The sequence below is a fragment of the Phyllobates terribilis genome, unplaced genomic scaffold, assembly GCF_046119375.1.
Source record: "Phyllobates terribilis strain yellow unplaced genomic scaffold, ASM4611937v1 Scaffold_94__1_contigs__length_6153435, whole genome shotgun sequence".
In the NCBI taxonomy this organism is placed as follows: Eukaryota; Metazoa; Chordata; class Amphibia; order Anura; family Dendrobatidae; genus Phyllobates; species Phyllobates terribilis.
This window is the reverse complement of record NW_027362854.1, coordinates 3,592,587-3,736,765: the sequence shown is the minus strand read 5'-3', so window position 1 is coordinate 3,736,765 and position 144,179 is coordinate 3,592,587. Positions and strand designations below refer to the sequence as shown.

The following is a 144,179-nucleotide window of genomic DNA, read 5'->3' as shown; positions in this document are numbered from 1 at the left end:
GCCAACATATTCTGCAGCTCTTTACAATTCAGACAATTTACAGACATTATGGGCGCTGTCCCCATCAGGGCTCACAATCTACATTCCCTATCAGTATGTCTGATACAAATGGAAGCAAGGGGACCCTCTGGGTTCTGTTATAGGACGGAAAATAATACTCCAATATTTGCAGTGGGTTTTTCTGCTGCAATTACTGAACATGTGCACATACCCTTATGACGTTTCTTTATATTTTAGTGGTTAAAAAAAAATTCAGGACCTTAAATTGTTTGTTCCTCCATATTCTGAGACCTGCATCTTTTCGCTCATGGAGCTGAGTGAGGTCTTGGTTATTTTTCACTGGGAGCTGAGGCTTTTAACCCCTTCACCACCTTGGGTTTTTCCATTTTTGCGTTTTCGTTTTTTGCTCCCCTTCTTCCCAGAGCCATAACTTTTTTTTTCCTTCTTCATGTTTAACATATTGTCTGAATAATTTAATATTTCGATAGATCGGACATTTTAGTCATGACGATATCAATTTTTTTTTCCATTTTTCCATTTTTGAATGGGGACAAAGGAGGTGCAGTTTTTTATACATTTTTATTTTTTAAATGGAACCTATCATGTGAAATAACGCTATCAACCTGCAGATGTGGGGTTACTCTGAACTTGCTCGGCGCCCACACTTTGAGCCCCGCTGCCAGGAGGAAGCTTTATTCCTCCCGGCATTGGTGTAACCGCACCCCCCGGCATTGATTGACAGCAGCTCAGCAGTACGACCGGACGACAGTCAGTGCTGGAGGCGCCACTCTCTATGTACAGAGCAGTGACTGAACCCGCGCCACCGCACCTATGACTGGAAGCTGACCGCTGCCAGGAGGAATACACATAATTTCCTCCCGGCAGCGGGGCTCTAAGTGCCAGGGCCAGACAGGTTCAGAATGCTATTAACCTGCAGATTAACCCTGTTTTTTCACGTGACAGGTTCCCATTTTTTTATTTCTACTTTTTTTGTACCACTAGGGGATCTCAACCTGCAATTGTTCGATTGCTTACACTATACTTTCCGGCTGCCATGGTAATGTGGCGCCCCTGCGGGTCCAGTTGCCACAGAGGTACTGCATCTCACCTCTGAGGTGTGGTACTTCACACTCAGGTAAGGACGGAGTACTACCCGGGACCCACACACCCACATCCAATACTCTTCACTACAGTAGGGAAGGGAAGATTGATTCTAAGGGAGAGCAGTCTCTGGTCCCTAGCTGGAGGGTGGAACCAGGTAGAGGAGGTGGGTGGAGGAAGAAGTTCAGAGGAGCACAGACAGAAAGAGTATAAAAGACAAGGGGAACCATCTAGAAGTGGACAGTACAGAGAGGAGCTCAGTTGGGAGTGGGAGCTCAGCAGGAGCTCCGCTCAGGAGAGCAAGGAAGGAGAGAGAGGAGTCAGACCTAGTAAGAGAGGCCCAGAAGGAGAGTGAGAGAAGACGGGAGCAGCGAGAGAAAGGCTCCAGAGACAGAGGGGATCCCAGGGGCACGGTGAGTGCAGGAAGCCACCCGTGTGCCCGAATTCATGCTGACGTGGAGGGATCAGGCCGCAGAGGGGTACCGGCCCCAGACTAGTGGAGAACAACCAGGCTCAGCTAGCCAACAGGAGGCTGCAGCATTTGCAAGGTGTTGCAGCCAAAATTCACAATTATATCGCTGAAAAGGTGGCCACATAGGGTACAGGAGATTGCAAGTTGCCCGACAAGGCCCGAGGCCACTGGCTTGGGACACTGATTGTGAGGCGCAGGGTAGGAGGGTGAGAACCAGAGCCGTGAGACGACCAGGAAAGGTACATAGAACGGGGTCCCGTCCAAGTGCTCCTGAGGTACTTTAGAGTTTGCTGGATCACTACCCCGGAGGACACAGGGCGACGTGGGAAGTTGCACACTGGTGACTGTAACCTGAGGAACTTAACAACTGTGAGTAAAACCTGAAGACTGCACCCCACTGTGTCCTTGAATAATTGCTGCGCCATTACCTGCATTACACGGCACCAACAACATCTACCTTCAAAATTCATCTTATTCTGCCCTGGGGCTTAGCTCTGCCTGTGGAGAACTGAACCAACTCTGCTGCGCCACCTTCAGCTCCAGTGGATCTGCACCGCAGCGGCTGCCCCATATAGCCGCATACCACAGGTGGCGTCACGAATATGATCTCTAAAAAACTTTATTCCCCTTTTACTTTTCCTTTAATTTGACCACCCGGGGCCACGGACCGGGTCACTGCCACCGTGACATCCCCAGCACCAACCGGCCCAGCTACCGAGTACCCCACAGCCCCAGGGGGTGCGTCAGTAACCCATCAGCTCCCTGCAATCGCCATTCAGTGATTGACAAAGGCATTTAGATGGATAAACCTCAGCGATCGGAGCGAGCTCCGGTTGCTGTAGTTACAGGCAGTTTTTGGCTGTGTAGCACAGCCGGCATCTGCTACATATGATGTGAGCTTTACTACTGAGTTGGTTTCATACAGGCCTTAGAGACCTGGGACAAAACTACATCATGGGTTAAAGGGAACCTGTCATGTAAAATAACACTTAACCTGCAGATATGGGATATGGGGTAAATCTGCAAGTAATAGCATTGTGACACTGTGCGGTGCCTGCACTGAGAGCCCCGCTGCCAGGAGGAAATTAACTTTATGTCACCCAGCAGCCTCTCTCTGTCAGTCACAGGGGCGGCGCCTGCGCGGTTTCAATCACCGCTCTGTGTATAGTGAGCGGCAGCTATAGAAAACCCAATATCCAAATGCCATTTTATGGGAATCTGAAGTTCTGTATTCTCATCCATTAGTCAGAATGAAAACGACCACCAAACAGCGTCTCCTGCCCTGGAGGACCCAACACTTCCATGATTTCCAGGTACAGCCCAGTGATTACAGAGAATCATGTGTAATACTTCATTTCTCCTTTGGAGGCGCTGTAGGGAAATGCAGCACCTGCTGCCGGGTACTCGCTTACTGCAGAAGGGATCAGTTTGGTCTTTATCCGCAGCACTTTGGGGTTTCACCTCTGACCCATATGGAGAAACCTTACATGAGACCGTACGACCCCATCAAGACTCAGGGGCGAAACCCACATTCACTACATGGACGACCGATGGAATAAAGACAAGAACAACGATGTAGGGGGTAAACGAAAGATTTTATTTATAGATGGGGTTATTATATGTTATAGTATCATGTATATGTGTAAATTATTCTTCTATCAGAATAATCCTATTTATGGGCCCCGTTGATCCAGAGGAAGGCGGAAACCCCCTGTGAGGAATAAGCCAATTGTCCTCATATCAGGGGGAAAATTCCTTCCTGACCCCAAATATGGCGATCAGAATAAATCCCAGGATCAAGGGCTGAGACCGAAAATAAATGAATTTCTAAAAGATGTATTAAACTATTTATCTTTTCCTTATTTAAGTTCAGAGCTACGGTATATATTATACATTATCTGAAAATCTGCCTATACTTTAAAATGTTTTTATGTATTTATAATAAGCCATTAATCTGGGAATTACTTATATAACTGTCAGTTTATATCTATTTAAGGCCGTGTTGATCCAGAAGAAGGTGAAAAATTCCTTCCTGATCCCAAATATAACGATCGGGATGAATCCCAGGATCAAGGGCTCATAGCTAATGTGTGATACGTAAGTGTACATTTTTTATTTAAATATTTAATTATTTTCAATTTTTGGGCTAATTTATTTTTATATTTATTTTAACTAATTTTTCTTAAACCAAAAAATAAATTATTTTTTTTTATATTTTTTCATTATAAATATAAGAACCTACTTATTTCTTCTATTTTACTAAACCTATCTATGGGCCGTGTTGATCCAGAGGAAGGCGAAAACCCCACGTGAGAAATGGGCCAATTATTCTCATGACGGGGGAAAAATTCCTTCCTGACCCCAAATATGGCGATCAGATTAAATCCCAGGATCAAAGGCTCGTACCTCCCTGTGTGTAATGGAAGTGAGATTTTTAAAAAATATATTTACATTTTTTAATTGTTATATATTTAGACTAAAAATGTTTTTGGTTTGTGTAAAATAAACTATTTTTGAATTTTATTTTTTTTTACTTATTTTTTTGCACTACTTATGTGTGAATCTACTTATTGATATATTACTAAACCTATTTAAGGCCGTGTAGATCCAGAGGAAGGCGAAAACCCCCCTATGAGGAATGGGCCAATTATCCTCATATTAGGGGGGAAAATTCCTTCCTGACCCCAAATATGGCGATCAGATTAAATCCCAGGATCAAGAGCCGAAATCTCTATCTACGTCCTATGTGTCTATGTGTGTGTGCCTATACCTGTAGTGTAGTGTAGGGTCTACACCTATCATGTACTGTGGATGTGACGGATGATGGGTGCAGTACTTACCCGGCCTGCGCTGAGGTAAGTTCAGGGATAATGGCCTATATTATACTATTGTTCCTGAACTCACCAGATGGAAACTTAGCACAGGCCGCTCCTGGGGCGCAGAAGACCTTCGGGCTGGAGGGATCTCAGATGCCAGCCATGGATTGGAGGAGGCCAAGTCAAGGGCCTGGTGCAGCGACACGATGGCAGTGGTCCGACATGAAGGTGTTAATGAGAGACATGATGTTCTAGGGCAGCCGAGGTGACAAACAGCAGCAGAGACGTGAGGTACGGGTCAGGAGGCAAGAAGTTCTGGGCAGTTGGCACGGGTTCATCCTGCAAGACATAAGGAGGAAGACATTTCAATAACTTCTATCTCCTGGATCTTCTGTTATCTTAGAGGAATGGTCATTATAATGAACCATTCCCCTATGTAACATCAGATATAATGTACACATCTAATGATCGGTGTCCTGTGTGTACAGCGGTCACTCACCAGATGGTCGTGGATTCTTTCACAGCCCAGATATTCTCATCCACCTAAGAATGACAGAGACATAGTCATTGACAGAAACAGTGGGAGAAGACAAAGATGGTCATAATGGCCCCAAGGTGAGAAGAACATTTGATGGGATTTATCCTCACAGAGGATGATCTTACCGGGCCCAGCTTGATGACACATAATTGAATCCGGCCACGGGGTTAAAGGCTTTCTTATCCTCCGGCCACTGCAGATGATGGTTCTCCAGAACTGGCCTGAATGGTATAAATGGCGGCTTTGCTCTCCTTTTCTCTAGATCCTCCCAGCCGATGTTGGTAAAGAATGGATGCTCTCTGATGTTCCCGCACACATCCAATCGTTTCTCAGGATTTTTGCACAGCAGCTTCTTGATAAGATCTTTGAAGTCAGCATCAAGCCAAGATGGAATTTCAGGCTCTCCTCTGGTTATCGCTGTGTAAGCCATTTTGCTGACGGAGCCGGTGTAAAATGGGGAGCATCCTGTTGCCATCTTGGACACCACAATCCCCAGGCTCCACCAATCCACTGCTGTGCCATATCCTTTTTTGAGAAGCACCTCAGGAGCCCAGGAAAGTTGGGGGCAATTTTTTGAGCATGTAGAGGGGACAGAGAGAAGGAGGAAAGTTGTGCTTACCGGTGGACGATGTTGTGTCCGTGGAGGAACTGGAGACCACATACAATCTCTGCTGTGTAGAATCTGATGGAGAGAACAGAGTGTAGTATCAATGTCATCGCTGATACCTCCTTCCCTCCTGGGCTACATGACCTGCCAGTCCTCTCCCAGCTACATCTCCACCTCTGCTTTTATTTTCACCCCTCTGCTTTTATTTTCACCCCTCTGCTCTCTTTTTTCGTATATCTTCCTCATACTCACCTTACGCTGTCGATGTTCAGGCAGCCGCACATGTCAATCAAAGCCTCGAGGCTGCCGCCGGACAGATACTCCGTGATGAAATACGCCAGCTTCCGAGACTGCTGTGCGGCATAGAGGTGACATAAGAATGGGCAGTCTCGGGCCGCCAGGAGTATCCGCCGCTCTCTCATAAGGATGTTTTCCTTCACCTTCTTTTTCTTGATCATTTTTACAGCCATAAAGATGTTTCGGCTGGGGACTGATGTCAGGACCACCTGAAGAAAGAAATAGGGAATGCTTAGAAAATGTGTATGGGAGGTGAACAGCTGGTTTATCACTGCACAAGAAACGGGTGGGCTGAGTGGTGTGTGAGTCTGATGGTAATGGGGCGCCCCTGAGGGTTCTGTCGCCACAGGGGTACTGCATCTCTTTAATGAGGTGTGGTATCTCCTCTCCGAGGTAAGGATGGAGCACCTGTCAGGACCCCACCTCTGCATTCAACACTACACCTCTCCCACCTGTAGGGTTCTTATATGCACCAGGGTGCTGCCCCAGCCAGGATAAGAGGAGATGGGCGGAACCAAAGATAGGGGGAACCTAGTAGTGGGTGAGGGTGGAGGACACACCAGGAGGTTACACTTGCTAATACATATTTAATAAACGGCCATCTTAGGTTCAAGGTCTTTTGATTGAGATCTTCATCACTGAACTTGGCTTTCTGCTAGAACCTGCAGCTGTTGAAGATACACGGTCCTCGTACTCTGGCCTTGAGGCGAGGAGCGGGTTAGAGTTAACGAATGTCTCTACCCGGTCAAGGTCCCTACCTAAGAAGGCCTGGAGGGGAGCGGAGGAGTAAAGCTCCACAAGCAAAAGGATCCCAGGGAATTTGGACGGAGCGGTTTACGCCACCTGTACTCTTCATTCTGGCCTAGTCAGAGGGACTCCTGCTGCAAGAGGGGACCGGCCCCCGTTATCTGACTTTGTTACTTCACGTCCTAGTCAGAAAAGCTCCGGAGGCTTGGTGGATCCCACCGGGTAACAGACGGAGCGGAGTCGCCACCCGTACCCTTGTTCTGTGAGTAACCAGAGGGAGACCCAGCCTTACTACACGCACCACACACGAACAGGAGAGGACCTAGTGGTAGTTTCTAGGAACACTCTGGTGCTGGGGTTCCTGATTGATGCACCCGAACTACCCGGAGAGTGCCGAACCCCCTTTCCTGGTGGCCGCAGCGCGCCGTGAGGAGCAAGGAGAAGCCTTGCAGCTGACCATTGACAACATGAGTAAACCTTGGAAGACTGCATCCATTGCCTCCAGTCCTTTATTCTAGCGCGACACCACACCACAACATACAACCCACTACTACTCTCCTGATCCCTCTTCGCTGCCCTGAGGCCCTGCTCCGCCTGTGGGGAGTAGTACCATCTGCTGCTGCCACGACATCCCGCCTCAGAGGACTGCTGCAGCGCTGTTGGCAATCACCGGACACCACAGGTGGCGTAGTCGAGTACGTTTCCATCATCCCTCCTAGCCCGTATTTTTATGTGACAACCCTGGGCACGGAGCGGGCCTAGGTCACGACTGCATCCACCCTACACGGAGGCCCGGCTCCAGTAACCTGGACCTTATAGCTGAGCAAAGCTAATCTATCGGCATAATGCACTATCTGCTCCATGAATGCTCTATGGAGAGGTCTTAAAGGGTATTCCATTATCACCATATGGGAACAAATAGGACAAACACTGGATGGCACTTTGAGCTGGTTGGAGTCAGTATTGGTCTTATATCAATGTGCAACTGATTTAAAGTTTACTGAAACATAGAGGGAAATGTATATATTGTATCCTGATAGGAGCATATATGTGTGGCGCCCCATAGGTACTGCATCTCACCCAGAGGTGTGGTATCCCACTCTCAGGTAAGGATGGAGAACTGCCCGGGACCCACACACTTGCATCCATTACACTCCACTTCAGAGGGAAGGGCGAGATTGCTCCTAAGGGAGAGCACAGTCCCTGGTCTCTAGCTGGAGGGTGGAACCATGTAGTGGGTGTGGGTGGAAGAAGTAGTTTAGGGGAGCACTTCAGTAGGTGTATAAAAAGGGGAGCCATCTTGAGAGAGTGTGGTCAGTCTGAGAGAGAGATAGTTGGGAGCAGGAGCTCTGGAGGAATTCTGCTCAGGAGGAGAGGAGGAAGGAGCGGGCCTAGTCTGGGAGGCCCAGGAGAACAGACTGAGAGAGAGGATGGGAGCAGAGGGAAGGCTCCAAGAGGAACAGAGGGGATCCCAGGGGCACGGGAAGTGCGGATGCCACCCGTGCGCCCGAATTTACCAGGAAGTGGAAGGATCAGGCCGCAGAGGGGACCGGCCCCTAACTAGTGGAGAACTACAAATCTCAGCTAGAAACCAGAGGCTGCTGTACTTGCAAGGTGCAGCTGCCAACCACCACAAATACATCGCCGAAAAGGTGGTCACAGAAGGTCCAGGGGACTGCAGGTCGCCCGACAAGATCCGAGGCTACCGGCTTGGGGCACTGATTGTGAGGCGCAGGGCAGGAGGGTGAGAGCCAGCGCAGGAAGACGACCAAGGAAGGCACATAGAACGGGGTCCCGTTTAAGTACTCCTGAAAAAATAAGGCACATAGAACGGGGTCCCGTTTAAGTACTCCTGAAAAAGGAAGGCACATAGAACGGGGTCCCGTTTTAGTACTTCGTTTAAGTACTCCTGAAAGAGGGATTGCTGAACCCCTTCCTTGGTGAACGCAGGGCGACGTGGGTGGTTATAAGTTGGCAGTTGTAACCAGGAGCAGCGTGATAACTGAGTAAAATCTGAAGACAGCACCCCACTGTGTCCTTGAATAACCATCACCAGCCCTGCACTACACAGCACCAGCAACATCTACCTCATAAAATCACTATATCCTGCCCTGGAGCATAGCTCTACCTGTGGAGAGCTGAACCAACTCTGCTGCATCACCATTAGCTCCAAGGGATCTGCACCGCAGCGGCGGCTCCATATAGCTGCATACCACAGGTTGCGTCATGAACATTAAACTATAAAAACTATAATCGCCTTTTATTGACCGGCCTGGGTCACGGATCGGGTCACTGCCACTGTGACATCCCCTGCACCGACCGGCCCGGCACCGTGCACCCCACGGCCCAGGGGGCGCGTCATATGGACCAGGGCATGGACGGAAATAAACCTTGTCCCCCCAACTCCCCACAGATGTGATCCCAGAGATCAGCTCTTCAATGAATCAGAATACCCATTTATAGAATAGATGAGCTAATATGTGAAATAATCATGGGCTCAGGGGAGCGTCTGGATGTTTTTTCAGTCATCCCATAGAAGAGCACTTCAATGAATATATATCTACAGAACAGGGCCAACCCCAGGTTTTCATGGGCACCGGGTGAAAAAGTCTAAGTGGGCCCCTTTAACACATACCACCATTCATGATGCACAGATACGGTAGAGAAATATAGGTATAGTACAATGCCAAAGATTTCACTTACATGAGTGATATCTATTGTAAATTCTACATAACTCAGAAACCGGCGAATCCTCGCAACGCACAGTGCAGACTGGACAGTATAGCACTCCATACAGTATTATAGGCACCACATAGTCCTTCATACAGTATTATGGAACCAACATAGTCCTCCATACAGTATTATGGGCACCACATAGTCCTCCATACAGAATAATGGGACCCACGTAGTCCTCCATACAGTATTATAGGCACCACATAGTCCTCCATACAGTATAATGGCCCCACATAGTCCTCCATACAGTATTATGGGCACCACATAGTCCTCCATACAGAATAATGGGCCCCACGTAGCCCTCATACAGTATTATAGGCACCACATAGTCCTCCATACAGTATAATAGCCCCACATAGTCCTCCATACAGTATTATGGGCACCACATAGTCCTCCATACAGTATTATGGGCACCACATAGTCCTGCATACAGAATGATGGGCCCCATATAATGCTCCATACAGAATAATGGGTACCATATATTGCTCCATACAGTATGGGCCCAATATAATACTCCATATAGAATGGGCACCATGTAATGCTCCATACATAATGGGCCCCATATTTTGCTCCATACATAAAAAAAATCAAATACTCACCTCTCCTCACTGGCCGCTGCTCTGCTTCGGACTCCTCAGTGTTAGCATCTTCTGGGTCTGAGCACTTCTCAGTACAGAGGGTGCTTCTGTAGTGACGTCATCGCTCCCTCTGTCCTATGACAATGTGGCGCCCCTGAGGGTTCGACTGCCACAGGGATACTGCACTTCTTTAATGGAGTGTAGTGTTCCTCCTCTGAGGTAAGAACAGTGTGATGGTCAGGACCCCACCTCCACATCCAACACCACGCTTCTCCCACCAGAGGGGGCTAGAATGCACTAGGTGCTTCCCTCTTGGGTACTCGGGAGACTGGGGAACCAAGAGATAGGGGAACCATTTAGTGGGTGAGGGTGGAAGACTCACATTTTAGTGACAATAATTCATATTTAATACACAGCCATCTTGGTTATTTGTCGTCGTCTTTTGGCAGTCTGTCCTTTGCAATGGTTCTTTGACTGTCCTCTACTGTGATCTCCCACCCTGAGCGTGGATCCTGTGTGGACCTGCAGCTGATGGAGACACAGCTCTCGTACCTTGGCCTTGTGTCGAGGGGCAGGTTGCAGATAATGTATGTCTCAACCCGGTCAAGGACCATGACCAAGAAGGCCCGGAGCTTAAGAGTGTAGCTCCACCGCAAATGGATCCCAGGGAGGATGCAGACGGAGCGGTGTACGCCACCTGTCCTCGCTATGCTGATCTATTCAGAGGGATTCCGGCTGCAAGAGGGGTACCGACACCCGACCTTGCTACTCCACGTCCTGGTCGGGAAAGTCCGGTAGACCCTGAGGATCCCACCAGGTAATGGAAAGAGCGAAGCTGCCACCCGTACCCTGTTTCTGAGAGGAGTTCAGAGGGAGACCTGGCCTATCTACACACGCAGACAGGAATGGATCCAGTCTGAAGTCTAGGAACACTCTGGTGTGGGGTCCTGATTAAACACTTGTATTACTCGGAGGTGGTTGGACCCTCGTTCCTGGTGACCGCAGAACTCCGCGAGGAACAGGGAGAAGCATTGCAGCTGTACTCTTCAACATGAGTAAAAACCCTGGAAGTTAACCCCTATGGCCTCCGGACTCTTTATTCTGCACTACTCCGCACTACACGGCACAAGAACTCCTAGACTACTACCCCCTCCATCCTGTCTCTCTGCCCTGAGGCCCTGCTCCACCTGTGGGGAGTAGTAACAACGACGGCTGCCGTAACATCCCGCCTCAGAGGACTGCAGCAGCGCTGGTGGCCTTCACCAGGTGCCACAGGTGGCGTAGTGGAGATCAGCCACTCAACCCGGATAAGCCCGTACCATCCCTTTTTAATGTGACGGCCCTGGGCACGGAGCGGGTCCGGGCCACGGCTGCACCCCATCTACAACATAGGATCCTGCTCCAAGTCCCCCATCTCCCAGGGTAGGGCTTTCGTGAGGCGTCACAACATCACAGAGTCAGAAGACGCCGAAGACACCGGAGCTGTGGTGGAACAGGGAGAGGTAAGTATTGCAAGTGCCGGGGCCCTGAGCAAGCGGGGGGGCCCCTCTCGCAGGCTCTGGCACCAAACTCTGCTTACTCACAGGCAGGAGCGGGCTGGGCCTGGGGGAAGAGGGGCAAATGCCCCCCGGCCCGTTCCCCAGCAGAGGCTTTGAGCCGTCGGCTGCCAAGAAGACAGCAGCCAGCACTTTAATTGTATATAAGTGCTGGTCCGGCCATCCCTGTATTGCCGGCTGTGTGACCCTATCTCTTGAACTCACTAGCACGCCGGCCTGCTGGGTCTTCACCGGAGAGAGGTCAGCAGGGGCCAGGGCAGGAGGTCAGGGCTGCATCCTGAGTGTCTTGTGTCAGCGATGCTCTGAGGTCTCATGAGTTATTACTGCAGCTACATCAGGTCGCGCTGTCTGTAGCCAGATCTGCAGGAAAGTCCCAGAGCCACTGCAGACTGTATATATACTCCAACACTGACTGCTCCTGAGCCTGGATCCAGGACATCATACATTATATATACTGCTATACATGATAATATGTGATGTTCTGTAGCCAGGTCCAGGTGTAATCAGTAAGGGTGTATTCACACTGCGTTCTGGCGCTCGTTCATTGGTCCCGCTGGGGCCTACTTCCGAATCCCCAGCAAAACGTGATTCGGGCGTATGCGCCGACGGGGCTTTTGACTATAATGGTGGCGACAGAAGAGCGAACATGTGCTCTGACAAGGGTCATTTTTGGACATGTGCCTCTACTGGAGACGGACACTCAGAAGCACGTGTTACTGTCTGCCTCCAGTAGGCGTACGAGCCCAAAAATGATGCACGGTGGGGATGTGGGAGGGGGGAGGTTCAGTCATAAGCCCCAAAGGAAACAGCAAACTTGTGCCAGAACACAGTGTGAATGCACCCCACATATAACGCTGTGTATGTGTGCACATAATTTAGGACATCAGTACATATATTAGCATACTAGATGGTGGCACGATTCTAACGCATCGGGTATTCTAGAACATGTATGTGGCCGACCAGGCGCAATCAGAGCAGTGTTTACATTTGGCACCAAAATCGCTGATTGGTCGTGGCCCCGGCCGCGACCAATCAGCAGAGCGGTGTTTAAATATGGCGCCAATATCGCTGATTGGTCGCGACCGCGACCAATCAGCAGAGCGGTGTTTAAACTTGGCGCCAATCCGCAGAGCGGTGTTTAAATTTGGCGCCAATCAGCAGAGCGGTGTTTAGATTTGACGCCGGCTGCGAACAATCAGCGAACCGTATTACTGAGGACCAGGCAGCGGCACCGTCCCTCCCTTCACACTTGCCGTCGGGAGATTAGCGGGCCAAGCTTCTGATCTCCCGACGGTAGCCGCATGGGGGTCAGCGGCGCTGCAGGTCGGGGTACTTACGCTGCTAGCAGCCGTGAGATGAGCTGCTGTATATTATACTATGTGTACAGACATCTGATGGTATATACAGGATAGTATGTGACTGCTGTATATTATACTATGAGTACAGACATCTGATGGTATATACAGGATAGTATGTGACTGCTGTATATTATACTATGTGTACAGACATCTGATGGTATATACAGGATAATATGTGACTGCTGTATATTATACTATGTGTACAGACATCTGATGGTATATACAGGATAATATGTGACTGCTGTATATTATACCATGTGTACAGACATCAGATGATATATACAGGATAGTATGTGACTGCTGTATATTATACTATGAGTACAGACATCAGATGGTATATACAGGATAGTATGTGACTGCTGTATATTATACTATGTGTACAGACATCTGATGGTATATACAGGATAATATGTGACTACTGTATATTATACTATGTGTACAGACATCTGATGGTATATACAGGATAGTATGTGACTGCTGTATATTATACTATGTGTACAGACATCAGATGGTATATACAGGATAATATGTGACTGCTGTGTATTATACTATGTGTACAGACATCTGATGGTATATACAGGATAGTATGTGACTGCTGTATATTATACTATGAGTACAGACATCTGATGGTATATACAGGATAGTATGTGACTGCTGTATATTATACTATGTGTACAGACATCAGATGGTATATACAGGATAGTATGTGACTGCTGTTTATTATACTATCAGATGTCTGTACTCATAGTATAATATACAAGTCATATACTATCCTGTATATACCATCAGATGTCTGTACACATAGTATAATATACAGCAGTCACATATTATCCTGTATATACCATCAGATGTCAGTACACATGGTATAATATACAGCAGTCACATACTATCCTGTATATACCATCAGATGTCTGTACACATAGTATAATACACAGCAGTCACATACTATCCTGTATATACCATCAGATGTCTGTACACATAGTATAATATACAGCAGTCACATATTATTCTGTATATACCATCAGATGTCAGTACACATGGTATAATATACAGCAGTCACATACTATCCTGTATATACCATCAGATGTCTGTACACATAGTATAATATACAGCAGTCACATACTATCCTGTATATACCATCAGATATCTGTACACATAGTATAATATACAGCAGTCACATACTATCCTGTATATACCATCAGATGTCTGTACACATAGTATAATATACAGCAGTCACATATTATCCTGTATATACCATCAGATGTCTGTACACATAGTATAATATACAGCAGTCACATACTATCCGGTATATACCATCAGATGTCAGTACACATGGTATAATATACAGCAGTCACATACTTTCCTGTATATGCCATCAGATGTCTGTACACATAGTATAATATACAGCAGTCACATACTATCCTGTATATACCATCAGATGTCTGTACACATAGTATAATATACAGCAGTCACATACTATCCTGTATATACCATCTGATGTCTGTACACATAGTATAATATACAGCAGTCACATACTATCCTGTATATACCATCAGATGTCTGTACACATAGTATAATATACAGCAGACACATACTATCCTGTATATACCATCAGATGTCTGTACACATAGTATAATATACAGCAGTCACATACTATCCTGTATATACCATCAGATGTCTGTACACATAGTATAATATACAGCAGTCACATACTATCCTGTATATACCATCAGATGTCTGTACACATAGTATAATATACAGCAGTCACATACTATTCTGTATATACCATCAGATGTCTGTACACATAGTATAATATACAGCAGTCACATATTATCCTGTATAGGTGGACGGTTTTGTCTATTTTACAATAGAGGCAAGAATATATTAATCCTTTCCTCATAGATTGTAAGCTTGCGAGCAAGGTCCTCTCTTCTCCTGGTATCTGTTGATTTATGTGATCATCGTTATTTTGTATTGTCTTTTATTTTCTGAACAAGTCCCCTCTAAAATGTAAAGTGCTGCGGAATATGTTGGTGCTATAAAAATAAAAAATATTATTATTATATTATTAATCAATTCTGAAGACATGATGCAATTTACCAGCCGCATACTTTTGTTTCTAACACACTTTTCAGAGCTCATCTTCCTGTAGTCCCTCTGTCACTGCAGATTGCTGAATCGTGATAGAGCGCTGTGCACACACTGTCACGATTCCTTCGTATTTCCAGTGTAGTGATCGCAAGTATGAGTTTGCATAGTTATGGTCGCATGCAGATTAGTCTCAGACACCTCTCTGAGCAGCTCCCTGATAGAAGTGGATGAGAATCTAGTCGGCATTTGACCACAACTATCCCATCATTTCTCCGGCTTTATGTTTTTAAAGTCTTGTACCTTCTGCTCCCTTTATGAAATAGCCATAGGTAAATACAAAAAAGATGAGCCGCTCCTGTGTGCTTGCCCCCTAGGCCAAAATTTGCCATCCAGCCCCACAGGTCCCACAATGTGCCAGTGTCCTGACGGTGAGTGTGCTCCCCCGCTTCCTCAGGGCCCTGGCGCTTTCCCGGGTGTGCCGGCTGGTGATGCCGACCCTGCTGCAGAAGACAACGGATGGAGACAACATGGCAAGTATAGGTGATAAAGAAAAATATATAAAAACTTACTTGGCCAAAACTGCCCCTACCCAAGATATCATGGATGGTAAAATTGCTGATGTTAAGCCTGGGGTAGGGGCTGGATGTTCCGGGGTCCCTGCTGCATCCAGGTGTTGGCTGTTCATCCTCCAGTCCATTGCCTTTGGCCTCTCTCCTCTTCTTTGTGATATTCTTGAATCCAGAAGTATCACTGTCCTCTTCTCTCTTCCTCTTGTCTTCTCTCTGCTTCTCGCTTTCTCTGTGTCCAGTAGACGCCATTTGCAGTAATATCTTCCAGTCTGTAGACTTCCGTCCGATCTCTTCAGCCGACAGTTGAAAGTAAACGGCAGTTGGTCGTGTGCAGGCAGCGGCTCATGGCCCGCTCTGCCCGATACACTGATGTGGGCATCATGGGGGACAGTTTAGGGTCCAGAGGAACGGCACAGAACTTCATGGCGGCTTCTAGTGCTGTTTTTTTTTATTTCATAATACATTCTTTTTATTCACATTATACAGACAGATAATAATAAGTCAAAAATACATTAAAAAACCTAACATACTATAAAATACCAGCTCTTCCCATTACCAATGTAATTCTAGGGTTTCCATATATTTAAAAAAATCATTACTTTTATCTTTCATGTTATAATACTATTTCTCATATATCATGGTTACTAGGGATGATATTTTTAAAATATTTAGAAACCCATGTATCATTTCCATTACACTTCACAAATACTTGGTACTTTGTGTTGTTGTATCACATAAAATCCCAATAAAATACATTTAAGTTTGTGGATGTAACATGGAAAAATATGGAAAAGTTCACAGGGTATGAATACTTTATCAAAGCCATTTTCTGCAATTTAATAATTGTTTTCATTCCATATTTCCTCTGTTACATTGAGTCTTTTCTACTTATTGAGTATTTTTTACTATCCTTGTATGTTTCCTGGGAACCCCTGCTCTTATTTGGAGTATGGGGGGGGTTGTTCTTTCCGTCCATGACTTGGGACATGGATTGGTCATTTTGCACACGTTGATGTGTTTTTTAGATTTTTGTGATCTGTGGATTTGTTCTGCTTTTCTCTTGATAGCGTTGACAATAAAGATATCCTATTATATATTTGGATGTCCAATCCTTTGTTTTTCTTGTTGAGAATATTGTAACTGTGCATTTTTGGCTGCCACTCTGGTCTTTATTTAGGTTGCACCCTCCCAAGAACCAACAAAAATACAACTGTAGCACCCTGAGGATTCGGCTGCTACAGGGGTATTGCACCTCAACCCAGAGGTGTGATATTCCACTCCCGGGTAAGGATGGAGTGTGGAACTGAGCTCAGAAAGCTGCATGCACTACACACATCCCATTTCCGAGGACAGACCAACGGTACTCCCACTTAGAAATGTGCAGGTACGACCGAGTCTGTTCCTGGCTGGAGTGGGAGGGGGGTGGTACATCCCAGTAGTGTAGGGGCAGATAGGGGGAGCAGCCTGGGTAAAGTTAGGAGCTCATTGGGTGCTGGTCACCTGAGCTCACACATAGAGGGAGTATATAAGGTGGGCACCATCTAAGATCAGGGTCAGTCTGTGAGAGGTCAGTCAGTCAGCCAGTCTTTGCAGAGAAGTCAGAGGAAGAGAGCAGAAGAGCAGAGCAGCCCCAGAGCAAGAGAGAGAGAGGAGAGCAAGAAAGACCCAGAGAGGGGGAGACAGAAGGAACTCTGAGAACCCAAGTACAACCCTAGGGTGAAGAGTTGGCAACAGGGTACCGGATCCCAAACTGGTGGGGGCTAAAGCATACCTCAGCCAGAGACCGGAGGCCGTGGGCAGGATCTGCCACGGCCACCCACCACATCCACCGTGATGGCAAACCACGTGTAGGGTCAGGGAACCCAAGGCCAAGGGTCTCCCAACAGAAGGCCCGAGGGAGCTGGACCTAGGTGGATCCCTGGTGGGGACGGCCAGAAGAAAGGACAAGAAGGAGGACTCAGGGACACGCTCCGGACTTGCTTGGGGGTTGGCTGAATCCAGGACCTGGTGGACGCAGCACGGCTCGGGTGGTCACTCAAGGCCGGAGTGACCGGAATATCTGCAGTAAGTAAACACCCTGAACTGCACAACCCGACTCTGTCTTTAATTATCATCTACGCTGCACCACCACAACCCCCATCCTCTGCACCTGACCCCCTGAGGCCATACCCCTCCCGTTGGGGGTTATACTATCTAAAGCTGCACCAACACCATCAGCCTCAGCGGACCCTGCTGCAGCGGCGGCCGTAGTGACCGCAATCCAACGGGTGGCGTAGTCGACATAAAGAACTTTAGTAACATCAGTAAGGACTGCCACACACTGAGCTTGACACCCTGGGCACGGACCGGGTCACAGCCACTCGGAGACTACAACCCCCATCTGATCCGGCTCCGGGTATTCCCCTAAAGAATATGGCCCAGGGGGTGCGTCACAACCAATTAACTTAAAGTGAATGTGTCACTGGGTTTTTGCTGCCCCATCTGAGAGCAGCATGATGTAGGGGCTGAGACCCTGATTCCAGTGATATATCACTTAATGGGCTGCTTGCTGCAGTTTTTATGAAATCACAGTTTTCCCTGCAGCAGATCTAGCTGATCTAAAAATGCAGAGCTCTGTATAACCCTGCCCATATCACTGATTGGCACATTTATGTGTACACTGTGCATAGGCAGAAAGCTGCCAATCAGTGGTGGGGGGGCGAGGTTATATAGAGCTCATGAATATGGAGGACTACCTGGCAGCAGGATTAGTAGTCGTCTAGTGATAATTTCCTGTTGAAAAAACAGTGATTTTATCAAAACTATGGCAAGCAGCCCAATAAGTGACACATCACTGCAATCAGAGTCTCTACATTATGCTGCTCTCAGATTCAGTAACAAAAACCTGGTGACAGATTCCCTTTAACCTATTAATAAAAAAAGACTAGACAAGGTTAGTTTGGATAAAGAATAGGTTACTTAAAACATAAATTAATAAGTCAATAAATATTAAAAACCATGGAATAAATTAATCAGTCAGTAATCAAATAAATAATCAACTGTGACTATCAAAAATGGACCTAGTCCTCCCAGCCTTAGCCAACTGATAGGCATCGCAACAAAAAGCGGGTGGGTGGCCAACGCTGGTGACTTGCTGTGCACGGACTACCCCGGACTTTGGTGAAACTGGGCCTTTTATGCAGAAATATTCCCGCGCTAGCATTAGTTCTCCCATCAGGATAAAGATGCATCTTCCTGCGCAAACAACAGAATCTTCTAGAACTTGCTGGTAGAGGATCACAGCTGAGACAACAGTGACTCTGAAATGATAAGTACCATTGCCGAAAAGAGTAGGAGGAGAAAGAAGAACGGAAAGGGGAGCACAAATACAGCCAAAGTATAGCCAAAATTCTTACCTCCAGAACAAATATTCTACTGGGCCTGTAAAACTATGTGTTCCCCCCGCTAACCTCTCTGGGGGCCCTGCCTTGACATTAGTGTCTTACCAGACATTGCTCCTTATCTGAATAATCTGTTCACACTATGTTTTTGCCTATTTGACACTACAGACAAAGGACCACCTATTACCAGGTCCTAGAGGGTCCTGTCCCAACTTCTACTACCTCATCTGAAAGAATCCACTTAATGAGTTGGATTTATACTACTTAAGAAGTTGTCTACTACTTTTACATTGATGCCGTATCCTACAAAACTAGTGGACAACCCCTTTAAATATAAGGACTTCTATATGTGCCTTTTTAATGGACATTAACCCCTTTATGACATAGGGCATATTAGTACGTATCTGTGCCCTGGGACTTATGGACCAGATACGTATTAATACGCCCTGGAGAATTCGCCCGTACACAGGCTGTGCGGGCGCGATCGCCCCCGGGTGACAGCTGATTGTCACAGCTGACACCCGGGGCTATGTGCAGGGAGCGGTCCCGGTCCAGCTCTGAGGTGGCTACGATAGAGGAGAGCATGGCTTCTCTATCCTCATCTCAGTTGCCTCTGGAACCATGTCTTACCCTGCTTCAACATCTGACCTAGTGAATAATATTGGCCTCACTATGTGTACACCTGATATGCCCAAACCAATCCATCACAGCTGTGCCAGGTGCTGTCTAATCCTAGTGTACATGGTATGAGCTGATCAGTCTACTGATTGGCTGCAGCAGTCACATGTGGTACGGTCATGACGCAGTGGCATACTGCTAACAGCAGATAAACGTATGGCTGCTATGAGGCCCATGAATCTGAGGGATCTTGGGTAATCATACTGTTTGTGGGCCATCATACTATTTGGAGGGCTAGGTGGGGGCCATCATACTATTTGGAGGGCTATGTGGGGACCATCATACTATTTGGAGGGCTATGTGGGGACCATCATACTATTTGGAGGGCTATATGGGGGCCGACATACTATTTGGAGGGCTATGTGGGGGCGGTCATACTATCTGGTTGGCTATGTGGGGGCAGTCATACTATTTGAAGGCCATCATGCTATTTGGAATGCTATGTAGAGGCCATCATACAATTTGGAGGACCATCCGTCTCATTTCAGCGACTTTTTGATTATCAATCTACATCATGTGTTGGATTATATATATCTTACTCTAATGGTCTCTTTATTACTAATCTATATCATGTGTTGGATCGGTCCTAGAGTACTTTGTCTTTTTGCCCACCACTAATGTATCTGCGCCATTATGGTTTATATGTAAGTCATTTTTTTAACTTTGGATAATAATAAACTTTGTATTTTTAATATTACTATGTTCTTGTGCGTCATTCTCTTTATATGAATCATTATTTGAGACGTTGAACAGACTCTGTTTTTCTGATATGTGACCTATATTGTCAAATTACTTTGCCTCATAAAGACTACAAGGTAGACAGACACGGGGGAAAGTAGCTTAGCTTTAGCCGACTTCGTAGAGATAACGCCAGGCGTCCTCCTACCACCACAGAGGAAGTTAGCAGTGTGAGAGCTGCAAGCATTCACAAGGAAACGTGACTATCACCGGCCCCTCCCTGCTGCAAAGTGAAACTATTTAAACACCCAGGCCAGGGTGTCAATTAGCTGGTGGGAGGTAGCCGATGGGTCTTAGAGGGAAACAGCTAAGAAAGTGTCTGTATTGCCAAACGAAGAGATCTTCTGCAACCAACTGCAGGGCAACTGTCTGTTACATTTGACATACCCATGACACTAGCGCCACCTATTGTAAGTATTAATTTCAAAAGTCAATATCGATTCTTTAAAGGGTATTGTCACATGACTTAGGATAAAAAGGCCAAACCTGAAACTCCATTTTCAGGACACGTGTTTAAGGATGTTTTGTCCCTCATCAGTGCAAGACAGGAGAGAACTTGCTTGTATGGGTGAGTGACCTCTGACAGGGGATCCAAGGGATACATTTTCTCTTTGTGGAGAAGTTACCTACTTTGCTAAGTTAGCTACTTGGCAACCCCTTTTGAATTCCTATGTTTACCCTCAGTTAAAATAACAAAACTTATACTTACCACCGGCGCCGTTCCTACGGTGTCCCTTCCAGTGCTCCCTGCGATCCCTTTGGCCAATCAGCGGTGGCTTCACTTTCCTCTGCTATGGATAGAATTGACATCCAGGGGAAGTGAAAGAGCAGCAGCAACTCTCACTTACTCCGAATGTCTTGATTTGTATGAAGGAGGGAAAAGTGAAGCAGTGCTGATTGGCTGCAGGGATTGCGTGATATAACAATGTCACACAAGCCCCGGGAGAGCCAGTGCCTACACCGCTGGAACAGCGGCGGCACTGGAAGTGAGTGTTATTATTTTACTGGGAGACACATAGGGATTGAGAAGAGGTTGTCCGAGTAGTGGACAACCCCTTTAAATTCCCAGTGGAGATCTGCATGTGACTTATATTTTTTGATTGCAGCAGTAAATCCCTTTAAGAAGATTATGATTTTACACTGTAAGTTTTCTAATAATTCAGAATGATTCCTAAAATATCTTATGTCCTAGGCGCTGGGTACTATCCATCTGCTGAGCCTTTGTGCTATGACCTAGGACAGTGCTGGCGAACCTATGGCACGCGTGCCAGAGAGGGCACGCAGAGCCCTCCCTAAAGGGCACGAGCGCCATTGCCTCAGCACTAGGACCGGGCCTGGCGGGTAATTACTTGGAGCCCCCCGACTTCAGCTAGATGTGCGTTCTCTGACACACATCTAGCTGAAGTGTATTGCAGCGCACGAACTTGCCAAACCCGTGCGCGGCCATACACTCTGCCAGCAGGCGGCGTCAGCGTACAAGCGACTGGGCGCATGGCAGTGACGTCATGCGCCCCGTCTATAGGACGCTGAAATCAGCTGCCGGCTACAGGAGAGGACGCGGCGTGGGAGAGGAAGAAAGGTGAGTAGGAGAGTTTATTATGTTTGTCTGTTTTTACTATGCGATGAGCAGCTGCGCAAATACAAGGATGGGGGAGCATATTCATGGGTGGGCATGTACCAGGATGAAGGATGGGAGACGACAACATATCTACAAGGATGGGGGGCAGCATATACACAAGGATGGGGGGGCAGCATATATACAAGGATGGGGGAGAAACATATATATAAGGATGGGGGAGCAGCATATCTACAAGGATGGGGGGCAGCATATATACAAGGATGGGGGAGCAGCATATATACAAGGATGGGGAGCAGCATATATACAAGGATAGGGGAGCAACATATATACAAGGATAGGGGAGCAGCATATATACAAGGATGGGGGAGCAACATATCTACAAGGATGGGGGAGCAACATATATACAAGGATGGGGGAGCAACATATATACAAGGATGGGGGAGCAACGTATATACAAGGATAGGGGAGCAGCATATATACAAGGATAGGGGAGCAGCATATATACAAGGATGGGGGAGCAGCATATATACAAGGATGGGGGAGCAGCGTATATACAAGGATGGGGGAGCAGCATATATACAAGGATGGGGGAGCAGCATATCTACAAGGATGGGGGGCAGCATATCTACAAGGATGGGGGAGCAACATATATACAAGGATGAGGGAGCAGCATATATACAAGGATGGAGGAGCAACATATATACAAGGATGGGGGAGCAGCATATATACAAGGATGGGGGAGCAGCATATATACAAGGATGGGGAAGCAGGATATATACAAGGATGGGGGAGCAGCATATATACAAGGATGGGGGAGCAGCATATATACAAGGATGGGGGGGCAGCATATATACAAGGATGGGGGAGAAACATATATACAAGGATGGGGGAGCAGCATATCTACAAGGATGGGGGGCAGCATATATACAAGGATGGGGGAGCAACATATCTACAAGGATGGGGGAGCAACATATATACAAGGATGGGGGAGCAACATATATACAAGGATGGGGGAGAAACGTATATACAAGGATAGGGGAGCAGCATATATACAAGGATAGGGGAGCAGCATATATACAAGGATTGGGGAGCAGCATATATACAAGGATGGGGGAGCAGCGTATATACAAGGATGGGGGAGCAGCATATATACAAGGATGGGGGAGCAGCATATCTACAAGGATGGGGGGCAGCATATCTACAAGGATGGGGGAGCAACATATATACAAGGATGAGGGAGCAGCATATATACAAGGATGGGGGAGCAACATATATACAAGGATGGGGGAGCAGCATATATACAAGGATGGGGGAGCAGCATATATACAAGGATGGGGGAGCAAGATATATACAAGGATGGGGGAGCAGCATATATACAAGGATGGGGGAGAAACATATCTACAAGGATGGGGGAGCAACATATCTACAAGGATGGGGAAGCAGGATATATACAAGGATGGGGGAGCAGCATATATACAAGGATGGGGGAGCAGCATATATACAAGGATGGGGGAGCAGCATATCTACAAGGATGGGGGAGAAATGAGATGGAGGTAGGGAGATGAAAAGGAAGAGAGGGGGGAGGAAACAAAAAATGGAAAAATACATATAAATACATGAGGACACATACAACAAAACAGATAATAACAATGACACCATGATAAATAAACCGATATACTGTTGCAAGTCGCTCCTCCATAAATGGTTGTTCATTTTTTTCTTTTTTGATTTATTTAAGGATTTTTTTTGGAATTTTTTCCTAATGTTCGGATATCAGATGCTTCAGAACTCTCCTAAACAACGATCGATTGAATATTTGTATACGTTATGGAGGAGCGACTTGCAACAGTATATCGGTTTATTTATCATGGCGTCGTTGTTATTATCTGTTTTGTTGTATGTGTCCTCATGTATTTATATGTATTTTTCCATTTTTTGTTTCCTCCCCCCTCTCTTCCATTTCATCTCCCTCTCATGTCTGTATACTCATTTCTTATCCCTCGTATATGTGGCCGGATCTATTCACATTCCCCTTTATTCTTGTACTGCATGACAGTCTTTATTAGTACGGAGCGGTACTTCTTTAGAGTGCTGTATGGGGAACCGTCCTCGGAGTCGTACTGTGCACGTGTGCGGGGGATTCACTCCCCCTGCTCTCGCGTCGCCCATCTCTATGGCGCCGATGCGCTTCCCGGATGTAGTCTTTTGACACTTCCGGGTCACGCCGACGTCATGATGGGCGGTGCGGGACCTCGGGGGGCGTTGACTCTCCCAGTGTACGCGCCGCTCGTACCTCTCCGCTGACGGTCATCCTGAACTGTCACATGACCACACATGTGATATATTGAAGGGGCGGAGTTATACATTTAAAAAGGTCCTTGTACCCTTGTTATCTACGCCTCTTGATAAAGCACCCGCGAAACGCGCGTCGAGGCAGCCTCTCTTGACAGACACTGGCCCTCGCTTGTCTCTAGTCACGTGTGATACCTTGGGGTGAGTTTACTTTTACCATGTACTTGATATTTATTGGAATAATGATGCAACTGTGCAGGACTATGGTATATGTACTCCCCATATAATAAGTGTCACACTCTTTGAGGCAGCCCTTTTCTGGTAGATATTGGCCCTCATCTGTCCCTAGCTAGGTGTGATACTTTGGGCTGAGTTACCCCTATTATGCATTTGATACACACTGCAGCAATAGAAACATTGTGCAGGATTATGGTATTTGTGCCCTCTATACATTAAGTGTCACATTATTATTTTTTATTTTGCTCTATCTCACGACTTATTATTTTTGCTTCTTGGATCTGTTTGTCAGCACCTTACTGTCTTATTTATATATGGACTTTAAATATGAAATTATAATAAACTTTTGTATGCCATTATACTTGTGTTTCTCCTGGTTTATTATTTTAATCCAATGTATATGGGGACTGAATCTTTACTTTAAAGCTTTGCTTTTCTATTTTCTCACATAGACACTAATACAAAAGGCGCCTGACCCAATACTTTAATGACATTTTTATCATATTGTGCATTTTCGCTTTAGCTTTTTCTTCCTGTCCAAAGACGAAATGCTAGAAATTCTCTCTGAGACTAAAGATCCTCTGCGGTTCCAACCACATCTAAAGAAGGGCTTTGAAGGCATCGCAAAGCTGGAGTTCCTTCCTAACCTGGACATCAAAGCCATGTACAGCACCGAGGGGGAACGCGTAGAGCTCATCCAGACCATCTCCACCTCCGAGGCTCGGGGGGCCGTGGAGAAGTGGCTCATCCAAGGGGAAGATGTCATGTTAAGGAGCATGCATGATGTTATTGCTCGGTCACGAATGGTACGGATCTACCTACAGACCAAAAGCATTAATTGGAACTAATCTAGTACTTTTATATTTGTATAAGATTATTTGGCAGCAGTGAATGATTTGTGGATGATGTATCTCATTGCTATAGAGCCAGGTAGCAGATCTTCTACCTGAAATCGGTAGAAATGAATTTGCTAGATAATACTAGTAAGGTTGTCCCTCTCTTAAATGCTTCTGTCAACGTAATTTAACTTTGTTTTTTAAAAGGCATACCCTGAGACTGCAAGAAAAGACTGGGTGAGGGAATGGCCGGGACAGGTCGTGCGCTGTGTGTCTCAGATGTTCTGGACAAGTGAAGTGCATGAAGCTATCGGCAGTGGCCCAGAGGTACGGCATAAGCTCCTTTACTGATCAAGGTTGCTTCACTATAAACAGTCATGGCCGGAAGTGTTGGCACCCTTGAAGTTGTTCCAGAAAATGAAGTATTTTTCCATGAAATTATTGCAATTGCATGTGTATTTTTGGTTATACACATGTTTATTTCCTTTGTGTGTATTGGAACAACACAAAAAAAAACAGAGATAAAAAAGGCAAATTGGATATAATTTCACACAAAACCCCAAAAATGGGCCGGACAAAATTGTTGGCATCTTTCCAAAATTGTGGGTAAACAATTTTGTTTCAAGCATGTGATGCTCTTTCAAACTCACCTGTGGCAAGTAAAAGGTGTGGGCAATATGAAAATCACACCTGAAACCCGATACAAAGGGGAAAAGTTGACTCAATCTTTGTGTTGTTACATGCCACACTAAGCAGGGAGAACAGAAAGAGGAGAAGAGAACTGTCTGAGGACTTGAGAACCAAAATTGTTGACCAATATCTTCTTTTTGTGTTGTTCCAATACACACAAATGAAATAAACATGTGAACAACAAGATGTGTAATTGTAATAATTTTCTGGGAGAAATACATATATACATTCATAGACAGACTTCATGAGTTCTCCTGCTAATAGACTGTCATACCTAGGGACGCAGCTTATAGGAGTTTCCAGGGGCGGATATACCACTGGTGCAACAGAGGTAAGGGGACCCACATTCACATCAAAAGATGCAAGTAGCTTCTTTCACAGTACGTTGTTAGACTGCGAAGAGCCCATGTACTGTTCTTGCCCAGGGGTCTTCTCCTGGGGGTTGCAGTTGTACAGCGGCTCAATATCTTGAAGGTACCCAAAAGGCTCCATAGTATTGTTGGGATTTTGCATTAATTCATGCATCTTGTCTAGAGATGAGCAACTAAATTTGCAGGACCTTGGTCTAAGAGAGCAGGTTAGTAGTCTGTGGCTGTTGGATGGGAGCCTTGCTAACCGCCTCTTACATGCCGGCATCCCTGGCTCCTCTTTTGATTAGCCGGCCAGGCGTGATGTCATTTGTGCCTCACATCACAGCTATGACATCGACATCAAAAGAGGAGCCGGAGATGCCGGTTTATGGAGCTCCAGTCCTGCGGCCGTGGAATACTGACCCGACTGTTGGACCAGAGTCCTGCAAATCCATTCGCTCATCTCTACTCTCGTCATATCTACCAATAAGGGAAGACATTGTATGGGATTTCCCATAATACCAGCATAAAATGAATCCATCTGCATTGAGTTTTCCATGCTGTTTGTGGCAGGGTTTTATAGAGGTACATCTGGGTATTTGGAGCTCTGGGTTCAATCCAGATCTCCAACTTCTATAAAGATATGTTGTAAAATTGTTGTGTACATTATAAAGTGCCTGCATATTGTGGAGTTCTCAATCTAGTCTGCAGCTTATAATCTGTATAGATTTCAGCGCCCTTGCAATATGTATGTTCTATGAATGTTTCTGCAGATGATTTTGTGGCACCCCAGGGGTCTGGTTTCCACAGTAACGGCAATGTTATGTCTGAGAGCAGGTGGGAGGTCTCTTGGTCAGGAATCCTATGCATGCCACACCTCCTGCCCAGTCCTGGGAGGGGAAGAACTTCCCCTATAAAAACCTGGGGCTGAGGCAGGGTGAGTGAGTAGAGAAGAAGTAGAGACAGAGAAGCAGATATAGGAAAAGAACATCAGGAGCTCTGTGGGAACAGTACTACAAGGAGTCAGGGGCTGGCAGCTGCAGAGCTCGCCCTGACTGAGAAGTTATCACCAGACCCGGAGTCCGAGGCTGTGGGGACTAACTCTTATCCAGCAGCAGAAACCGACCGGCAGGGGATTGCAGGTCCTCTGGCCCAGAAACCCGAAGGCATGCGTGGGACCAGCACCGCCGTCGTGGAGCGAAAGCTACTAGAAAGCCCCGAGTCACCGGCCATATGGGTGAGCACCACACGGTACACTCAGGGACGTGGGCTACTTATACCCGCTTCTAGCAAGGTAGCCAGAAGAGTATCGTTAGTTTGGGAGGCCTACAACTCCGCCTGGCCAAGGGAGATCCCATCTGCTCAAGGACTGACCAGGACCCAATCGCTAGCCAGTACTCCGGGAGGGTCTATCTTTGTCACCAGTAAAGACCCTGAACTACACCGTACCGTCTCCGAGTGGTTCCTGCTACCCCCATCATCCACGTCGGCTGCCCTGAGGCCATACCCCTCCCGTTGGGGGTTATACTATCACGCTGCACAATCCTACCACCGACCTCAGCGGTCTGCCCTGCAGCAGCAGCTCCTTAGCTGTACTCAACGGGTGGCGTAGTCGTCCAACATCTACCGCTAATACAGCGCCACTTAGTCTGACTCCCTGGGCACGGACCGGGTCACCGCCACGAGACTACAACCCTCAACAGATCCGGCTCCGGGTAAGCTCCCGCGTGTGCAACGCTGCGCGACACAGGCCCAGGGGCGCGTCAACTTTTGGCGTAGTCGGGAGGATTTCGTGCCCGCAACCACCGGGTACTGCGTGCCTGAGAAAGACTGTTCAAACTTACCTGTGGTGAAGATTCCCGCCATCCGGCGCCATCTTCCGCTTTCTTCCCGCCATCGGTGGAGTTTTCCCGCCATCCGGCGCCATCTTCGGCCTTCTTCCCGCCATCCGTGGAGTTTTCCCGCCATTGGACGTCATCTTGAGGACGCCGCGCGGGAAGAAGAGGGGCGTGGACTCCGAAAGCGCGCGAGAACTGAAGCCCCGCCTCACGTCCGGACGCTGCGTAAGGTCCTGGAAGGAGCCCAGCAGACGCCGACGTCACAGGAGCGCGACGGAAGGTCCTCAACCCTGACGATCCACTGCGGAGCCGCGGCCTACGGAAGAGGATCATCGCAAGGTAGGCCACGGTCCACTAGGGGGGAGAAGGATGTCGGATACGGAGGAGAGCTTCACCGCTCCAACCCCCGCCAGCGCCACCGCTGTTGCGGTCATGCCTTTCACCATGCCCTATATCCCGGGGGCAGCCTGGCTACCCCAGTACTCAGGGGAGTCACATACCCTGCAGGACTTTAGAGAAAAGCTGGATAGCCTCTTCCAGGTGTACCCCCTCACAGAAGAGCAAAAAGTGAGCATCCTGGTGGCCCAATTAACCGGGGCAGCCCAAAGGGAGGTAAAGTCCTGGCCACCTGGGGGGAGGACTGTCGCAGGGATACTAACCCGGCTGAGGGACACCTTTGATACCCGCACCTCAGCCGAGATCAAGCTTAGATTCTACGGGTGCAAACAGCGGGCACATGAGAGTATAAGGGACTATGCCCTGAACCTACAAGAGGCCCAGAGAGCCGTTAAACAGACCGACCCTGACGGTGTGGGAGACGAGGACAGGCTGTTGACTGAACAATTTATAGAGGGTTTATATTGCAATGCCCACCGAACCCAGTTGCGGGCAATGGCCTTACAGGACCCTCATCTGGGATTTGCACAGTTCAAGGACAGAGCCATCCGGGTGCTCCGAGAACCGGCACCGGGTGGCGTTGTGACCCACAGGCGCCCAGCTATCACTTACCACCAGGAGGCGGCGCCCTTGTCGGCAGGGCCTGTGGGGGCTGATGCGCAGGCTTTGAACAATGACCCGGCTCCAGACCTGCACCATCAGGTCCAAGAGCTAGCTAAAAGCGTTGCTGCGCTAACCCGAACTGTGCAGTCTTTACAGGTTTCCACTCCAGGGAAGATCCAGCTGGCATCCGGACCGGAGGACATCCCGTGGCTTCGACCAAGGAGGACCCCACCGGCCAGAGGAAGACCCAGCGACCGATACAACGAGGACGGACGACCCATCTGCCGCCGCTGCAATCAACCCGGACATATGGCAAGGTACTGTCCTTTAAACTGACACAACCTGGGGTAGAGGGCCAACCCCCAGGAAAAAGATCACCAGGCCCATCGAACTGGCGCGACAAATATGTGGGAGGATGTCCAGTGTTGCCTGTGGTACTGAATGGCATCCCTATGAGTGCCCTACTGGACACCGGGTCACAGGTCACCACCATCCCGTACGTGCTCTTCAAGCAGTACTGGAATGACTCGGATATAACCCGCTACCCTGACGACGACTTGAGTATTATCGCCAGCAATGGTCAACCCGTGCCGCAGATCGGATTTAAAGAGATGACCATCAAAATCGGTAGAGTCGAACTGGCAGCACAGGGACTGATCATTGTAGACATTGACAAACACGAGAGTCACCCAAAGATAACTCTAGGAACTAATGTAATTGAAAATTGTCTTGCAGAGGTGATTTTCCTTTTACAGCAGGTTGCCAAGAACGCCAGCTCCGGCCAGCAGCGAGTGCTCCAGAAAGAGATCCGGGCACTGATGCGACGGCAACAGCTAGAACTCTCCGGTGGTGAGATTGGTAGCGTAAGAATGTGTGACCCTTTCCCTATTGCCATGCCCCCAAAAAGTGAAATGATGATTTGGTGCCGGGCAGCTATTGGTCCGAGAGGTAGAGATTACCAGGCAATGGTAGAACCAGTTTACTCAGACCGTAGGCCCACCATTTTGACAGCACGGGGGGTGGTTAATGTACGCCATGGGAGGGTGCCCGTTCGCCTAATAAATATCGGGAAGAGGGAAGTATACCTACCCCGGTATGCCACGCTAGCCAAATTATATACCATCAACCAAAACTCTATACAGTCTGTGGAACCCTTGCCTCCATCTCACCCGGAGGAAGGTAACGGCTCTAAGAAAGTAATGGAGGATTGGTGTCAGCAACTACACTTGGGAACTGACTCCACTCCCTCCCACCAGAAACAGGGAGTCTACCGGGTGGTTCAAGAGTATGAGAGAGTGTTTAGTAAACACCCGTTAGACTTCGGGCGAGTCAAGGGGGTAGAACACCATATCCTCACGGGAGATCATCCTCCCATAAAAGAGAGGTATCGACCCGTACCCCCTGCACATTACCAACACGCCAAGGGGATGCTTAGAGACATGAAGGAGGCTGGGGTAATCCGGGATAGCTGTAGCCCCTGGGCAGCCCCACTAGTTTTAGTCAAAAAGAAAGACAACACTATGAGGATGTGTGTAGATTACCGGAAAATCAACCGTATCACACACAAGGATGCGTACCCTTTACCAAGGATAGAGGAGTCTTTGGCTGCTTTAAGATCTGCTAACTTCTTCTCTACCTTGGATCTCACTAGCGGGTACTGGCAGGTTCCTGTAGCAGAGGCGGACCGGGAGAAGACCGCATTCACCACCCCGATGGGACTTAGCGAGTTTACCTGCATGCCGTTTGGACTTTGTAACGCACCAGGAACCTTCCAACGATTAATGGAGTGCTGTCTGGGACACAGAAACTTCGAGACGGTCCTGTTGTACCTGGACGATGTCATCGTATATTCCAAGACTTATGAGGACCACCTGAAACATCTGGCGGAAGTGTTCGAAGCCCTGGCAAGTTACGGCCTGAAGGTGAAACCCTCTAAGTGTCACCTCCTGAAGCCAAAGGTGCAGTACCTGGGACACGTGGTGAGCGCTGACGGAGTGGCTCCCGACCCTGATAAGATCACCGCAATTAAGGAATGCCCAAGTCCCTCCAGTGTAAAGGAAGTGCGGCAGTTCCTCGGGTTGGTAGGCTATTACCGCAGATTCATCCCCGGTTTCACCAAAAAGGCAGCTCCTATGCAGGACCTCCTGATAGGCCAGTCCCGGAAGGCCAAGAGCCAGAAGCCGCCCTTCAGATGGGAGAAGTTAGAAGAAGAGTCCTTCCGCCAGCTGAAGATGTCCCTCACGGGGGATGAAATCCTGGCGTACCCTGATTACAGCCAGCCCTTTATCCTCTACACCGACGCAAGTAACATCGGGCTAGGAGCTGTGCTGTCCCAGATCCAGCAGGGGAAAGAACGAGTAATCGCTTACGCCAGCCGAAAACTGCGACCCACCGAGAGAAACCCTGAGAATTACAGCTCATTTAAGCTAGAGTTCCTGGCAGTGGTGTGGGCAGTCACCGAACGCTTTAAGCACTACCTCGCTTCTTCCCGGTTCATCGTGTACACGGATAACAACCCGTTGACACACCTGGACACAGCAAGACTCGGTGCCCTAGAGCAGAGATGGATGGCCCGTCTGTCCAACTACGAGTTCACAATCAAATACCGGGCAGGACGCTCCAATACCAACGCGGACGCCCTGTCCAGGATGCCAAATCTACCGGACGTAGGAGAAGATTCAGAGGGACTGGAAGAAGTCGAACTCCCCGCGGTCCACCGTCATGGGACTATCCAGTATTCCCACCGGGTAAGGAGTAAGCAAGCCGCTACGTTTAATCCCTTGCCTCATTACAACTGGGCGGAAACGCAAGACAGTGACCCTGCCGTCCGGCTGGTAAAGGAGATGCTGACTCGGCCAGAGGCTCGCCTTGACCCAGACGCTCCGGAGGAAGCCAAGCAACTGTGGGCTGAGAAGAGTCGACTGTTCCTTTATAAGGGGAAGTTGTGCCGCCGAATGGTTAACTCCCGGACGCATGAACTAATCTGGCAAGTAGTGGTGCCACGAAGAGACGCAGCCATGGTGATGGAGGCATACCACGACGGGGCTGGACACTTCGGATGGAAGAAGCTGGAGTTCCTGCTGCGCGGGCGGTTCCACTGGGTAGGCATGAGGGGAACCATCGAGAGGTGGTGCAGAGACTGTGGCCCGTGCAACCTAAGAAGGAAGGACCGTGCCAGCCAGAAGACTCCCCTGCAGTCCATCGTCACCCGGCAGCCGTTGGAACTGGTAGCCTTGGATCATGTAAAACTGACCCCAAGCAGAAGTGGCTACGTCTACGCGCTAACCATCGTGGATCATTACTCCCGGTTCTTGGTTGTCGTCCCCGTCAAGGACTTAACGGCTCAAACAGCAGCTAGAGCCTTCCAGCAGCACTTCTGCCGTCCACATGGGTACCCGGACCAAGTGCTGACGGACCAGGGACCTGCCTTTGAAGCGGAGGTCTTCCAGGAATTCTGCAATCTGTATGGCTGCCGGAAGATAAGGACGACATCCTATCATCCGCAAACTAATGGACTTTGTGAGAAAATGAACCAGGTGGTAATGGATCTTCTGAAAACGTTGCCCCTGGAAGAACGCAGTCTGTGGCCTGAGAAGCTGCCCGATCTGGTGGACCTATACAACCACATCCCGGTAGGTTCCACCAACTGTACCCCGGCTTACCTAATGAGGGCGAGACCTGGTAAGTTACCTGTTGACCTGGAAATGGGAGTCCTGACACCCGAGGACACTTCACCAGAAGCAGACTGGGACACAGAGAGGCAGCAGCAGTACCAGAAAGTACAGGAGAGTGTGGAGCAAAGTCTCTGTCAAGCTAGGGAAAGACAAGAGAAAACTTACAACCAGTATGCTCCCGCTGTTCCCCTGGTACCCGGAGAGCAGGTCTTGAAGAGGAAAAGACGGCTCCACAAGTTGGACGACCAGTGGGAGAAGGACCCGTACACCGTACTGCCCTCAAGCCACGAGAACCCGAAGGTCTGTACCATCAGTAAAGACGGAGGGGAGACCATAGCCATTGTATCCCGGGATCACCTGAAAAAGTGTCCTGAACAGCTACGGAACCCTGAAGAGGAACAAGAAGACCATCGACCCGTAGAGGAAAGGGAAGATATGGTTAGTACTGTGCTCGGAGACTTCCCTCGGTCTTGGACTCAAGTCAATGGTGCAGTTGTGGTACCCGTACTCACCTTCCTCCAACCATCATCCCAAGCACCTACGGAGCAACAGGTAGAGCTGGAAGAACAGCCGGTCCAGGAGGCAGAAGACCCCACACCAGCAGACCAGGAGGATCAACCCTCTGCTTATAGTGAGCCTGCCATACCTCTAGTGAGCCAAAGGGCCCGTGGACAGCTGCCCAGTTTACCCTTGACAGCTCCTACACCCTGTAGTTCAGGGCCAGACAGTCAGCTCCGTAGGTCCACTAGGGCCACTAGAGGCCAGTTACCCGCACGTTGGAGGATTTGAAGTGTATAAATTGTTTTATTTGTGGTTACTTGTTTATTGTTGCTTGTGTATAATTATGTGTTTCTAGTTATTTTTAGGAGTCCTTGGTGGATTTACCGGGAATCCTTTGTGTATAGTTGGAGCGTAACCCAGGACGGACTAAAGACTGTTAAGGACTCGGGGCAGGACAGACCCCTACCTGGTTACGTCTCCTTGTTTTGGTGAAATGGACACCTTGCTTTTCTTCAAAGACTGCACCCGGTTACGGACACGCCGTGACCATCTTTATGTGTTTTTCTTATTGTATTATTATTGTTATACCTTGTTATGTTTTTCTAGAAATATGTTTAGTCCCGGAGTACTAAATTTCACTAGGGGGGAATGTGGCACCCCAGGGGTCTGGTTTCCACAGTAACGGCAATGTTATGTCTGAGAGCAGGTGGGAGGTCTCTTGGTCAGGAATCCTATGCATGCCACACCTCCTGCCCAGTCCTGGGAGGGGAAGAACTTCCCCTATAAAAACCTGGGGCTGAGGCAGGGTGAGTGAGTAGAGAAGAAGTAGAGACAGAGAAACAGATATAGGAAAAGAACATCAGGAGCTCTGTGGGAACAGTACTACAAGGAGTCAGGGGCTGGCAGCTGCAGAGCTCGCCCTGACTGAGAAGTTATCACCGGACCCGGAGTCCGAGGCTGTGGGGACTAACTCTTATCCAGCAGCAGAAACCGACCGGCAGGGGATTGCAGGTCCTCTGGCCCAGAAACCCGAAGGCACGGTCACACGCGTGGGACCAGCACCGCCGTCGTGGAGCGGAAGCTACTAGAAGGCCCCGAGTCACCGGCCATACGGGTGAGCACCACACGGTACACTCAGGGACGTGGGCTACTTATACCCGCTTCTAGCAAGGTAGCCAGAAGAGTCTCGTTAGTTTGGGAGGCCTACAACTCCGCCTGGCCAAGGGAGATCCCATCTGCTCAAGGACTGACCAGGCCCCAATCGCTAGCCAGTACTCCGGGAGGGTCTATCTTTGTCACCAGTAAAGACCCTGAACTACACCGTACCGTCTCCGAGTGGTTCCTGCTACCCCCATCATCCACGTCGGCTGCCCTGAGGCCATACCCCTCCCGTTGGGGGTTATACTATCACGCTGCACAATCCTACCACCGGCCTCAGCGGTCTGCCCTGCAGCAGCAGCTCCTTAGCTGTACTCAACGGGTGGCGTAGTCGTCCAACATCTACCGCTAATACAGCGCCACTTAGTCTGACTCCCTGGGCACGGACCGGGTCACCGCCACGAGACTACAACCCTCAACAGATCCGGCTCCGGGTAAGCTCCCGCGTGCGCAACGCTGCGCGACACAGGCCCAGGGGCGCGTCAATTTCACCGTTACATCCTTCTTGTAGGGCCTGAAAAACTCCTATGATAATCTGCAGCTCCAGCTAAATGATATTGTGGAGCTTGTGCGAGGAGGCAAATTGTTCCAGCAGCCTCGCACCACATTGGGGGCTCTCGTCACCATAGAGGGGCACGCTCGTGACCTGGTCATGGAAATGATCCAAACAGGTTTGTGCAAACATCATGGCTGGCACCAAACTTTCCAATACCATGTTCTATTTATTATACACTACATGGAGAAAGGTATTGTGCCCCCTCCACATTACACCTACAGGGGCTTTTATGGCCCCCTATTCTAAATCCATATACAGGATGTTAATATGGAGTCCGTCCCTCTACAGATATCACAGCTCAATATGCAGAGCACCTTCATACATTTCACCCCATTCCTATGTTCTTTCCATATCTATGTTATATTCCCCCCTCTTTTCTTTGAGTTTTCATAGGACACAATTGATCTTGTCACAGTAAAGCAATCTTGGGGTGTACTTACAATGACGTCTATGGGGCAGTAGTCATTTATGCATATTGAGATGGTGGTCACTATATAGGAATGTTTTGGCATCTGTATGTGTCGGCGTCCCCTGTATATGACTCATAGCCACAATTGATATTCTTTATAGTCAGTGTTTTGGATGGCCTAGGTGCGGTTTGTAATATTTTCTATCAATGGTGTGTGTGCCCTCCTCTGTGCGGTGTCCTTCCATAACCATGGATGTACTAATAAAGGGTTTTTATGTCAATTCCTTTAATGCCCTTTTGTTCGGTTTCTTTGTAGGTATTATGTAATTCTCTGAATGGTCAGCCATTCTAAGCCTGAGCAGACATATGGCAATGTAATTGATGTGTGACTGACATTGTTCTTCCCTATGTTGCGGTGACATATTTATGCTGCCATTGTGCAGTATTTTTTCTAATTAATCATCCTAAAGGTGTTTAGTGGGGTTGAGGTTGAGAACGTGTGTGAAACAGTTCTGCTCTTCTATTCCCTTAGGGTTGGAAGCTACAATTGTTTAAAATGTCTTGTGCTGAAGCATTAAGATATCTTTTCACTGGAACTAAGGGGCCTAGACCAACCCCTAAAAACAAGGCCATACCTCCACCAGCAAACTGTACAGCGGGCACAATGCAGTTAATAGGGTAACGTTCTCCTGGCATTCACCAAATCCAGACTCGTCCATCAGATGCCAGATAGAGAAGTGTGATCCGTCACTGCACAGAACAGGTCTCCTCCAGAGTCCTGTGGTGGCGGCTTCACACCACTCCATCTGACGCTCGGCATCTTGCTTGGTGATGTAAGGCTGCATGCAGCTGCTCGGCCATGAAGCTCCTGGCGGGGGCGCAGTGTTTGTGGTGATGTTGTTACCAATGGAGTCAGGAGAGCGTTCTGCCCTCTGCTCCTCAGCACTCAGTGACCCCGCTCTGTAATGTTCCGGGGTCTCCTGAGTTGCTGCAGTTCCTTCTACTCCTTAATAATATCACTCACATGTGATGGGGGAAGATTTAGGAGGGAAGAAATGTAATATCCAGACTTGTTACCCCGGTGGCTCCTATTACAGGACCGCGCTGGTATCAGAGAGCTCTGCACCACCAGCCGTTCTGTCATATGTTAGTAACAGCACACAGCATGGGAGGGCGGATGTTATACACCGGGGGGCGTGGGAATTGATGTTATACACTGGTGGGGGCGAGAGTCTTAATGTTATACAAGGCCGAGGGGCCAGATGTTATACCCTAGGGGTACGAGGGGCTAGATGTTATACATGTCCGAGGGCTGCATGTTATACACTGAGGGGCAAGGGGACGGATATTATACACCAGGGGCGAGGGGACGGATATTATACACCAGGGGCGAGGGGATTGATGTTATACACTGGTGGGGGGCAAGAGTCTTAATGTTATACAACAAGGCCGAGGGGCCAGATGTTATACACTGAGGGGCGAGGGGACGGATATTATACACCGGGGCGAGGGGACGGATATTATACACCAGGGGCGAGGGGACGGATATTATACACCGGGGCAAGGGGACGGATAATATACACCAGGGGCGAGGGGATGGATATTATACACCAGGGGCGAGGGGATTGATGTTATACACTGGTGGGGGGCGAGAGTCTTAATGTTATACAACAAGGCCGAGGGGCCAGATGTTATACACTGGGGGTACAAGGGGCTAGATGTTATACAAGTCCGAGGGCTGGATGTTATACACTGAGGGGCGAGGGGACGGATATTATACACCAGGGGCGAGGGGACGGATATTATACACCGGGGTGAGGGGACGGATATTATACACCAGGGGCGAGGGGACGGATATTATACACCAGGGGCGAGGGGACGGATATTATACACCGGGGCGAGGGGACGGATATTATACACCAGGGGCGAGGGGACGGATATTATACACCGTGGGCGAGGGGATGGTTGTTATACACTGGGAGCGAGGGGACGGATATTATACACCGGGGGGGCGAGAGGCCGGATGTTATACACCAGGGGGAGGGAGCGAGGGTACAGATGTTATACACCGGGGCTGGGGGGCCGGATGTTATACCCTGGGGGTCGGATGTTATGCAAAGGAGGGCTTGGGGTTGGATGTTATACAGTGGGGTTGAGGGGATGGATTTTATACACTGGCGGGGGGGCGAGGGGACGGATGTTATACTAAACTAGGGGCGAGGGGCGGATGTTATACATCGGGGGAGGCGAGAGGCCGGATTTTATAAACTGGGGGCTGAGAGTCCGGATGTTATACACCGTGGGCAATGGGACTAAATGAAAAAAGCAGAATTCGGTGACTAGGCGTTTTGTCCTATAATGTATGTGCATTTGCCTTCTCTTTAGAAACTCTCCCTTGTGATTCTGCAGTGTCTTAGAGGTTGACTACCTTTTCCTACATTGCTCAGGAGTTTCTCATGAAACAGACTTCCAGTGGCTTGCCCAACTCCGCTATTACTGGGAGAATGAGAATGCGAGAGTGCGAATCATCAACTGCAATGTGAAGTCCACCTATGAGTACCTGGGCAACTCCCCACGCCTGGTCATCACTCCGCTCACTGACAGATGCTAGCGGACTCTGCTATGATGTGATGGGTTATGCTCAGAAATCTTTTTGACTTTTGTATGATGCATGAAACTTATTAGAAAGTTTATTGATATTTCATACCAGTTCTTTCATGTTTCATTGGTAGATCGGTGCTTTTTATCTAAATCTTGGTGGAGCTCCAGAAGGTCCGGCCGGCACAGGAAAAACTGAGACCACCAAAGATTTGGCCAAGGCGCTGGCCGTGCAGTGTGTGGTCTTTAACTGCTCTGATGGTTTGGACTACATAGCAATGTGAAAGGTACATACAATGTTAAGCTGCTCCATTGCAGATAATAAACTGACTCCAACCGATGTTCTGCTGACACCTTTTGATTATATAATACAGACCAAAAGTTTGGACACACCTTCTCATTTAAAGATTTTTCCGTATTTTAATGACTAAGAAAATTGTACATTCGCACTGAAGGCATCAAAACTATGAATTAACACATGTGGAATTATATACTTAACAAAAAAGTGTTAAACAACAGAAAATATGTCTTATATTCTAGGTTCTTAAAAGTCGCAGGTTAACAGCAGCTCAGATTAGAGACCAGGTCAATGCCACACAGAGTTCTAGCAGCAGACACATCTCTACAACAACTGTTAAGAGGAGACTTTGTGCAGCAGGCCTTCATGGTAAAATAGCTGCTAGGAAACCACTGCTAAGGACAGGCAACAAGCAGAAGAGACTTGTTTGGGCTAAAGAACACAAGGAATGGACATTAGAGCAGTGGAAATCTGTGCTTTGGTCTGATGAGTCCAAATTTGAGATCTTTGGTTCCAGCCACCGTGTCTTTGTGCGACGCAGAAAAGGTGAACGGATGGACTCTACATGCCTGGTTCCCACCGTGAAGCATGGAGGTGTGATGGTGTAGGGGTGCTTTGCTGGTGACACTGTTTGGGATTTATTCAAAATTGAAGGCATACTGAACCAGCATGGCTACCACAGCATCTTGCAGCGGCATGCTATTCCATCCAGTTTGCATTTAGTTGGACCATCATTTATTTTTCAAAAGGACAATGACCCCAACACACCTCCAGGCTGTGTAAGGGCTATTTGACCAAGAAGGAGAGTGATGGGGTGCTACGCCAGATGACCTGGCCTCCACAGTCACCAGACCTGAACCCAATCGAGATGGTTTGGGGTGAGCTGGACCGCAGAGTGAAGGCAAAAGGGCCAACAAGTGCTAAGCATCTCTGGGAACTCCTTCAAGATTGTTGGAAGACCATTTCAGGTGACTACCTCTTGAAGATCATCAAGAGAATGCCAAGAGTGTGCAAAGCGGTCATCAAAGCGAAAGGTGGCTACTTTGAAGAACCTAGAATATAAGGCATATTTTCAGTTGTTTCACACTTTTTTGTTAAGTATATATTTTTTCACATAGTTAATTCATAGTTTTGATGCCTTCAGTGTGAATGTGCAATTTTCATAGTCATGAAAATACAGAAAATCTTTAAATGAGAAGGTGTGTCCAAACTTTTGGTCTGTACTGTATATACTTTTTTTTAGTTTTTCAAAGGGCTGGCATCATCGGGAGCATGGGCGTGTTTTGATGAGTTTAACCGTATTGAGCTGGAGGTGTTGTCCGTGGTGGCCCAACAGATTCTCCGCATCCAGAGAGCCATCCAGACGAAGATGGACATGTTCAACTTCGAAGGAACAGAACTGAAGCTTAACCCAAATTGCTTCGTAGCCATTACCATGAATCCTGGCTACGCCGGACGTTCTGAGCTGCCGGATAACCTCAAGGTAAAGAGTCCCAGTGCTTTGCATCGGGTCCTTCCACAACATTTCTATAGGATTCAGCTCAGGACTATGACTCGGCCATTCCAAAACTTTATGTTTATTCAACCATTCTTTTGTAGAACGACTTGTGTCTTTGGGCCATTGTCTTGCTGCATGACCCACGTTTTCTTGAGATTCAGTACATGAACTGATATCCTGATATTTTAGCATTTGCTGATAGATTTTAGAATTCATTGTTCCATCAATGATGGCAGCCGTCCTTGGCCAAGTGCAGCAAAACAGGCCCAAAGCATGTTACGATTACCATCTTTGTGTTTCATAGATGATAGGAGGTTCTTATGCTGTAATGCAGTATTTTCTTTCTGCAAACATATAGCTTTTCACTTAAAATCTCTATCTTGGCCTCATCCTTCCACAAAGCATTATTCCAGTTACCTATTGATGTGCCCAGGTGAATTTTAGCAGTGACATTTTAAATCGCATTGCCGTTCTCATTGCAATCCTGCCATGCTCGCCATTGTTGTTCATTGTCCTTCTGATGGTGGACTCATGAACAATTACATTAGCTAATGTGAGGAGAGGCCTTTAGTTGCTTAGCGGTTACCTTGAGTTCCTTTGTGACCTCACAGACTGATGTAGCTTTAACCACTTCGCTCCAGAGCCTGTTTTTGCCTTCGTGACCGGGCCAATTTTTTCAATTCTGACCACTGTCACTTTATGAGGTAATTACTCTGGAACGCTTCAACGGATTCCCCTGATTCTGAGACTGTTTTTTCGTGACATATTGTACTTCATGATAGTGGTAAAATTTCTTTGATATCACTTGCGTTTATTTGTGAAAAAATCGGAAATTTGGTGAAAATTTTGAAAATTTTGCAATTTTCAAACTTTGAATTTTCATGCCCTTAAATCAGAGAGATATGTCACACAAAATAGTTAATAAATAACATTTCCCACATGTCTACTTTACATCAGCACAATTTTGGAGCGAAAATTTTTTTTTGTTAGGGAGCTATAAGGGTTAAAATTTGACCAGCGATTTCTAATTTTTCCAGCAAAATTTACAAAAACATTTTTTTAGGGACCACATCATATTTGAAGTCACTTTGAGGGGTCTTTATGACAGAAAATACCCAAAAGTGACACCATTCTAAAAACTGCACCCCTCAAGTTGCTCAAGACCACATTGAAGAACTTTATTAACCCTTCAGGTGCTTCACAGGAATTTTTGGAATGTGGAAGAAAAAAATTAACATTTAACTTTTTTCTCAAAAATGTTACTTTAGACCCAATTTTTTTTATTTTCGCAGGGGTAACAGGAAAAAATGAACCCCAACATTTTTTGTGCAATTTCTCTTGAGCGCGTTGATACCCCACCAGTTTGTAAACTAGACCCCTCAGGGAACTTATCTAGATGTGTGGTGAGCACCTTGAACCCCCAGGTGCTTCACAGAAGTATGGAACATTGAGCCGTAAATATAAAATTTTCACATTTTTGCAACAAAAATGTTTTTCAGCCTCCAATTTTGCATTTTCATAAGGGTAACAGGAGAAATTGCTCCATGCAATTGTTTGTGCAATTCCTCCTGAGCACGCTGATACCCCATATGTGGGGTAAAACCACTGTTTGGGCGCACGGCAGGGCTCGGAAGGGAAGGCGTGCCATTTGACTTTTTGAATGTAAAATTTGCTTGAATAATTAACAGACACCATGTTGCTTTTGGAGAGCCCCTAATGCGCCTAAACAGTGGAAACCCCCCACAAGTGACCCCATTTTTGAAACTAGACCCCTTAGGGAACTTATCTAGATGTGTGGTGAGCACCTTGCACCCCCAGGTGCTTCACAGAAGTTTATAATATTGAGCCGTAAAAATAAAATTTTCACATTTTTCCCACAAAAAATGTTTTTCATCCCCTAATTTTGCATTATCATAAGGGTAACAGGAGAAATTGCACCATTAAATTTGCTGTGCAATTTCTCCTGAGTATGTCGATACCCCATATGTGGGGGAAAACCACTATTTGGGTACACTGCAGGGTTCGGAAGGGAAGGAGCACCATTTGACTTTTTGAATGTAAAATTTGTTTGAATAATTAGCGGACACCATGTTGCATTTGGAGAGCTCCTGATGTGCCTAAACAGTGGAAACCCCCCACAAGTGATACCATTATGTAAACTAGACCCCTTAGGGAACTTATCTAGATGTGTGGTGAGCACATTGGGAGACATAATAAACAAATCAGTAGCAGGTGAAGAATTGGTTTTATTTTTTACGCCATTCCTCGTGCGGTATAAGTGATGAGATTACTTTATTCTTTGGGTCGGTGCGATTACAGAGATACCAGATTTATATCGGGTTTTTATGATTGACAGCTGTCACTCACTAAAAGACGCTTTTTTTTTGCAAAATCTAGTTTTTGCATCGCCATATTTTGAGAGCTATAATTTTTCCATATTTCGGCTGACAGAGTCATGTGACGGCTTGTTTTTTGCGGGACGAGTTGACATTTTTATTGTTACCATTTTTGGGTACGTGACATTTTTTGATCGCTTTCTATTCCATTTTTTGGGAGGTAAAATTAACAAAAACCAACAATTCATTGTTTTTTGAGGTTTTTTTTATGCCGTTCTGCGTGTGGTAAAAGTGATAAGGCAGCATTATTCTTCGGGTCAGTACGTTTACAGCGATACTACACGTACTGTATATTTTTTTTATGTTTTGGCGCTTTTACACAATAAAACAATTTTATAGAAAAAATATTTTTTTTGCATCACTTTATTCTGAGCGCTATAACATTTTTATTTTTCGGCTAATGGAGCTGTATGGCGGCTTTTTTTTTGTGGAACAAGATGACGTTTTCAGCGGTACCATTTTTATTTTCATTTTGCTTTTTGATCGCATTTTTTCCACTTTTTGTTTGGCGATATGAGGAAAAAGCATAGTTTTTTGCTCCGTTTTTTATTTATTTTTAATTACGGTGTGCACAGAAGGAGTTAATTAGTGTGACAGTTTTATAGCTCGGGTTGTTTCGGACACGGCGATACCAAATATGTGTACTTTTTTTGTTTTTGCATAAATATACGGATTTATCGGTTTAATATTTTCTTTATTTATTTTTATTTATTTTGTGAATTTTTTTTTAACAATTTCAAAACATTTTTTTTACTTTTTTTTTACATTTTTACTTAGTCCCTGTATGGGACATTAATTTTTATATTTCTGATCACTGATCTCATGTAATGTAATAGACATATATTACATTACATGAGATCTTTGCTGACTGTTTCACAGTCAGAGTCTCCTGCCAGGCTTCTGCTGCAGGCTGAGCCAGGCAGGACACCATATATGGCAGATCTGGAGGCGGTCATGTGACCTCCAGCTGCCATAGCAACGTCAGGTCCTGGAAGTATCAGGGGTCTTCGGAGAGGTAAGTATACGACTCCCTCTCCTCCTGCTGTCTTCTATATGCCGCGATCACTATAGATCGCGGCATATAGAAGACAGCAAAGGGTTAACATCACTGGGACCTGATCCAATCAGGTCCCGATGATGTTCCCTGTCAGAGCTATCGCTCTGCACCGCTCCCCCAGAACTTGCAGGACCCTCGGGGTCCTGAGCGCTGCGGGACCACTCACCGTTTTTAAACGTCGGCGCTGCACAGAGCCAAGGCAGCGCCGACGTTTATCTACAGTGGGCCGTCGCGAAGCGGTTAAGTCAAACTTATGCAGTAATACAGAAATTTTTGAGGGGTTCACAAACTTTCAAGTAAATACTAGGTTTACAAAAGAAACATAAGATTTCATCAAAGGGATTATTCTCCCCCAAACCTCTATGAGATTGTACAATTCCAATGTATAATCACAACACCTGATGCCCTCATTTCTGCAAGCTCCTTAATATTGATGTCCCATTCTCCTATTTTCCAAAATGGACACAGTAGAGGTGTGGAGAGAGATTTGGAAAGTGTTAAAGGAGTATTCCCATCTCCAAGATTCTATCCCAAATATGTAATAGGTGTAATAATAATATTAATAGCAAATACCTCCAATTGGAAATGTAGTATAGTTCTTCTGATTAGCTATGTTGCTTAACCCATGTGCAGGGCATAGCAGTAGCTTAGGTATCCATGGTTACGACCACTAGCAAGTAACTAACTGTTACTATGAGTGGTCGTAACCATGGATACCTAAGCTACTGCAATGTCCTGCACATGGGGGTAAGAAACATAGCTAATCAGAAGAACTATACTACATTTCTAATTGGAGATATTTGCAAACATTAATATTATTATACCTATTACATATTGGGACAGGATCTTGGAGATGGGAATACCCCTTTAACCACACTTTGACTGACTTTCCTCTGATGTGGAATAGACACATCACTTTTAGGTCTGGGGTGGAGGATAGTGTAAATGGACATAATGGGTTCCCCGGCTCTATGCCTGGTTTACAGTAATTTAGTTTCATTTGTTGACTGACCCATCTGGTTTGCGCATTTCAGGTTCTTTTCCGGACTGTAGCAATGATGGCCCCCAACTATGCTCTGATTGTGGAGATCTGCCTTTATTCTTATGGTTTTCTGCACGCTAAACCTCTAAACATTTACAAACTCCCCGTCAGCCAGCAAAAACGAGTTCACTGACAGTATCTCACTTAACTCATTCTGCAGCCGGCAATTAACAGTGCAACACAGAGGCCACATGTATTCCCTATGGAAAAACAATTCTGCAGCATATTTTAGTGCAACTCAGCAGCGTTCCATTCCTCCTTTATCATTCCTGGAAATGTAGGAATTAATTGAAATCTGTCAATAACGAGTACCCTACACAGTCTGACAATGTCACCACTGTTTGGGCACAGTCAGATTGTATAGGGTTGTCCCCTATATAGATTATATATATGACGCGCCCCCTGGGCCATGTTCAGGGGATACCCGGAGCCGGATCTGGATAGGGGTAGTAGTCCTTGTGGCGGTGACCCGGTCCGTGCCCAGGGTGTCAAACTAGGAGGCAGTATATTAGCAGTAGATGTAGGACGACTACGCCACCCGTTGAATGCAGCTATGGAGCTGCCGCTGCAGGGCAGACCGCTGAGGCCGGTGGAAGGATGGTGCAGCGTGGATGGTATAACCCCCAACGGGAGGGGTATGGCCTCAGGGCAGCCGACGTGGATGATGGGGGTAGCAGGAACCACTCAGAGACGATGCGGTGTAGTTCAGGGTCTTTACTGGTGACAAAGATAGACCCTCCCGGAGTACTTGCTAGCGATCGGGGCCTGGTCAGTCCTTGAGCAGATGGGATTTCCCCTGGCCAGGCGGAGTTGTAGGCCTTCCCAACTAACTGTACTCTTCTGGCTACCTTGCTAGAGGCGGGTAAAAGTAGCCCACGTCCCTGAGTGTACCGTGTGGTGCTCACCCGTATGGCCGGTGACTCGGGGCCTTCTAATGGCTTCCGCTCCACGACGGCGGTGCTGGTCCCACGCGTGTGACCGTGCCTTCGGGTTTCTGGGCCAGAGGACCTGCAATCCCCTGCCGGTCGGTTTCTGCTGCTGGGTAAAGATTAGTCCCCACAGCCTCGGACTCCGGGTCCGGTGATAACTTCTCAGTCAGGGCGAGCTCTGCAGCTGCCAGCCCCTGACTCCTTGTAGCACTGCTCCCACAGAGCTCCTGTTGTTTCTTCCTATGGCTGCTTCTCTTCTCTCTACTCTAGTCTCTAACCCTGCCTCAGCCCCAGGTTTATATAGGGGAAGTTCTTCCCCTCCCAGGACTGGGCAGGAGGTGTGGCATGCATAGGATTCCTGACCAAGAGACCTCCCACCTGCTCTCAGACATAATATTGCTATTATTGTGGAGACCAGACCCCTGGGGTGCCACATTCCCCCCTAGTGAAATTTAGTACTCCGGGACTAAACATATTTTTGTTTACATAACAGGGTATAACAACAACAATAAAATACATTAAATGGTCACGGCGTGTCCGCAACCGGGTGCAGTCTTTGAAGAAAACAAAGGTGTCCATTTCACCAAAACAGGGAGACGTAACCAGGTAGGGGTCTGTCCTGCCCCGAGTCCTTAACAGTCTTTAGTCCGTCCTGGGTTACGCTCCAACTATACACAAAGGATTCCCGGTAAATCCACCAAAGACTCCTATAAATAACTAGAAACACAAAATTATACACAAGCAACAATAAACAGGTGAACATTAATAAAACAGCTTAAACACTTAGATCCTCCACCGTACGGGCAACTGGCCTCTAGTGACCCTAGTGGACCTACGGAGCTGGCTGACTGGTCCTGAGCTACAGGGTATAGGAGCTGTCAAGGGTAAACTGGGCAGCCGTCTACGGACTCTTTGGGTCACTAGGGGTATGGCAGGCTCACTATAAGCAGAGGGTTGATCCTCCTGATCTGCTTGTGTGGAGTCTTCTGCCTCCTGGACCGGCTGTTCTTCCAGCTCTACCGGTTGCTCCGTAAGTACTTGGGATGCTGGTTGGAGGAACGTGAGGACGGGTACCACAACTGCACCATTGACTTGAGTCCAGGACCGAGGGAAGTCTCCGAGCACAGTACTAACCATATCTTCCCTTTCCTCTACGGGTCGAGGGTCTTCTTGTTCCTCTTCAGGGTTCCGTAGCTGTTCGGGACACTTCTTCAGGTGATCCCGGGATACAATGGCTGTGGTTTCCCCTCCGTCTTTGCTGATGGTACAGACCTTCGGGTTGTCGTGGCTTGAGGGCAGTACGGTGTATGGGTCCTTCTCTCACTGGTCGTCCAACTTGTGGAGCCGTCTTTTCCTCTTCAAGACCTGCTCTCCGGGCACCAGGGGAACAGCGGGAGCATACTGGTTGTAAGTTTTCTCTTGTCTTTCCCTAGCTTGACAGAGACTACGCTCCACGCTCTCCTGTACTTTCCGGTACTGCTGCTGCCTCTCTGTATCCCAGTCTGCTTCTGGTGAAGTGTCCTCGGGTGTCAGGACTCCCATCTCCAGGTCAACAGGTAGCTTACCAGGTCTTGCCCTCATCAGGTAAGCCGGGGTACAGTTGGTGGAACCTACCGGGATGTGGTTGTATAGGTCCACTAGGTCGGGCAGCCTCTCGGGCCACAGACTGCGTTCTTCCAGGGGCAATGTTTTCAGAAGATCTATCACCACCTGGTTCATTTTCTCACAAAGTCCATTAGTTTGCGGATGATAGGGTGTCGTCCTTATCTTCCGGCAGCCATACAGAGTGCAGAATTCTTGGAAGACCTCCGCTTCAAAGGCAGGTCCCTGATCCGTCAACACTTGGTCCGGGTACCCGTGTGGACGGCAGAAATGCTGCTGGAAGGCTCTAGCTGCTGTTCGAGCTGTTAAGTCCTTGACGGGGACGACAACCAAGAACCGGGAGTAGTGATCCACGATGGTTAGCGCGTAGACGTAGCCACTTCTGCTTGGGGTCAGTTTTACATGATCCAAGGCTACCAGTTCCAACGGCTGCCGGGTGACGATGGACTGCAGGGGAGTCTTCTGGCTGGCACGGTCCTTCCTTCTTAGGTTGCACGGGCCACAGTCTCTGCACCACCTCTCGATGGTTCCCCTCATGCCTACCCAATGGAACCGCCCGCGCAGCAGGAACTCCAGCTTCTTCCATCCGAAGTGCCCAGCTCCGTCGTGGTATGCCTCCATCACCATAGCTGCGTCTCTTCTTGGCACCACTACTTGCCAGATTAGTTCATGCGTCCGGGAGTTAACCATTCTGCGGCACAACTTCCCCTTGTAAAGGAACAGTCGACTCTTCTCAGCCCACAGTTGCTTGGCTTCCTCCGGAGCGTCTGGGTCAAGGCGTGCATCTGGCCGAGTCAGCATCTCCTTTACCAGTCGGACGGCAGGGTCACTGTCTTGCGTCTCCGCCCAGTTGTAATGAGGTAAAGGGTTGAACGTAGCGGATTTACTCCTTACACGGTGGGAATACTGGATAGTCCCATGACGGTGGAATGCGGGGAGTTCAACTTCTTCCAGTCCCTCTGAATCTTCCCCTACGTCCGGTAGATTTGGCATCCTGGACAGGGCGTCCGCGTTGGTATTGGAGCGTCCTGCCCGGTACCTGATTGTGAACTCATAGTTGGACAAGCGGGCCATCCATCTTTGCTCTAGGGCACCGAGTCTTGCAGTGTCCAGGTGTGTCAACGGGTTGTTATCCGTGTACACGGTGAACCGGGAAGAAGCGAGGTAGTGCTTAAAGCGTTCGGTGACTGCCCACACCACTGCCAGGAACTCTAGCTTAAATGAGCTGTAATTTTCAGGGTTTCTTTCGGTGGGTCGCAGTTTTCGGCTGGCGTAAGCAATTACCCGTTCTTTCCCCTGCTGGATCTGGGACAGTACGGCTCCTAGCCCGATGTTACTGGCGTCGGTGTAGATGATAAAGGGCTGGCTATAATCAGGGTATGCCAGGATTTCATCCCCAGTGAGGGCCATCTTCAGCTGGCGGAAGGACTCTTCTTCTAGCTTCTCCCATCTAAAGGGTGGCTTCTGGTTCTTGGCCTTCCTGGACTGGCCTATCAGGAGGTCCTGCATAGGAGCTGCCTTTTTGGTGAAACCGGGAATAAACCTTCGGTAGTAGCCTACCAACCCGAGGAACTGCCTCACTTCCTTTACGCTGGAGGGGCTTGGCCATTCCTTAATTGCGGTGATCTTATCAGGGTCGGGAGCCACTCCGTCAGCACTCACCACGTGTCCCAGGTACTGCACCTTTGGCTTCAGGAGGTGACACTTAGAGGGTTTCACCTTCAGGCCGTGTCTTGCCAGGGCTTCGAACACTTCCGCCAGGTGTTTCAGGTGGTCCTCATAAGTCTTGGAATATACGATGACATCGTCCAGGTACAACAGGACCGTCTCGAAGTTTCTGTGTCCCAGACAGCACTTCATTAATCGTTGGAAGGTTCCTGGTGCATTGCAGAGTCCGAACGGCATACAAGTAAACTCGCTGAGTCCCATCGGGGTGGTGAATGCGGTTTTCTCCCGGTCCGCCTCTGCTACAGGAACCTGCCAGTACCCGCTAGTGAGATCCAAGGTAGAGAAGAAGTTAGCAGATCTTAAAGCAGCCAAAGACTCCTCTATCCTTGGTAAGGGGTACGCATCCTTGTGTGTGATACGGTTGATTTTCCGGTAATCTACACACATCCTCATGGTGTTGTCTTTCTTTTTGACTAAGACTAGTGGGACTGCCCAGGGGCTACAGCTATCCCTGATTACCCCAGCCTCCTTCATGTCTCTAAGCATCCCCTTGGCGTGTTGGTAGTGTGCAGGGGGTTCGGGTCGATACCTCTCTTTTATGGGAGGATGGTCTCCCGTGGGGATGTGGTGTTCTACCCCCTTGACTCGCCCGAAGTCTAACGGGTGTTTACTAAACACTCTCTCGTACTCTTGAACCACCCGGTAGACTCCCTGTTTCTGGTGGGAGGGAGTGGAGTCAGTACCCAAATGTAGTTGCTGACACCAATCCTCCATTATTTTCTTAGAGCCGTTACCTTCCTCCGGGTGAGATGGAGGCAAGGGTTCCACAGACTCTATAGAGTTTTGGTTGATGGTATATAATTTGGCTAGCGTGGCATACCGGGGCAGGTATACTTCCCTTTTCCCGATATTTATTATGCGAACGGGCACCCTCCCATGGCGTACATCAACTACCCCCCGGGCTGTCAAAATGGTGGGCCTACTGTCTGAATAGACTGGTTCTACCATTGCCTGGTAATCTCTACCTCTCAGACCAATAGCTGCCCGGCACCAAATCATCATTTCACTTTTCGGGGGCATAGCAATAGGGAAAGGGTCACACATTCTTACGCTACCAATCTCACTGCCGGAGAGTTCCACCTGTTGCCGTCGCATCAGTGCCCGGATCTCTTTCTGGAGCACTCGCTGCTGGCCGGAGCTGGCGTTCTTGGCAACCTGCTGTAAAATGAAAATCACCTCTGCAAGACAATTTTCAATCACATTAGTTCCTAAAGTTATCTTTGGGTGACTCTCGCGCTTGTCAATGTCTACAATGATCAGTCCCTGTGCTGCCAGTTCGACTCTACCGATTTTAATGGTCATCTCTTTAAATCCGATCTGCGGCACGGGTTGACCATTGCTGGCGATGATACTCAAGTCGTCGTCAGGGTAGCGGGTTATATCCGAGTCATTCCAGTACTGCTTGAAGAGCACGTACGGGATGGTGGTGACCTGTGACCCGGTGTCCAGTAGGGCACTCATAGGAATGCCATCCAGTACCACAGGCAAGACTGGACGTCCTCCTACATATTTGTCGCGCCAGTTCGATGGGCCTGGTGATCTTTTTCCTGGGGGTTGGCCCTCTACCCTAGGTTGTGCCAGTTTAAAGGACAGCACCTTGCCATATGTCCGGGTTGATTGCAGCGGCGGCAGATGCGTTGTCTGTCCTCGTTGTACCGGTCGCTGGGTCTTCCTCTGGCCGGTGGGGTCCTCTTTGGTCGACGCCACGGGATGTCCTCCGGTCCGGATGCCAGCTGGATCTTCCCTGGAGTGGAAACCTGTAAAGACTGCACAGTTCGGGTTAGCGCAGCAACGCTTTTAGCTAGCTCTTGGACCTGATGGTGCAGGTCTGGAGCCGGGTCATTGTTCAAAGCCTGCGCATCAGCTCCCACTGGCCCTGCCGACAAGGGTGTCGCCTCCTGGTGGTAAGCGGTAGCAGGGCGCCTGTGGGCCACAACGCCACCCGGTGCCGGTTCTCGGAGCACCCGGATGGCTCTGTCCTTGAACTGTGCAAAGTCCAGATGAGGATCCTGTAAGGCTATGGCCCGCAACTGGGTTCGGTGGACATTGCAATATAGTCCCTCTATAAATTGTTCGGTCAACAGCCTGTCCTCGTTTCCCACGCTGTCAGGGTCGGTCTGCTTAATGGCTCTCAGGGCCTCTTGTAGGTTGAGTGCATAGTCCCTTATACTCTCATGTGCTCGCTGCTTGCACCCATAGAATCTAAGCTTAATCTCGGCTGAGGTGCGGGTATCAAAGGTGTCCCTCAGCCGGGTTAGTATCCCTGTGACAGTCCTCCTCCCAGGTGGCCAGGACTTTACCTCCCTTTGGGCTGCCCCGGTTAGTTGGGCCACCAGGATGCTCACTTTTTGCTCTTCTGTGAGGGGGTACACCTGGAAGAGGCTATCCAGCTTCTCTCTAAAGTCATTCAGGGTATGTGACTCCCCTGAGTATTGGGGTAGCCAGGCTGCTCCCGGGATATAGAGCATGGTGAAAGGCATGACTGCAGCAGCGCTGGCGCTGGCGGGGGTTGAGGCAGTGAAGCTCTCCTCCGTATCTGACATCTTCCTCCCCCCTAGTGGACCGTGGCCTACCTTGCGATGATCCTCTTCCGTAGGCCGCGGTTCCGCAGTGGATCGTCAGGGTTGAGGACCTTCCGTCGCGCGCCTGTGACGTCAGCGTCTGCTGGGCTCCTTCCAGGACCTTACGCGACGTCCGGACGTGAGGCGGGGCTTCAGTTCTCGCGCGCTTTCGGAGTCCACGCCCCTCTTCTTCCCGCGCGGCGTCTTCAAGATGGCGTCCAACGGCGGGAAAACTCCACGGATGGCGGGAAGAAGGCTGAAGATGGCGCCGGATGGCGGGAAAACTTCACGGATGGCGGGAAGAAGGCTGAAAATGGCGCCGGATGGCGGGAATCTTCACCGATGGCGGGAAGAAGGCTGAAGATGGCGCCGGATGGCGGGAATCTTTACCACAGGTAAGTTTTAAAAGTCTCTTTTTCAGGCACGCAGTACCCGGTGGTTGCGGGCACGAAATCCTGCCGACTACGCCAAAAGTTGACGCGCCCCCTGGGCCATGTTCAGGGGATACCCGGAGCCGGATCTGGATAGGGGTAGTAGTCCTTGTGGCGGTGACCCGGTCCGTGCCCAGGGTGTCAAACTAGGAGGCAGTATATTAGCAGTAGATGTAGGACGACTACGCCACCCGTTGAATGCAGCTATGGAGCTGCCGCTGCAGGGCAGACCACTGAGGCCGGTGGAAGGATGGTGCAGCGTGGATGGTATAACCCCCAACGGGAGGGGTATGGCCTCAGGGCAGCCGACATGGATGATGGGGGTAGCAGGAACCACTCAGAGACGATGCGGTGTAGTTCAGGGTCTTTACTGGTGACAAAGATAGACCCTCCCGGAGTACTTGCTAGCGATCGGGGCCTGGTCAGTCCTTGAGCAGATGGGATTTCCCCTGGCCAGGCGGAGTTGTAGGCCTTCACAACTAACTGTACTCTTCTGGCTACCTTGCTAGAGGCGGGTAAAAGTAGCCCACATCCCTGAGTGTACCGTGTGGTGCTCACCCGTATGGCCGGTGACTCGGGGCCTTCTAATGGCTTCCGCTCAACGATGGCGGTGCTGGTCCCACGCGTGTGACCGTGCCTTCGGGTTTCTGGGCCAGAGGACCTGCAATCCCCTGCCGGTCGTTTTCTGCTGCTGGGTAAAGATTAGTCCCCACAGCCTCGGACTCCGGGTCCGGTGATAACTTCTCAGTCAGGGCGAGCTCTGCAGCTGCCAGCCCCTGACTCCTTGTAGCACTGCTCCCACAGAGCTCCTGTTGTTTCTTCCTATGGCTGCTTCTCTTCTCTCTACTCTAGTCTCTAACCCTGCCTCAGCCCCAGGTTTATATAGGGGAAGTTCTTCCCCTCCCAGGACTGGGCAGGAGGTGTGGCATGCATAGGATTCCTGACCAAGAGACCTCCCACCTGCTCTCAGACATAATATTGCTATTATTGTGGAGACCAGACCCCTGGGGTGCCACATATACATTATATATCATTTACACATACATTTCCAGGAGGTATAACAGAGGGACGATACAATGTAGCGTTTTAGGAAAAGAGGTTTCATACTTATTTTTTGGAGAATACTATTCTTTACTAATACAGACATACCACAAGAACTGACTGCTCCTTTGTAATGGGGTTCTTCACTTTTAATATTGTTTCATGTCATATTGTATATGAATTATTTTATCATTTAATCCTTTTTCATTCTATTTAGCTCTTGCGGTCAATTAAGGATGTAAACGAACCCAAATTTTTGTCTCATGATATTCCTCTGTTCAATAGGATTACCAGCGACCTGTTCCCTGGCATTCAACTTCCGGAAGCCGACTATAAGGTATTAAAATATAATAGTGTCTTAAAGGGGTTTTCCAAGACTTAAAGAGGACTTGTCCCTCGCCATAAATATGTAAATGCCGCTGTTCTCCTGACTCCGGCATTGTTTTTCTTTTCTTCCTGCTCCTCTCCGTTCCTGACATCTGTCACTCTCCTCTAGCCCTTTAAGCCAACTGGGCAAGGCCTTCCTGAAGACTCCCACAGAGAGGACTTGATGACCACGCCCACTTGGCTATTAAAAATTATGAACTAGATTTCTATAAAGCGGCTATATCTCAGGAATGGAGAGACGCAGGAGCAAAAGAAAAACAACACCGAATTCAGGAGAACAGCGGCATTTACACCAGGTAATAAAATTGCATATTAATGGCAAGTGATAGGTCCTATATAGCGGGCCAGCTATCATTAGGATGACAGTTATCTTTCCCGGCTCCCCCATATTCAGGAATGCTCATTCCTGTTTTCTCTAAGACAGAGTCGCTGCCAGAATCTTATGTCAGCTGCTAATTTCAGGGTCAGAAAGTAAGGATTGGGTGATTAAATTCCAACCGCCCGATTTTTATGTCCCCCAACATAATCTGTCATGAGGCCCCCATACACAGTAGAGGGTAGACCAATCCCATTGAAATCACCCGATCCTGGTCCACTGCTTTGGAATTGTGTTACATGACCTTGTCACTCATCGTCCGGTCCCATTAGTGCAACCTGGGCAGCTGCACAGGGGCACCAGAGGTAAGGGGGCTCACTTACACCTCCAATGCAGGATGATCTGATGTAGAAAAAAAAATGGTTAAAACATCTGTGAGTGATTTATCGCTAGTTTAGTTGTAGGTTATGGAGACATTTTTTTTTAGATGAATGAATCGATTCGCAGGAGACTGATCCAATGGCCAGGTGTCATGGGTGCGTCAGATGTGACAGACAGTCGCCCTGCAGTTGGTTGCAGGAGATCCCTTCGTTTGGCATTACGGACATCTTCTTAGCGGTCTCACTGTAGGACCCAGCGGCTACCTCCCTCCTGTTCTAATTGACAATCAGGCCTGGGTGTTTAAATATTTCCAGGTTGCTACACAGAGGTGCCATTGATATTCACATGACCCCTTGTGAAGGCTTGGAGCAAGTGCAGTTCTTACTTCCTCTCTGGTGCTAAGAGGATGTGTGTGCCATCTCTCTGAAGTCGACTCAAGCTAAGCTACTTCCCCTGTGTCTGTCTCCCCTTGCTGTCTTTAGTTGTCAGTGGGGATCGACTAGTGCTCACCCCCCTTCCCTATCCAGGGTCAAGCGCTAAGGAAATACAGGGATAGGTTCCTGTGCGGCAATTGGTGAGGAACCAATATAGAGTCGGTAGGGGAGACAGGGTGATTGCAGATCAGCCTAGGAGGTCTCCATTTCCCCCTTTCCCTAGTATCTGGGCTCCCTTCCCCTCATCCCTTTGTGTCGCACTTTGTCTTTCCTACACTGTGCGTGACATCAGGTCAGTGGTGGGCACTGAATGAGACCCCTGAGAGCCACCTTATTTCTTCCTGCCCCCCGTCTCTTCTTCAGATTAGCCGGCCTGGCATGACGTTATGGTTGCAGCATGATGTACACCAGGCCATATAATCAGAAGAGGAGCCAGGGATGCCGGCAGCTAAGAGGCGGCTCTCATGGGTCCTGTCCAGCGGCCACAGAATACTGATCTGGTTCCTGAAAATGTATTCTCCCACCTCTAATTGGATCCACTGTAAACAGACTGATGAAATATTTTACCTTCCTTTTGCTCAGGATTTACTGGAATGCGCACAGGAGAGCTGTGCTGGACACAACATCCAGCCCGAGAAGGTCTTCCTGGAGGAAATGATCCAGACGTATGAGATGATGATTGTCAGAAACGGGTAAGCTGTAACTACAGAAGTCCATGGGACGGGGGATTTATTCTTCGCTGTTTCCATTTTATACAATGGACCATGCTGCATTTTGTTTATCCCGTACAGTTTTATGTTGGTTGGAGAGCCGTTCTCTGGAAAAACGAAGGTCCTCCACGTCCTCGCTGATACGCTGTCTCTTATGAATGAGCGAGGGTGCGAAGAAGAAAAAGTGATTTACCGGACAGTGAACCCTAAAGCCATCACCATGGGGCAGCTGTTCGGGCAGTTTGATCCAGTGTCACATGAGGTTTGTCTATGATTGGAATTATTGTTTACTAGATGGTGGCCCGATTCTAACGCATTGTGTATTCTAGAATATGACAAAATCCGACAAACAAGCAAAATGAACAAAAAGCATTGAATTCAATTCTTTCTGATTTTAGAAACTGCATTAAAGAAGGGGTGCACCGGTCCTGGAGATACTGCAATACCAGGTCAATGCGTGGAGTGGACAGAGCAAGCTCTTTTTCCATCTCCCTGTTCTAAAAATCCATTTAATATATGGTCCCCAGATAGGGGACGTATCAGATATTAAACTGATAAGAACAGATTTTTTTTTTTTTTTTTATACCATTCAGTAAAATTTTTCAAGCAACAATCAATAGTATAAAAACTCATACTACGTTGCCCAGTCTTACATCATAATGGTACTTTCTTTATTTCATATTTATAACTTTATACTGAAACAGTTGTAAGACCTTTTGAATGGACAAAAACTATAAAAACATACCATTGTCATAAAAAATGACAGATCACAACACTTAAACAAGGACTTACTGGTACTTTACCAGTGACCTCCATTTTTTGACTTTCCAAAAACCTTCTGAATCAGAGCCACCACCGCCACGGCTATCCCATAAATAAACTATGTATAACCTTGACAAAACCATCCTAACACAATTATTAACTGAGATTATTTTCCTTTTAAATAAACACAAATTCCTAACGTCCCACAGACTTTCTATTACACATGCCATTATCAACCACAACAATCTCTCTTTCACCCGGCTACTTGCACCCATCCCAAACATTACCACTCTCCAATTTATAAAATTCACGCCCGCTAGTTCCTTGCATAAACCACCCACTCCCTTCCAAACACTCTGAGCATAATCACAATTCCAAACCAAATGCATAACAGTTTCACTCGCCCCACATCCATCCCTCGGACATACCTCTGTTCTAATCAGATCCCTCCTCTTCTGTACCTCTCTCACAGGCAAAATCTCATGCAAACTCATCCATACGATATCACGCTGCCTATTCGATATTCCTTTTATACTCAGGTTCCTCCATACACACAACGCTTCACTCGATCTCAAGCCCCTAATGTTACATTCAAACTCTCTAACTCGCATCCTTCTCCTTACATTCCTTATCACTTTGAAATCACCCATAGGAACATCCAACAAATCATGCTTGACAACAAATTTTTCAACAAACTCATACCACACTGGACATTTAAACGAAACAGGCACTCTTGCATCCCTTCTCATCCATTTCAACCCAAACAACATCCATCCAGCCATATATTTAATCATATAAGCCGTCTTGTTATCCCTACCTAACAGAACAACCACTGTTTTAATAAAATTTAAACCAAGACAAATTTCAAAATTTGGGAAATCCATTCCCCCATGTTCACGTAACTTACACAAATATTCCCTTTTAAGTTTTTCCATCTTACTTCCCCAATAAAACGTAAAAATTAGCTTCTCAATCCGCCTAAAACCCCTATAAGGGGCTGGAAAAACCACTGACACAAAAAGTAACATAGGAAGAATCACTGACTTAATAATAAGGACTTTGCCTGACAATGTCAAGTCCCGCAACCTCCAAAAATTTAACTTCTGTTCAATCCTCTTACCGCATTCATCCCATCTCTCATTCCCTTTCAGATCTTTGTTAAACCACACCCCCAAAACCTTAATAGCACCTTCTTCACATATCACACCATGCATCCTAACACTCGAATCCCCGAAACACTTAAAGCTACACTTCCCCCAATTCACCCTAAAACCAGATGCACCACAAAAGAAATCTAAAAGCAACCTTGCTCGATTCATAGCAGCCATATTATCACTCACCACAACAACATCGTCCATATACCCCATTACCTTTACAGTCTTTCCACCACTCCCTGGGATCAGAAGACCATTCATCACTTTCTCTTTCCGAATCATGCACAACAGGGGCTCAATCACACTTATAAACAGGACAGGGGACAACGGACACCCCTGCCTGACCCCTGATTTTATGCACACCTTCTCACTCAAACATCCATTCACTAACACTTCACTCACCACACCATCATACAAACACCTTATGGCATTCACAAAAACACTAGGAAAACCCATCCTAACTAACACCTCAAACATAAACGCATGCGACACTCTATCAAAAGCTTTCTCAAAATCCACACAAAAAACCATACATTTCCCCTTCCTAAACATACAATCTCCAATTACGTCCCTCAACAACAAGAGGTTATCAGTCATACACCTACCTGGCACCGCGCACACTTGATCATCACCAACCACACTTCCAATCACCCCACGCATACGGTTAGCCAGAATTTTGCTAAAGACTTTATAATCTGCATTGAGTAATGTAATCGGCCTCCAATTACGCAAATTCTTTTTCTCACCCTTCTTATATAGTAAAACAACTACTCCTTCTTTCATGGAATTACAAAGTACACCATTCATCCACATATATTGACATACCTCCACAAAATCAACACCAATCACATCCCATGCTTTTACATAAAACTCCACAGGCAACCCATCTTTCCCAGGTGTTTTATTCTTTTTCGCACCATCCACCGCCTTTTTAACCTCATCAAAAACAATATCTTCACTCAAACACTCACGTTCCCCTGATTCAAGCTGACTCTCCAACATACCTAACACATGCTTTTTCAAACCCCCATCCACCCATTTAGACTCAAATAAACTACTATAGAAACTATGTACCTCATCCAACACTTCCCTTCCAACCACAGTCATACCATTATCATTTACAACCTCATCCAACTCATCTTTTTTACTGCACATTTTTTTAAAAAAGTACCTCATACACTTCTCATCCATATCCAAATGCTCAACTCTCGTCCTAAAAATAATTTCCTTCCCACGCTTTTCCAAAACACGCTTCATCTCATCTCTCGCTCCTCTGAGTTGATCACTAACATCAATTCCTTTCATACTCATTTTATGTAACCACTCAATCCTCATATTTAAATCTTTAAATCTGCCTCTTTCAATTGCTGCTTTTTTATAACCCCACCTCCTAAAAAAAATCTTAATTTCCACTTTCACCCAATCCCACCATACAGTCACATCCACAAAATTATTTTTCCTAGACCTCCACCATTCATACTTACTTTCGAAGTCTCTCATAACCCTAACATCCTCTAACAACCTAACATTTAGCTTCCATACCCCAACACCATGCACCATTTTTTTATCACCTTCAAACATACCCCACAAACATTCATGGTCTGTGAAAGAAAAAACATGCTGTTTAAAAAATTTACACACCAAACCTCTATTTGTATACAGCATGCGGTCAATCCTGGACACTATTCCTCCCCTATCAGCTCTATATGTGGCCGGTGGTGGCTTACTCAAAAATTCCGCTGCATCTAAAAAAGAAAAATCAGATGTAATTTGATTAAGGACCTTACCCGTGACATCAATTTCCCCTTCAGAAACACAATTGAAATCACCAACTAATAATATTGGAATCCTTCCAGGCAAAAATAAACGTATTTTCTCTAATAGTGCTAACCTATCCCCTTTGTTAATTGGACAATACACGTTAACAATTTTCACCCTCCACCCTCTCCCCTTAACCACTGCCATTATACAACGACCTGGCTCCACCACCATATAATTTTCAAAACTTAAATCCCTATTCCCCAACAAAATCCCCACACCATCATTTTTGTTTGTCATTGAACCTGACCAAATGCTATACCCATATACCCAGTCCTTTTCAGGAGGTGACTCTTCAATTCCGCACTCTTGCAGACAGTAAATATTTGCTCCAAGATTTTTTAGTTCTTCCAGTATAGCCAATCTTCTAGGCTTAGATTTTATAAGCCTTACATTTATTGACAGTACACTACAGCCCACGTTGGAGCCCATTTTTTAACCATATTCGGTAAAAAAGAACATACCCCCCACCGAAGAGTCAACCTTTCTCGTCTTGAAACTCGATTCCTGATGTTAAGCAGAGAATGCTGGCCCCCTCCTCCAAAAAAGACCTCCTAGGAGAGGCACTGTAGCTCTCGGGATAGCTCCTATCACTTAAGGGGCTGATGCTCCCAATACTGGCAGGTGAAAAATCTGGCCGGAACTTCTTTGCAGAAGACACATCAGAATCCTCATCAGGGGGCCTCACCACAGCCCCGGTGAAGTCACCCTGGCCACCACCACCTTCATGAATTGCCTCTGAGCTTTCCAAAGCCAACACCGGCGTTGTGGAGAGTGAACCGCTCACTTCTCCCTCACCACTCACATCAAGCAGAATTGACATATCTGCAGGCTCTATCTCAACAGCGCTTCCACCAGCAGGATCGGGTGCTTGCTCCATCTCTTCCATGAAGTCCCTTACTGCCTCGATCGCCTCACCAATAGTGGCGGCAGTAGTAGGACGTGGGGACACGGCCTCTGCATATGACCTGGAACGATGGGGACAGTCCTTGAAAGCGTGTCCCTCCTCGCCACATGCATTACAAACCATGGAGTTAGTACACTCCATTGCCAGATGACCCTCTTTATTGCATTTCCCACAAAACTTCTCCACCGTGCAGTCCTCTTGGTAGTGTCCAAAGGATTTACACTTCCTGCAAAAACGCGGAGCACCAGGAAAATACATATACCCTCTATCCCTCCCGATGGCAAAACTGAGGGGAGGGTAGTGGATACCCCCAGGTCCCTGGGGGTCCTCCTGGAACCGTACAAAAAATTTGTGTTTGCCAGTCCACAAGCCCACCTCATTCCTCACCTTGTGTGAGTAGGACACATAGCTGCAATGACGGTTCAGGAATCTAGTAATGTCCTCCACATCCACAAGGGGGTTGTGCATAAACACAATAACTGGCACTTCCCCCTTAGTATACAATACCGTGAATGTAAGCCCATCAAGAGCCGGATGATCCAAGGCTTGCTGATCCTTTAGAGTCTTGAAAAGATTCTGGCAAGCTGCCATACGATCAAGGACTAAAACGTACCGGCCATTCTTTGGGAACTCCTGTAGGCAAATGATGTCTCCACGACCAACATTCAAAATCTTGAAGATGACGACTTCCACCAAGAACCGCAGGTTAAAGAAATTCCTCCTCGACTCCTCAATATCAATGCGAAAAGCATTTTTGACCCGAATATCATCGGTCCCGGCATAGCGAATCTTGACGCCCATTATCACCTCTCGTTTCCTCTGGACCCCCCCCAATAGCAGCAGGCAGCTTAAGCCACCTAAGTGGCGATGCTGCAAGGCCGAGGGGGAGACACTATAGGATCCTTCTGATCAGATACAAGATCTAAGCCAAAAGGCCGAGAAGCGATAACCAGAATTGGTTTCGGACTACGGTGCCACCCAAGGATCCTGAAAAGTCCATTTGTGGAGATGGCCACCTGGACTCCCGTTAAGAAGACATGCTGTCAACCTCTAGATCCCTCACATGCCTGCACTTTTCAGCTTGCTGCTGCTGCAATCCACGCGTTTTAGATCTGCATAACTCCACCTCTTTTAGCACAGCACCCTCACCCCCGGCTGTTCCCACCCGCCTCAACACCATTGGAAGGGAGGAGAACCAATTAAGGTGGGGGGGGGTGGAACGAGCAGCTGTCTTCACTTAGCAGGAGGGTTGCTGATTACTTACCTTTCCTGCTGCTGCTGCTGGCTGTCCAGCAGCAGACTGAAGGTGGCTGCTGCTGTGCGCAGGTATATAAAGGCTCAGAGCCTATTATGACATGCGCAGCCAGCGTTCCATTGCCACATTCCATCTACTGCAGGCGGGATACCTGGATGGCTGAATGTCACTGAGAAGCTCACAGAGACCGCCATAAGCAACAGTTTAAAAGAATGCCACAGACTAATCAACCAAACTTTTTGGGTTGGTTTCTCTTTTATAGTCTGCAGGCATTAAATGAAAGAAGTCAGTGTTCCAGCAGAGGGAGACAACGTTTCACAAAAGGCATTGTAGCAAACCAAAAAAGAAATTTTAAGCGCAGCAGAGTAACCAGCGCACATACCTGTTAGCTCAGGTGAGTTTAAAAGGCTGCTGTTGATAACAAGGGCATTTGCTAAATAGATGGTGTGTGTGCAACAATATACTGAAAGGTCAATTATATTGTGCAGCTTATCTCACCACCTGTAGTTATTTAGGTGAAAGCTCCAAAATGCTTGCCTAATATGTCTGTTTATCCAAAAGGAAGTAAAGAGGGAGAGCTAGATAGATAGCATTGCATTACATTACATGGCAATGCAATGCACAGTTGCTGAAGTTGAACCAAAATGAGCTTGTCATCTGGCTTCTGCAACTTTTAACATGAAAAATCCAATGAGGAGAAGAAAAGCAAAGCCAAAGAGTCCATCCCAAAATCCGACAAACAAGCAAAATGAACAAAAAGCATTGAATTCAATTCTTTCTGATTTTAGAAACTGCATTAAAGAAGGGGTGCACCGGTCCTGGAGATACTGCAATACCAGGTCAATGCGTGGAGTGGACAGAGCAAGCTCTTTTTCCATCTCCCTGTTCTAAAAATCCATTTAATATATGGTCCCCAGATAGGGGACGTATCAGATATTAAACTGATAAGAACAGATTTTTTTAATTTGGCTATCCCCTCACAGGGATAAAACCAGTTTTATTTAAAAATTACACAGATGTACAGAAATAAAAGCAACATTTTACATCATTACAAATTTTTATACATTGTCTCGAAACATACGAGACTTAAAAACATAAATTATTCAAATAGGATAGAAATTTGCATATATTCAAATTAATAAAATGTTACAAAAATTCAAAATGTGTTCCATACATTGACATCCCATTTTAGGGAGATATTTGGATTATTTTTTTTATCTAATAAAAAATATACATACATTTCACTTAAACAAAAACTAAAAACATCATTTAAAGACAATTCATCATGATTAAAAATTAAAATATTTCGGGCTTTCCAGAGAGCTATTTTGGCGCAATTTATTGTCTTCCATGCCATAATTTTTTGGTCTTCTGTTGGGCATTCCATAAGTCCATAAAGTATTGTGGCGTAGTTAAAGTCTTTGAGGTCTGCCACTTTTTCCATCAGAGGGAGCAATTTTCTCCAGAACACTTTTGCAAAAGGACAAGTCCATAGTAGATGTTTCACTGATTCCTCCTCTTGACATCCGCTTCTTGGGCAAATGGCAGACCTCACGAGTCCTCTTCTATGTTGGAATGCCCGGCACGGAAGACATTGGTGTGCGCAGCTCCAAGCCAAATCTTTCTGTATATTAAAAAGATATTTTGCATTAATGACTTTCCATATATTCAATATTTGTTCATCATCATAGCGCTCAATGTTACATAACTCTTCATTTTTACAAAGACTTTTAATTAATTTCTTACTATTTTGTAGATCTCCCGCTTCTTTACCCCCTAAATTAAAATGAATCACTATTTTTTCTAAAATTAAATAATGCGTTGGCAGTTTAAAAGCATATGGAGATGATAAAACCGTTTCAAACCACCCAAACTTTCTCATAAAAAAACCAGTGTTATAACGCATAAAAAAGGACCAATAGTGATTTTTAAAAAGGGCATTAAAACAGAAGCAAAAAAATTTAATTAAAAGGAATCTACTAAAATCTGGAAAGTCTTTCCCACCTTTGAGCTTTGGTTTTGTTACAATTTCTCTTTTTAATTTCTCCATCTTAGAACTCCAGAAAAAAGTAAAACATGCTTTAGTGATCTTTTTTAAAATATTTACAGGGGGAGGGAAAACCAAACTCAAATACAATAAAAGAGGCAAAATGACCATTTTTATAATTAATACTTTACCCTCCATCGTTAATTTTCTCATATTCCACATGCATATTTTCGTATTCACTTTCTGAGCTACCGCCTCCCAGTTATTTAGACCATTATTGGATTCACAGAAAGAAATACCTAAAATATTAATAGAGTCAGTTATTGGAATAAAAACATCGTGTAAAATCATCTCCCCAATATTTAAAATACTACTCTTATTAAAATTAACCTTAAAACCAGAAGCTGTACAAAAGGATTGGATCTGTTTGAGTGAGTTTTGTAGTGATGGTGCATCTCGGCAAAGGACCGCCACATCGTCCATGTAACCCACCACTTTTGCTTCTGTTCCTTTGCTTCCAGGTAGAGGGATACCACATATTTGTCTATCTCTACGGATTGCACATAAAAGTGGCTCAAGAGCACAAATAAAAAGTAGTGGGGACAGGGGGCACCCCTGTTTTACCCCTGATTTTAAAAAAACATCTTGTGTCTTAAAACCATTTACTAAAATCTTACTTGTGCAGTCCTTATAAAACGCTTTAAGAGATAATAAAAATCTTTCTGGTATGCCCATTTTTTCTAAAACCTTAAAAAGATAAAAATGAGAAATCTGATCAAAAGCTTTTTCGAAGTCAATTGATAAAATTGCCATCTTCCCTTTTCTGTTTTTAATGTCTTCAATACAGTCTTTAACAAGGTTTAGATTGTCCCAGATACTGCGCTCAGGCACACCACATACTTGGTTTGAGTGGATTATTTTTCCTATAATTTTTTTAAGGCGGTTTGCACAAATTTTTGCCATTATTTTATAGTCACAGCTTAGTAGGGTTATAGGTCTCCAGTTTTTTAAGTCTGTCTTATCACCTTTCTTATATAATAATGAGACCTCCCCTTTTTTCCAGGATTTTAATAAAACCTTATCATTAAAAACTTCAATAAAAACATAAAACAGATCCTCTTTTAAAATATCATAAAATTTTACATAAAACTCTATAGGAATACCGTCTGATCCAGGGACTTTTCCAATTTTAAAACTTTTTATGGTTTGTAAAATTTCTTCTTCTGTTATGTTTTGTGATAAAAACTCTTGGGAGGCGGTATCTAAAACAGATGTTATTTCTTCTAGAGAATTTTGCATTATATTTTCATCTATTCTTTTATCATTAAAAAGATTAAAATAGTAACCATGTACCTTTTCCAAAATTTTTCCCATATTTTTCTCTCCATCTATATCTTCAATTACTGTTTTTTTCTCTCTAATTTTTTTAAAAAAATATCTAGAACATTTTTCGTCTTCCTCCACGTGTTTTATTCTGGAGCGGAAAATGAGCTCTTTCCCTTTTTGTTCTAGTGATTTTGTTATTTCTTCTTTCAGTATTTTAATATCTTTTTCTACTTCTAGACCATTTTCTCTAAGTTTATATAAGGTCTGTAACCGGGTATTTAAATTATTATATAATTCTAGCTTTTCTTTTGCTTTATATATGCTTTTCTTAATAAAAATCTTTTATTTTTTTTTTCATTTTATCCCACCAGGCACTTATAGGGACATTTACATCTTTCTTCCTCCTGCAGTTTTTATAAAATTCAATAAAATCCGATAAAATCTTAGAATCATTTAAAAGGGATACATTCATTTTCCAAGTTTTTTTCCCACATTTTTTATTAGCATTAATTTTTACACTAAAAGATAAAAATTTATGATCTGAGAAGATATTATCGTGGGTTTCACATTTATCAGGTAAAATTTGTTCTGAACCGAATATAAAATCTATTCTTGAACTGCAATTTAAATTGCTCCAGGTAAAGCCGGCCTCTACTGAACTAGTCTTGTTGCATTCTTTATAAATATCAACAAGTCTAAAATCACTTAAAATATTACTTAACATACCGGAAGTTTTGTCATAGTTTCTACTTACGGCTGTAGAGCGCCGACTTTCACCCTTTAAAATACAATTAAAATCACCTGCCAAGATAAAAGGTTCAGAGGTATTAATAAATAATGGTAAAATCTCTAACATGTCAGCTCTTTCATTTTTATCTGGGGACCCATAAAAATTTAAAAATTGCCATTTTACACCATTAATAAAAGCTTTAACTAATAACATACGACCTGGTAAAATCTCTTGGATAAAATCAATTTGAACGTTTCCCTTAAAAAGTATAGCTATCCCTGCTGATCCGGTAACATTTGACCCGGACCACACTGATGGGCCACATTTCCAATCCTCTTTGTATTTTTTGTAGGATACTGTGTGCGGGATATTGCATTCCTGTAAAAAGAAGACGGAAGCCGTAAGACAAGTTAAAAAATTAAATAATGTTACTCTTCTGGTTTTTGATTTTAGACCCCTCACATTGAGGGAAATGCCCTTAAGTTCTGCCATTGGAGGAAAGTAAAAAAATTATATAAAACAGAAATACGGAACTTACTTCCTATCCGCTGAACCGGCCAGACCACTTACGCTCGAGCTACTTCCCTCGTCCGAATTTATCGTAAGTAAGGACTCCATAGAGGAGGAACTTGACTCACCAAGACAATGACCCAACGCTACATGTGAGTAGCTTGGGAGACAACTAAGAGGAACAGCACCCTGGGTCTCCATGGGCTGGCCATTCAGATCCTTATCAGGTGGGTCCCCAGGTGGCTCCCCTGCACCCAGGGGAGGCCGACACACAGGGGAAGGTTGTGTACAAGGCAATGTACCCGAGCTCACGGAGCTGGCAAGGCCCGGCTCCCCACCGGGGTCAGCAGGGTCCGGGACCTTTGGGGGACCAACGTCCACCTCCCCACCAGGAGATGTGTCCATCTGATCCCCATCAGCCGCTCCATTCGAACCATCTTTCTTCCCTCTTTTCTTTTTATGGGGACCCACCGTAGTCCAGTTAGCCTCAGACTCAGGCCCAGGAAACCCAGTTTTTGCCTCGGGCTCGGTGTCAACCTTCTGCCGGTCTCTTTTGGTTTTACCGATCATGCCCTTTTGTTCCTTTTCTGCCTTTCTTTTAGCCTCCCTGTTGTCTTGGTGCCAACTTTTCCTCACTGCTTGGGAGTTACCCTTCATTACCTCTGAGCTGTCCTCATCACTCGAATCGCCCTCTTTGCTCGTTGAGGCTCCAGGTTGTTGTTCCTCCTCCTGAGGGGTGGTCTGACCTGTTGGTTCATTTTCGGATGTCCTGGCCTTTCCGTCTCTGTTCGGCCTCCCAGAACCTATGTGGGCATGAAAAATAAAAATGACCAGGTTTTTGGCAGAAATTACATTTTTTATCATGAGAACATTCTTTGGTGTCATGTTCTGTACTAGCACAGTTTCTACAGGTTGCCTCACAGTCATCCTTAAAATGGCCATATTTTCCACAGTTTCTACAAAAGGGTGGCATACCAGAAAAAAAGAAGTCTCCATTTGAGGAACCTATTTTAAAACGTGCAGGAGGGAGTTTCACACCGCCTGGGAAATTAGGGTCTCTTTCACATGTTACTAGAAATTTCCATTTGGACGTCCATATGTGAAACTCATTAAGTACTTTCCCTATACATTTTACACTTTTAAAGTACATTGAAAGAAAACATGTTAGTTCCACTGAAGTAACGAAAGGAGAAAATACTTTAAGGATTACCATTTTTACCTCATCCAGGACGTGCTCGATAACTTGTATTCCTTTTAGAATAGGATTGTTTTTTGCCTTTCTGGCTCTTACCAGGACATCCTGAAAAATGCCTTCCCCGGTGAAGGTGATGTCATAATCGCCACGCCTCGGATAATCCTGGATAGAGAGAATCTCGTTCTTCTGCACATGAAAGAGCCCTTCAAGCACGTCCTGGACTACGTACCGCAATTTCCTTTCATCACTTCCGCCCTCTGTGAAATGAATACGGATAGTGTTTTTAAGCCTCGCATAGTGAGGCACGAGGTTGGGGTCAACCTCCATGGTAACGCAACAAGAAAAAGCAAATCGCAAACCGCTTGCAATCTGCTCCTTTCAGAGTTCTGTAAACAGAAACACCTGAGAGGCTGGGGGGGATCGCAACCCATTACCCTGGGACTAAGCCCTCTCCCAATAGCAGCAGGCAGGGGAGCCCACCGAAGTGGGTCACCCTGCAAGGCCGAGGAGAGGGGTACCCGAGTACCTTCTGGACCACAGTCGCCTGTACAAGACACTTGATCTTAGCCAAAAGGCCGAGAAGCGATAACCAGAATTGGTTTCGAACTACGGAGCCACCCAAGGATCCTGAAGAGTCCATTTGTGGAGATGAGCTCCTGGACTCCCATTAAGAAGACATGTTGTCAACCTCTAGATCCCTTACATGCCTGCACTTTTCGGCTTGCTGCTGCTGCAATCCACGCGTTTTAGATCTGCATAACTCCACCTCTTTAAACACAGCACCCTCACCCCCTGCTGTTCCCACCCGCCTCAACACCGTTGGAAGGGAGGAGAACCAATTAAGGCGGGGGGTGGGGTGGAACGAGCAGCTGTCTACCCTTAGCAGGAGGGCTGCTGATTACTTACCTCTCCTGCTGCTGCTGGCTGTCCAGCAGCAGACTGAAGGTGGCTGCTGCTGTGCGCAGGTATATAAAGGCTCAGAGCCTATTATGACACGCGCAGCCAGCGTTCCATTGCCACATTCCATCTACTGCAGGCAGGATACCTGGCTGGCTGAATGTCGCTGAGAAGCTCACAGAGACCGCCATAAGCAACAGTTTAACAGAATGCCACAGACTAATCAACCAAACTTTTTGGGTTGGGTTCTCTTTTATAGTCTGCAGGCATTAATTGAAAGAAGTCAGTGTTCCAGCAGAGGGAGACAACGTTTCAGTAAAGGCATTGTAGCAAACCAAAAAAGAAATTTTAAGCGCAGCAGAGTAACCAGCGCACATACCTGTTAGCTCAGGTGAGTTTAAAAGGCTGCTGTTGATAACAAGGGCATTTGCTAAATAGATGGTGTGTGTGCAACAATATACTGAAAGGTCAATTATATTGTGCAGCTTATCTCACCAGCTGTAGTTATTTAGGTGAAAGCTCCAAAATGCTTGCCTAATATGTCTGTTTATCCAAAAGGAAGTAAAGAGGGAGAGCTAGAAAGATAGCATTGCGTTACATTACATGGCAATGCAATGCACAGTTGCTGAAGTTGAACCAAAATGAGCTTGTCATCTGGCTTCTGCAACTTTGAACATGAAAAATCCAATGAGGAGAAGAAAAGCAAAGCCAAAGAGTCCATCCCAAAATCCGACAAACAAGCAAAATGAACAAAAAACATTGAATTCAATACTTTCTGATTTTAGAAACTGCATTAAAGAAGGGGTGCACCGGTCCTGGAGATACTGCAATACCAGGTCAATGCGTGGAGTGGACAGAGCAAGCTCTTTTTCCATCTCCCTGTTCTAAAAATTAATTTAATATATGGTCCCCAGATAGGGGACGTATCAGATATTAAACTGATAAGAACAGATTTTTTGATTGAATATATCTTTTATTAGCACAAAAAATAAGTTAACAGACAGTGTACAGTGCCGCAGCCCAGTACACACAGAATTCTACATCATATTTACATAGCATGAGGATACGACGCACTAACTAGACACATCACACCCCTATGCTACACAAAACACTCAATCTGAAAGAAAAAGCATGTCAATCAATACAGTACGACGAACCGTGATAAGGGATGGGGATTGGGAAAAAGGGGATGGGGAGGGGAAAATCACAGGCCCGAAGCTTTATTGAAAGACAAGACACATAAGGGGAGAGGGGGAGGAGGGGTTTAGTCCTCATCCTCGTCCTCCGGACCGTCCATGATGGAATAGTCTCTGAGCAGGCTGTGGATCAGCCTGCGGCAGTCCTGGATGGACATCCTCTCCCTCCTCAAGATGAGCCGGTTCCTGGCGACCCAAACGGCATCCTTGAAGCAGTTCATAAGGCGCCAAGCCTCCTGGATGGCTCCGACGGTATGAACCCCAGGGAAGAGTCCGTAAAGCACAGAATGGTGCGATAGGCTCGCCCTGGGGACAGAGTTCCTCAGGTCGTCCTCAAGTGCAGTCAATAGGCGCTGTGCAAATCCGCAGTCCCAAAAAGTGTGCAAAGATGTTTCCTCCACGAAGGGGCACCTTGGGCAGTACCGGGTCTTGCACAGGTTCCGGGCATGCATGAATGACCGGACGGGCAGTCCGCCCTGAATCGCCATCCACGACAAGTCCTTGTGCCCGTTGGTCAGCCTGTCAGACGACACATTTGTCCACACAGTCTCCAGCGTGTCCTGGTGAAGTCCTGTGATGTTCTCCACGTCATCCTTGGCTCTGATTAGCTTGTGGATAGTTTTGGGCTTCCACAAGTCGGGCTTGAGTCCCTCCAGTTGATGCTCCCCCACAAATCGAACGACGTCTCCGTAGAACCATGGCGTCGTACAGTTGTAGGGGAAGGAGCTGTCCCACTTGTCCCAGCCGAGTCGCCTCCAAAGAGGAAGCAGGAAGAAGCGAGACATGGACCTGCCCGCGGAGCCATTCTTGACTTGCAAAGTCCGGCGGACACAATCACACACAAAAGAGGATCGCAGGAGGGTGGGGATATCTGGAACGCCCTTCCCACCCTTGCGAGGCTCCTTGTACATGACGGCCCGCCTGACTCTGTCCATCTTGGATCCCCAGACAAAGTGAAACACTGTCCTGGTAATGGCCCTGCACACAGTGACGTGTGGGGGCCAGGCCTGCGCCGTGTACTGCAAGACGGGCAGGACCTCATTACGCAGGACGAGTGCCTTACCCTCACAAGTGAGGTGTCTGAGGCTCCAGAGTCCGATCCGTTGCTTCACCTTGGCCAAGCGTTCTTGCCAGGACTTGAGGGCCGCTCCTTCCTTCCCGAACCAGACTCCCAGCACCTTGAGGAAATCCGGTTGAATGTTGAAGGGGAAGGGGGCGGAGGAGGCCGGCTGCCAATCCCCGAAGAGCATGGCTTCCGACTTCCTGCAGTTGACTTTGGCCCCTGAAGCCCGGCCGAACCTCTCACACGTCTGGACGAGGGCGTCGACTGAACCACGATCAGCGCAGAAGACGGTGACGTCGTCCATGTAGAGCGAGCACTTGACCTCGTGTCGTCCCGGACCCGGTGCGGTGATCCCTCTGATCTCTCCATTCTGCCGGATAGCCTCTGCGAAGAGTTCTATAACACAAACAAAAAGAAGAGGTGATAGAGGGCAGCCTTGTCTGACCCCAGAGAGGACAGGGAAGGGGTCAGTCTTCCAGCCGTTCACCAACACCGAGCTGTGGATATCAAAATACATCAGACGGACATACGAACAAAACATGTTACCCAAACCTAACCGGTGCAGAGCTCGGCCCATGAACTCGTGGGAAACCCGGTCGAAGGCCTTCTCCTGATCCAAGGAGACCAGGGCCGCGTGTGAGCGGCGGACCTTTATGTACTCGACCGTGTCCCGCACGAGAGCGAGGCTGTCTGCGATGCGACGTCCAGGGATGCCGCAGGTCTGGTCCGGGTGGATGATCCGTCCGATGACCGTCTTAAGTCGTGTCGCCATCGTCTTGGCCAGGATCTTGTAGTCCACGTTGAGCAGAGTGATGGGACGCCAATTCCTCAGGTCGCACCTCTCTCCCTTCCGCTTGTACAGGATCGTGACCATTCCTTCCCTCAAAGATGGAGGCATTCTACCCTCCACCACCATCTCCTCGTACAGGTCCAACAGGTCCGGACAGATGAGGTCTCCCAGCGCTACATAGAGCTCCGCTGGAAGACCATCACTGCCCGGGGTCCTGCCGGTCCTAAAGGATTTAGCGGCAGAGAGCAATTCGCCCACCATCAGAGGTTTGTCCAAGGCTGCCGTGCCTGCAGGATCAAGATGGTTAGTGATACCTGACAGGAACTTATCAGCAGCGTCGGGGTCGGTAGTCTTGTGGGAGTAGAGTTCGCTGTAGAAGTCGCTGACGACCCTCATCACGTCCTCCTTCCCACGTCGCATGTTTCCGCTCTCGTCTCGCAGCTCGTTCAGGGGCGTGTGACCGGCATGAAGTTTCCTGAAAAAGAATGAGTTACATTTCTCACCCTTTTCCAGATTCTCCACTTTGGAACGGAAGACGATTCGCTTGGACTCCTCCTCAAAGTGCCTTTTCAGGCTCTTCTTGGTCTCCTCCAGCTCCTCCCTCACGTCCCAGCCGCAGTGAAGAAGGTCCTGCAGCGACCGCAGCTCGCGCTGCAGCCCTCTGAAGTCCCTCCTCTTCTCACACGCCTGTTGTCGACCCTTGGCCTGAAAGAAACAGCGAAACTCAAGTTTAACATATTCCCACCAATCAGAGACTGTTTGGAAGCTACCCTTGTAGGACTGCCACATTGCGTAGGCTGCTCTCAGCTCCTCCACGACTTCATCCTGAGCCAGCAGAGCACAATTCAGCTTCCAGGAGCCGGGGCCGGACGGAAAACCGTCGCCGAGGACACCTTGTAAGTGAATGGCTCTGTGGTCGGAGAAGAAGCAGGAGACCATCGAGTGCCTACTCTGCCTGACTGCCCGAGAGGTGAACACAAAGTCAATCCTGGAGCGGAGTGAGCCATCGGGTCGGCTCCACGAATAGTTCGTGGAGCCTCTCCCCATGGAGCCCACCACGTCCTGAAGAGAGGCCTCGGTTACCATCTCGATGAGCAGCTTGGACGTGATGTCCAACTTGGCAGATGTGCCAGAACTACGACCATCCTCCTCGATGGGGCAGTTGAAATCCCCGGCCATCACTAAGGTCCTGGTGGTGGCAAGCTGAAGCCGCAGGGTCTGGAAAAGCTCCAAACGCTCATTCTTCAGTGGGGACGCATACACGTTGATGAACCTGACAGGTTCTCCCGCCCAGTTGCCATCTACAACAAGAGCCCTGCCGCAGATGAGCTCCTGGACGGACTCAAGCGTGAATGCGCCCCCCCTGATCAGAATTGCGACCCCCGCAGACTTGCAGTCACCCCCACCGGACCAGTAGGATGGACCGTGGGACCACTCCCTGGCCAGATGTTTGAAGGACCTAGAGGAGGGAAGGGAACATTCCTGCAACATATAAACATCACACAACTGGGAAGTAAGGAAGGCATAAATAGTCTGACGTCTGAACTTGTCCTTGATGCTCCTGACATTAATGGAAAATAAGTTAATATTAGCCATCATGTAGGGAAAAAAGAAAAAGTTAGCGCAGGCAATACACCTTAGTTACCACTCCGGTCGGGTGGTCCCTCGTCGGTGTTGACTGCTGGTGACGGGATCACCAGCAGGCCCTCTTCCTCCATCTGGTCAAGCAGCGCGGCCTCGATCTCGGCGACCACCAGTTCCTCCTCTTCTGGCTCGGCCACCAGGGTCTCAACCATGTGCTCCATCTCTTCTGGCTCAGGGAGGGTATCCTCCTTTTCGCCTACGAAATCCAGAATCTTCTTTTTGGAGGATTCAGTAGCAGGGCTGTCCTCCACCTTCCTCTTTCCCCGGGTTGGAACTGGGGAGACAAGAAGGGGAAAATGCTCCTCGGAATAGATAGCGGCGGGTGGAGGAAAGGTTAATTCCACCGCTACCATGGTCTGGGGAGGGAGAGTGGCTGCCGGGGCAGGGGAAAGGACACCTGCTGAGGAGTAGGGGAAGGAGGAAGAGGAAGTGGAATCCTCAGCAGGGGTGGCCGGGGTGGGGGGGGATTGGACGGGGGTGGCAGGGGGAGGGATCGAGAGAGGGGTGACAGAACTCTTACCCTCCTTTGACTTTTTCTTCTGCTTCGGAGCTGCTGGGACCGTCGCTGGGGCTTTGGCCACCGACTCCTTGACCGCTTTGGCCTTGGTCGTCTCGGCCTTGGCCGCTGGGGCCTTGGTCGTCGCGTCCTTGACCTTCACAGGCCTGGTCGTCGGGGCCTTGTCCTCCGTAGCTGGGGTTGTCGCAACCACCGATGCCCAGGATCTCTCACGCCTGGGGCAATCCTTGTACAGATGAGCCGCCAGCCCACACAGGTTGCAGGACGTCTTCTTCGGGCAGTCCTTCGAGCTGTGTCCCGTCACTCGACAAATCCTGCAGGCATCCTCCTTGCAGTCCTTCATCTCGTTGCCATTCTTGCCGCATCTCCTGCAGTTCCGCGGCATGTCCGGGTAATAGATGAGGCCGTAGGAGTTGCCCAGGGAGAATGTCGGGGGCAGGTGCCGAAGTCCGTCTGAGTACGCCAGGTCCCTGTGAAGTCTAACGGTCACCGACCACTTACCTGTCCAGAAGCCGAGTCCATTCAGGATGTGAGAGGGTTCCTTCACAACCAAACAGAAGCGTCTCAGGAAGGTACAGATGTCTTGGCCTGGGGTGTGCGGGTTGCGCATGGAGACCGTGATCCTCCTTTCGTCCCTCTGGATAGGGCAGCTACCTGTAAAGGCAGAGAAAGAATTATCCGGTCCTTTTGCGCTTACCATTTCCCAGAACCTCCTGCAGGTGTTCACAGTGGCGAAGGTGACGAAGAAGATCCCCGTCAAGAAGGTCTGGATGCTGAGGGTGTCCGACCTGGAGAAGCCTCGATCCAGCAGCATCTTCTGGCAGAACACGTCCGAGGACATGTCCGGCACCCTCCCATCCACTTCCTTCAGCTTCAGGGCCACCGTCTGCCGCATCCATGGCTCCAGGGCTGGAGCTTCGTGGCGGGGCTTCTGGGGTCCCTTCTGCTGGCCAGTCGTGGAGGCAGAGTCCTTGGGGTCAGAATCGGCTCCTGGCTGGGCCCTCCTGGCTGTCCCCAGCTCCAGGCTCTTCTTTTCGGCCTTCCTCGCAGCACTTGCCATGGCTTTCCTCCTGCAGTTACTTCTTGGAGCTGGATCTGGAACTCTTCCTGGAATGGGTGGAGCTATGCAGATTCTTCTCCCGTCGTGTTCTGGACAAATTCCCCGAAAGGTCTTTGTCTCGATGATTTTCTTCCTCGAAGATTCCACAGGACAGCCCGATTCTTCTCCGAGTCTTCGTCTTCTTCTGGATTCTTTAGAGCTTCTTCCTCCCACCGATATCCGCCTTCCTTCTCCGATGTCAGCTGGGCTCCGAAGCTCTTCTCCTTCCGAGTTCGATCGCTCTCGTCAAGTGTAGATCGTAGCTCTTGTGTTCTTAAAAGAACAGATACTACACTTGATCTTAGCCAAAAGGCCGAGAAGCGATAACCAGAATTGGTTTCGAACTACGGAGCCACCCAAGGATCCTGAAGAGTCCATTTGTGGAGATGAGCTCCTGGACTCCCGTTAAGAAGACATGTTGTCAACCTCTAGATCCCTTACATGCCTGCACTTTTCGGCTTGCTGCTGCTGCAATCCACGCGTTTTAGATCTGCATAACTCCACCTCTTTAAACACAGCACCCTCACCCCCTGCTGTTCCCACCCGCCTCAACACCGTTGGAAGGGAGGAGAACCAATTAAGGCGGGGGGTGGGGTGGAACGAGCAGCTGTCTACCCTTAGCAGGAGGGCTGCTGATTACTTACCTCTCCTGCTGCTGCTGGCTGTCCAGCAGCAGACTGAAGGTGGCTGCTGCTGTGCGCAGGTATATAAAGGCTCAGAGCCTATTATGACACGCGCAGCCAGCGTTCCATTGCCACATTCCATCTACTGCAGGCAGGATACCTGGCTGGCTGAATGTCGCTGAGAAGCTCACAGAGACCGCCATAAGCAACAGTTTAACAGAATGCCACAGACTAATCAACCAAACTTTTTGGGTTGGGTTCTCTTTTATAGTCTGCAGGCATTAATTGAAAGAAGTCAGTGTTCCAGCAGAGGGAGACAACGTTTCAGAAAAGGCATTGTAGCAAACCAAAAAAGAAATTTTAAGCGCAGCAGAGTAACCAGCGCACATACCTGTTAGCTCAGGTGAGTTTAAAAGGCTGCTGTTGATAACAAGGGCATTTGCTAAATAGATGGTGTGTGTGCAACAATATACTGAAAGGTCAATTATATTGTGCAGCTTATCTCACCACCTGTAGTTATTTAGGTGAAAGCTCCAAAATGCTTGCCTAATATGTCTGTTTATCCAAAAGGAAGTAAAGAGGGAGAGCTAGAAAGATAGCATTGCGTTACATTACATGGCAATGCAATGCACAGTTGCTGAAGTTGAACCAAAATGAGCTTGTCATCTGGCTTCTGCAACTTTGAACATGAAAAATCCAATGAGGAGAAGAAAAGCAAAGCCAAAGAGTCCATCCCAAAATCCGACAAACAAGCAAAATGAACAAAAAACATTGAATTCAATACTTTCTGATTTTAGAAACTGCATTAAAGAAGGGGTGCACCGGTCCTGGAGATACTGCAATACCAGGTCAATGCGTGGAGTGGACAGAGCAAGCTCTTTTTCCATCTCCCTGTTCTAAAAATCCATTTAATATATGGTCCCCAGATAGGGGACGTATCAGATATTAAACTGATAACAACAGATTTTTTTTTTTTTTTTTTAACCAAATCAGATAGGCCGGAGCATAAGCTCAATCAAATCGACTTACAAAAGCCTTTCATTGACACTTAGCCTTTCATCACACTTGGTATATAATCAAAAATAAAACCAAACCTTATCATCAGGTACATTATACACTACTAATTAAACTTTACCAAAAACCTCCACTTTTTAAACTTCCAGATCCCTTCAGCATCTATAATACTTCCACGTTCCTGATCCCAGAGGTATATTACATACATACGTGACAGAATCAATCTCAAACATTCATTAACTGACATTTTCTTCCTTTTAAAAACTAACAAATTCCTCGCATCCCACAAACTTTCAATTACACACACCACCAACAACCATAAAATCCTATCCTTAATTCTACTACATGCACCCATCCCAAACATAGCAAGTTTCCAATTAACATACTTTACACCCACCAATTCCTTGCAAAGTCCCCCTATACTCTTCCATACATCATATGGAAAATCACAATCCCATACCATATGTCTAACATGCTCTCTCAAACCACATCCATCCCTCGGGCATACCTCAGATTTAACTAAATCCCTCTTCTTTTGCACATCTCTAACAGGCAAAATGTCATGCAATATCATCCAAGCAATATCTCTCTGTCTGTTAGTCACACCATCTATACTTAATTTTCTCCACATCTCGGTTACTTCCTCCCCTCTCAACCCATTGATATTACATACCACCTCACGCTCACGCACCATCCTAATGACTTTCTTCTTTTGCCTAAAATCACTCATGTTAACGGACAACAAATCATACTTCCTTACAAATTTCTCAACACAACCATACCATACAGGACACTTAAAAGCAACTTTTAGGCACTCTAGCATCCCTTTTGACCCACTTTAAGCCATAAAGCATCCATCCAGCCGAATACTTCATCATATAAGCACACTTATTACTTTTCCCTAGAACCACCACCACCATTTTCACGTAACTAATCCCTAAAAAGAAATCAATATTTGGAAAATCCAAACCACCATTTACACATAACTTATAGACATATTCCCGTTTCAATTTCTCCATGCGACTTCCCCAAAGAAAATTAAAGATGAATTTCTCAGTTTTCCTAATTTTCTTAAAAGCAGCAGGATATACATTCGCAACAAACAACAAAATAGGCAAAATAACTGCCTTAATAATCAGAACTTTCCCAGTCAGAGTTAATTCTCTCATTCGCCAAAAATTCAACTTGCGCACCACTCTCACCCCACAATCTTCCCAACTCTCATTTCCTTTCAAATCATCATTAAACTTAATCCCAAGCACCTTTATTGCACCATCCTCACACCTCACACCATCCATCCGTACATTCCTCTCACCAAAACATTTGAAGGAACTCTTAGTCCAATTGACCTTAAAAGCTGAGACACTACAAAACAAACTTAATATCAACCTTGCCCTACTCATCGCAGCCATATTCCCACTCACAATCACTACATCATCCATGTAACCTAGAATTCTCACATCCTTTCCATTACTCCCAGGAATCATCACACCTCTCATAACCTTATCCTTCCTAATCATACACATCAACACTTCAATCACACTAATAAACAAAAAAGGGGACATAGGGCACCCCTGACGCACTCCTGATTTAATTCTCACTTTCTCACTCAACCACCCATTCACCAAAAATTCACTTGAAACATTACAATACAAACTCCTAACACAGTTTACAAAATTCCTGGAATAACCCATCTTAGACAAAACCTTAAACATAAAGCTATGTGACACACGGTCAAAAGCTTTTTCAAAATCAACCGAAAACAACAAACATTTCTGCTTACGACTCATACAATCCCCAATCACATCACGCAACAACACCAAATTTTCAGTCATACTTCTCCCAGGCACTGCACACACTTGATCTTCATCCACCACACCGCCAATCACTTCCCGCATCCGGCTAGCCAACAATTTACTAAACACCTTATAGTCTGCATTCAAAAGGGTGATTGGCCTCCAATTCCCCAAATCCTTTTTATCACCTTTCTTATGAACCAAAACCACCACCCATCTCTCATAGATTCACTCAACATATTCTCCGTGAACATATACTGGCACACCTCCAATAAGTCATTTCCCATCGTGTCCCATTCCTTAACATATAACTCCACGGGCAGTCCATCCTTCCCAGGTGTTTTATTCTTACTCGCAGACATCACCACTTTTTTAACTTCATCCAACACAATTACATCATCCAATATTTCACGTTCATCCTCACCCAAACAACCTTCTAAACACCCCAAAGCATCAGTCAACATCCTATCATCAACCCATTTTTCCCCATACAACTCCTTATAAAACAACACCACCTCCTGCATCACATCCTTCCCACTCACACACACCCCATCACCATTCACCACCTCATCCATATCTACTTTCTTCCCAAAAACTTTTTTGAAAAAAAACCTTGTGCATTTCTCATTTTTCTCCAAATGTTCAATCTTAGAACGGTAAATAATTTCTTTCCCTTTACCCTCAATATATTTCTTAATCTCTTCTTTCACTTGACACATCAAAACATCCACATCCACTCCAATCATCCTTAACTTCCTCAGCCACTCCAGTCTAGAGCTTAAATCATTAAATTTTGCTCTATTCATTGCTGCTTTCCTCCTGCCCCTTTTTCTAAAGAAAAAAACAATCTCACTCTTCATCCAGTCCCACCACTCAAGCACATTCCTGAAATCACTTTTTTTATCCCTCCACCTAACATACATTCGCCTAAAATCACGCATGATCCTATTATCTTCCAGCAAACGCACATTAAGTTTCCACACGCCACCACCATATACAAAGGAAATCTTACCTTCTAGACGTGCCCTCAAACACACATGGTCAGAGAAGGGAACATCTTCCTGCTGGAAATTCCTACAAATAACATTTTGTGAAGAAAAGAAGATACGGTCTATTCTAGACTCTATGCCTCCCCTGTCGGCCTTATAGGTCGCAGGAGGTGGATTACCTAAAAAAACTTCCGCAGCATCCTGTAAGGAAAAATCCGCCACAAGACTCTTGAGTCTTTTACCTGTAACATCCATCTTATCCCCCTCCGTCACACAATTGAAATCTCCAACAAAAATTATTGGCATTTTGCCAGATAAAAAAAAACATAATTTCTCAAAAATTTCCAGCCTCTCCCCTTTATCTATTGGTGCATACATATTTACCACCCTAACCCTCCACCCCCTACAATTTAACTCACATATTACACACCTCCCCGCCTCCACCACCATGTAACTTTCTATCTTAACACTATAACCCTTCACCAAAACACCTACCCCACAATTTTTATTACATACAGAACCAGACCACACACTTTGACCTAAAGGCCATGCATTTTCACTTAAGGGATCGGAGATCCCACACTCCTGGACACAGTATACGTCCGCATCCAAGTTGCTCAAGTAGTCGAAAATTGCCACTCTTCTCGACTCAGATTTAATCAGCCGAACATTTAGCGACAAGATGCTGAGAGCAACTTGGGCACCCATCTATTAATTTGATGTGGCAGGTCACGACAACATGCCCACCTGTACATCATACTAACCCTTCTGGGGGTAGGACGCTGGACGTGCAGATAACGTAGTTTGTGCCTTCCCCCAAAAAAGACACATCTTGGGGATCGGATGCAGTAGGGTACACCCGGGCTGGACTCACACTGCAGTCACTTAAAGGGGAAAAGGATGGTTCAGTTTTCTTCTTTTTCTTCACTGAAGCGCCTCCATCTTCATCTGAACTATAATCCCGCCGCTGGGGGTCAAAGTCCCCCTGACCTCCCTCCTCCTCAAGGTCAGAAACGACATCGCTCCAGGCCACATGCGGTGTTCTGGTCAGATCAGACTCCTCTTCCCCCTGCAATGTAACCATCATGTCTGGAATTTCAGCCTCCAGATCCTCCACCGGGGCCACTTCCATGCCTATACGATCATCAGTTATCGTCTCAGACTCACTGACATCTGAAGCCACAGACGCGGCCCTCTGCACCGGTGGCTCAGGTGCCAGCTCCATATTTCCTCTTACATTCACACGAACCAGTTCTGGAAAAGCAACCCGAGCCTCCTCCTCATCCAGGAAAGCCAGAGTAGATATCGGAGCAGTCGGAGTTGGAGCAGTCGGAGTTGTAGCTGTGGGTGCAGGAGATTCATTTCTTCTCCTTCCCCTTCCCACTGCCCCCGCATATGAACCAGGATGGAATATACAGTCTCTGAAGGCATGCCCCTTCTCTCCGCAGAGGTTACAGACTATTTCATTTTTGCAATTATTGGAAGAATGACCCACCTCATTGCACTTCCTACAAATAATCTGTCTGATGTCGCATGCTTCCTGAGTATGGCCATACCTCCTACAATGACGACAAAACCTGGGCGCATTGGGGAAGAACAGGTAACCCCGCTCACTCCCAATGGAAAAATTTGATGGAGGATAATGTATACCCCCTGGTTCATCAGGACTTTCCCGGAACTTGACCATGAAACGATATTTACCGGTCCATAGTTCCTCCTCATTCATGACTTTTACTGCCACCTTGGTAATATAGCAGTGCCTATTTAGAAAGGCATAAATCAAAGCCAAGTCCACATGTGGGTTGTACATGAAAACAGTCAGAGGTACCTCTTTGGAGCAATACAAGATGACAAAAGTCAGCCCATCCAAATATTGATTGTCCAGATTCTTTTTCAAGCAATCATAGAAATTGTTGCAAACAGCCATAGAAGTAAATACAAGATTATACTTGCTTTTGAATTGCTGGAGGCACAAGATTTCTTCCTTCTTCACTTCAAGGAGTCCAAACAAAATCTCCTTCACCACGAAGCTGAGGGTAAAGATTCCTTCTTTGCCTTCTTCCACATCAATCTGGATTCCAAACTTCACTCGAGCCTCACCGGGCCCAGCGTATCGAATGCGTCCCATTATCGCTAGTCGTGTCTACTGGCCAACTCCTTATAGCAGCAAGTGGCTTAAGCCATAAAATGGCGATGCCACAGGGCCAAGAGTTAACGCACAGACAGCCAAATGACTAGACCCATTACAGATCTGAGCCAAAAGGCCGAGAAGCGATAACCAGAATTGGTTTCGAACTACGGAGCCACCCAAGGATCCTGAAGAGTCCATTTGTGGAGATGAGCTCCTGGACTCCCGTTAAGAAGACATGTTGTCAACCTCTAGATCCCTTACATGCCTGCACTTTTCGGCTTGCTGCTGCTGCAATCCACGCGTTTTAGATCTGCATAACTCCACCTCTTTAAACACAGCACCCTCACCCCCTGCTGTTCCCACCCGCCTCAACACCGTTGGAAGGGAGGAGAACCAATTAAGACGGGGGGTGGGGTGGAACGAGCAGCTGTCTACCCTTAGCAGGAGGGCTGCTGATTACTTACCTCTCCTGCTGCTGCTGGCTGTCCAGCAGCAGACTGAAGGTGGCTGCTGCTGTGCGCAGGTATATAAAGGCTCAGAGCCTATTATGACACGCGCAGCCAGCGTTCCATTGCCACATTCCATCTACTGCAGGCAGGATACCTGGCTGGCTGAATGTCGCTGAGAAGCTCACAGAGACCGCCATAAGCAACAGTTTAACAGAATGCCACAGACTAATCAACCAAACTTTTTGGGTTGGGTTCTCTTTTATAGTCTGCAGGCATTAATTGAAAGAAGTCAGTGTTCCAGCAGAGGGAGACAACGTTTCAGAAAAGGCATTGTAGCAAACCAAAAAAGAAATTTTAAGCGCAGCAGAGTAACCAGCGCACATACCTGTTAGCTCAGGTGAGTTTAAAAGGCTGCTGTTGATAAAAAGGGCATTTGCTAAATAGATGGTGTGTGTGCAACAATCTACTGAAAGGTCAATTATATTGTGCAGCTTATCTCACCACCTGTAGTTATTTAGGTGAAAGCTCCAAAATGCTTGCCTAATATGTCTGTTTATCCAAAAGGAAGTAAAAAGGGAGAGCTAGAAAGATAGCATTGCGTTACATTACATGGCAATGCAATGCACAGTTGCTGAAGTTGAACCAAAATGAGCTTGTCATCTGGCTTCTGCAACTTTGAACATGAAAAATCCAATGAGGAGAAGAAAAGCAAAGCCAAAGAGTCCATCCCAAAATCCGACAAACAAGCAAAATGAACAAAAAACATTGAATTCAATACTTTCTGATTTTAGAAACTGCATTAAAGAAGGGGTGCACCGGTCCTGGAGATACTGCAATACCAGGTCAATGCGTGGAGTGGACAGAGCAAGCTCTTTTTCCATCTCCCTGTTCTAAAAATCCATTTAATATATGGTCCCCAGATAGGGGACGTATCAGATATTAAACTGATAAGAACAGATCAGGTTTCAACATAATTTATTAAGTGCGTAAAAGATGGTTTACAATCAAAAACAACAACACAAACAGTACGTTATTAAAACACAGAATTCCACCCATAAAAACCCCATATACGATTAGCATCCCTCCTCCCAATACATTTGACATCCCTCAAGTAATAAATATACATCTGGCTAAAAGCAATTTTAAGACAATCCTTCACAGAAATAGCATCACGTTTAAAAAGTAAAATATTGCGTGCCTTCCAAAGGGCGTCTTTAAAACAGTTAATCATACACCAACATATACAATACTGTTGAGGGGTCGGACATTTAAAAAGGCCATATAAAACATATTCATGGTTAAAATCTCTTAAACCGCAAGTCCATTTTAAAAGAATCCCAACTTTGTGCCAAAGTTCCTGTGCAAATGGGCAATTCCACATAAGGTGCAAGGTGGTTTCGTCATTAACACATGAGTCTCTGGGGCATTTGGCTCTGGCCACCAGGCCTCTCCTGTGTTGAAACTCTCTGGTGGGGAGGCACTGGTGGACCACCATCCATGCGATGTCCTTATGTCCATTTGCTAAGAATTTCCCGAAGACATTCTTCCAAACTTGCTTCGACCTCTCTTCTGAGAAATTTACTATGGGGGTCACATCTTCATTCCTCCTCAGAAAAGATAAAAGCTTCTTGCGGTCTTTAAAAATGTCCATATTAAAATCACCAAGGCTATAAAATCGAACAGTCTTTTCTAAGATTGCTTGGTGTTTGGGGGGGCATAGTAAAACAGGGGAATTCAACGACAACTTAAACCATCTTTTAAAAATCATCCCACAAGTATATTTTAAAAAATAACTTAGCGCACTATTACCATTAAAATGTTTGAAACAAAAGCAGAAATAATTTAAATGCAAATAAATATGTAAATCGGGGACATCCCTTCCGCCTTTCATTTTATTCTTCCTCATTATTTCTCGCCTTAATTTTTCCATTTTGGAGTTCCATAAAAACATAAAGATCATCCTAGTCATTTTTTTAATTAAAACATCAGAGGGGGGGTACACCATAGCTATATACAGTATGAGGGGTAACAACACTGATTTTATAATTAAAATTTTCCCCTCCATTGTTAGGGACCTCAAACCCCAAAATGATATTTTCTTTGACATTTTTTCTATGACATTCTCCCAGCTTTGAGTTCCCACATTCTCCTCGTTAAAAACAACTCCAAGAATTTTTACATTGTCTCGTTTTATAGTGAGCTGCGGGAGTTGGGCGGTGTCCCAGGATCCCAAAGTCAGACATTCAGATTTATTTAAATTAAGTTTAAAACCGGATGCCTGGGAAAAAAAATCAATGCGCAACACCGCCCTCCGGAGGGAAGCAGGGTCCACGCACACAACCGTCACGTCATCCATGTAGCCAAAGACTCTCACATCACTGCCACCTCCGCCTGGAACAGGAACCCCTCTAATCACTTTGTCTTTCCTTATTGCGCTCAGCAGGGGCTCCATGGCGCAGATGAACAGGATGGGCGACAAGGGGCATCCCTGCTTCACTCCGGACTCAAGGGGAACTCCATCTGTTAAAAAGCCATTAAGAGAAATTTGACTAAAACAATTTTTATATAAAATCTTAATACAATTTAAAAGCATATTAGGGATACCCATTCTTTTTAAAACTCTAAAAAGAAATCTATGAGAGACTCTATCGAAAGCTTTTTCAAAATCTAGGGCTAAAAGAGCTACATTTTGACCCCGGTCTCTGGAATACCAAATTACATCCCTTAATACGTTTAAAACCTCTGAAATACTTCTGCCTGGTACACTACAAACCTGCTCAGGCTGGATTAGTTTGGCAATGACACTCCTGAGCCGGTCTGCAACCACCTTAGCAAGTACCTTGTAATCAACATTTAGGAGAGTTATGGGTCTCCAATTCGCTAGAGTACTGCGGTCACCTTTTTTATATATCAAAGACACCACTCCTCTCCTCCACGAAAATGGCAACTGTTCACAAATAAAAACTTCTTTAAAAAGCATAAAAAGGTCCTCTTTTAAAATGTCCCAAAAAGTAAGGTAAAATTCTACAGGTAGTCCGTCACACCCAGGTGCTTTACCCTTAGAGAAACTTTTAAAAACATAAAATAATTCCTCTAAAACAATATCGCATTCTAAAAACTCCTGGTCTGTAAAATTTAACTTAAAATCGAGATCATTAAGAGCATCAGATAAAAAGGACTCATCTATACACTTTTTACTAAAAAGATGCTTATAAAAGTTAAAAGTAGCATTCAACATTCCCTGCATAGATGTTTCACCCTCTAGATTTGTGATCACTTCTCTTTTATCCATGACTTTTTTGAAGAAGAAGCGAGAGCACTTCTCCCCCTCCTCCAAGTGCTGCACTCTAGAGTTAAAAATAATCTCTTTCCCCTTTGTGTCTATGCAGTTCTGAATTTCAGTTTTTAGGCTAGCAATATCATCTCCCACCTCCACCCCTAGCTCTTTGAATTTAAAAAGTGTTTGTAGTTTGGTGTTAAGATCACTAAAACATCTTTTTTTCTCTCTAGCTTTACGTCTCCCTGCTTTTATAAAAAACATTCTGACTTTTTTTTTCAAATTTTCCCACCAGGTTACCATAGGGGCATCAGAAGGTTTTTGTCGCCGCCAGGCTTGATAGGCTTTACCAAAGTCTTGTCGAATCAGAGGGTCCTCCAGCAGGTATGTACTTAGACGCCAGAGGCCCCTGTTGACCCTCTGTTCATCCCGGTATTCTAGATGCACCTCCAAGCCCTTATGGTCAGAAAATATATTTGATGTTAAAACACATTTTACAGGGTTAAAATCATCTGATAGGAAAATAAAATCGATCCTGGAGGACACCCCTCTTCCGGACCACGTATAACCAGGGTCCGTCGGCAGGAGTGACCTCCACGCATCGCATAATTTAAAATCAGTTATAAAATCTTTCAATAGATGACATGACTTATCCAATTTGCGTAAAGGGTCACCCCCTGCTCGTTGTTCACTAGCACAAAGACAATTAAAATCACCCCCTACGATCAGGGGAGATGACCCAGTACAGTACAATGGCAATATCCCAAATAAATTAATTCTCTCTTGCTTATCAGGGGGAGCATAAATATTCATTACACGTAGGGTAAAACCATTAAATTTAAAATGCACTAAAACCACTCTGCCTGGTACTATTTCTGTGACAGCATTTATAGTAATATTTCTCCCACGACAGAGGAAGCCCACCCCCGCTGACTTGTTGTCATTGGAGCCAGACCAGATGGAGGGCCCCAGTCTCCAATCTGTCTTGATATCATTATAATTTAGTGCATGTTGTATCCCGCATTCCTGTAATAAACATATGTCAAAGTCAGTGGTTTCTAAATACTTGAATAGAGCAGCCCTACGAACTGGGCTCTTTAATGACCTCACATTCAGTGAGACAAGTCTTAATGTGGGCATTCATAGGTCAGGGTGGTGGATCTTCCATGAGGACACCTGACTCAAAGCCCTGTATATCAAATTGCTCCAGGACATCCGGGCTAGAGGACCCAAACGACTCGATATTCTGTGAGCCGGCGGTTGCCCCCTCGTAGGTCACGGTTCCCAGCCACATTCCAGGAGACGCTGGGGCTTCGACATTCCGTCTCTTTTTCGGGGCAGACTCCACTAGGTCACTGGTGCAGTCCTCCTCTTCCTCCACCTCCTCCAGGGGGGGAGACTGGTCCATCAGGACAAGATCAGCAACACAGATTTCCTGATGTTCGCCACCTAGAAGCAAAGCCCCCTCATCTGGCTGGCTAATCGCCCTGGAAGATCCTGAGGCCATCGCTGCGTGGTCCCCTGTAGCCAACCGCACAGGGGCACCACCCTCCAGCCCAACAGGATCGGTATCGGGAACCATCGATACGGAGGATACCCTCCCAGAAGGAGGACCCCCCTGCTCCGGTCCATGCGAGGTCCGCCCATCGTTAAGGGACTTCGATGCAGGTGCCGCCCCAGAGGGGCCTCCGGCTCCCTGCTCCATCCCAGCCTTCTCGCCCTTCGAACCGCCCTCCGACGCCGGCCTGCCAGTGAAGACCGGTGGGCGCATCGGCTCAGCTTCAGAAGATGCAGCTTCTGCGTAGGTCCTGGTCCTGGTCCTGTTGGGGCATCCTCGGAACATGTGCCCCGCCTCACCGCAGAGATTACATTTCCTCCCAGCGGGACAGTCCTTTATTAAATGTCCGTAACAGCTGCAATTATTGCAGCGGTCTACTTTCCTGCCCGTGCAGGACGTTTGGGTATGACCCATTTGTCCACAGTTCCTGCAACATACTGGCATTCCAGGATAAAATAAGTAGCCTCTGCTCTTACCGATTACGAAGGTTGAGGGAGGGTGTAGCATTCCTCCCACTCCACTAAGGTCCCTCTTTAGACGGGCCATATACCTTCTCTTGCCGCACCAGAAGCCTACCGCGTTCTTCACAGTACCCAGGTATCTCAGATCATCACAATAGCGGGTAAGGTAGGTCGAGATGTCTGCAGCTTCCACAAAGGGGTTCGGGAAATGCACCACGATGGGGATCTCGTCATAAGCATACAAGAGACAAAAGGTTAGTCCATCCAATTCATCTAAGTAGTTTTTCTCGTTTACCTTTTGTACGAGTTGCTGACAGCATCCCTGGCTCTTGAAGGTGATGGTGTATGTCCCCTTGTACTCGTTGTCCTGGAAGCAGAATATGTCTTCCCGCCGAAACTCCAGAACTCCAAGAAGAATCCTATGGCAGATGTAGTCCAAATTCTTCTCCATCCTCGATGCTGCTCCAACTTCAATCCTCACGGTGTTCCGCATCCGGGCATCACCCGATGAATATGTGAGCGTTGCCGGCATCCTTCACTCAGGAACGTACCGACTCTTCTCTCTGAAAGGCGCAAGCCTTCATGGGATCCCTTCCCGTTGCTCCCGGACTAATCCTTCCTCCCAATAGCAGCAGGGGGGTTAAGTCCCTCCGAAGAGGAACGATCCCCCCAGGCCGAGAGAAAGGGTACCAAGAGCACCTCACAGGCAAGACCACACAGGTAAACCTGATAGATCGTGCCAAAAGGCCGAGAAGCGATAACCAGAATTGGTTTCGAACTACGGAGCCACCCAAGGATCCTGAAGAGTCCATTTGTGGAGATGAGCTCCTGGACTCCCGTTAAGAAGACATGTTGTCAACCTCTAGATCCCTTACATGCCTGCACTTTTCGGCTTGCTGCTGCTGCAATCCACGCGTTTAAATCTGCATAACTCCACCTCTTTAAACACAGCACCCTCACCCCCTGCTGTTCCCACCCGCCTCAACACCGTTGGAAGGGAGGAGAACCAATTAAGGCGGGGGGTGGGGTGGAACGAGCAGCTGTCTACCCTTAGCAGGAGGGCTGCTGATTACTTACCTCTCCTGCTGCTGCTGGCTGTCCAGCAGCAGACTGAAGGTGGCTGCTGCTGTGCGCAGGTATATAAAGGCTCAGAGCCTATTATGACACGCGCAGCCAGCGTTCCATTGCCACATTCCATCTACTGCAGGCAGGATACCTGGCTGGCTGAATGTCGCTGAGAAGCTCACAGAGACCGCCATAAGCAACAGTTTAACAGAATGCCACAGACTAATCAACCAAACTTTTTGGGTTGGGTTCTCTTTTATAGTCTGCAGGCATTAATTGAAAGAAGTCAGTGTTCCAGCAGAGGGAGACAACGTTTCAGAAAAGGCATTGTAGCAAACCAAAAAAGAAATTTTAAGCGCAGCAGAGTAACCAGCGCACATACCTGTTAGCTCAGGTGAGTTTAAAAGGCTGCTGTTGATAACAAGGGCATTTGCTAAATAGATGGTGTGTGTGCAACAATATACTGAAAGGTCAATTATATTGTGCAGCTTATCTCACCACCTGTAGTTATTTAGGTGAAAGCTCCAAAATGCTTGCCTAATATGTCTGTTTATCCAAAAGGAAGTAAAGAGGGAGAGCTAGAAAGATAGCATTGCGTTACATTACATGGCAATGCAATGCACAGTTGCTGAAGTTGAACCAAAATGAGCTTGTAATCTGGCTTCTGCAACTTTGAACATGAAAAATCCAATGAGGAGAAGAAAAGCAAAGCCAAAGAGTCCATCCCAAAATCCGACAAACAAGCAAAATGAACAAAAAACATTGAATTCAATACTTTCTGATTTTAGAAACTGCATTAAAGAAGGGGTGCACCGGTCCTGGAGATACTGCAATACCAGGTCAATGCGTGGAGTGGACAGAGCAAGCTCTTTTTCCATCTCCCTGTTCTAAAAATCCATTTAATATATGGTCCCCAGATAGGGGACGTATCAGATATTAAACTGATAAGAACAGATTTTTTTTTTTTTTTTTTAACCAAATCAGATAGGCCGGAGCATAAGCTCAATCAAATCGACTTACAAAAGCCTTTCATTGACACTTAGCCTTTCATCACACTTGGTATATAATCAAAAATAAAACCAAACCTTATCATCAGGTACATTATACACTACTAATTAAACTTTACCAAAAACCTCCACTTTTTAAACTTCCAGATCCCTTCAGCATCTATAATACTTCCACGTTCCTGATCCCAGAGGTATATTACATACATACGTGACAGAATCAATCTCAAACATTCATTAACTGACATTTTCTTCCTTTTAAAAACTAACAAATTCCTCGCATCCCACAAACTTTCAATTACACACACCACCAACAACCATAAAATCCTATCCTTAATTCTACTACATGCACCCATCCCAAACATAGCAAGTTTCCAATTAACATACTTTACACCCACCAATTCCTTGCAAAGTCCCCCTATACTCTTCCATACATCATATGGAAAATCACAATCCCATACCATATGTCTAACATGCTCTCTCAAACCACATCCATCCCTCGGGCATACCTCAGATTTAACTAAATCCCTCTTCTTTTGCACATCTCTAACAGGCAAAATGTCATGCAATATCATCCAAGCAATATCTCTCTGTCTGTTAGTCACACCATCTATACTTAATTTTCTCCACATCTCGGTTACTTCCTCCCCTCTCAACCCATTGATATTACATACCACCTCACGCTCACGCACCATCCTAATGACTTTCTTCTTTTGCCTAAAATCACTCATGTTAACGGACAACAAATCATACTTCCTTACAAATTTCTCAACACAACCATACCATACAGGACACTTAAAAGCAACTTTTAGGCACTCTAGCATCCCTTTTGACCCACTTTAAGCCATAAAGCATCCATCCAGCCGAATACTTCATCATATAAGCACACTTATTACTTTTCCCTAGAACCACCACCACCATTTTCACGTAACTAATCCCTAAAAAGAAATCAATATTTGGAAAATCCAAACCACCATTTACACATAACTTATAGACATATTCCCGTTTCAATTTCTCCATGCGACTTCCCCAAAGAAAATTAAAGATGAATTTCTCAGTTTTCCTAATTTTCTTAAAAGCAGCAGGATATACATTCGCAACAAACAACAAAATAGGCAAAATAACTGCCTTAATAATCAGAACTTTCCCAGTCAGAGTTAATTCTCTCATTCGCCAAAAATTCAACTTGCGCACCACTCTCACCCCACAATCTTCCCAACTCTCATTTCCTTTCAAATCATCATTAAACTTAATCCCAAGCACCTTTATTGCACCATCCTCACACCTCACACCATCCATCCGTACATTCCTCTCACCAAAACATTTGAAGGAACTCTTAGTCCAATTGACCTTAAAAGCTGAGACACTACAAAACAAACTTAATATCAACCTTGCCCTACTCATCGCAGCCATATTCCCACTCACAATCACTACATCATCCATGTAACCTAGAATTCTCACATCCTTTCCATTACTCCCAGGAATCATCACACCTCTCATAACCTTATCCTTCCTAACCATACACATCAACACTTCAATCACACTAATAAACAAAAAAGGGGACATAGGGCACCCCTGACGCACTCCTGATTTAATTCTCACTTTCTCACTCAACCACCCATTCACCAAAAATTCACTTGAAACATTACAATACAAACTCCTAACACAGTTTACAAAATTCCTGGAATAACCCATCTTAGACAAAACCTTAAACATAAAGCTATGTGACACACGGTCAAAAGCTTTTTCAAAATCAACCGAAAACAACAAACATTTCTGCTTACGACTCATACAATCCCCAATCACATCACGCAACAACACCAAATTTTCAGTCATACTTCTCCCAGGCACTGCACACACTTGATCTTCATCCACCACACCGCCAATCACTTCCCGCATCCGGCTAGCCAACAATTTACTAAACACCTTATAGTCTGCATTCAAAAGGGTGATTGGCCTCCAATTCCCCAAATCCTTTTTATCACCTTTCTTATGAACCAAAACCACCACCCATCTCTCATAGATTCACTCAACATATTCTCCGTGAACATATACTGGCACACCTCCAATAAGTCATTTCCCATCGTGTCCCATTCCTTAACATATAACTCCACGGGCAGTCCATCCTTCCCAGGTGTTTTATTCTTACTCGCAGACATCACCACTTTTTTAACTTCATCCAACACAATTACATCATCCAATATTTCACGTTCATCCTCACCCAAACAACCTTCTAAACACCCCAAAGCATCAGTCAACATCCTATCATCAACCCATTTTTCCCCATACAACTCCTTATAAAACAACACCACCTCCTGCATCACATCCTTCCCACTCACACACACCCCATCACCATTCACCACCTCATCCATATCTACTTTCTTCCCAAAAACTTTTTTGAAAAAAAACCTTGTGCATTTCTCATTTTTCTCCAAATGTTCAATCTTAGAACGGTAAATAATTTCTTTCCCTTTACCCTCAATATATTTCTTAATCTCTTCTTTCACTTGACACATCAAAACATCCACATCCACTCCAATCATCCTTAACTTCCTCAGCCACTCCAGTCTAGAGCTTAAATCATTAAATTTTGCTCTATTCATTGCTGCTTTCCTCCTGCCCCTTTTTCTAAAGAAAAAAACAATCTCACTCTTCATCCAGTCCCACCACTCAAGCACATTCCTGAAATCACTTTTTTTATCCCTCCACCTAACATACATTCGCCTAAAATCACGCATGATCCTATTATCTTCCAGCAAACGCACATTAAGTTTCCACACGCCACCACCATATACAAAGGAAATCTTACCTTCTAGACGTGCCCTCAAACACACATGGTCAGAGAAGGGAACATCTTCCTGCTGGAAATTCCTACAAATAACATTTTGTGAAGAAAAGAAGATACGGTCTATTCTAGACTCTATGCCTCCCCTGTCGGCCTTATAGGTCGCAGGAGGTGGATTACCTAAAAAAACTTCCGCAGCATCCTGTAAGGAAAAATCCGCCACAAGACTCTTGAGTCTTTTACCTGTAACATCCATCTTATCCCCCTCCGTCACACAATTGAAATCTCCAACAAAAATTATTGGCATTTTGCCAGATAAAAAAAAACATAATTTCTCAAAAATTTCCAGCCTCTCCCCTTTATCTATTGGTGCATACATATTTACCACCCTAACCCTCCACCCCCTACAATTTAACTCACATATTACACACCTCCCCGCCTCCACCACCATGTAACTTTCTATCTTAACACTATAACCCTTCACCAAAACACCTACCCCACAATTTTTATTACATACAGAACCAGACCACACACTTTGACCTAAAGGCCATGCATTTTCACTTAAGGGATCGGAGATCCCACACTCCTGGACACAGTATACGTCCGCATCCAAGTTGCTCAAGTAGTCGAAAATTGCCACTCTTCTCGACTCAGATTTAATCAGCCGAACATTTAGCGACAAGATGCTGAGAGCAACTTGGGCACCCATCTATTAATTTGATGTGGCAGGTCACGACAACATGCCCACCTGTACATCATACTAACCCTTCTGGGGGTAGGACGCTGGACGTGCAGATAACGTAGTTTGTGCCTTCCCCCAAAAAAGACACATCTTGGGGATCGGATGCAGTAGGGTACACCCGGGCTGGACTCACACTGCAGTCACTTAAAGGGGAAAAGGATGGTTCAGTTTTCTTCTTTTTCTTCACTGAAGCGCCTCCATCTTCATCTGAACTATAATCCCGCCGCTGGGGGTCAAAGTCCCCCTGACCTCCCTCCTCCTCAAGGTCAGAAACGACATCGCTCCAGGCCACATGCGGTGTTCTGGTCAGATCAGACTCCTCTTCCCCCTGCAATGCAACCATCATGTCTGGAATTTCAGCCTCCAGATCCTCCACCGGGGCCACTTCCATGCCTATACGATCATCAGTTATCGTCTCAGACTCACTGACATCTGAAGCCACAGACGCGGCCCTCTGCACCGGTGGCTCAGGTGCCAGCTCCATATTTCCTCTTACATTCACACGAACCAGTTCTGGAAAAGCAACCCGAGCCTCCTCCTCATCCAGGAAAGCCAGAGTAGATATCGGAGCAGTCGGAGTTGGAGCAGTCGGAGTTGTAGCTGTGGGTGCAGGAGATTCATTTCTTCTCCTTCCCCTTCCCGCTGCCCCCGCATATGAACCAGGATGGAATATACAGTCTCTGAAGGCATGCCCTTTCTCTCCGCAGAGGTTACAGACTATTTCATTTTTGCAATTATTGGAAGAATGACCCACCTCATTGCACTTCCTACAAATAATCTGTCTGATGTCGCATGCTTCCTGAGTATGGCCATACCTCCTACAATGACGACAAAACCTGGGCGCATTGGGGAAGAACAGGTAACCCCGCTCACTCCCAATGGAAAAATTTGATGGAGGATAATGTATACCCCCTGGTTCATCAGGACTTTCCCGGAACTTGACCATGAAACGATATTTACCGGTCCATAGTTCCTCCTCATTCATGACTTTTACTGCCACCTTGGTAATATAGCAGTGCCTATTTAGAAAGGCATAAATCAAAGCCAAGTCCACATGTGGGTTGTACATGAAAACAGTCAGAGGTACCTCTTTGGAGCAATACAAGATGACAAAAGTCAGCCCATCCAAATATTGATTGTCCAGATTCTTTTTCAAGCAATCATAGAAATTGTTGCAAACAGCCATAGAAGTAAATACAAGATTATACTTGCTTTTGAATTGCTGGAGGCACAAGATTTCTTCCTTCTTCACTTCAAGGAGTCCAAACAAAATCTCCTTCACCACGAAGCTGAGGGTAAAGATTCCTTCTTTGCCTTCTTCCACATCAATCTGGATTCCAAACTTCACTCGAGCCTCACCGGGCCCAGCGTATCGAATGCGTCCCATTATCGCTAGTCGTGTCTACTGGCCAACTCCTTATAGCAGCAAGTGGCTTAAGCCATAAAATGGCGATGCCACAGGGCCAAGAGTTAACGCACAGACAGCCAAATGACTAGACCCATTACAGATCTGAGCCAAAAGGCCGAGAAGCGATAACCAGAATTGGTTTCGAACTACGGAGCCACCCAAGGATCCTGAAGAGTCCATTTGTGGAGATGAGCTCCTGGACTCCCGTTAAGAAGACATGTTGTCAACCTCTAGATCCCTTACATGCCTGCACTTTTCGGCTTGCTGCTGCTGCAATCCACGCGTTTTAGATCTGCATAACTCCACCTCTTTAAACACAGCACCCTCACCCCCTGCTGTTCCCACCCGCCTCAACACCGTTGGAAGGGAGGAGAACCAATTAAGACGGGGGGTGGGGTGGAACGAGCAGCTGTCTACCCTTAGCAGGAGGGCTGCTGATTACTTACCTCTCCTGCTGCTGCTGGCTGTCCAGCAGCAGACTGAAGGTGGCTGCTGCTGTGCGCAGGTATATAAAGGCTCAGAGCCTATTATGACACGCGCAGCCAGCGTTCCATTGCCACATTCCATCTACTGCAGGCAGGATACCTGGCTGGCTGAATGTCGCTGAGAAGCTCACAGAGACCGCCATAAGCAACAGTTTAACAGAATGCCACAGACTAATCAACCAAACTTTTTGGGTTGGGTTCTCTTTTATAGTCTGCAGGCATTAATTGAAAGAAGTCAGTGTTCCAGCAGAGGGAGACAACGTTTCAGAAAAGGCATTGTAGCAAACCAAAAAAGAAATTTTAAGCGCAGCAGAGTAACCAGCGCACATACCTGTTAGCTCAGGTGAGTTTAAAAGGCTGCTGTTGATAAAAAGGGCATTTGCTAAATAGATGGTGTGTGTGCAACAATCTACTGAAAGGTCAATTATATTGTGCAGCTTATCTCACCACCTGTAGTTATTTAGGTGAAAGCTCCAAAATGCTTGCCTAATATGTCTGTTTATCCAAAAGGAAGTAAAAAGGGAGAGCTAGAAAGATAGCATTGCGTTACATTACATGGCAATGCAATGCACAGTTGCTGAAGTTGAACCAAAATGAGCTTGTCATCTGGCTTCTGCAACTTTGAACATGAAAAATCCAATGAGGAGAAGAAAAGCAAAGCCAAAGAGTCCATCCCAAAATCCGACAAACAAGCAAAATGAACAAAAAACATTGAATTCAATACTTTCTGATTTTAGAAACTGCATTAAAGAAGGGGTGCACCGGTCCTGGAGATACTGCAATACCAGGTCAATGCGTGGAGTGGACAGAGCAAGCTCTTTTTCCATCTCCCTGTTCTAAAAATCCATTTAATATATGGTCCCCAGATAGGGGACGTATCAGATATTAAACTGATAAGAACAGATCAGGTTTCAACATAATTTATTAAGTGCGTAAAAGATGGTTTACAATCAAAAACAACAACACAAACAGTACGTTATTAAAACACAGAATTCCACCCATAAAAACCCCATATACGATTAGCATCCCTCCTCCCAATACATTTGACATCCCTCAAGTAATAAATATACATCTGGCTAAAAGCAATTTTAAGACAATCCTTCACAGAAATAGCATCACGTTTAAAAAGTAAAATATTGCGTGCCTTCCAAAGGGCGTCTTTAAAACAGTTAATCATACACCAACATATACAATACTGTTGAGGGGTCGGACATTTAAAAAGGCCATATAAAACATATTCATGGTTAAAATCTCTTAAACCGCAAGTCCATTTTAAAAGAATCCCAACTTTGTGCCAAAGTTCCTGTGCAAATGGGCAATTCCACATAAGGTGCAAGGTGGTTTCGTCATTAACACATGAGTCTCTGGGGCATTTGGCTCTGGCCACCAGGCCTCTCCTGTGTTGAAACTCTCTGGTGGGGAGGCACTGGTGGACCACCATCCATGCGATGTCCTTATGTCCATTTGCTAAGAATTTCCCGAAGACATTCTTCCAAACTTGCTTCGACCTCTCTTCTGAGAAATTTACTATGGGGGTCACATCTTCATTCCTCCTCAGAAAAGATAAAAGCTTCTTGCGGTCTTTAAAAATGTCCATATTAAAATCACCAAGGCTATAAAATCGAACAGTCTTTTCTAAGATTGCTTGGTGTTTGGGGGGGCATAGTAAAACAGGGGAATTCAACGACAACTTAAACCATCTTTTAAAAATCATCCCACAAGTATATTTTAAAAAATAACTTAGCGCACTATTACCATTAAAATGTTTGAAACAAAAGCAGAAATAATTTAAATGCAAATAAATATGTAAATCGGGGACATCCCTTCCGCCTTTCATTTTATTCTTCCTCATTATTTCTCGCCTTAATTTTTCCATTTTGGAGTTCCATAAAAACATAAAGATCATCCTAGTCATTTTTTTAATTAAAACATCAGAGGGGGGGTACACCATAGCTATATACAGTATGAGGGGTAACAACACTGATTTTATAATTAAAATTTTCCCCTCCATTGTTAGGGACCTCAAACCCCAAAATGATATTTTCTTTGACATTTTTTCTATGACATTCTCCCAGCTTTGAGTTCCCACATTCTCCTCGTTAAAAACAACTCCAAGAATTTTTACATTGTCTCGTTTTATAGTGAGCTGCGGGAGTTGGGCGGTGTCCCAGGATCCCAAAGTCAGACATTCAGATTTATTTAAATTAAGTTTAAAACCGGATGCCTGGGAAAAAAAATCAATGCGCAACACCGCCCTCCGGAGGGAAGCAGGGTCCACGCACACAACCGTCACGTCATCCATGTAGCCAAAGACTCTCACATCACTGCCACCTCCGCCTGGAACAGGAACCCCTCTAATCACTTTGTCTTTCCTTATTGCGCTCAGCAGGGGCTCCATGGCGCAGATGAACAGGATGGGCGACAAGGGGCATCCCTGCTTCACTCCGGACTCAAGGGGAACTCCATCTGTTAAAAAGCCATTAAGAGAAATTTGACTAAAACAATTTTTATATAAAATCTTAATACAATTTAAAAGCATATTAGGGATACCCATTCTTTTTAAAACTCTAAAAAGAAATCTATGAGAGACTCTATCGAAAGCTTTTTCAAAATCTAGGGCTAAAAGAGCTACATTTTGACCCCGGTCTCTGGAATACCAAATTACATCCCTTAATACGTTTAAAACCTCTGAAATACTTCTGCCTGGTACACTACAAACCTGCTCAGGCTGGATTAGTTTGGCAATGACACTCCTGAGCCGGTCTGCAACCACCTTAGCAAGTACCTTGTAATCAACATTTAGGAGAGTTATGGGTCTCCAATTCGCTAGAGTACTGCGGTCACCTTTTTTATATATCAAAGACACCACTCCTCTCCTCCACGAAAATGGCAACTGTTCACAAATAAAAACTTCTTTAAAAAGCATAAAAAGGTCCTCTTTTAAAATGTCCCAAAAAGTAAGGTAAAATTCTACAGGTAGTCCGTCACACCCAGGTGCTTTACCCTTAGAGAAACTTTTAAAAACATAAAATAATTCCTCTAAAACAATATCGCATTCTAAAAACTCCTGGTCTGTAAAATTTAACTTAAAATCGAGATCATTAAGAGCATCAGATAAAAAGGACTCATCTATACACTTTTTACTAAAAAGATGCTTATAAAAGTTAAAAGTAGCATTCAACATTCCCTGCATAGATGTTTCACCCTCTAGATTTGTGATCACTTCTCTTTTATCCATGACTTTTTTGAAGAAGAAGCGAGAGCACTTCTCCCCCTCCTCCAAGTGCTGCACTCTAGAGTTAAAAATAATCTCTTTCCCCTTTGTGTCTATGCAGTTCTGAATTTCAGTTTTTAGGCTAGCAATATCATCTCCCACCTCCACCCCTAGCTCTTTGAATTTAAAAAGTGTTTGTAGTTTGGTGTTAAGATCACTAAAACATCTTTTTTTCTCTCTAGCTTTACGTCTCCCTGCTTTTATAAAAAACATTCTGACTTTTTTTTTCAAATTTTCCCACCAGGTTACCATAGGGGCATCAGAAGGTTTTTGTCGCCGCCAGGCTTGATAGGCTTTACCAAAGTCTTGTCGAATCAGAGGGTCCTCCAGCAGGTATGTACTTAGACGCCAGAGGCCCCTGTTGACCCTCTGTTCATCCCGGTATTCTAGATGCACCTCCAAGCCCTTATGGTCAGAAAATATATTTGATGTTAAAACACATTTTACAGGGTTAAAATCATCTGATAGGAAAATAAAATCGATCCTGGAGGACACCCCTCTTCCGGACCACGTATAACCAGGGTCCGTCGGCAGGAGTGACCTCCACGCATCGCATAATTTAAAATCAGTTATAAAATCTTTCAATAGATGACATGACTTATCCAATTTGCGTAAAGGGTCACCCCCTGCTCGTTGTTCACTAGCACAAAGACAATTAAAATCACCCCCTACGATCAGGGGAGATGACCCAGTACAGTACAATGGCAATATCCCAAATAAATTAATTCTCTCTTGCTTATCAGGGGGAGCATAAATATTCATTACACGTAGGGTAAAACCATTAAATTTAAAATGCACTAAAACCACTCTGCCTGGTACTATTTCTGTGACAGCATTTATAGTAATATTTCTCCCACGACAGAGGAAGCCCACCCCCGCTGACTTGTTGTCATTGGAGCCAGACCAGATGGAGGGCCCCAGTCTCCAATCTGTCTTGATATCATTATAATTTAGTGCATGTTGTATCCCGCATTCCTGTAATAAACATATGTCAAAGTCAGTGGTTTCTAAATACTTGAATAGAGCAGCCCTACGAACTGGGCTCTTTAATGACCTCACATTCAGTGAGACAAGTCTTAATGTGGGCATTCATAGGTCAGGGTGGTGGATCTTCCATGAGGACACCTGACTCAAAGCCCTGTATATCAAATTGCTCCAGGACATCCGGGCTAGAGGACCCAAACGACTCGATATTCTGTGAGCCGGCGGTTGCCCCCTCGTAGGTCACGGTTCCCAGCCACATTCCAGGAGACGCTGGGGCTTCGACATTCCGTCTCTTTTTCGGGGCAGACTCCACTAGGTCACTGGTGCAGTCCTCCTCTTCCTCCACCTCCTCCAGGGGGGGAGACTGGTCCATCAGGACAAGATCAGCAACACAGATTTCCTGATGTTCGCCACCTAGAAGCAAAGCCCCCTCATCTGGCTGGCTAATCGCCCTGGAAGATCCTGAGGCCATCGCTGCGTGGTCCCCTGTAGCCAACCGCACAGGGGCACCACCCTCCAGCCCAACAGGATCGGTATCGGGAACCATCGATACGGAGGATACCCTCCCAGAAGGAGGACCCCCCTGCTCCGGTCCATGCGAGGTCCGCCCATCGTTAAGGGACTTCGATGCAGGTGCCGCCCCAGAGGGGCCTCCGGCTCCCTGCTCCATCCCAGCCTTCTCGCCCTTCGAACCGCCCTCCGACGCCGGCCTGCCAGTGAAGACCGGTGGGCGCATCGGCTCAGCTTCAGAAGATGCAGCTTCTGCGTAGGTCCTGGTCCTGGTCCTGTTGGGGCATCCTCGGAACATGTGCCCCGCCTCACCGCAGAGATTACATTTCCTCCCAGCGGGACAGTCCTTCATTAAATGTCCGTAACAGCTGCAATTATTGCAGCGGTCTACTTTCCTGCCCGTGCAGGACGTTTGGGTATGACCCATTTGTCCACAGTTCCTGCAACATACTGGCATTCCAGGATAAAATAAGTAGCCTCTGCTCTTACCGATTACGAAGGTTGAGGGAGGGTGTAGCATTCCTCCCACTCCACTAAGGTCCCTCTTTAGACGGGCCATATACCTTCTCTTGCCGCACCAGAAGCCTACCGCGTTCTTCACAGTACCCAGGTATCTCAGATCATCACAATAGCGGGTAAGGTAGGTCGAGATGTCTGCAGGTTCCACAAAGGGGTTCGGGAAATGCACCACGATGGGGATCTCGTCATAAGCATACAAGAGACAAAAGGTTAGTCCATCCAATTCATCTAAGTAGTTTTTCTCGTTTACCTTTTGTACGAGTTGCTGACAGCATCCCTGGCTCTTGAAGGTGATGGTGTATGTCCCCTTGTACTCGTTGTCCTGGAAGCAGAATATGTCTTCCCGCCGAAACTCCAGAACTCCAAGAAGAATCCTATGGCAGATGTAGTCCAAATTCTTCTCCATCCTCGATGCTGCTCCAACTTCAATCCTCACGGTGTTCCGCATCCGGGCATCACCCGATGAATATGTGAGCGTTGCCGGCATCCTTCACTCAGGAACGTACCGACTCTTCTCTCTGAAAGGCGCAAGCCTTCATGGGATCCCTTCCCGTTGCTCCCGGACTAATCCTTCCTCCCAATAGCAGCAGGGGGGTTAAGTCCCTCCGAAGAGGAACGATCCCCCAAGGCCGAGAGAAAGGGTACCAAGAGCACCTCACAGGCAAGACCACACAGGTAAACCTGATAGATCGTGCCAAAAGGCCGAGAAGCGATAACCAGAATTGGTTTCGAACTACGGAGCCACCCAAGGATCCTGAAGAGTCCATTTGTGGAGATGAGCTCCTGGACTCCCGTTAAGAAGACATGTTGTCAACCTCTAGATCCCTTACATGCCTGCACTTTTCGGCTTGCTGCTGCTGCAATCCACGCGTTTAAATCTGCATAACTCCACCTCTTTAAACACAGCACCCTCACCCCCTGCTGTTCCCACCCGCCTCAACACCGTTGGAAGGGAGGAGAACCAATTAAGGCGGGGGGTGGGGTGGAACGAGCAGCTGTCTACCCTTAGCAGGAGGGCTGCTGATTACTTACCTCTCCTGCTGCTGCTGGCTGTCCAGCAGCAGACTGAAGGTGGCTGCTGCTGTGCGCAGGTATATAAAGGCTCAGAGCCTATTATGACACGCGCAGCCAGCGTTCCATTGCCACATTCCATCTACTGCAGGCAGGATACCTGGCTGGCTGAATGTCGCTGAGAAGCTCACAGAGACCGCCATAAGCAACAGTTTAACAGAATGCCACAGACTAATCAACCAAACTTTTTGGGTTGGGTTCTCTTTTATAGTCTGCAGGCATTAATTGAAAGAAGTCAGTGTTCCAGCAGAGGGAGACAACGTTTCAGAAAAGGCATTGTAGCAAACCAAAAAAGAAATTTTAAGCGCAGCAGAGTAACCAGCGCACATACCTGTTAGCTCAGGTGAGTTTAAAAGGCTGCTGTTGATAACAAGGGCATTTGCTAAATAGATGGTGTGTGTGCAACAATATACTGAAAGGTCAATTATATTGTGCAGCTTATCTCACCACCTGTAGTTATTTAGGTGAAAGCTCCAAAATGCTTGCCTAATATGTCTGTTTATCCAAAAGGAAGTAAAGAGGGAGAGCTAGAAAGATAGCATTGCGTTACATTACATGGCAATGCAATGCACAGTTGCTGAAGTTGAACCAAAATGAGCTTGTCATCTGGCTTCTGCAACTTTGAACATGAAAAATCCAATGAGGAGAAGAAAAGCAAAGCCAAAGAGTCCATCCCAAAATCCGACAAACAAGCAAAATGAACAAAAAACATTGAATTCAATACTTTCTGATTTTAGAAACTGCATTAAAGAAGGGGTGCACCAGTCCTGGAGATACTGCAATACCAGGTCAATGCGTGGAGTGGACAGAGCAAGCTCTTTTTCCATCTCCCTGTTCTAAAAATCCATTTAATATATGGTCCCCAGATAGGGGACGTATCAGATATTAAACTGATAAGAACAGATTTTTTTTTTTTTTAAACCATTCAGTTTAGTTTTTTAGCAAACAGTATGAATTTCTCCAAAATTTGCTACTTAAAACTTCTCATCATCATGGTTCTATTTATTCAGCAGTAGTATAAGACGAAATATAATCACAAGGGAACATCCTTTACGTAACACAAATGCAGAAACTTCAAGGAATCACAAAGAAAAAAATCACTGGTATTTGATAAGGTAATGCCACTTTTTAAATTTCCAAATCCCTTCGGCATCTGTGCCACCACCGCCTCTGCTGTCCAACTTATATATCAGGTATAGTCTTGAAAGAATAAGTCTAACACATTCATTCACTGATAAAGATTTCCTCTTGAAAAGTCCAAGGTTCCTTGCATCCCACAAACTCTCCATCACACAAGCCATTATCAACCATAAAATTCTATCTTTAGACCGACTACACGCACCAATTCCAAACATCGCCACACGCCAATCCACAAAATTCACGCCTGCTAAACCCTTACACAATCCACCTACACACTTCCACACACTGTACGCGTACTCACAATCCCACATAACATGCCTCACAGTCTCACAACCACCACATCCCACTCTCGGACACACATCTGTTCTTATCAACTCTCTTTTCTTCTGCACTTCTCTCACAGGTAAAATATTATGTAAAGTCATCCACACCACATCCTTCTGTTTGTTTGACATCCCAAACGTATCTAACTTCTTCCATGCATCTGAAACCTCATTCCCTCTCAGCCCAACAATATTACACTCTACCTCATTTGCACTCATTCTTTTCACCACATTCTTGGTCATTCTAAAATCATTCATTCCCACACTCAACAAATCATGCTTTCTCACAAATTTCTCAATCACCTCATACCAAACAGGACACTTAAAGGCCACAGGCACACTCGCATCTCTCTTCCTCCAGCATAACCCATACAACATCCATCCAGCAGAATAATTAGCCATAAAAGCACCTTTATTGCCTTTACCCAGCAAAATAACCACAGTCTTAATATAATTAAGACCTAAAAAAACTTCAATATTGGGAAAGGCCAGCCCACCATGCTGACAAGCCTTAAAAAGGCTCTCCCGCTTCAACTTCTCCATCTTACTACACCACAGGAATGTGAATACCAACTTCTCTATTCTCTTAATTTTCCTGTAAGGAGAAGGAAAAACAGTCGCCACATAAAGCAGGATAGGGAGAATCACTGCTTTGATAATTAATACCTTACCACGCAGAGTCAATTCTCTCATTCGCCAAAAATTCAATTTACGTTCAACCCGCATACCACACTCTTCCCAACTTTCATTCCCTTTTAAGTCATCATTAAATAATACGCCCAAAATCTTGATTGCACCCACTTCACACTTTACACCATCCATACGAATACTACTATCTCCAAAACATTTAAAACTACATTTATTCCAATTTACCCTAAAACCAGACGCACCAACAAAAAAATCCAAAAGCAATTTAATTCTACTCAAAGAAGCCATACTTTCACTCACAACCACAACATCATCCATATAACCTAACACTTTCACATGCTTACCACCACTACCAGGCACCAACAAACCTCTCATCATTTTATCCCGTCTAATCAAACATAACAATGGTTCTATTACACATACAAATAAGACGGGGGACATAGGACACCCCTGCCTTACTCCTGACCTAATCTTCACTTTGTCACACAGCCACCCATTAACCAAGAACTCACTTGACACACAATCATACAATGATTTTACACAATTCACAAATTCTCTAGGAAACCCCATTCTTTCCAGTACTTTAAACAAAAACACATGCGAAACCCTGTCAAACGCCTTCTCAAAATCAATAGCTAAAGTCATACATTTCTGCTTTCTATCCTTGCAATCCCCAATCATATCTCTCAACAATAACAAGTTATCACTCATACTTCTTCCAGGCACTGCACATACTTGGTCCTCCTCCACAACACTACCAATCACTTCACGCATACGATTTGCCAGTAACTTACTGTAGACCTTATAATCCGAATTCAGCAGTGTTATTGGTCTCCAGTTTTCCAAACGTTTCCTCTCACCCTTTTTATACACAAGCACAACCACTCCTTCTTTCATTGATTCACACAACCTACCATTCACCCACATATACTTACATACTTCAGTCAAATCTGTTCCCAAAACTTCCCATGCTTTCACATACAACTCTACAGGTATACCATCTTTTCCAGGAGTCTTACTCTTTTTAGCACTCCACACCACATTCTTCACTTCATCCAGAACTACATCCTCACACAACAGATCACGCTCCTCAGAATCAAGTTTTTTCTCCACACCATTCAGAACATATGACACAAGCCCAGAGTCAATCCATTTCTCATCATACAACTTGCTATAAAACCTATTCACTTCTTTCAGCACATCCTCACCCATACAGTTGGTTCCACTTTCATTCACAACTTCATTCATATCAGTCTTCCTACCATTCATTTTTTTAAAAAAGAACCTCTTACACTTCTCATTTTTCTCCAGGTGCTCAATTTTAGTACGATATATAATTTCCTTTCCTTTCTCATCCAACACATGCCTCAATTCATTCTTAGCCTCAGTAAGTTGATCAGACATCTCCAAACCACTTGCAACACACTTTCTCAACCAGTCAATCCGTCTATTAAGGTCATTAAACCTATTCCTATATCTGGCAGCTTTTCTATAGCCCCACTTTTTGAAGAAAGTTTTAAATTGCACTTTCACCCAGTCCCACCAGTCAAGAACACACACAAAATCCTTCTTACGCATTCTCCATCTTTCATACTTTACATTAAACTCATTCATCACCTCATCATCCTCTAACAGCCTTGCATTCAACTTCCATACCCCACCGCCATACACTTGGTCACCATTCGCACAAAACACGCCTCTCAAACATTCATGGTCCGAAAAAGGTACCTTTTGTTGAGAAAAATCCAAACATACCATATTTTTAGAAAATAACATTAAATCAATTCTGGAATGAATCTCACCATGGTCAGCATGGTATGTCGGCGGTGGTGGCATGCCAAGAACAACAACTGCTGCATCTAAAAAGGAAAAATCACAAATTAAATGGGACAATTTCTTTCCTGTTATGTCACACTTTCCTTCTGTGACACAATTAACGTCCCCAACAAAAATAGTGGGAGATTTCCCTGGAAGAAAAAAACTTAATTTTTCAAGAAGAGCAAGCCGCTCTTCCTTCCCTGTAGGGCAATATAAATTAATAATTCTGACCCGCCACCCTCTATAACTCAAAAATGCAATTAAACATCGGCCCACCTCCACCACAATATAACTATCAATAGAGATTTCTTTATTCCCAACTAATATCCCCACCCCATCATTTTTATTATGATTAGACCCTGACCAGATATGCTGTCCGTAAGGCCAGTCTTTGTCACAAGGAGCATCCTGAATCCCACACTCCTGAAGGCAAAAAACATCAGCACCTAAATGTTTCAGGTAGTCCAGAACAGTTGTTCTTCTGATTTTAGATCTGATCTGCCTTACATTTAGGGACACTACATCCCAACCAGATTGGCAAGACATTAATTAAAGAAAAGAAATACATGACTCAATGTTGATCACACCATACTCATCCATTATCATCAGACTGGGAAAGCACCCCAAAGGTGTTGATGCTCTCAGGGATGCCAAGGTAAGGAGCATCAGGGGAGAAGACATCCTGCGGGTAAATGCGGTCACTTGCAGGACTGTCGCACCCTCCGCTGGCAGGTGAGTACTGTAACATACCTGGCGGCGTCCTTGCATGGTGGTCCATCTCCCACTGTGCAAGAGGGCGCACTTGATCTCCTGTCCAGAATGTCTCTCTGGCTTCCCTCCATGCTGTCTGTTTGTGTCTGTTTCTGCTGCTTAAGGGCGGCGCCCGATCACTTCCTGCCTTTTGTACCTGCTGTGGGTCACACCCCTTGTGCGTCCTCAGCCTATTGCTGTCTGTCACTTGGTATATAGCTCAGCAGCTCCCTTCTATCCCTGCCTGAGCATAGTGTTTCCTTCAGTGTGTGCTTGCACTCTGAAGGTGCCAGGTCCCGTCTCTTGTCTCCTGCTTTTTGTATCAGTTCCCGTGTCTGAACTGAGTCCTGTATGTCTCCTGCTTTGCGGTTTCAGCTCCTGTGTCTGAACTGAGTCCTGTATGTCTCCTGCTTTGCGGTATCAGCTCCTGTGTCTGAACTGTGTCCTTTTTGTGTTCTCTGGTCTGTCCTGTCTGAACACGCTCCTTGCCTGTTCGTTCCGCCTTCTAGTGGCCGATTTCCTAGACCCGCTCCTGCGTCTGGTCTGTCCTGTCTGAACACGCTCCTTGCCTGTTCGTTCCGCCTCTCTGGGGGCCGTATTCCCAGACCCGCTCCTGTATCCCTCTGCAGTGTCGGTCTCCTCCGTACACTCAGTTCCAGTCTGAACTCTCTCCTGTCCTTTACCTGTTTTGCCTCTATGTCCGTTCCCTTCCTTTTTCTGCAGAGTCTGAACTCGTACCTAACTCCTGCTTGTTGTCTCTGCAAGTACTGTGTGAGTATCTGGCTCTGTCTTTCCCTTCCTGTCTGTTCTGTGTGAACAGAGCCCTGTCCTCCCTGCTCAGCCTTGTCTGCACTCTAGCTGTGCTTGCCTGTAACCCTCTGCCTGTATTGTTCCTGAGTCCCGGTGTGTACTGGGTCCTATCCCGCCTGTGTTCCTACCTGCTAGTGCCTCCCTGTCTGCACTCTAGCTGTGCTTGCCTTTACCCCCCTGCCTGCATACCCGCCTGCCTGCATACCAGTCGTGCCTGCCTATACCCACCAGTCTGTGTGCCAGCCTACCAGCCTGTTCCTGTATTCCCCTGTGTGGGTCAACAGCCGTGTCCGGGGTCTGTCCTGGAGTAGCACCTGGTCCCTCTGCTCGGTTCCTCCTTGGTGCACTGGCGTCGTATGCCGTCGTGCGACCCTGGTCGGATCGGGTGAATACTTAGTCACGCCCCTCCAGGCATTCCCTCTCCGGCACGGTCCAGTGGAATCACTACCAATCACACGCACACGCCGCTTAGCCCGGGCGTGTGCATAACAGCATGCTCAGGCCATGGTTCCCGTTGAGCCCCACGGCCTTCGCTCTCTGAGAAGTTTTCCAGCGAATACATGCATTAAAATAAATAAATAAATTTTTTTCCCCCCTTTAGCTGAGTTCCAGGCGAATTACGCACCCGTCCAGATGGATCTATCAGCTCTCGTTCCTGCGGATCCGCCACGTTACTATGGGGATCCAAGACAGTGTCGTGCATTTGTGGAGCAATGCATGCTACACTTTAAGGCCTACCCTCTCTATTTTCCTTCCGATTGGGCTAAAGTGGCCTTTATGATTGACTACCTAGCGGGTGATGCCTTGAAATGGGTCACCCCCCTATGGGAAGCATGGGATCCTGTCATCCTTGACCTGCAGGCCTTCCTGGTGGCCTTTCGTATGGTCTTCGAGGACCCTAACTCTGAAGCCCCTGCTGAAGCTTCACTTCCCAATATCCCGGAGCAGCCCCGACGGGTAATGTGTGTGGGTAGCGCAATAGTCCTCCAGCCCAATGAGACTACTGCCCACCCAGAATCCTCACAGGGTGACTACGCTTTCCGGAATACTTCTCTCAACCTCAAGAGGCAGTCCAGACGTGCTAGACTTAGAGGCAAGCCGTCACGCCAGGGTCTGTCCTCCCTGAGACCTCCTGACCCCAACCTTGAAGTCCCTACTGAAGCTTCATCTCCCTGTATCCCGGAGAAACCCCAATGGGTAATGTGCGTGGGTAGTGCACCAGTTCTCCTGGCCGAAGAGACTTCTGCCCATCCAGACTCCACACAGGAGAACTTCCTGCACCCGGCATCAGATGCTTCTTTCTCTTTAACCGGTGTGCATGTCCAAGGATGCTCCAAAGCTGTGGTTACCTCAGAGTCTGTGCACCTCTACTACCTGGCGGAGGATCCCCTGTTGCCTCCTGAACCCTCCGGGATACCACTCGATGACAAATGGAGAGAGACTTCTCTACACCCGGTACTCAATACTTTGTCCGCTTCGTCCTGTGAGCCTGACAATGGGTACCCCAAAGTGGTAGTTACCTCCGAGTCTCTACACCCCTCCGACCAGGCGGAGGATCTCCAGTTGTCTCCTGAACCCTTTGGGGTGCTACCTGGTAGCGAAAGGACAGAGACTCTCCTATACTCTGTACCTGATACCTCGCTCGCTTCGTCCAGTGAGTCCAACTTAGTGTACTCCGAAGCAGAGGTTACTCCTGAGTCTCTACACCCCTCCGACCAGGCGGAGGACCTCCAGTTGTGTTCAGAATCCTTCGGGGTGCCACCTGGTGGTGAATGGACAGAGACTTTCCTATATCCTGGATCTGATACCTCGCTTGCTTCGTCCAGTGAGTCCGACCTAGTGTACTCTGAAGCAGAGGTTACCCGTGAGTCTCTACACCCCTCTGACCAGGCGGAGGACCGCCAGCTGTCTCCAGAACCCTTCGGGGTGCCACCTGGTGGTGAATGGACAGAGACTTTCCTATACTCGGTACCCGATACCTCGCCTGCTTCCTCCAGTGAGTCCGACCTAGTGTACTCTGAAGCAGAGGTTACCCGTGAGTCTCTACACCCCTCTGACCAGGCGGAGGACCGCCAGCTGTCTCCAGAACCCTTCGGGGTGCCACCTGGTGGTGAATGGACAGAGACTTTCCTATACTCGGTACCCGATACCTCGCCTGCTTCCTCCAGTGAGTCCGACCTAGTGTACTCTGAAGCAGTTGTTTTCTCTGAGCCTCTGCACTCTTCTGACCCGGCGGAGGACCTCCAGTTGTTTCCTGAATCCTCCGGGATACCACCAGATAACAAAGAGACAGTGACTTTTCCTCATTATGTACGTGATAACCCGTCTATTTCTTCCTGTGAGCTTGACAAGATGTACCTCGAAGCAGAGATTACCCTTAAGTCTCTGTCCCCCTCCAACCCAGTGAACGACTGGCCCTCGAATTCCCTGCGGAAGATTCTGGCAGGCCTGAAGAAGAGGGGGCGTAAGGGGGGAGGTACTGTAACATACCTGGCGGCGTCCTTGCATGGTGGTCCATCTCCCACTGTGCAAGAGGGCGCACTTGATCTCCTGTCCAGAATGTCTCTCTGGCTTCCCTCCATGCTGTCTGTTTGTGTCTGTTTCTGCTGCTTAAGGGCGGCGCCCGATCACTTCCTGCCTTTTGTACCTGCTGTGGGTCACACCCCTTGTGCGTCCTCAGCCTATTGCTGTCTGTCACTTGGTATATAGCTCAGCAGCTCCCTTCTATCCCTGCCTGAGCATAGTGTTTCCTTCAGTGTGTGCTTGCACTCTGAAGGTGCCAGGTCCCGTCTCTTGTCTCCTGCTTTTTGTATCAGTTCCCGTGTCTGAACTGAGTCCTGTATGTCTCCTGCTTTGCGGTTTCAGCTCCTGTGTCTGAACTGAGTCCTGTATGTCTCCTGCTTTGCGGTATCAGCTCCTGTGTCTGAACTGTGTCCTTTTTGTGTTCTCTGGTCTGTCCTGTCTGAACACGCTCCTTGCCTGTTCGTTCCGCCTTCTAGTGGCCGATTTCCTAGACCCGCTCCTGCGTCTGGTCTGTCCTGTCTGAACACGCTCCTTGCCTGTTCGTTCCGCCTCTCTGGGGGCCGTATTCCCAGACCCGCTCCTGTATCCCTCTGCAGTGTCGGTCTCCTCCGTACACTCAGTTCCAGTCTGAACTCTCTCCTGTCCTTTACCTGTTTTGCCTCTATGTCCGTTCCCTTCCTTTTTCTGCAGAGTCTGAACTCGTACCTAACTCCTGCTTGTTGTCTCTGCAAGTACTGTGTGAGTATCTGGCTCTGTCTTTCCCTTCCTGTCTGTTCTGTGTGAACAGAGCCCTGTCCTCCCTGCTCAGCCTTGTCTGCACTCTAGCTGTGCTTGCCTGTAACCCTCTGCCTGTATTGTTCCTGAGTCCCGGTGTGTACTGGGTCCTATCCCGCCTGTGTTCCTACCTGCTAGTGCCTCCCTGTCTGCACTCTAGCTGTGCTTGCCTTTACCCCCCTGCCTGCATACCCGCCTGCCTGCATACCAGTCGTGCCTGCCTATACCCACCAGTCTGTGTGCCAGCCTACCAGCCTGTTCCTGTATTCCCCTGTGTGGGTCAACAGCCGTGTCCGGGGTCTGTCCTGGAGTAGCACCTGGTCCCTCTGCTCGGTTCCTCCTTGGTGCACTGGCGTCGTATGCCGTCGTGCGACCCTGGTCGGATCGGGTGAATACTTAGTCACGCCCCTCCAGGCATTCCCTCTCCGGCACGGTCCAGTGGAATCACTACCAATCACACGCACACGCCGCTTAGCCCGGGCGTGTGCATAACAAGTACTCTCGTCTGGGTTTTTTATTGGCCAGTTCAGGAGTATCATCATCATCAAAAGACCTCCCAGAAGTAAAGTCTCCTTGGCCACCATCCCTGGCCACCTCTTCGTCTGTAGCACCCCAGGACAATGCAGGGGTTCGAGCAAGAGACACATCCATGTCACCCTCACCACATATTTCGGACTGATGAGGGAGGTCCACATCCAACTCGGAGATCTCCATACTTGGCCCAGCAGGGGCTGGAGGGTCCAACAGGGTCTGGGCCTCACCCACCAGATCTTCAACCTCAGGGGGCTCCGTCTCCTCATTGATCTCTGCAGTAGTCACCTGTGGGGTAACAGCAGGGACAGTAGGCTTACCTTTGGTGACTTCGGAGAAGGACCTAGGCTTGACTTTAGCCTTACAATCTCGAATCACATGTCCTTCCTCCCCGCAGGCATCACATACCACCGGGTTGGAACAATCCTTCGCCAGATGACCGTACTTGTTGCACTTTCTACAGTTTGGCAATTGTTTGCAGAAATCCTGGATATGCCCGAACATGTTGCATCTCCTGCAGAACAATGGCGCCTCGGGAAAAAACAGATATCCAGAGTCTCTTCCAATTGTAAAGTTCAGGGGAGGATAGTGAATACCTCCAGGACCATGAGGGTCTATCCCAAACCTCACAAAGTATTTATACTTCCCAGTCCACAGCCCTTCTCCATTTAAGATTTTATGGGAGAATTGCACAAAAATGCAGTGTCTTCTCAGGAATGCAGTGATATCATCCCGGGAGATAAAGGGGTTGTGCATGAATACTACCACCGGGATATCCCCCTTAGAGTAGAGTACAGTGAAGATAAGTCCATCCAGCTGAGGGTGCTCTGAAAGGACTTGAAGAGTTTTGAAAAGGTTTTGGCAAGCCGCCATAGAAGAAAGCACCAAGACGTACCTATGCTCCCTTCTGAACTCCTGCAAACAGATGATCTCCGACTTCTGGATCTTCAGGATTTCATAGAAAATGGCGTTGACCAGGTATGACAACGAGAAATGGTCCTTCTTCTCCTCAGAGACCTCGATACGGAAAGCATTCTTGACCCGGGGATCCCCGGTCCCAGCAAAGCGAAGCTTGACACCCATGGTCGCTTCAGGAATCGCCTTCTCGTTTCCTCCTCACTCTCCCCCTATAGCAGCATCCAGCTTAAGCCACCGAAGTGGCGATGCTGGAAGGCCGAGGGCTAGTACACAAGGAACCTCTTGTCCAAACACTAGGTCTGAGCCAAAAGGCCGAGAAGCGATAACCAGAATTGGTTTCGAACTACGGAGCCACCCAAGGATCCTGAAGAGTCCATTTGTGGAGATGAGCTCCTGGACTCCCGTTAAGAAGACATGTTGTCAACCTCTAGATCCCTTACATGCCTGCACTTTTCGGCTTGCTGCTGCTGCAATCCACGCGTTTTAGATCTGCATAACTCCACCTCTTTAAACACAGCACCCTCACCCCCTGCTGTTCCCACCCGCCTCAACACCGTTGGAAGGGAGGAGAACCAATTAAGGCGGGGGGTGGGGTGGAACGAGCAGCTGTCTACCCTTAGCAGGAGGGCTGCTGATTACTTACCTCTCCTGCTGCTGCTGGCTGTCCAGCAGCAGACTGAAGGTGGCTGCTGCTGTGCACAGGTATATAAAGGCTCAGAGCCTATTATGACACGCGCAGCCAGCGTTCCATTGCCACATTCCATCTACTGCAGGCAGGAAACCTGGCTGGCTGAATGTCGCTGAGAAGCTCACAGAGACCGCCATAAGCAACAGTTTAACAGAATGCCACAGACTAATCAACCAAACTTTTTGGGTTGGGTTCTCTTTTATAGTCTGCAGGCATTAATTGAAAGAAGTCAGTGTTCCAGCAGAGGGAGACAACGTTTCAGAAAAGGCATTGTAGCAAACCAAAAAAGAAATTTTAAGCGCAGCAGAGTAACCAGCGCACATACCTGTTAGCTCAGGTGAGTTTAAAAGGCTGCTGTTGATAAGAAGGGCATTTGCTAAATAGATGGTGTGTGTGCAACAATATACTGAAAGGTCAATTATATTGTGCAGCTTATCTCACCACCTGTAGTTATTTAGGTGAAAGCTCCAAAATGCTTGCCTAATATGTCTGTTTATCCAAAAGGAAGTAAAGAGGGAGAGCTAGAAAGATAGCATTGCGTTACATTACATGGCAATGCAATGCACAGTTGCTGAAGTTGAACCAAAATGAGCTTGTCATCTGGCTTCTGCAACTTTGAACATGAAAAATCCAATGAGGAGAAGAAAAGCAAAGCCAAAGAGTCCATCCCAAAATCCGACAAACAAGCAAAATGAACAAAAAACATTGAATTCAATACTTTCTGATTTTAGAAACTGCATTAAAGAAGGGGTGCACCGGTCCTGGAGATACTGCAATACCAGGTCAATGCGTGGAGTGGACAGAGCAAGCTCTTTTTCCATCTCCCTGTTCTAAAAATCCATTTAATATATGGTCCCCAGATAGGGGACGTATCCGATATTAAACTGATAAGAACAGATAAGGTTTCAACGCAATTTTATTGATTCAAAAGTATATTTACAAAGGTTTTAAAAAAGAACATTTATAACATTACAATAAAATGATAAAACATGATAATAATCAATTCAAGTTTTTTGTAAAAACACAATTTACCATCATAAAACCATTGTAACAATTAAGAAAATCATAATTACAGATGTACTTGGGTTTATTTAATTACCACTAATTGTGTTCCATAATTGTACACACCACATAGAAGCCGCTTCTTTTGCTCCATACAGTTTTTTATCTCTGAGATAGTAAATATACATTTCACTTAAAGCAATTTTTATACAGTCTGTTGAATCAATATGATCATGTTTGAAGAGTAAAATATTTCTAACTTTCCACATGGCATTTTTAAAACAATTAATAATAATCCAGGCAACTCGGAATTGTTTAAAATTTGGACACTTAAAAAGACCATAAAATACATAAAAGTGATTAAAATCTTTCAGGCCACATGCCCATTTTAAAAGTGGGCCTACCTTTCTCCAAACCTCCTGTGCAAAAGGACAATTCCAAAAGAGATGCAATACAGACTCACTTTCCCCGCATATATCTCTTGGACATTTGGCTCTCGCCACCAGCCCCCGCCTATGTTGAAACTCACGGGTAGGGAGGCACTGGTGGACGATAGCCCAGGCAAGGTCCTTGTGTACATTTGCAAGATATTTCCCGTACACATTTCGCCACACCGTTTTGGACCTTGCCTGTGAAAAATTGGAGACAGGAATTGTGTCCTCAGAGTGTCTGCAAGCAATAGATACCTTCCTTTGGTCCCCCAATATATCAGGCTCCAATTCCTGGAGACCTAAAAGTCTGACCGTTTTCTCAAGTATCACATACTGTTTAGGCGGGCACAGGAGCACAGGAGAACTTAAAGGTAGGCTAAACCACCTTTTAAAAATCATTCCTGCTGCATATTTTAAAAAATAACTAAAAATGCCATCAGATTAAAAAACCTTAAAACAGAAGCAGAAATACTTTATATGGAAAAAGGTAAAAAAATTGGGTACATCTTTACCTCCATTAGATTTACATTTGTACATCAGATCTCTTTTTAACTTTTCCATTTTTGAACCCCATAAAAACATAAAAACAATTCTTGTTACTTTCTTGATTTGTAAATTGGAAGGGGGAAACACCATTGCAACATACAACATAATGGGAATTAAAACGGCTTTAATAATTAAAATTTTACCTTCCATACTAAGGTTCCTTAAATTCCACAATGAGATCTTTTTTTCTATTTTATCCATTGCAGAATCCCAGTTAGGGTCACCCTCATTGGCTTGGTTAAAAATAATTCCTAAAATTTTTATGTGATTTTTCTGTATCACTATCCCAGGGGTCAAAGAGGAGTCCCATCCCCCCACATTAAAACAGTCACATTTATCTATATTTAATTTAAAACCTGAGGCTTCACAGAAAAATTGTGTGTTTCTCAATACCCTCCTCAGAGATGTGGAATCTGGACATAGTATGGTAACATCATCCATGTAACTTAGGGCTTTAAGTTGCATACCCCTACTCCCGGGAATAGGTACCCCTTTAATTACTTTATCTTTTCTCAGTATGGTTAATAGTGGTTCCATAACACAGATAAAGAGCAGTGGTGAGAGAGGGCACCCTTGTTTCACCCCTGATAATAGAGGAACCCCCTTCGTTAAAAACCCATTTACAGAAATTTGACTAAAACAAGAATGATATAAAAGCATAATGCGGGTTAAAATTTTCTCTGGAAACGCCATTTTTTTAAGAACCATAAAAAGAAATTCATGCGATACCCTGTCAAAAGCTTTTTCAAAGTCTAAGGATAAAATAGCAAGGTTTTGACTTCTCTCTTTTGAATACCATATGGTATCCCTAATTATGTTGAGGGACTCAGCTATGGTTCTTCCGGGAACACCACATACCTGGTTAGGGTGAATTAATTTGGCTATAAAGGGTTTTAAACGGACTGCAATAAGTTTAGCTAAAATTTTATAATCAAGGTTTAAAAGCGTAATAGGCCGCCAGTTTTTAAGTTGGCTCCTATCCCCTTTTTTATATATTAAAGATACCAGACCTCTCCTCCAAGATGGGGGTAATTTATTAGTATTAAAAGCTTCTTTAAACAATAAAAACATATCGTTCTTTAAAATTCCCCAAAAAGTCAGATAAAACTCAATCGGTAGACCGTCTTCCCCAGGGGCTTTCCCACTGGAGAAACTTTTAAAAATCTGTAAAAGTTCCTCACTGGTGAGATCCCTAGATAAAATACCCTGGTCTAAAATATCTAACTTAAAATCAAGGGAATTAATAGCATACTCTAAAAAGGATGGATCTATAACTTTAGTGTTAAAAAGAAGTTGATAAAAATTAAAAGCTTTTCCTAACATACCCTTAATATCATTTTCACCTTCAAGATTTAGGATTGCGTCCCTCCTCCCCATTACCTTTTTGAAGAAGAATCGGGAGCATTTCTCTCCTTCCTCCAGGTGCTGTACATGGGAGTTAAAAATTATTTGTTTTCCTTTTTCATTAAGAGCATTTTTTATTTCAGACTTAAGATTTGCAATATCATCATCCACATCAATACCAACTTCTTTTAGTTTAAAGAGTACTTGTAATCTCATATTAAAAACATAAAACCACTGCTTTTTCTTTTTTGCTTTCATTTTCCCTGCCTTAATAAAAAATTATTTAATCTTAGGTTTAATGCTCTCCCACCAATCCAGCATTGTGGCGTGGGGGTCTCTCTTTGATTGCCAGCACTGGTAGGCCTGCACAAACCTCTTTTGAATATCAATATCCTCTAGGAGAGTTGTATTTAATCTCCATGGGCCTCTTGAGGTATTTTGTTCCCCTGCTAACTCTAAAAACACAGATAAAACTTTATGATCAGAGAATAAATTAGATAAAAGAAAACATTTACAAGGTTTAAAGGCAGTAGAAGCAAATATGAAATCAATTCTAGAAGAAACTCTTCCATTGGACCATGTAACACCTGGATCCGCCGGCAAGAGTTCCTTCCAGCAGTCCTGTAATCTAAAATCATCAATTAAACTTTTCAACAAATAGGAGGTACGGTCTTTACGATTCACATCCCCACCCTGCCGGGATTCCCCATCACGTAAACAATTAAAATCTCCTCCCACTAGCAGGGGGGTTGACCCAACACAAAATAATGGCAATATTTCAAGTAAATCCGCCCTTTCCTGCTTCCCAGGAGGAGCGTACACATTTAATAAACGTAAAGAAAGTCCATTAAAAACAAGATGTATTAAAATAGCTCTGCCAGGTATAATTTCAGTCACAGATTGAATGATGGTAGAATGTCCACGGCAAAGTAGTCCAACTCCGGCAGCACGACAGTCATTAGCACCGGACCACACAGAAGCGCCCAGTTTCCAGTCTTCTTTTAAGTCCTTATAATTTAAATTACTCTGTATACCACATTCTTGTAGAAAGCAGAAATCAAAGTCCAATGTCTCTAAATAAGAAAATAAAGCAGCCCTACGTGTAGGGCTCTTTAGGGACCTCACATTTAGTGAGGAGATTTTAAGAGGAACAGACATTAAGAAGAATCAGGATCTGAAGATGGGAAGAAGTCAATACACGGCACCTCCTCCTCCGCATCTCCAGGGGTCAGGATTTGTTTAATATTACCGGGATCTGAAGCAGGCAAAAAGGCATCATCCACTTTTGGCTCCTCATCTGGACCTCGACATCCGTGTTTTCTTTGGATATCAGGTTGCTTTACGTCCTCCCGTTGCCTTTTCAGAGGCTGGGAGCTGTCCATCTTTTCCAAGTCCTGTGCATCTGCAGTCCTCATGGCGGTCTGGTCTATGGAACGGGTGTCATCCCTCTGGGTCGTCTTGTCCTCTGGTCTGGTCACGGAACTACTGCGACTTCTGGTTCGAGGACCAGGGCTCGACTGGGTCTTAGCCGGGTCCTTTTTACTTCGCGCCCTAGAGGTCTCTCTTTCCGACACACTGGTTGATCGATTAAGGAGCGTACCCTTTTTGCCCTTACCCAAGATCACCGATGATGGTGTGGCGAATCTGGGTGCTTGCTTAATCGGGGTACTAGAGGTCTCCTCAGTTCCACATAATGCCGGTGGTGCATTCATGCTGGATGAGGACCCTTCCTCTTGACTCTGAGATACGGCAACATCTAGAGCCAGAACATCGATCAATTCCACAGAGAGCGAACCCTCGGTTAATCTTATGGAACCCCTACGACCGTCCTTCTGTGGAACTACCAGCGGGCCCTCTGGCGGAGCCGTTGAAGGATTTGGTCCGGACCCGTCAGCGTGCGCCAACCCAGGTCCAGGGGCAGGTGTAGTAATACTCCCTCCGAAGTATTTTTGGATAGTCAGTTGACCTGACTTAAACATGTCATATGTTTTTGACTTTTTGCTCGGACAATTCCTGAAGGCGTGACCTGCCTTCCCACATAGGTTACATACGATCTCAGAGTCACACGTAGCGGAGGTGTGCCCACTCTTACCGCACTTGTTGCAAAAGACTACATGAGCCCTTGTACAATTTTCTCGTGTATGCCCATATTCATGACAATTCCGGCATTGAAGGGGCATTCCTGGGTAGCGTAGGAATCCCCTGACATTACCAATGGCAAAATTAGCAGGCGGGTGGTGAAGACCACCAATGCCGCTCTGATCTGGATGGAACTTCACCAGGTATTTCCTCTTCCCATTCCAGAAGCGCTGGGAGTTGAGGATATCATGTGAGAAGCGCACTGACTTGCAGTAACGCTTCAAAAAGGTTTCGATATCGCCCTCAGAGACGAATGGGCTGTACATGAAGATCACCAAGGGTACTTCCTCTTCACCATACAGGAAGTCAAAGCTCAGCCCGTTCAGTCTCTCATCGTCCTTGTCCGCAACCATCAGTGCTGCATGGATATTATCACAGCATGATTTAGCCATAAAGGAAATGGTATATCGCCCACGGAATTCCTGATCGTAAAGACACAGGATCTTATCTCGCTCCAGGTGGAAGAACCCAAAAAGAATCTCATGCACGATGTACTGCAGATTCTTCTCATGGCGCTGGCATTCATCCACCATGATTCTAATGGACTGTCGCAGTGGAGTCTCCCCCACCGCAAATCCAAAAGAAAAAGGCATTTTCGGCCCTCAGGGACTAAGCCCTCCCCCAATAGTAACAAGGGAATGAATCCCACAAAAGCAGGAACAAACCCAAGACCGAGGGAGGGGTACCCCAAGAACTTACACAGCCCACTAAGCGATAAAGCTCAGCAAAGGAAAACGCCCTTATTTCCTCGGGTCGCCCCGAAGACAAGACGCGATCGCTCCCCGTTGTCCGGGGACTAAGCCGACCTGCCAATAGCTGCAAGGGGGTGAAGCTCCCTCCGTTAAGAGAGAGCGATCCCCCAAGGCCAACAAGTCGGGTACCCCAGGCACCTCCTAGCCGAGACCAAGGCAGCAACCGTTAGATCACTGCACCTGATCCTAGCCAAAAGGCCGAGAAGCGATAACCAGAATTGGTTTCGAACTACGGAGCCACCCAAGGATCCTGAAGAGTCCATTTGTGGAGATGAGCTCCTGGACTCCCGTTAAGAAGACATGTTGTCAACCTCTAGATCCCTTACATGCCTGCACTTTTCGGCTTGCTGCTGCTGCAATCCACGCATTTTAGATCTGCATAACTCCACCTCTTTAAACACAGCACCCTCACCCCTGCTGTTCCCACCCGCCTCAACACCGTTGGAAGGGAGGAGAACCAATTAAGGCGGGGGTGGGGTGGAACGAGCAGCTGTCTACCCTTAGCAGGAGGGCTGCTGATTACTTACCTCTCCTGCTGCTGCTGGCTGTCCAGCAGCAGACTGAAGGTGGCTGCTGCTGTGCGCAGGTATATAAAGGCTCAGAGCCTATTATGACACGCGCAGCCAGCGTTCCATTGCCACATTCCATCTACTGCAGGCAGGATACCTGGCTGGCTGAATGTCGCTGAGAAGCTCACAGTGACCGCCATAAGCAACAGTTTAACAGAATGCCACAGACTAATCAACCAAACTTTTTGGGTTGGGTTCTCTTTTATAGTCTGCAGGCATTAATTGAAAGAAGTCAGTGTTCCAGCAGAGGGAGACAACGTTTCAGAAAAGGCATTGTAGCAAACCAAAAAAGAAATTTTAAGCGCACCAGAGTAACCAGCGCACATACCTGTTAGCTCAGGTGAGTTTAAAAGGCTGCTGTTGATAACAAGGGCATTTGCTAAATAGATGGTGTGTGTGCAACAATATACTGAAAGGTCAATTATATTGTGCAGCTTATCTCACCACCTGTAGTTATTTAGGTGAAAGCTCCAAAATGCTTGCCTAATATGTCTGTTTATCCAAAAGGAAGTAAAGAGGGAGAGCTAGAAAGATAGCATTGCGTTACATTACATGGCAATGCAATGCACAGTTGCTGAAGTTGAACCAAAATGAGCTTGTAATCTGGCTTCTGCAACTTTGAACATGAAAAATCCAATGAGGAGAAGAAAAGCAAAGCCAAAGAGTCCATCCCAAAATCCGACAAACAAGCAAAATGAACAAAAAACATTGAATTCAATACTTTCTGATTTTAGAAACTGCATTAAAGAAGGGGTGCACCGGTCCTGGAGATACTGCAATACCAGGTCAATGCGTGGAGTGGACAGAGCAAGCTCTTTTTCCATCTCCCTGTTCTAAAAATCCATTTAATATATGGTCCCCAGATAGGGGACGTATCAGATATTAAACTGATAAGAACAGATTTTTTGATTGAATATATCTTTTATTAGCACAAAAAATAAGTTAACAGACAGTGTACAGTGCCGCAGCCCAGTACACACAGAATTCTACATCATATTTACATAGCATGAGGATACGACTCACTAACTAGACACATCACACCCCTATGCTACACAAAACACTCAATCTGAAAGAAAAAGCATGTCAATCAATACAGTACGACGAACCGTGATAAGGGATGGGGATTGGGAAAAAGGGGATGGGGAGGGGAAAATCACAGGCCCGAAGCTTTATTGAAAGACAAGACACATAAGGGGAGAGGGGGAGGAGGGGTTTAGTCCTCATCCTCGTCCTCCGGACCGTCCATGATGGAATAGTCTCTGAGCAGGCTGTGGATCAGCCTGCGGCAGTCCTGGATGGACATCCTCTCCCTCCTCAAGATGAGCCGGTTCCTGGCGACCCAAACGGCATCCTTGAAGCAGTTCATAAGGCGCCAAGCCTCCTGGATGGCTCCGACGGTATGAACCCCAGGGAAGAGTCCATAAAGCACAGAATGGTGCGATAGGCTCGCCCTGGGGACAGAGTTCCTCAGGTCGTCCTCAAGTGCAGTCAATAGGCGCTGTGCAAATCCGCAGTCCCAAAAAGTGTGCAAAGATGTTTCCTCCACGAAGGGGCACCTTGGGCAGTACCGGGTCTTGCACAGGTTCCGGGCATGCATGAATGACCGGACGGGCAGTCCGCCCTGAATCGCCATCCACGACAAGTCCTTGTGCCCGTTGGTCAGCCTGTCAGACGACACATTTGTCCACACAGTCTCCAGCGTGTCCTGGTGAAGTCCTGTGATGTTCTCCACGTCATCCTTGGCTCTGATTAGCTTGTGGATAGTTTTGGGCTTCCACAAGTCGGGCTTGAGTCCCTCCAGTTGATGCTCCCCCACAAATCGAACGACGTCTCCGTAGAACCATGGCGTCGTCCAGTTGTAGGGGAAGGAGCTGTCCCACTTGTCCCAGCCGAGTCGCCTCCAAAGAGGAAGCAGGAAGAAGCGAGACATGGACCTGCCCGCGGAGCCATTCTTGACTTGCAAAGTCCGGCGGACACAATCACACACAAAAGAGGATCGCAGGAGGGTGGGGATATCTGGAACGCCCTTCCCACCCTTGCGAGGCTCCTTGTACATGACGGCCCGCCTGACTCTGTCCATCTTGGAACCCCAGACAAAGTGAAACACTGTCCTGGTAATGGCCCTACACACAGTGACGTGTGGGGGCCAGGCCTGCGCCGTGTACTGCAAGACGGGCAGGACCTCATTACGCAGGACGAGTGCCTTACCCTCACAAGTGAGGTGTCTGAGGCTCCAGAGTCCGATCCGTTGCTTCACCTTGGCCAAGCGTTCTTGCCAGGACTTGAGGGCCGCTCCTTCCTTCCCGAACCAGACTCCCAGCACCTTGAGGAAATCCGGTTGAATGTTGAAGGGGAAGGGGGCGGAGGAGGCCGGCTGCCAATCCCCGAAGAGCATGGCTTCCGACTTCCTGCAGTTGACTTTGGCCCCTGAAGCCCGGCCGAACCTCTCACACGTCTGGACGAGGGCGTCGACTGAACCACGATCAGCGCAGAAGACGGTGACGTCGTCCATGTAGAGCGAGCACTTGACCTCGTGTCGTCCCGGACCCGGTGCGGTGATCCCTCTGATCTCTCCATTCTGCCGGATAGCCTCTGCGAAGAGTTCTATAACACAAACAAAAAGAAGAGGTGATAGAGGGCAGCCTTGTCTGACCCCAGAGAGGACAGGGAAGGGGTCAGTCTTCCAGCCGTTCACCAACACCGAGCTGTGGATATCAAAATATATCAGACGGACATACGAACAAAACATGTTACCCAAACCTAACCGGTGCAGAGCTCGGCCCATGAACTCGTGGGAAACCCGGTCGAAGGCCTTCTCCTGATCCAAGGAGACCAGGGCCGCGTGTGCGCGGCGGACCTTGATGTACTCGACCGTGTCCCGCACGAGAGCGAGGCTGTCTGCGATGCGACGTCCAGGGATGCCGCAGGTCTGATCCGGGTGGATGATCCGTCCGATGACCGTCTTAAGTCGTGTCGCCATCGTCTTGGCCAGGATCTTGTAGTCCACGTTGAGCAGAGTGATGGGACGCCAATTCCTCAGGTCGCACCTCTCTCCCTTCCGCTTGTACAGGATCGTGACCATTCCTTCCCTCAAAGATGGAGGCATTCTACCCTCCACCACCATCTCCTCGTACAGGTCCAACAGGTCCGGATAAGAACAGATACTACACTTGATCTTAGCCAAAAGGCCGAGAAGCGATAACCAGAATTGGTTTCGAACTACGGAGCCACCCAAGGATCCTGAAGAGTCCATTTGTGGAGATGAGCTCCTGGACTCCCGTTAAGAAGACATGTTGTCAACCTCTAGATCCCTTACATGCCTGCACTTTTCGGCTTGCTGCTGCTGCAATCCACGCGTTTTAGATCTGCATAACTCCACCTCTTTAAACACAGCACCCTCACCCCCTGCTGTTCCCACCCGCCTCAACACCGTTGGAAGGGAGGAGAACCAATTAAGGCGGGGGGTGGGGTGGAACGAGCAGCTGTCTACCCTTAGCAGGAGGGCTGCTGATTACTTACCTCTCCTGCTGCTGCTGGCTGTCCAGCAGCAGACTGAAGGTGGCTGCTGCTGTGCGCAGGTATATAAAGGCTCAGAGCCTATTATGACACGCGCAGCCAGCGTTCCATTGCCACATTCCATCTACTGCAGGCAGGATACCTGGCTGGCTGAATGTCGCTGAGAAGCTCACAGAGACCGCCATAAGCAACAGTTTAACAGAATGCCACAGACTAATCAACCAAACTTTTTGGGTTGGGTTCTCTTTTATAGTCTGCAGGCATTAATTGAAAGAAGTCAGTGTTCCAGCAGAGGGAGACAACGTTTCAGAAAAGGCATTGTAGCAAACCAAAAAAGAAATTTTAAGCGCAGCAGAGTAACCAGCGCACATACCTGTTAGCTCAGGTGAGTTTAAAAGGCTGCTGTTGATAAGAAGGGCATTTGCTAAATAGATGGTGTGTGTGCAACAATATACTGAAAGGTCAATTATATTGTGCAGCTTATCTCACCACCTGTAGTTATTTAGGTGAAAGCTCCAAAATGCTTGCCTAATATGTCTGTTTATCCAAAAGGAAGTAAAGAGGGAGAGCTAGAAAGATAGCATTGCGTTACATTACATGGCAATGCAATGCACAGTTGCTGAAGTTGAACCAAAATGAGCTTGTCATCTGGCTTCTGCAACTTTGAACATGAAAAATCCAATGAGGAGAAGAAAAGCAAAGCCAAAGAGTCCATCCCAAAATCCGACAAACAAGCAAAATGAACAAAAAACATTGAATTCAATACTTTCTGATTTTAGAAACTGCATTAAAGAAGGGGTGCACCGGTCCTGGAGATACTGCAATACCAGGTCAATGCGTGGAGTGGACAGAGCAAGCTCTTTTTCCATCTCCCTGTTCTAAAAATCCATTTAATATATGGTCCCCAGATAGGGGACGTATCAGATATTAAACTGATAAGAACAGATACTACACTTGATCTTAGCCAAAAGGCCGAGAAGCGATAACCAGAATTGGTTTCGAACTACGGAGCCACCCAAGGATCCTGAAGAGTCCATTTGTGGAGATGAGCTCCTGGACTCCCGTTAAGAAGACATGTTGTCAACCTCTAGATCCCTTACATGCCTGCACTTTTCGGCTTGCTGCTGCTGCAATCCACGCGTTTTAGATCTGCATAACTCCACCTCTTTAAACACAGCACCCTCACCCCCTGCTGTTCCCACCCGCCTCAACACCGTTGGAAGGGAGGAGAACCAATTAAGGCGGGGGGTGGGGTGGAACGAGCAGCTGTCTACCCTTAGCAGGAGGGCTGCTGATTACTTACCTCTCCTGCTGCTGCTGGCTGTCCAGCAGCAGACTGAAGGTGGCTGCTGCTGTGCGCAGGTATATAAAGGCTCAGAGCCTATTATGACACGCGCAGCCAGCGTTCCATTGCCACATTCCATCTACTGCAGGCAGGATACCTGGCTGGCTGAATGTCGCTGAGAAGCTCACAGAGACCGCCATAAGCAACAGTTTAACAGAATGCCACAGACTAATCAACCAAACTTTTTGGGTTGGGTTCTCTTTTATAGTCTGCAGGCATTAATTGAAAGAAGTCAGTGTTCCAGCAGAGGGAGACAACGTTTCAGAAAAGGCATTGTAGCAAACCAAAAAAGAAATTTTAAGCGCAGCAGAGTAACCAGCGCACATACCTGTTAGCTCAGGTGAGTTTAAAAGGCTGCTGTTGATAACAAGGGCATTTGCTAAATAGATGGTGTGTGTGCAACAATATACTGAAAGGTCAATTATATTGTGCAGCTTATCTCACCACCTGTAGTTATTTAGGTGAAAGCTCCAAAATGCTTGCCTAATATGTCTGTTTATCCAAAAGGAAGTAAAGAGGGAGAGCTAGAAAGATAGCATTGCGTTACATTACATGGCAATGCAATGCACAGTTGCTGAAGTTGAACCAAAATGAGCTTGTCATCTGGCTTCTGCAACTTTGAACATGAAAAATCCAATGAGGAGAAGAAAAGCAAAGCCAAAGAGTCCATCCCAAAATCCGACAAACAAGCAAAATGAACAAAAAACATTGAATTCAATACTTTCTGATTTTAGAAACTGCATTAAAGAAGGGGTGCACCGGTCCTGGAGATACTGCAATACCAGGTCAATGCGTGGAGTGGACAGAGCAAGCTCTTTTTCCATCTCCCTGTTCTAAAAATCCATTTAATATATGGTCCCCAGATAGGGGACGTATCAGATATTAAACTGATAAGAACAGATACTACACTTGATCTTAGCCAAAAGGCCGAGAAGCGATATCCAGAATTGGTTTCGAACTACGGAGCCACCCAAGGATCCTGAAGAGTCCATTTGTGGAGATGAGCTCCTGGACTCCCGTTAAGAAGACATGTTGTCAACCTCTAGATCCCTTACATGCCTGCAATTTTCGGCTTGCTGCTGCTGCAATCCACGCGTTTTAGATCTGCATAACTCCACCTCTTTAACCCCTTAATAACATCTGACGTACTAATACGCGTCTGTGCCCTGGGACTTAAGAGCCAGACCCGTATTAGTACGTCATCGCGATCGCGCCCGCACACAGTCTGTGCGGGCGCGATCGCCGCCGGGTGTCAGCTGATTGTCACAGCTGACACCCGGTACTATGTGCATGGAGCGGTCACGCACCGCTCCCAGCACATTAACCCCCGCGATGCTGCGATCGAAGTCGATCGAAGTCGATCGCGGCATTGCGGGGGCAAGGGGAGGTGATCGGCGATACTCACCTCCTCTTCCGGCTTCCAGCGCAGTCTGCAAAGGCTTCCCGGGTGTTGCCATGACGACCCGATGTCGTCATGACAACATCCGGGTCACCAGAGAGCAGGAAGATTGCTTGGACATGCGCAGTGCATCTCCAAGCAATCTTCACACTGTGTACTTCTGACAGCCTTCATGGCATAGGGATGGTGCTCCATTCCTGTGCCATGCAGGCGATCAGAAAAAAAAAAGTGAAAGTCCCAGAGTGGGACAAAGTAATAAAGTGTATAAACTGTGTGAAAGTGGAAAAAAAAAAAAAAAAAAAAAAATGTGCAAAAATATTATAAAAAAATAATACACCAAAAATAAAAATATAATGTACCCATCAATAAATATTATTATAAAAAAAATAAAAAAAAAACAATAAAAGTACACATATTTGGTATCTCCGCGTCCGGAACAACCTGACCTATAAAACTGTCCCACTAGTTAACCCCTTCAGTGAACACGGTAAAAAAAAAAAAAAAAAAACCAAGCAAAAAACAATGCTTTATCACCATACTGCCAAACAAAAAGTGGAATAACACGCGATCAAAAAGACGCATATAAATAAAAATGATACCGCTGAAAACGTCATCTCGTCCCGCAAAAAACAAGCTGCCATATAGCTCCATCAGCCGAAAAATAAAAAAGTTATAGCTCTCAGAATAAAGCGATACTAAAAAATATTTTTTTCTATAAAATAGCTTTTATTGTGTATAAGCGCCAAAACATAGAAAAATGATACAAATGTGGTACCGCTGTAAACGTACTGACCCGAAGAGTAAAGCTGCCTCATCAATTTTACCACACGCGGAGCAGAATAAAAAAAAAAAAAAAAAACAATTCCTGAATTGTTGGTTTTTGTTTATTCTGCCTCCCAAAAATCGGAATAGAAAGCGATCAAAAAATGTCACGTGCCTGAAAATGGCACCAATAACAACGTCAAGTCATCCCGCAAAAAACGAGCCGTCACATGACTGTCTGCCAAAATCTGGAAAAATTATAGCTCTCAAAATATGGCGATGCAAAAACTAGATTTTACAAAAAATGCGTCTTTTAGTGTGTGACAGCTGTCAGTCATAAAAACCCCATATGATTCTGGCATTGCTGTAATCACACCGACCCGAAGAATAAAGTCGTCTAATCACTTATACCGCACAAGGAACGGCGTCAAAAATAAACTCTTGAGTTAGGATTGGGCTAGGGTTAGGGCTGGGTTTGGGGCTAGGGTTGTGCTGGGGCTAGGGTTGTGCTGGGGCTAGGGTTGTGCTGGGGCTAGGGTTGTGCTGGGGCTAGGGTTGTGCTAGGGTTAGGGCTGGGGTTGGGATTTTTTTCAAAAGTAAGAAAAAAAGATGACGATATGGCGACTAGTGTTGAGAGAAAGTGCTCGCTACTTGAGTTTGCATCGGGTGCTCTGGTATGCATTTAGTATCGTGGGTATTTGAGTGACATGCTCGAGTCTCTGCCCCATATGCTTCGCGGCCAAAAAACTTTACGGGGATTGCCTGCCATGCACGAGCGATCCCCGCATGTTTTTTTTTGGGTGTCTAATAACCGTGAAAAATGCGGAGCAGGGACTCGAGCATGTCACTCGAGCACACGCTGTACATGGTGCATACCTGAGTACCCGATGCAAACTCAAGTAGCGAGCACTTGCGCTCAAGAATAATGAAAACTTATTCAATATGATGACCTAATGTAAACAAATAATGTGCCGTACCTCTGGGTTCAAAATGTTCACTATACACCTTAATAAAATCTTTGAGGGGTATAGTTTCCAAAATGGGGACACTTGTGGGGGAGCTCCACTGCTTAGGCACATCACGGGCTCTCCAAACGCGACATGGTGTCCGCTAACAAATTGAATGGAAAATCGGCTCAAATTGTTAGCGGACACCACATTGCGTTTGGAGAGCCCCTCTGTGCCCAAACTTTGGAGCTCCCCCACAAGTGACCCCATTTTGGAAACTAGACCCCCCAAGGCACCTTTCTAGATGCATAGTGAGCACTTGGAACCCCCAGGTGCTTCACAAATTGATTCGTAAAAATGAAAAAGTGAAAAAAAAAAACACTTTTTCATTTTTATGAATCAATTTGTGAAGCACCTGGGGTTCCATGTGCTCACTATGAATCTAGATAGGTGCCTTGGGGGGTCTAGTTTCCAAAATGGGGTCACTTGTGGGGGAGCTCCAATGTTTGGGCACACAGGGACTCTCTAAATGCAACATGGTATCCGCTAACAAATTAAATGGAAAATCGGCTCAAATTGTTAGCGGACACCACATTGCGTTTGGAGAGCCCCTCTGTGCCCAAACTTTGGAGCTCCCCCACAAGTGACCCCATTTTGGAAACTAGACCCCCCAAGGCACCTTTCTAGATGCATAGTGAGCACTTGGAACCCCCAGGTGCTTCACAAATTGATTCGTAAAAATGAAAAAGTGAAAAAAAAAACACTTTCATTTTTATGAATCAATTTGTGAAGCACCTGGGGTTCCAAGTGCTCACTATGAATCTAGATAGGTGCCTTGGGGGGTCTAGTTTCCAAAATGGGGTCACTTGTGGGGGAGCTCCAATGTTTGGGCACACAGGGACTCTCCAAATGCAACATGATATCCGCTAACAAATTGTCGGCTCAAATTGTTAGCGGATATCATGTTGCATTTGGAGAGTCCCTGTGTGCCCAAACATTGGAGCTCCCCCACAAGTGACCCCATTTTGGAAACTAGACCCCCCAAGGCACCTATCTAGATTCATAGTGAGCACTTGGAACCCCTAGGTGCTTCACAAATTAATTCGTAAAAATGAAAAAGTGTTTTTTTTTTCACTTTTTCATTATTACGAATCAATTTGTGAAGCACCTGGGGGTTCCAAGTGCTCACTATGCATCTAGAAAGGTGCCTTGGGGGGTCTAGTTTCCAAAATGGGGTCACTTGTGGGGGAGCTCCAAAGTTTGGGCACAGAGGGGCTCTCCAAACGCAATGTGGCGTCCGCTAACAATTTGAGCCGATTTTCCATTCAATTTGTTAGCGGATACCATGTTGCATTTAGAGAGTCCCTGTGTGCCCAAACATTGGAGCTCTCCCACAAGTGACCCCATTTTGGAAACTAGACCCCCCAAGGCACCTATCTAGATGCATAGTGAGCAGTTGGAACCCCCAGGTGCTTCACAAATTGATTCATAAAAATGAAAAAGTGTTTTTTTTTTTCACTTTTTCATTGTTACGAATCAATTTGTGAAGCACCTGGGGGTTCCAAGTGCTCACTATGCATCTAGATAGGTGCCTTGGGGGGTCTAGTTTCCAAAATGGGGTCACTTGTGGGGGAACTCCAAAGTTTGGGCACACATGGGCTCTCCAAACACAACATGGCGTCCGCTAATTATTCAAGCAAATTTTACAATCAAAAAGTCAAATAGCGCTCCTTCCCTTCCGAGCCCTGCCGTGCGCCCAAACAGTATTTTTTCCCCAAATATTGGGTATCTGCGTGCCCAGGGAAAATTGCACAACAAATTTTGGGGTCCATTTTTTCTTGTTACCCCTGTGAAAATAAAAAAAATTGGGTCTAAATTAACATTTTTGTGAAAAAAGTTAAATGTTCATTTTTTTCTTCCACATTCAAAAAATTCCTGTGAAGCACCTGAAGGGTTAATAAAGTTCTTGAATGTGGTTTTGAGCACCTTGAGGGGTGCAGTTTTTAGAATGGTGTCACTTTTGGGTATTTTCTGTCATAAAGACCCCTCAAAGTGACTTCAAATGTGATGTGGTCCCTAAAAAAATGGTTTTGTAAATTTTGTTGGAAAAATGAGAAATCGCTGGTCAACTTTTAACCCTTATAGCTCCCTAACAAAAAAAATTTTGGTTCCAAAATTGTGCTGATGTAAAGTAGACATGTGGGAAATGTTATTTATTAACTCTTTTGTGTGACATATCGCTCTGATTTCAGGGCTTAAAAATTCAAATTTTGAAAATTGCAAAATTTTCAAAATTTTCGCCAAATTTCCGTTTTTTTCACAAATAAACGCAAGTGATATCGAAGAAATTTTTCCACAATCATGAAGTACAATATGTCACGAAAAAATAATCTCAGAATCAGGGGGATCCGTTGAAGCGTTCCAGAGTTATTACCTCATAAAGTGACAGTGGTCAGAATTGTAAAAATTGGCCCGGTCATTAACGTGCAAACCACCCGCGGGGCTTAAGGGGTTAAACACAGCACCCTCACCCCCTGCTGTTCCCACCCGCCTCAACACCGTTGGAAGGGAGGAGAACCAATTAAGGCGGGGGGTGGGGTGGAACGAGCAGCTGTCTACCCTTAGCAGGAGGGCTGCTGATTACTTACCTCTCCTGCTGCTGCTGGCTGTCCAGCAGCAGACTGAAGGTGGCTGCTGCTGTGCGCAGGTATATAAAGGCTCAGAGCCTATTATGACACGCGCAGCCAGCGTTCCATTGCCACATTCCATCTACTGCAGGCAGGATACCTGGCTGGCTGAATGTCGCTGAGAAGCTCACAGAGACCGCCATAAGCAACAGTTTAACAGAATGCCACAGACTAATCAACCAAACTTTTTGGGTTGGGTTCTCTTTTATAGTCTGCAGGCATTAATTGAAAGAAGTCAGTGTTCCAGCAGAGGGAGACAACGTTTCAGAAAAGGCATTGTAGCAAACCAAAAAAGAAATTTTAAGCGCAGCAGAGTAACCAGCGCACATACCTGTTAGCTCAGGTGAGTTTAAAAGGCTGCTGTTGATAACAAGGGCATTTGCTAAATAGATGGTGTGTGTGCAACAATATACTGAAAGGTCAATTATATTGTGCAGCTTATCTCACCACCTGTAGTTATTTAGGTGAAAGCTCCAAAATGCTTGCCTAATATGTCTGTTTATCCAAAAGGAAGTAAAGAGGGAGAGCTAGAAAGATAGCATTGCGTTACATTACATGGCAATGCAATGCACAGTTGCTGAAGTTGAACCAAAATGAGCTTGTCATCTGGCTTCTGCAACTTTGAACATGAAAAATCCAATGAGGAGAAGAAAAGCAAAGCCAAAGAGTCCATCCCAAAATCCGACAAACAAGCAAAATGAACAAAAAACATTGAATTCAATACTTTCTGATTTTAGAAACTGCATTAAAGAAGGGGTGCACCGGTCCTGGAGATACTGCAATACCAGGTCAATGCGTGGAGTGCACAGAGCAAGCTCTTTTTCCATCTCCCTGTTCTAAAAATCCATTTAATATATGGTCCCCAGATAGGGGACGTATCAGATATTAAACTGATAAGAACAGATACTACACTTGATCTTAGCCAAAAGGCCGAGAAGCGATAACCAGAATTGGTTTCGAACTACGGAGCCACCCAAGGATCCTGAAGAGTCCATTTGTGGAGATGAGCTCCTGGACTCCCGTTAAGAAGACATGTTGTCAACCTCTAGATCCCTTACATGCCTGCACTTTTCGGCTTGCTACTGCTGCAATCCACGCGTTTTAGATCTGCATAACTCCACCTCTTTAAACACAGCACCCTCACCCCCTGCTGTTCCCACCCGCCTCAACACCGTTGGAAGGGAGGAGAACCAATTAAGGCGGGGGGTGGGGTGGAACGAGCAGCTGTCTGCCCTTAGCAGGAGGGCTGCTGATTACTTACCTCTCCTGCTGCTGCTGGCTGTCCAGCAGCAGACTGAAGGTGGCTGCTGCTGTGCGCAGGTGTATAAAGGCTCAGAGCCTATTATGACACGCGCAGCCAGCGTTCCATTGCCACATTCCATCTACTGCAGGCAGGATACCTGGCTGGCTGAATGTCGCTGAGAAGCTCACAGAGACCGCCATAAGCAACAGTTTAACAGAATGCCACAGACTAATCAACCAAACTTTTTGGGTTGGGTTCTCTTTTATAGTCTGCAGGCATTAATTGAAAGAAGTCAGTGTTCCAGCAGAGGGAGACAACGTTTCAGAAAAGGCATTGTAGCAAACCAAAAAAGAAATTTTAAGCGCAGCAGAGTAACCAGCGCACATACCTGTTAGCTCAGGTGAGTTTAAAAGGCTGCTGTTGATAACAAGGGCATTTGCTAAATAGATGGTGTGTGTGCAACAATATACTGAAAGGTCAATTATATTGTGCAGCTTATCTCACCACCTGTAGTTATTTAGGTGAAAGCTCCAAAATGCTTGCCTGATATGTCTGTTTATCCAAAAGGAAGTAAAGAGGGAGAGCTAGAAAGATAGCATTGCGTTACATTACATGGCAATGCAATGCACAGTTGCTGAAGTTGAACCAAAATGAGCTTGTCATCTGGCTTCTGCAACTTTGAACATGAAAAATCCAATGAGGAGAAGAAAAGCAAAGCCAAAGAGTCCATCCCAAAATCCGACAAACAAGCAAAATGAACAAAAAACATTGAATTCAATACTTTCTGATTTTAGAAACTGCATTAAAGAAGGGGTGCACCGGTCCTGGAGATACTGCAATACCAGGTCAATGCGTGGAGTGGACAGAGCAAGCTCTTTTTCCATCTCCCTGTTCTAAAAATCCATTTAATATATGGTCCCCAGATAGGGGACGTATCAGATATTAAACTGATAAGAACAGATTTTTTTTTTTAATTTGGCTATCCCCCACATGGGGATAAAAACCGTTTATTTAAAATTTAACAAATTACAGAAATAAAACCATTACATCCACATTACACTTTCGGGACTTCAAAGAAAAATAAAAATTCCATCACAGCAAATTTTACAAGACTTCAAATATTCCATAGGTTAAAAAGCCATTTGCCTGCCAATGTTACATTCTTTTTCCTGTCCAATAAATAGTATATGTACATTTCACTTTTACAAAAGGCTAAAACATCATCTACTGGTAACATTTCATGTTTAAAAACAGCAATATTTCTAGCATTCCAGAGCGCTATCTTGGCACAATTCACTGTCTTCCACGCCATTATTTTTTGGTCCATTGTTGGGCATTCCAGAAGACCATATAACACTGATGCAAAATTAAAGTCCTTGAGGTCCACCATTTTCTCCAGCAGGGGGATTAATCTTCTCCAGAACTCTTTAGCAAAAGCACAAGTCCATAAAAGATGCTTCACTGTCTCTTCTTCTTGACAACCTTCTCTTGGGCAGATGGCAGACCTCACAAAACCTCTTCTGTACTGGAATGCCCGGCAAGGAAGACAGTGGTGTGCGCAGCTCCAAGACATGTCTTTCTGTACATTAAAAAGATAAGGGGCGTTAATCATTTTCCATATGTGTACAGTTTTGTCATCATCATAACGTTCAATATCACACAACGTCACATCAGTACTAATTTGTTTGAGTAGTGTCTTGCTGTTACATAGATCCCCTGTCTGTTTCTTATTCAAATTAAAATCAAGAATAATTTTCTTTAAAATCTCATAATGTGCAGGTAGGTTAAAAGCATAAGGAAAGGATAAAACCGTTTCAAACCAACCAAACCTTCTCATGAGAAAACCAGTGTTAAAACGCATAAAATAGGAAAGGTAATTATCTTTAAAAAGGGTTTTAAAACAGAAACAGAAAAAATGTATTAAAAGAAACTTATCTAAAACAGGGAAATCTTTCCCACCTTTAACCTTTGGCTTTGTCACAATTTCTCTTTTGAGTTTCTCCATTTTTGAGCCCCAAAAAAAGGTAAAACATACTTTTGTAATTCGTTTCAACAAATTTGTAGGAGGGGGGAACACCAAACTAAGATATAACAGGATAGGTAATATCACCATTTTTACAATCAGAACTTTACCTTCCATTGACAGCTTTCTCATATTCCACATGCAGATTTTCTGATTAATTTTCTGTGCTGCCGCATCCCAGCTATTAAAACCATTATTAGATTCATTAAAAGAAACACCTAAAATAGTAATGGAATCTGTAACTGCAATTGGTACATCATGTAAACTCATCCCCCCGACATTTAAAATATTACATTTAGTAAGATTAATTTTAAAACCGGAAACTGTACAAAAAGACTGAATTTGGCTTATCGTTTTTTGTATTGAAGGTACATCACATCCAAACACTGCTACATCATCCATATAGCTTACAACTTTAACTTGTAGACCGTTCCCTCCGGGTAAGGGTACTCCACATATTTGCTTATCCCGGCGTATTGTACATAAAAGGGGTTCTATAGCACATATAAAAAGCAGGGGGGACAAAGGGCAACCCTGCTTCACCCCTGATTTTAAAACTACCTCTTTTGTTTTAAAACCATTAACTAAAATCTTACTCGTACTATCATTATAAAAAGCTTTAAGAGACAATAAAAACCCACCCGGAATGCCCATTTTTTCTAAAACTTTAAAAAGATAAAAATGAGACACGCGGTCAAAAGCTTTCTCAAAATCCACCGCTAGGATTGACATCTTTGTCTTTCTGGTTTTTACATCTTCAATACAATCTTTCACCAGGTTTAAATTGTCCCAGATACTATGCCCAGGTACCCCGCATACCTGATTTGCATGAATTACTTTATGTATCACTTTTTTCAACCGATTTGCACAGATCTTAGCCATAATTTTGTAATCACTATTTAAAAGAGTTATCGGCCTCCAGTTTTTAAGATCCGTTTTGTCACCTTTTTTGTATAGTAGTGATACCTCACCTTTCTTCCATGAGTTGAGTAAAACCTTATTATTAAAAACTTCGGAAAACAAATTAAACAAATCATCTTTTAAAATATCATAAAAACTTATATAAAACTCTATGGGGATACCATCAGGGCCGGGCACTTTACCATTTTTAAAACTCTTCATGGTTTCTAAAATCTCTTCCTCACATAGAGGTTGGGATAAAAAACTTTGGGCATCAGCATCTAGGGTGGACTTGATCTCCCCCAGGAAAGTGTGTATTAAATCATGGTCTACAGTTTTTACATTAAAAAGATCATTAAAATAGACATTTACCTTATCCAATATAACGTTGATATTATTATCTCCATTTATGTTATCAATTATTGTTTTCGCCTGTTTGTTTTTCTTAAAAAAATACCTGGAACAAGTCTCATCCTCTTCTACGTGTTTTACCTTTGAACGAAAAATCAGTTCTTTTCCTTTTTGTTCCAACCACTTTGAAATTTCTCCTTTAAGACTCAATATATCATTACCTACATCCAGACCATTGTCTTTGAATTTGTACAATGTCTGTAACCTGATATTAAGAAAATTATAGATCTCAAACTTTTCTTTAGCTTTTTGTATGCTTTTCTTTATAAAGAAATCTTTAATGCTTATTTTCATTCTATCCCACCAGGAGCTAAAAGAAATATTGGGGTTTTTCCTTTTTCTACAGTTTACATAAAACTCAATAAAATCTGATAAAATTTGTGGATCTTTTAAAAGGGACACATTCAATTTCCAAGATTTCTTACCACATTTCTTCTTTCCATTAATCCTCACTCTAAAAGATAAAACCTTGTGATCTGAGAGAATATTAGTTAAAACTTCACATTTCACTGGCAGTATTTTTTCTGAACCTAAAACAAAATCTATCCTGGAGCTACATGTAGAATTGCTCCAGGTGAAACCAGCGTCTATAGGGCTATCCTTGTTACATTCTTTATACACATCAGTTAATTTACAATCATTTATAATATTGCTTAACATTCCAGACGTTTTGTCATAATTTCTACTCACGGAACCGGAGCGTCGGCTTTCGCCTTTTAAAATACAATTAAAATCACCTGCCAGGATAAAAGGTTCTGAAATGTTAATAAATAAAGTTAAAATTTCCAGCATATCAGCCCTTTCATTTTTATCAGGTGACCCATAAAAATTTAAAAACTGCCATCTTGTCCCATCAATAAAAGCCTTAACTAAAAGAATACGACCCGGTAAAATATCTTGGATAAAATCAATAGACACATTTCCCTTAAAAAGTATAGCTACCCCGGCTGATCCGGTTGCATTTGATCCAGACCAGACCGATGGACCATGTTTCCACTCTTCCTTATATTTTTTGTAAGAAATCTTATGAGGGATATGACATTCTTGTAAAAAGAAAACAGAAGCTGTAAAACAGGTTAAAAAATGTAAAACAGTAGCTCTTCTGGTCTTGGATCCTATGCCTCTCACATTGAGGGAAACACCACTAATGTCAGCCATCATAACAAATGGTTAGGAAGAAACAAAAACTGGACTTTACCTATCCGATGGACGGATCAGACCACTTGGACTTTCACCAACGCCCTCTTCTGAATCCACCGTTATCAAAGAGTCTTCATCATCGGAGAAGGAACATTCACTTAAATTAAGACCCGACGCTACTGGGGTGTAGCTCGGAAGGATATTGTGAGAAAGGTTACACTGGGTCTCCATAGGCTGACCATTTAGGTCCTCGTCAGGTGGGTCTCCGAGAGGCTCCGCACTCCCCTGCTGACCCGCAGAGGGTCGTAACACAGGGGCAGGCTGCGCACATGGCGGAGCCTCAGAGTCCCCGGAGGCAGCCAGGTTCGGGGCCCCACCTGGGGCAGCAGAGCCCCGGGACCTCGGGATTCCAGAGTCTACACCCCCGTGAGGGGATGTATCCATCTCCTCCCTATTAGCCACCTCCACGGAACCATTCTTTTTCTTATTATGAGACCTCACCAAATGCCACGTACCGCCCTCGCTCTCGTGAGACCCAGTGGGAATTTTGGGCTCGGTGTCAGCCTTTTGGCGTTCTTTTTTGGCCTTACCGACCGCCCCTTTATGTTCTTTCTCAGCCTTCCTTTTAGCCTCCTTATGGTCTTTCAGCCAGCTCCTGGGCTCCTGTGAGTTACCTGTCATTGACTCGGAGGGATTGTTACTAGTCGAAGCGCCCTTATCACCTCCCGAGGCTCCAGGTTGCTGTTCCTCCTCCTGAGGGGTGGTCTGATTGGCCCGTCCATTCCCGGATGTCTTGGACTTCTCCTTTTGTTTTTGTTCATCCTCTCTGAACCTGTGAGGGCAAGAAAAATAGAAATGACCAGGTGTCCGACAAAAAGAGCATTTTTTTTCATTTGGGCACTCCTTTGTGTCATGTTCAGTACTGGCACAATTTCTACAAGTGGCACCACAACTATCCTTAGAGTGCCCATAGAGACCACAATACCTACAGAAAAGTGGCATTCCTGAGAAAAAAAAATCCCCATTAGTTTGCCCTATTTTAAATCGAGCTGGAGGAAGTCTCACACCTCCAGGGAATTTAGGGTCTCTTTCACATTTTACTAAAAACTTCCATTTTGAGGTCCAGATGTTAAACTCATTCAACACTTTCCCAATCAATTTCACACTTTTAAAATAAACTGACAAAAAGGAAATAACCTCTGGTGCTGTTATGAAGGGTGAGAAGATTTTCACAACCACCATCTTTACCTCATCCAGGACGTGCTCGATGATCTGAATCCCTTTTAGACCAGGGCTATTTTCTACCGACTTAACTCTGGACAAAACATCTTTGAAAATACCTTCGCCAGTAAAGGTTACATCATAATCTCCACGTCGAGGATAATCCTGGATAGAAAGGATTTCGTTGGTTCTGACGTGGAGCAGTTTCTCAAGCACGTCCTGGACTACATATCCCAGATTCCGCATATCGGAACCACCAGCCGTAAAGCGGACCCTTATGGTGTTCTTAAGCCTCGCATATAGAGGCACGAGGTTGGGGTCAACCTCCATGGTATGGCGCAACAAAATGCAAATTGCAACCGCCTGCAATCTGCGCCTTCAGAGCTTTGAGATAAAGCACCTGAAGGCTGGGGGATCGCTGCCCGTTACCCTAGGACTAATCCCTCTCCCTAATAGCAGCAGGCAGGTGAAGCCCACCGAAGTGGACGATCCTGCCAGGCCAAGGAGAGGGGTACCTGAGTGCCCTTCAACTGAAACCTCCTGCTGTGAAGCACTTGGTCTCAGCCAAAAGGCCGAGAAGCGATAACCAGAATTGGTTTCGAACTACGGAGCCACCCAAGGATCCTGAAGAGTCCATTTGTGGAGATGAGCTCCTGGACTCCCGTTAAGAAGACATGTTGTCAACCTCTAGATCCCTTACATGCCTGCACTTTTCGGCTTGCTACTGCTGCAATCCACGCGTTTTAGATCTGCATAACTCCACCTCTTTAAACACAGCACCCTCACCCCCTGCTGTTCCCACCCGCCTCAACACCGTTGGAAGGGAGGAGAACCAATTAAGGCGGGGGGTGGGGTGGAACGAGCAGCTGTCTACCCTTAGCAGGAGGGCTGCTGATTACTTAACTCTCCTGCTGCTGCTGGCTGTCCAGCAGCAGACTGAAGGTGGCTGCTGCTGTGCGCAGGTATATAAAGGCTCAGAGCCTATTATGACACGCGCAGCCAGCGTTCCATTGCCACATTCCATCTACTGCAGGCAGGATACCTGGCTGGCTGAATGTCGCTGAGAAGCTCACAGAGACCGCCATAAGCAACAGTTTAACAGAATGCCACAGACTAATCAACCAAACTTTTTGGGTTGGGTTCTCTTTTATAGTCTGCAGGCATTAATTGAAAGAAGTCAGTGTTCCAGCAGAGGGAGACAACGTTTCAGAAAAGGCATTGTAGCAAACCAAAAAAGAAATTTTAAGCGCAGCAGAGTAACCAGCGCACATACCTGTTAGCTCAGGTCAGTTTAAAAGGCTGCTGTTGATAACAAGGGCATTTGCTAAATAGATGGTGTGTGTGCAACAATATACTGAAAGGTCAATTATATTGTGCAGCTTATCTCACCACCTGTAGTTATTTAGGTGAAAGCTCCAAAATGCTTGCCTAATATGTCTGTTTATCCAAAAGGAAGTAAAGAGGGAGAGCTAGAAAGATAGCATTGCGTTACATTACATGGCAATGCAATGCACAGTTGCTGAAGTTGAACCAAAATGAGCTTGTCATCTGGCTTCTGCAACTTTGAACATGAAAAATCCAATGAGGAGAAGAAAAGCAAAGCCAAAGAGTCCATCCCAAAATCTGACAAACAAGCAAAATGAACAAAAAACATTGAATTCAATACTTTCTGATTTTAGAAACTGCATTAAAGAAGGGGTGCACCGGTCCTGGAGATACTGCAATACTAGGTCAATGCGTGGAGTGGACAGAGCAAGCTCTTTTTCCATCTCCCTGTTCTAAAAATCCATTTAATATATGGTCCCCAGATAGGGGACGTATCAGATATTAAACTGATAAGAACAGATACTACACTTGATCTTAGCCAAAAGGCCGAGAAGCGATAACCAGAATTGGTTTCGAACTACGGAGCCACCCAAGGATCCTGAAGAGTCCATTTGTGGAGATGAGCTCCTGGACTCCCGTTAAGAAATCATGTTGTCAACCTCTAGATCCCTTACATGCCTGCACTTTTCGGCTTGCTGCTGCTGCAATCCACGCGTTTTAGATCTGCATAACTCCACCTCTTTAAACACAGCACCCTCACCCCCTGCTGTTCCCACCCGCCTCAACACCGTTGGAAGGGAGGAGAACCAATTAAGGCGGGGGGTGGGGTGGAACGAGAAGCTGTCTACCCTTAGCAGGAGGGCTGCTGATTACTTACCTCTCCTGCTGCTGCTGGCTGTCCAGCAGCAGACTGAAGGTGGCTGCTGCTGTGCGCAGGTATATAAAGGCTCAGAGCCTATTATGACACGCGCAGCCAGCGTTCCATTGCCACATTCCATCTACTGCAGGCAGGATACCTGGCTGGCTGAATGTCGCTGAGAAGCTCACAGAGACCGCCATAAGCAACAGTTTAACAGAATGCCACAGACTAATCAACCAAACTTTTTGGGTTGGGTTCTCTTTTATAGTCTGCAGGCATTAATTGAAAGAAGTCAGTGTTCCAGCAGAGGGAGACAACGTTTCAGAAAAGGCATTGTAGCAAACCAAAAAAGAAATTTTAAGCGCAGCAGAGTAACCAGCGCACATACCTGTTAGCTCAGGTGAGTTTAAAAGGCTACTGTTGATAACAAGGGCATTTGCTAAATAGATGGTGTGTGTGCAACAATATACTGAAAGGTCAATTATATTGTGCAGCTTATCTCACCACCTGTAGTTATTTAGGTGAAAGCTCCAAAATGCTTGCCTAATATGTCTGTTTATCCAAAAGGAAGTAAAGAGGGAGAGCTAGAAAGATAGCATTGCGTTACATTACATGGCAATGCAATGCACAGTTGCTGAAGTTGAACCAAAATTAGCTTGTCATCTGGCTTCTGCAACTTTGAACATGAAAAATCCAATGAGGAGAAGAAAAGCAAAGCCAAAGAGTCCATCCCAAAATCCGACAAACAAGCAAAATGAACAAAAAACATTGAATTCAATACTTTCTGATTTTAGAAACTGCATTAAAGAAGGGGTGCACCGGTCCTGGAGATACTGCAATACCAGGTCAATGCGTGGAGTGGACAGAGCAAGCTCTTTTTCCATCTCCCTGTTCTAAAAATCCATTTAATATATGGTCCCCAGATAGGGGACGTATCAGATATTAAACTGATAAGAACAGATTTTTTTTTTTTTTAATTTGGCTATCCCCCACATGGGGATAAAAACCGTTTATTTAAAATTTAACAAATTACAGAAATAAGACCATTACATCCACATTACACTTTCGGGACTTCAAAGAAAAATAAAAATTCCATCACAGCAAATTTTACAAGACTTCAAATATTCCATAGGTTAAAAAGCCATTTGCCTGCCAATGTTACATTCTTTTTCCTGTCCAATAAATAGTATATGTACATTTCACTTTTACAAAAGGCTAAAACATCATCTACTGGTAACATTTCATGTTTAAAAACAGCAATATTTCTAGCATTCCAGAGCGCTATCTTGGCACAATTCACTGTCTTCCACGCCATTATTTTTTGGTCCATTGTTGGGCATTCCAGAAGACCATATAACACTGATGCAAAATTAAAGTCCTTGAGGTCCACCATTTTCTCCAGCAGGGGGATTAATCTTCTCCAGAACTCTTTAGCAAAAGCACAAGTCCATAAAAGATGCTTCACTGTCTCTTCTTCTTGACAACCTTCTCTTGGGCAGATGGCAGACCTCACAAAACCTCTTCTGTACTGGAATGCCCGGCAAGGAAGACAGTGGTGTGCGCAGCTCCAAGACATGTCTTTCTGTACATTAAAAAGATAAGGGGCGTTAATCATTTTCCATATGTGTACAGTTTTGTCATCATCATAACGTTCAATATCACACAACGTCACATCAGTACTAATTTGTTTGAGTAGTGTCTTGCTGTTACATAGATCCCCTGTCTGTTTCTTATTCAAATTAAAATCAAGAATAATTTTCTTTAAAATCTCATAATGTGCAGGCAGGTTAAAAGCATAAGGAAAGGATAAAACCGTTTCAAACCAACCAAACCTTCTCATGAGAAAACCAGTGTTAAAACGCATAAAATAGGAAAGGTGATTATCTTTAAAAAGGGTTTTAAAACAGAAACAGAAAAAATGTATTAAAAGAAACTTATCTAAAACAGGGAAATCTTTCCCACCTTTAACCTTTGGCTTTGTCACAATTTCTCTTTTGAGTTTCTCCATTTTTGAGCCCCAAAAAAAGGTAAAACATACTTTTGTAATTCGTTTCAACAAATTTGTAGGAGGGGGGAACACCAAACTAAGATATAACAGGATAGGTAATATCACCATTTTTACAATCAGAACTTTACCTTCCATTGACAGCTTTCTCATATTCCACATGCAGATTTTCTGATTAATTTTCTGTGCTGCCGCATCCCAGCTATTAAAACCATTATTAGATTCATTAAAAGAAACACCTAAAATAGTAATGGAATCTGTAACTGCAATTGGTACATCATGTAAACTCATCCCCCCGACATTTAAAATATTACATTTAGTAAGATTAATTTTAAAACCGGAAACTGTATAAAAAGACTGAATTTGGCTTATCGTTTTTTGTATTGAAGGTACATCACATCCAAACACTGCTACATCATCCATATAGCTTACAACTTTAACTTGTAGACCGTTCCCTCCGGGTAAGGGTACTCCACATATTTGCTTATCCCGGCGTATTGTACATAAAAGGGGTTCTATAGCACATATAAAAAGCAGGGGGGACAAAGGGCAACCCTGCTTCACCCCTGATTTTAAAACTACCTCTTTTGTTTTAAAACCATTAACTAAAATCTTACTCGTACAATCATTATAAAAAGCTTTAAGAGACAATAAAAACCCACCTGGAATGCCCATTTTTTCTAAAACTTTAAAAAGATAAAAATGAGACACGCGGTCAAAAGCTTTCTCAAAATCCACCGCTAGGATTGACATCTTTGTCTTTCTGGTTTTTACATCTTCAATACAATCTTTCACCAGGTTTAAATTGTCCCAGATACTACGCCCAGGTACCCCGCATACCTGATTTGCATGAATTACTTTATGTATCACTTTTTTCAACCGATTTGCACAGATCTTAGCCATAATTTTGTAATCACTATTTAAAAGAGTTATCGGCCTCCAGTTTTTAAGATCCGTTTTGTCACCTTTTTTGTATAGTAGTGATACCTCACCTTTCTTCCATGAGTTGAGTAAAACCTTATTATTAAAAACTTCGGAAAACAAATTAAACAAATCATCTTTTAAAATATCATAAAAACTTATATAAAACTCTATGGGGATACCATCAGGGCCCGGCACTTTACCATTTTTAAAACTCTTCATGGTTTCTAAAATCTCTTCCTCACATAGAGGTTGGGATAAAAAACTTTGGGCATCAGCATCTAGGGTGGACTTGATCTCCCCCAGGAAAGTGTGTATTAAATCATGGTCTACAGTTTTTACATTAAAAAGATCATTAAAATAGACATTTACCTTATCCAATATAACGTTGATATTATTATCTCCATTTATGTTATCAATTATTGTTTTCGCCTGTTTGTTTTTCTTAAAAAAATACCTGGAACAAGTCTCATCCTCTTCTACGTGTTTTACCTTTGAACGAAAAATCAGTTCTTTTCCTTTTTGTTCCAACCACTTTGAAATTTCTCCTTTAAGACTCAATATATCATTACCTACATCCAGACCATTGTCTTTGAATTTGTACAATGTCTGTAACCTGATATTAAGAAAATTATAGATCTCAAACTTTTCTTTAGCTTTTTGTATGCTTTTCTTTATAAAGAAATCTTTAATGCTTATTTTCATTCTATCCCACCAGGAGCTAAAAGAAATATTGGGGTTTTTCCTTTTTCTACAGTTTACATAAAACTCAATAAAATCCGATAAAATTTGTGGATCTTTTAAAAGGGACACATTCAATTTCCAAGATTTCTTACCACATTTCTTCTTTCCATTAATCCTCACTCTAAAAGATAAAACCTTGTGATCTGAGAAAATATTAGTTAAAACTTCACATTTCACTGCCAGTATTTTTTCTGAACCTAAAACAAAATCTATCCTGGAGCTACATGTAGAATTGCTCCAGGTGAAACCAGCGTCTATAGGGCTATCCTTGTTACATTCTTTATACACATCAGTTAATTTACAATCATTTATAATATTGCTTAACATTCCAGACGTTTTGTCATAATTTCTACTCACGGAACCGGAGCGTCGGCTTTCGCCTTTTAAAATACAATTAAAATCACCTGCCAGGATAAAAGGTTCTGAAATGTTAATAAATAAAGATAAAATTTCCAGCATATCAGCCCTTTCATTTTTATCAGGTGACCCATAAAAATTTAAAAACTGCCATCTTGTCCCATCAATAAAAGCCTTAACTAAAAGAATACGACCCGGTAAAATATCTTGGATAAAATCAATAGACACATTTCCCTTAAAAAGTATAGCTACCCCGGCTGATCCGGTTGCATTTGATCCAGACCAGACCGATGGACCATGTTTCCACTCTTCCTTATATTTTTTGTAAGAAATCTTATGAGGGATATGACATTCTTGTAAAAAGAAAACAGAAGCTGTAAAACAGGTTAAAAAATGTAAAACAGTAGCTCTTCTGGTCTTGGATCCTATGCCTCTCACATTGAGGGAAACACCACTAATGTCAGCCATCATAACAAATGGTTAGGAAGAAACAAAAACTGGACTTTACCTATCCGATGGACGGATCAGACCACTTGGACTTTCACCAACGCCCTCTTCTGAATCCACCGTTATCAAAGAGTCTTCATCATCGGAGAAGGAACATTCACTTAAATTAAGACCCGACGCTACTGGGGTGTAGCTCGGAAGGATATTGTGAGAAAGGTTACACTGGGTCTCCATAGGCTGACCATTTAGGTCCTCGTCAGGTGGGTCTCCGAGAGGCTCCGCACTCCCCTGCTGACCCGCAGAGGGTCGTAACACAGGGGCAGGCTGCGCACATGGCGGAGCCTCAGAGTCCCCGGAGGCAGCCAGGTTCGGGGCCCCACCTGGGGCAGCAGAGCCCCGGGACCTCGGGATTCCAGAGTCTACACCCCCGTGAGGGGATGTATCCATCTCCTCCCTATTAGCCACCTCCACGGAACCATTCTTTTTCTTATTATGAGACCTCACCAAATGCCACGTACCGCCCTCGCTCTCGTGAGACCCAGTGGGAATTTTGGGCTCGGTGTCAGCCTTTTGGCGTTCTTTTTTGGCCTTACCGACCGCCCCTTTATGATCTTTCTCAGCCTTCCTTTTAGCCTCCTTATGGTCTTTCAGCCAGCTCCTGGGCTCCTGTGAGTTACCTGTCATTGACTCGGAGGGATTGTTACTAGTCGAAGCGCCCTTATCACCTCCCGAGGCTCCAGGTTGCTGTTCCTCCTCCTGAGGGGTGGTCTGATTGGCCCGTCCATTCCCGGATGTCTTGGACTTCTCCTTTTGTTTTTGTTCATCCTCTCTGAACCTGTGAGGGCAAGAAAAATAGAAATGACCAGGTGTCCGACAAAAAGAGCATTTTTTTTCATTTGGGCACTCCTTTGTGTCATGTTCAGTACTGGCACAATTTCTACAAGTGGCACCACAACTATCCTTAGAGTGCCCATAGAGACCACAATACCTACAGAAAAGTGGCATTCCTGAGAAAAAAAAATCCCCATTAGTTTGCCCTATTTTAAATCGAGCTGGAGGAAGTCTCACACCTCCAGGGAATTTAGGGTCTCTTTCACATTTTACTAAAAACTTCCATTTTGAGGTCCAGATGTTAAACTCATTCAACACTTTCCCAATCAATTTCACACTTTTAAAATAAACTGACAAAAAGGAAATAACCTCTGGTGCTGTTATGAAGGGTGAGAAGATTTTCACAACCACCATCTTTACCTCATCCAGGACGTGCTCGATGATCTGAATCCCTTTTAGACCAGGGCTATTTTCTACCGACTTAACTCTGGACAAAACATCTTTGAAAATACCTTCGCCAGTAAAGGTTACATCATAATCTCCACGTCGAGGATAATCCTGGATAGAAAGGATTTCGTTGGTTCTGACGTGGAGCAGTTTCTCAAGCACGTCCTGGACTACATATCCCAGATTCCGCATATCGGAACCACCAGCCGTAAAGCGGACCATTATGGTGTTCTTAAGCCTCGCATATAGAGGCACGAGGTTGGGGTCAACCTCCATGGTATGGCGCAACAAAATGCAAATTGCAACCGCCTGCAATCTGCGCCTTCAGAGCTTTGAGATAAAGCACCTGAAGGCTGGGGGATCGCTGCCCGTTACCCTAGGACTAATCCCTCTCCCTAATAGCAGCAGGCAGGTGAAGCCCACCGAAGTGGACGATCCTGCCAGGCCAAGGAGAGGGGTACCTGAGTGCCCTTCAACTGAAACCTCCTGCTGTGAAGCACTTGGTCTCAGCCAAAAGGCCGAGAAGCGATAACCAGAATTGGTTTCGAACTACGGAGCCACCCAAGGATCCTGAAGAGTCCATTTGTGGAGATGAGCTCCTGGACTCCCGTTAAGAAGACATGTTGTCAACCTCTAGATCCCTTACATGCCTGCACTTTTCGGCTTGCTGCTGCTGCAATCCACGCGTTTTAGATCTGCATAACTCCACCTCTTTAAACACAGCACCCTCACCCCCTGCTGTTCCCACCCGCCTCAACACCGTTGGAAGGGAGGAGAACCAATTAAGGCGGGGGGTGGGGTGGAACGAGCAGCTGTCTACCCTTAGCAGGAGGGCTGCTGATTGCTTACCTCTCCTGCTGCTGCTGGCTGTCCAGCAGCAGACTGAAGGTGGCTGCTGCTGTGCGCAGGTATATAAAGGCTCAGAGCCTATTATGACACGCGCAGCCAGCGTTCCATTGCCACATTCCATCTACTGCAGGCAGGATACCTGGCTGGCTGAATGTCGCTGAGAAGCTCACAGAGACCGCCATAAGCAACAGTTTAACAGAATGCCACAGACTAATCAACCAAACTTTTTGGGTTGGGTTCTCTTTTATAGTCTGCAGGCATTAATTGAAAGAAGTCAGTGTTCCAGCAGAGGGAGACAACGTTTCAGAAAA

General features: G+C 45.8%; 14 non-coding genes and 4 pseudogenes across 14 annotated transcripts; all 18 read right to left on the bottom strand.

Annotated features, from left to right (window-relative positions):
• Nucleotides 1–55,199: 55,199 nt before the first annotated feature.
• On the bottom strand, nt 55,200–55,390 carry LOC141197910 (U2 spliceosomal RNA). The gene has a single exon (XR_012269930.1). It is a non-coding gene; the product is annotated as a U2 spliceosomal RNA (small nuclear RNA).
• Nucleotides 55,391–61,485: 6,095 nt separating this feature from the next.
• On the bottom strand, nt 61,486–61,670 carry LOC141197893 (U2 spliceosomal RNA). Its single transcript, XR_012269915.1, has one exon. It is a non-coding gene; the product is annotated as a U2 spliceosomal RNA (small nuclear RNA).
• Nucleotides 61,671–68,127: 6,457 nt separating this feature from the next.
• On the bottom strand, nt 68,128–68,320 carry LOC141197872 (U2 spliceosomal RNA). The gene has a single exon (XR_012269898.1). It is a non-coding gene; the product is annotated as a U2 spliceosomal RNA (small nuclear RNA).
• Nucleotides 68,321–73,884: 5,564 nt separating this feature from the next.
• On the bottom strand, nt 73,885–73,962 carry LOC141198001 (U2 spliceosomal RNA; annotated as a pseudogene).
• A 1,109-nt stretch (nt 73,963–75,071) lies between these two features.
• Nucleotides 75,072–75,255, bottom strand: LOC141197982 (U2 spliceosomal RNA). Its single transcript, XR_012269981.1, has one exon. It is a non-coding gene; the product is annotated as a U2 spliceosomal RNA (small nuclear RNA).
• A 6,189-nt stretch (nt 75,256–81,444) lies between these two features.
• On the bottom strand, nt 81,445–81,634 carry LOC141197908 (U2 spliceosomal RNA). Its single transcript, XR_012269928.1, has one exon. It is a non-coding gene; the product is annotated as a U2 spliceosomal RNA (small nuclear RNA).
• Nucleotides 81,635–87,802: 6,168 nt separating this feature from the next.
• LOC141197911 (U2 spliceosomal RNA) lies at nt 87,803–87,986 on the bottom strand. Its single transcript, XR_012269931.1, has one exon. It is a non-coding gene; the product is annotated as a U2 spliceosomal RNA (small nuclear RNA).
• A 6,189-nt stretch (nt 87,987–94,175) lies between these two features.
• On the bottom strand, nt 94,176–94,365 carry LOC141197907 (U2 spliceosomal RNA). Its single transcript, XR_012269927.1, has one exon. It is a non-coding gene; the product is annotated as a U2 spliceosomal RNA (small nuclear RNA).
• A 6,168-nt stretch (nt 94,366–100,533) lies between these two features.
• LOC141197945 (U2 spliceosomal RNA) lies at nt 100,534–100,734 on the bottom strand (annotated as a pseudogene).
• A 10,716-nt stretch (nt 100,735–111,450) lies between these two features.
• LOC141197987 (U2 spliceosomal RNA) lies at nt 111,451–111,639 on the bottom strand. Its single transcript, XR_012269986.1, has one exon. It is a non-coding gene; the product is annotated as a U2 spliceosomal RNA (small nuclear RNA).
• A 6,597-nt stretch (nt 111,640–118,236) lies between these two features.
• Nucleotides 118,237–118,429, bottom strand: LOC141197875 (U2 spliceosomal RNA). The gene has a single exon (XR_012269901.1). It is a non-coding gene; the product is annotated as a U2 spliceosomal RNA (small nuclear RNA).
• Nucleotides 118,430–120,554: 2,125 nt separating this feature from the next.
• LOC141197998 (U2 spliceosomal RNA) lies at nt 120,555–120,688 on the bottom strand (annotated as a pseudogene).
• Nucleotides 120,689–121,797: 1,109 nt separating this feature from the next.
• Nucleotides 121,798–121,988, bottom strand: LOC141198424 (U2 spliceosomal RNA). Its single transcript, XR_012270375.1, has one exon. It is a non-coding gene; the product is annotated as a U2 spliceosomal RNA (small nuclear RNA).
• Nucleotides 121,989–123,097: 1,109 nt separating this feature from the next.
• On the bottom strand, nt 123,098–123,288 carry LOC141198423 (U2 spliceosomal RNA). The gene has a single exon (XR_012270374.1). It is a non-coding gene; the product is annotated as a U2 spliceosomal RNA (small nuclear RNA).
• Nucleotides 123,289–128,895: 5,607 nt separating this feature from the next.
• LOC141198476 (U2 spliceosomal RNA) lies at nt 128,896–129,086 on the bottom strand. The gene has a single exon (XR_012270425.1). It is a non-coding gene; the product is annotated as a U2 spliceosomal RNA (small nuclear RNA).
• A 1,109-nt stretch (nt 129,087–130,195) lies between these two features.
• Nucleotides 130,196–130,385, bottom strand: LOC141197901 (U2 spliceosomal RNA). Its single transcript, XR_012269922.1, has one exon. It is a non-coding gene; the product is annotated as a U2 spliceosomal RNA (small nuclear RNA).
• A 6,390-nt stretch (nt 130,386–136,775) lies between these two features.
• On the bottom strand, nt 136,776–136,966 carry LOC141198512 (U2 spliceosomal RNA). The gene has a single exon (XR_012270459.1). It is a non-coding gene; the product is annotated as a U2 spliceosomal RNA (small nuclear RNA).
• Nucleotides 136,967–138,075: 1,109 nt separating this feature from the next.
• Nucleotides 138,076–138,277, bottom strand: LOC141197929 (U2 spliceosomal RNA; annotated as a pseudogene).
• Between the last annotated feature and the right edge of the window lie 5,902 nt (nt 138,278–144,179).